This window comes from Corythoichthys intestinalis, chromosome 11, assembly GCF_030265065.1.
Source record: "Corythoichthys intestinalis isolate RoL2023-P3 chromosome 11, ASM3026506v1, whole genome shotgun sequence".
NCBI lineage: Eukaryota > Metazoa > Chordata > Actinopteri > Syngnathiformes > Syngnathidae > Corythoichthys > Corythoichthys intestinalis.
In genome coordinates, this window is record NC_080405.1 from 55,092,220 (window position 1) to 55,236,398 (window position 144,179).

Below are 144,179 nucleotides of genomic sequence, written 5' to 3' on the forward strand. Positions count from 1 at the left end.
AAAGAAAAGCACTTTCGTCTGTAGTAATGAGGCCCTATTCTGACACACAGTTAAACAACAATGCAAAATGAACTGGCATTCCATATCAAAATAGCTATGCAAAATACACGTAAAACTTAGACTTTGGTCACTCTATTTTTATTATTGTTATTCTTATTATTATTATATTAACTCTACTTTTGATGAAAATTTTACAAATTTTATTAAAACGAAACATGAAAAGGGGTTTTAATATAAAATTACTGTAACTTGTAACTATAACATTTATCGTTTAAGAACTACAAGTCTTTCTATCCATGGATCACTTTAACAGAAAGAATGTTAATAATGCCACTTGTGGATTTATTGTTACAATAAACAAATACAGTACTTATGTACAGTATGTTGAATGTATATATCCGTCTAATCTTTCCATTCCAACAATAATTTGCAGAAAAATATGGCATATATTAGAGATGGTTTTAATTGCGATTAATTGCGAATAATTACGATTAATTTTTAAGCTGTAATTAACTCGATTAAAAATTTTAATCGTTTGACAGCCCTAGTTCAGACATATATTCTTACAAAAATTGGCCAAATACACCTTTAACCTAAATTAAGAATGCATGAACGAAAACATTAGCTCAAACAAAAACTCAGCTTATGTTGGTCTTAACAGGGAGCAAATGGATTCAGCCATGTGAATGAGGCAGACTACAGGGCTGTGTATCCACCCAAATCAATAAAACTAAAGGCAAACACTTTCAAAACAAACCATTACAACAATACTCGAAGCAGCAAAATTTCATTCCAATATTTTTTTCTAATCGAATACTCGAGTTAATTGATTAATCGTTGCAGCATTAAACCTGTTTGACAAAATCCTTTTTGTGTGAAACAGGACAGATCAGCCAGTGACTTTTAAGAGGCATTTATTGATTAAATACACAGTAAAGTTTGGACAAAAGCTTCTGTGTTTTGTTTAGTTTTTGGAAAATAACATTAAGAAACTCGGGCCCGTTCTTGACCGCACAAGGTCGCCATGGAAAGCACTTCATTACACAGCCGCAATAAATAATACAAAAAGTAGGCAAAGGGGCGCAGGGGGAGAGCGGGTGCGGTGGCGTGGTGTCTTTTTTTTTTTTTCCTTTTCGGGGTACGAGGGTGAACGCTGAGAAGGCATTTTGTGACCTGAGGACCTGACTGGAACGCACATGAAAAGCCATATTGCACATTTGTCCTTTATTCTCCAAACCTGAAAAAGAGCTCACGCCCTGTAATCTGTCGGCGCGTTTGAGACTGAAGTTAACATCAGGAATCCAGAATGCCAAAAAATAAAAGCTCGTGGACGTCCTGTAGCTTTACTTGATTGGTGGAGTTTCACGCAGAGAGCCTGCAAAAATAAGAACCTGCAAAATCCGCGACGGAATGTCCATCAAGCAGCGCTGTCAATAGGTTTTGGGGTTTAGCACCAGAGAAAGCACCAAAATGTCACCACTTAACAAGGGTGTGGTCAATTTTGTTTTCGACAAAAACACAAAAATAGCACGCGCCGTCATGTCGGGGGTAAAAACCGATAGCCACATTTCACGCGAGTGAACGTGGAGCACCTAGCGCTTGGCTGAGAACGCTTAATATCTACTTATGTGAAGTTGGCCCATCATAAGAAGCAAATTTATATTAAAAATGTCAATTGTTTGTGCTACATTTGTGGCGGTTTGTGCTGTCAAAATTTTTGTTCGTGCTGCTATCGTTTTGGTGATATTTACGTCAATCTGAGGTCAAACAATTTTATCCAAACTATCTAAAAATGGTGCTGTTTGTTTGTGTGAATACAGTTTTGTAGTAAAATTCCTTTTTTCTTTTTTTGAATGTCGTTTCTTTGGCACGCCACGCAGCCCGAACCGTTTGACCGATCGGTACCGTTAGAATATTGAAACGCCCGGAATTTTCGCGTGATGCAGGGATTTTCTCGAACAACCCCGAAAAAATTTCCGTTCGCCAATAAACGCTGATTTGTTGGGGGAAAATTTTTCAAAATATAGCTAGCCCTACAATTTTACAATCACATAGTTTGGACATAAACAAATCTGGGTTAGTAAGGGGGATAAAAGTTGCAGAAGTATTTTGGCAAATACTTAAGGTTCCCGAGAAATTTGCCAAAAACTGTCCCATTCATTTCTAATGGGATGCCATTGACAGCCTTTAAAGTCCAAATTTCCCATTTATTTCCAATGCCATTTATTTTGCATTGATGCCCATGTACACAGATGCTAATGAAGACGATGCACGTCAATGCCATTGACAGCCATGTATGTCCATTCTATTGATGCCAATGTACTTGGATTCCATTGACGCGTATGCAAGTCGATGCCATTGACGGCTATGTATGTCCAAATTTCCCATTCATTTCCAATAGCATTTACAAAGCATTGACACCCATGTGGCCAATGTATGTCCATTCTATTTATGCCAATGTACATGGATTCCATTGACGCATGTTGGATTCCATTGTATGTAAGTCGATGCCAGTGACAGCCATGTACGTCCAAATTTCCCACTCATTTTCAATAGCAAAAAAAAAAAAAACTGTCCCAAAATCAACAGGAAATGACCTTTGTTTGTGTGAATACAGTTTTTTAGTAAAATTCCTTTTTTTTTTTTTTTGAATGTCGTTTCTTTGGCGTGCCGCGCAGTCCGAACCGTTTGACCGATCCGCAGCGTTCGAATATCGAAACGACCGGAATAAACGCGATATGCAGGGACTTTTTCAACAACCCCGAAAAAATTTCCGTTCGCCCGTAAACGCTGATTTTTTTGGGGTGTAAATGTTCAAAATGCAGCTAGCCCTACAATTTTTGGAACAAATCTCATAATTTGGACATCAAAAATTCTGGGATGGTAAAGGGGATAAAAGTTGTATAAGGATTTTGGCAAATACTTAGGGTTCCTAAGAAATTTGCCAAAAACTGTCCCATTCATTTCTAACGGGATGCCATTGACAGCCTTTTGAGTCCAAATTTCCCATTTATTTCCAATGCCATTTACTTTGCAATGATGCCCATGAACACAGATGCTAATGAAGACGATTCACGTCAATGCCATTGACAGCCATGTATGTCGATTGTATTGATGCCAAGGTACTTGGATTCCATTGACACATATGTAAGTCGATGCCATTGACGGCTATGTACGTCCAAATTTCCCATTCATTTCCAATAGCATTTAAAAAGCATTGACACCCATGTGGCCAATGTATGTCCATTCTATTTATGCCAATGTACATGGATTCCATTGACGCGTATGAAAGTCGATGCCATTGACGGCTATGTACTTCCAAATTTCCCACATATTTCCAATGGCATTTACAATGCATTGATGCCCCCGTGTCCAGTGTATGTCCATTCAATTGATGCCTATGTACATGGATTCTATTGACGCATATGTAAGTCGATGCCATTGACAGCCACGTACGTCCAAATTTCCCACTCATTTTAAATAGCAAAAAAAACTGTGTTCCAAAATCAACAGGAAATGACCTTATATCATTAGGACGTGTCTCCCAAATGTCCCCAAATCAACCTGGGCAGGTCAAAGATCTCTATCTACCTCAGCAAAGCCCCATAGTAATTTCTCCAGACTTCACTATCAATTGACGGGAAATCAAAGTCGTTCCCCCAAAAACTCCTGAGAACTAAGAATTTAAAAACTACAAGTCTTTCTGTCCGTGCTTCCCTTGAAGAGTAGAATATGTATAGAACCGCTGCAGCACAATCGAAATGTTTTACAGCACAAATGAAGCACAAATGGTTGGATTTTTAGCCGGTTTAGATCAAAAATTGGTTGACCGCAGATTGATCTTTAAAAGAATGGTAAATCTCTAAAAAATGAAAACAGCACAAACCAGCACAAACGTAGAACAAACGATTACATCTGATGGGGTGGCCAACGTCACGGAGGCGAAATATCTCAGTGGTTCCGATCGCAAACTAAAATACTGTATTTTACCAAAAATTAAAAATTTAAATAGAGCTTTTCTTCTTTTGTTTCATGGAAAATTAGCTTTGATCTAAATTCAACAGGGCTACGTAGAGGTGGAAAAGTGTTAAACCCTTGATGCCTGACTTTACATGAAACAAATACAAGTACATACATGAGTACTAAGAGTGTAATGATATTTGGATTCATCATTCGGGCATGACTGTTTGTTGCACGCAGTCGGACGGTGAATACATTTGAGTAAACAAAAAAAAATAAAAATCCAGTCAACAAAAAAAATTCCTATCGGAGTTAGTCCTCCTCCAATCCAGGGGGCAGTAGAGGTAATTCGCCTAAACCAACAACTTACATAACAGTAAAAAGAATACAAACCAAAACAGACAAAGTAGTAGTTGTCATGGACGACTACTAGAAAAATTATGGCCAAAGTACAGAGTGCTAACTATCAAATGCACTATTACTAATAACTATTTGAAATGTATTTATTTTATATTTTTAAATCAGGAAATGCTCATTTTGCTTTGTCTTAGACTGGAGTCATTGAAACACAAAGTAAATATTAATTTTGCACAATTTCAAGAGATGGTTTTTCATTTTTGGTACGATTTGCACTTTTTATTTGACTTTAGCCAATATAAAAATATATATCTTAAGTGGGAGTGTATGTTCACTGCTAATGGTTTACAGTCAACTGTGTGTAATCCAACATACAAAAAGTGGCGAGTGCTACCTGACTTTAACTGTTATCTTAGTCGAAAAAAGGGTGTGTGGCAATGTTCCTCCTAAGCTGCACGCTTGCGCAATCGTGCAATGCTTGCACATAGTCTGCGCACAAGAAAATCTATGCAACGCACAAAATACAATTCAACAGAAACACAATTAAAATTAATTTATACAGTGCCCTCCATAATTATTGGATTTATAATTATGTGTTTTTTAGCTTCTAATAATTTTCTTTTTCTAAATGATATGGGATCTTGATGGAAAAAAAGAGAAAACTCCAACCTTTAATACAAGTGCATTTATTCAGTGGGGAAAAAATCCCATATAAAGAAATAATTATTTGACATCAAATAATGTGTGTCACAATTATTAGCACCCCTGGTGTTAATACTTTGTACAACCCCCTTTTGCCAACAAAACAAGGTCTGGGGACTGAAATGGCCATGGGAAGAGCTTGATTTTGTGTCTGGTGAACCATTTCTGTGTAGATTTGGCTATATGTTTAGGGTCATTGTCTTGCTGAAAGACCCATTGAAGACCCATCTTCAGCTTTCGGGCAGAGGGCAACAGATTTTGATTTAAAATGTCCTGGTATTTCAAAGCATTCATAATGCAATGCACCCTAACAAGGTTCCCAGGGCCTTTGGAAGCAAAACAGCCCCACAGCATCACTGACCCACCCCCATACTTCACAGTGGGTATGAGGTGCTTTTCAGCATGCGCATCTTTCGTGGAACGCCAGACCCACTTAGAGTGTTTGTTGCCAAAAAGCTCAATCTTGGTCTCATCTGACCAAAGCACACGGTCCCAGTTGAAGCCCCAATACCGCTTGGCGAACTCCAAACGTTTGCGTTTATGATTGTGAGTGAGGAAAGGTTTTCTGCGTGCATGCCTCCCAAACAGCTTGTTGGCGTGTAGACAGCACCTCATACCCACTGTGAAGTATGGGGGTGGGTTAGTGATGCTGTGGGGCTGTTTCGCTTCCAAAGGCCCTAGGAACCTTGTTAGAGTGCATGGCATCATGAATGCTTTGAAATACCAGGACATTTTAAATCAGAATCTGTTGCCCTCTGCCCGAAAGCTGAAGATGGGTCGTCACTGGGTCTTTCAGCAAGACAATGACCCTAAACATATGGCCAAATCTACACAGAAATGGTTCACCAGACACAAAATCAAGCTTCTCCCATGGCCATCTCAGTCCCCAGACCTTGTTTTGTTGGCAAAAGGGGGTTGTACAAAGTATTAACACCAGGGGTGCTAATAATTGTGACAAACATTATTTGATGTCAAATAACTATTTCTTTATGTGGGATTTTTTCCCCACTGAATGAATGCACTTGTATTGAAGGTTGGATTTTTCTCTTTTTTCCATTAAGGCCCCATATTATTTAAAATATATATATATATTAGAAGCTAAAAAACACATAATTATTATAATTCCAATAAGTATGGAGGGCACTGTAATTGATATAATCTAATTAATTACAGTCGACCATTCATATCGTTTTCTGTACCATTTTGCAAAGTAACTGAAGGAATCTGACCTTGCAGCCGGATTGCCGGATTCGCACCAGCCGAACCGCCGGACCCGCGCTGGCGCAGCTCCAATGACACGGGCCGGCGGAACCCGACAACCAGACCAAAAGGCCAAACTTTGCGCGTTCACTTTAGTCTTAATCTTCTATCGCAGTTTAGTTTGTGTGTCACCGTTGCTGGGTCATGGTTAATGAGGCAACTGAAGTGGGAGGTTTGGCCTGCCTTGAAGTTTGAGAAGGGCCGAGCTACCAAACATAGTTCTTCTTGTTCTTGGGTGTTGCTTTGATAGGTCGGGGTGTCTTAGCCCCACCAAAGAGATGACGACGGCGTCTTTTTCTTTGCTTATCAGGCGACTCCTGCTTTGTGAGGAGTGCGTCTGTGTATTATAACTTATATCATTCTTCTTATTTAACCATAGTTTAATATTATGTCTTTTTTATTATATCAAGTGGGTTAGAATAATGCAAACAGACAGACGGTTCCTATGAGAAAAGGTACTAACTCCTTCATAACTTAATGAGTAACAAGTGTCTAGCTAATAATACGATACAGTTAACTTTACACTACGTAGCCAATCATAGCATTAACAGTATTTGCATATGTGTACGCTGTGTAGGTTAGCTAGCTAACAACAGTGCAGCGGAGGTAAGAGATGCAAATGCTAACCCTTACCAAGCCATAGCCGGTAGTAAGTCGGATCGTTTCCAGTCAGGGTTGGACTCTGCCCTATGTCACCAGTTCTGTTCATAACTTTAATGGACAGAATGGACAGAATATCTATGCATTGAGGCAGTCAGGTTTGGTGGCCTCAGTATTGCATCTCTGCTTTTTGCAGAAGATGTAGTTCGGTTGTCTTCATCAGGCCGAGATCTTCAACAATGACTGGAGTGCATCGCAACCGAGTGCGAAGCAGTGGGGATGAGAATCGGCACCTCCAAATATGAGACCGCGGTCCTCAGTCAAGAAAAGGTGGACTGCCCTCTCGGGTCAGGAATGAAGTCCTTCCCCAAGTGGATGAGTTCAGAGATCTTGGGGTCTTGTTCACAAGTGAGGGAAAAATGCAACGGGAGATCCACTAGCGGCATCTGCAGTGATGCGGACTCTGCATCGGTCCGTCGTGAGCCGATTTTGTAAACTGATATATGAGGACCATGTTTATTTCTTAACCAGGTTGACTATGAAAGGATACACTCATTATATTAATGTCTCGATAAGATGTTCAATTTTTCTTCTGCTACTTCCTTTTCTAACACTGGCTACTAGGTGGTGCAAAACACAATTGACAAAGATCATCACCCAAACAGTGAACATAAGTTTTTATCATATATTGGCTATGTATCAGCTGATATCGGCCGATCGTGAGATGTTGAAAAAAGTCCCTCAACCGGCCTGTCGTATTTTATCCAAAAAAAATACATTACACCCAAACAGTTAACATAACATTTATCTATCTATGTCAACCGATATCAGGCAATCTTGAAAAAAATCCATATATCGGCCCAATATAGTAGCTATCCAACATATCGGTCGACCTTTATGAGAAAGATTAGCACCCAAACAGCAAACATAAGGTCTTCTATTATATCGGCAAATATTGGCTGATGGCTGATTTTGAAAAAAAGTCAATATATCGGCCCGATATATTGGTCGACCTTTATGAGAAAGATCAGCATCCAAACAGCAAACATACGGTCTTCTATTATATCGGCAATATATTGGCTGATCTTGAAAAATGTCCATATATCGGCCCAATATAACGGGCGATCTTGAAAAAAATCCATATAGTAGCTAACCAACATGTCAGTCAACCTTTGTGAGAAAAATTAGTACCCAAGCAGTTAACAGAGAACAATTATCATATCAACCGATATCGGCCGTATTGGCTGAACTTGAAAAGAGTCCATGTATCGGCCCGATATATCGGGTAATTTTGAAAAAAAGTCCATATATTAGCCAGATATAGTAGATAGCCAGCATCCTGTGTAAGATAAAATTAGCACCCAAGCAGCTAACAGTGAACATAACAGTTATCATATCAACTGATATCAGCCGATCTTGAAAAAGTCCATCTATTGGCCCAATATATCGCTCAACCTTTATGAGAAAGATCACCATCCAAACAGTGAACAGTTGTATTGTTCAATACCGGGCGATCTTGAAAAAAAGGTCTTCTATTATATTGAATGATGGCTGATCTTGAAAAAAGTCCATATATAGGCCCGATATCGAAGTTAGCTAACATACTGGTCGACTTTTATGAAACGATTAACACCCAAACAGCTAACATAAGGTCTGCTATTATATTGCCCGATGGCTGATTCTGAAAAAAGTCCATATATCGGCCCGATATTTTAGTCGACGTTCATGATAAAGATTAGCACCCAAACAGCTAACATAAGGTCTTGTAGTAAACCGGCTATATATTGGCTGATCTTGACAAAAAAAGTCCATATATCGGCCCGATATATCCGGCGATCTTGAAAAAAAGTCCATATATCAGCCAACAGTTATCATATCGGCCTGATATATCGGGCGATCTTGAAAAAAAGTCCATATATCGGTCCGACATGTCAGGCGAGCTTGAAAAATGTCCATATATCGGCCCGTTATATCGGGTGATCTTGAAAAAAAGTCCATATATCGGCCCGATATATCGGGCGATCTTGAAAAAAGTTCATCTATTAGCCATGTAGAGTAGCTAGCCAGCATATCAGTCAACCTTTGTGAGAAAAAGTAGCACCCAAGCAGCTAACAGTGAACATATTAGTTATCATGTCGGCACGATATATCGGGTGATCTTGAAAAAAGTCCATATATTAGCCAGATATAGTAGCTGGCCAGCATGTCTGTCAACCTTTGTGACAAAAATTAGCACCCAAGCAGCTAACAGTGAACATAAGTTACTATATCGGCCTGATATATCGGGCGATCTTGAAAAACGTCCATATATTGGCCCGTTATATCGGGTGATCTTGATAAAAAGTTCATATACTGGCCCGATATATCGGGTGATCTTGAAAAAAGTCCATCTATTAGCCATGTATAGTAGCTAGCCAGCATATCAGCCGACCTTTGTTAGAAAAATTAGCACTCAAGGAGCTAACAGTGAACATAACAGTTATCATGTCGGCACGATATATCGGGCGATCTTGAAAAAAGTCCATATATCGGCCCGATATATCAGACAACCTTGAAAAAAGTCCATATATTAGCCAGATATAGTAGCTGGCCAGCATATCGGTCGACCTATGTGAGAAAAATTAGCACCCAAGCAGCTAACAGTGAACATAACAGTTATCATGTCGGCACGATATATCGGGCGATCTTGAAAAAAGTCCATATATTAGCCAGATATAGTAGCTGGCCAGCATATCTGTCAACCTTTGTGACAAAAATTTGCACCCAAGCAGCTAACAGTGAACATAACAGTTACTATATCGGCCTGATATATCGGGCGATCTTGAAAAACGTCCATATATCGGCCCGTTATATCAGACGATCTTGAAAAAAAAAGCCCATATATCAGCCCGATATATCGGGCAATGTTTAAAAAGTCCATATATTGGCCCGATATATCGGGCAATCTTGAAAAAAGTCCAAATATCAGCCCGATATATCGGGCGATCTTGAAAAAAGTCCATATATCAGCACGATATATTGGGCAATCTTGAAAAAAGTACATATATCGGCCAGATATAGTAGCTAGCCAGCATATCTATCGACCTTTGTGAGGAAAAATTTGCACTCAAGCAGCTAACAGTGAACATAACAGTTATCATATCAACCGATATCGGCCCATCTTGAAAAAGTCCATATATCGGCCCAATATATAAATTACTTATATATTTTGTTAAATGTAAAGTCAGGCATCAAGGGGTTGAATGATGTATAAGAGATGGGACAGAGGCCGGCTGGCAGGAGTTGTTTTTTTTTTTTTTTTTTTTTGACGCCGCCCATCAGGTTACTCAAAGAATGACAAAAACAATCCAAAATGTCAAAAGAAGATATATTTCGGATATAGATAGCACTTCTGGACGCGCTCTGTTTTTAACAGTCTAAAAGTCTCTCTTTCCTTTGCGCCGCTGGCTCTCTATAAGCACATTGTATGTACAATATATAGAACATAAATTACTACACAAAGCCTATTCACAATGGACAATCATCAAGAGCAAATTAGATGAGGGGAAAAGGGGCGGGGCCAAAAAGACATTCAGAGACGTTTTTACTCCATGGCGGGGCTTAAGCGTACAAAATGCTTGTCACCAAAAACAAAGCCGGTAAAAAAAAACTTTTCATCCTCCGCTGCGATTGGCTGAAAGATGGTCACGTGACTCCCCCCGCCCCCGACATCTCGTTTGCATGTAAACAGAGCACCAGTGTAGTGTCTTTTTTAGGTTTGTGTCTCTTCTTAAACTGTACAAAAGTATAAATATATGCTTTATCTCATTTTTTTTCATCTTTTTCTTTCTTCTTTTTCACATATCTCGGACGTAGCGTACAGAAAATTAAAAAATACAAGGAAAAGAAGAACGAAGGCCAGTGTTGCGGTACCTCGCCGAGCTGCTGGCTTCTTGTGTTGAGTGTGATTTTGTTGTTGTGGCGTTTTCTTCGCTGCTGGTTGATCGTCTTTGCATAAGTTGGTTCAAAACAGCACGCCGGGACAGGAACGGCAACAACCACAAAATCAAAGAAAAAAAAAGTTTGTTTTTTTCCTTTTAAAAAAAAAAAAAAAAAAAAGTATTGTGTGTGTCCATTTGAGCTACAGCAGATCCATCTTAGGTCTGTAATGGAGCAGGAGGGGAGATTTCTGGAGGGAAAAAAATACAAAATTACATTTTAGACAGAAAAAAACAACTAAGTATAAAAAAGTATTACAAGCTAATCTGGTTACCTTAAATCTCCATCTCGTCACAACGACAAATTTCAACGTGTGGTCCTTGCCTAGTATTTCCTCATTGCATAAAATATCCAACTGTGAGCAAGCAAAAACATAAATATTAGGGGTGTGCAGGAGTAAACAATAAGGGAAATTAGCCACTGGCCATCTGGGCTGGAAGCTCTTGAAGTTCACTGGTCCCACAATCAAGACCACTCGCCCAGGTCAATGCGTCAGTTATTGATCCCAGTAATCACGAATAAGAACAATTTTCTTGAATAATATTTATTTTTTTCGACATGAATTTAATCAAAAGTGCAGCAAAACGGTGCAAATACATGAATCCCGTGCAAATAATCGCATATATATATAAAATAATGCGTTCCTATCCTGTGCTGGTGATGTAACCCGGGTTTCCGTGTAAATCGGAATTAACCCTTTAAATACCTTAAAACACCCTCTATATAAAAAAAATACTATCCAAAAACATTGGGTGACCAAACGTCCTCTTTTGCCCGGACATGTCCACTTTTTAAATCTTGTCCATGTCGTCCGGTGGGGTTTTTGAAATTCATGAAAATGTCCGGTTTTCGTTATTTTTCACGGGACCAGTTAGCGTGTGTTGAAATTGACTGACACTTTAGAGTTCTTACAATCAATACGTACATAATAAATTAGTCATTTACCCAAAAGAGTTATTATTAGGGTAGTCCGATCATTTTTTGCTCCCGATCCGATCCCGATCGTTTTACTTCTGGTTTTTGAAATGTAAATAAACCAACTATTGTGATAAAACAACAAAATTGTAATAACTGCATTAACCAACAAAGTGAAGTCTAACTGTAACTGTAGTCTTAAAACAAATCTGAATAAGGAAAAACATTGCAATAAAATATTGCAATACTATTATATATTATATGTATATTGCATATACTTGAGAGTAGCTGACATCTGTCATGATTAGGGTTGTTCCGATCATATTTTTTTGCTCCCGAGCCGATCTCGATCGTTTCAGTTTGAGTATCTGCCGATCCCGATATTTCCCGATCCGATTGCTTTTTTTTTTTTTGCTCCCGATTCAACTCCAATCAATCCCGCTAATTTTTCCCGATCATATACAGTACATTTTGGCAATGCATTAAAAAAAAAAAAAAATGAATAAAACTCAGACGAATATAAACATTCAACATACAGTACATAAGTACTGTATTTGTTCATTATGACAATAAATCCTCAAGATGGCATTTACATTATTAACATTCTTTCTGTGAGAGGGATCCACGGATAGAAAGACTTGTTTTTCTTAAAGGACAAATGTGACTTTGTATATTGTGACTAAATATTGCCATCTAAATCTTCGTTCGCGAAGCCAAGCTGAGATAGTGTATTTGTTGATCTTTCAGTAAATGATACTGTAGCCATGCCCAAATGCATGATGGGAAGTATACCCATGACAATACGCAGTGCTACCAATTGATATATCTTCTCTGCGTTGGGAAATAACAGGGTGTTAAGAAAAAGATCAATTACTACCTTGCTTCCCCACATTGCTTCCCACTAGAGATGTCCCGATCCGATATGATCGGACGCCGATATGGGCAAATAAATGCGTATCGGTATCGGATCGGCCGACACGGAAAAATTCCGATCCAGACTTCCGATCCAGTTTTTTTTTTTTGAAGTCCGGTCCGGGTTTTCCAGTGCACCGACATAAATAATCCATTCCAGTTTTTGCTTCGGTTTCCCTAAAATCCGGTCCGCATTTTACGCACACCTTCAACACACTACATTACCGTCTCCCGATTGACTGAGAGACTATCGGTAAAAATGTCAGCTGTGTGGGATTATTTCACTTTAAAGGACGACAAAGAATAAGAGGCAGAGTGCAACATATGCCACAATAAAGTCAAGCGTGGTGTTAATACAACCAAACTAATCAAGCATTTATCGAAATACCACCACAAACAATACAAGGAGTATATGAGAAGTATAAGGAGAAAACCGAAGACAGAAAGAAAGGTCATACGGAACGAACACTGGCAGAAACTTTTGCTAAGCGTGACAAACTGTCACTTGACAGTCCCAAAGCCCAGGGAAGAGTCATTGCCGAAGGAATCATTCTGGATGACGAGCCATTATCTCTCGTGAGTAAAGTGGGATTTAGACGCATCGGGCAGACTTTTTTCAAAAAATATATATTCATATATTTATACTAAAACGATGTATGTATGTATGTATGTACTTTTCCAGTGTTATTTCGCTGTGTAAATGCATTTATGATGATAAAAATATGTAGAGTATTTAAACATTGAGAAAACTTGCATTTTTTTTCTGCCAACTCGAGGAGATTAAAATAAATGTCAAATCCACTATCCACCTGTTAGAACACACATGCAAATATAAAATATATAAATGTTTATTGAATATCCATCTTACAGTCTTGTTTAACTGGGAGAATTTGTAACAAAAGACAGGCTATAATTTGTTATCATTATGCATTTATACACTGGCGTCACCAAACGTGATCACACAAAACGTAACCACGCATCGCTCCTGAGTCCTCACGAGTAAAGCATAAAATTTTGTTTTTTTCGGGCTAGTGCCTACAAATACAACATAAAATTTTGGGTTTTTTCGGGCTGGGCAAGCAAATCAAAGGGAGTGTGTAATAGGTAACAGTTTGAGGTTGCTTGTGTGTTTTGCTTTTATAAGACAGTTTACAGTATTATTAGCATGTTTTACTGTCTGAATGTTATTTCTGTTTGTTATTTATAATGTTTTGTGTTTATCATTTAATAAACAGGTCAGTTTCTTGTTACCAACCATTATGTGTTATTCCAACTCACCTAATTCAGCTGGCAAGTTGTTATCAAGACTACTAAAACCTTTTTCAACATGAGTCTGACAACTAAGGCAGGAGGCTAAAAAACTTTAATACATGCTCAGAGAGGCTGGTATCGGTATCGGCCAGTATCGGTATCAGATCGGAAGTGCAAAACAATATCGGTATCGGATCGGAAGTGCAAAAACCTGGATCGGGACATCCCTACTTCCCACGATAGCTCTAATCGTAGGCAGAGGGATTGTAAAGCTTTAGCCAATTAAAAAAAGGCTCCAAAGGCTTCCAAAATTCACTACTCATTTTACGCTGTCTTTTAGCTCTCTATATAGGTAAAACGGCGCCATTACAGATTGAGCGCGACAATGCGTGAGTGGGTCGTGCAGCTCATGCATTAATTGCGTTAAATATTTTAACGTGATACAATTTTTTTAAAATTAATTACCGCCATTATCGGGATAAATTTGATAACCCTATCTTAAGCCAAAACTAAAGACTCTGGATGAGTGTAACATTATGTCTGTAACGTTAAATATAATTAGAAAACGATTTATTTAAAAAAATATATATATCAAAAAAACACATGTCCGAATTTTTTTTGCCGATTCCGATACTTTGAAAATGACGTGATTGGACCGATCGATCGGCATCATCTCTAAACATAACTTTTATTTATTTTATATTTATTTAATAAAATGTATTTTTTAAGTCGATTTAATGAAAAGTGCTGCAAAATGGTGCAAAAAAACATGAATCTTGTGCAAATAATCCTATATATACAATATATAATACAGTCAAAATCTCATACCGGCACATGCCTAGCTGGGATCTTACCTCATTAAAGGAGGTCAGGTTGAGCTTTTTGGCTATGAACTTCTTGAGGTGGAGGACTGTGGCCTGCGCCGAGCAGCGGATCCACTTACGTTTCAGGCCTCGGAGTTTGCTGCTGTTGCACTCCAGGCATATGCTTACCTGCCAAGGCACACCGTCACAAAAATTGTACATTAACACCATTGTCTTTTGACAGTTTTTCATGATAAACACTGTTGGCAAACTGGATCACAGCATCGGCATATTATTTCTTTGTATTCTCTAAAACAAATGACGTCATTTTAGTGCTGTATCGGTACTGATACCGTATCGCCCACAGTGCAACAGTGGTAAATATCCCATAATATAATGTGGAAACTTGTTGCCTATAGTTCAGTGCGGCTAATTTATGAACAAATCCCCCTTTGGTACAGTTTAGAGTCTGAAAATTAGAGTAATTGACACACAGTGGGGCAAAGAAGTATTTAGTCAACCACTAATTGTGCAAGTTCTCCAATTCTTTCAACTCCCTCCACAGATTTTCTATGGGGTTGAGATCTGGAGACTGGCTAAACCACTCCAGAACCTTGAAATGGTTCTTACGAAGCCACTCCTTTGTTGCAATGGCTGTGTGTTTGGGATCACTGTCATGCTGAAAGACCCAGCCACGTCTCATCTTCAATGACCTTGCTGACGGAAGGAGATTTTCACTCAAAATTTCTCGATACATGGCCCCATTCATTCTTTCCTTTACACGGATCAGTCGTCCTGGTCCCTTTGCAGAAAAACAGCCCCAAAGCATGATGTTTCCACCCCCATGCTTCACAGTGGGTATGGTGTTCTTCGGATGCAATTCAGTGTTCTTTCTCTTCCAAACACGAGAAGCTGTTTCTCTACCCAAAAGTTCTATTTTGGTTTCATCTGACCATAACACATTCTCCCACTCTCTTCTGGATCATCCAAATGCTCTGTAGCGAACCGCTTGGACGTGTACTTTCTTCAGCAGGGGGACACGTCTGGCAGTGCAGGATTTGAGTGCCTGGTGGCGCATTGTGTTACTGATAGTAGCCTTTGTTACTGTGGTCCCAGCTCTCTGTAGGTCATTCACTAGGTCCCCCCCGTGTGGTTCTGGGATTTTTGCTCACCGTTCTTGTTATCATTTTGACGCCACAGGGTGAGATCTTGCATGGAGCTCCAGATGGAGGGAGATTATCAGTGGTCTTGTATGTCTTCCATTTTCTAATAATTGCTCCCACAGTTGGTTTCTTTACACAAAGCGTTTTACCTATTGCAGATTCAGTCTTCCCAGCCTCTACATTTTTGTCTCTGGTGTCCTTCGACAGCTCTTTGGTCTTGGCCATAGTGGAGTTTGGAGTGTGACTGACTAAGTTTGTGGACAGGTGTCTTTTATACCGATAATGAGTTAAAACAGGTGCCATTAATACATGTAACGAGTGAAGCCTCGTTAGAAGAAGTTAGACCTTTTTGACAGCCTAAAATCTTACTTGTTTGTAGGTGACCAAATACTTATTTTCCACTCTAATTTGGAAATACACAATTCTTTAAAAATCAAAGAATGGGATTTTCTGTATTTTTTTTTCCACATTCTGTCTCTCATGGTTGAGGTTTACCCATGTTGACAATTACAGGCCTCTCTAATATTTTCAAGTGGGAGACACCACACAATTAGTGGTTGACTAAATATTTATTTGCCCCACTGTATTATCGGGCCTATTAATATTATTGTTGGCATGGTGTTGGTGAATTGGGATGTGTGCGTTTGTTTCCACTCCTGTTTTGCCAGTATGCAAAGTTTTTTTTTGTGTTCTAGAGGCTGTATTTTTCCATCACTGAGTAATAAACCTTACTATGGCAATTGGCAAATGTTTGCATTTTACAGTGTTACGTTTTCAACTTGTTGAGAGGCCTTTTGGTTATTGATAAGCTTGCTGTCCTATCATTGCCTTAAGAAAGTTGTTTCATGGGCCGAGACGACAAAAGTCTCCTCTCCTGTTGCGCCAAATGTTTTATCTGCTGACAAACCAGAAACCTGTGGGTTTATGTTTGTTTTAGTTGAGTGCTCATTGTTCAAGGGAACACATCGTCAATGACACTGACTGATTGTGATTCACTCAAATTATATTTATTTTAAAAAATGAATATAGTCACTTTATTTGAAGTCAAAACTCTTGTCTTTGTTTTGTTCATTATAATAACGTTCATGTCATCATGAAAATTCAGGTTAGGTCAAAGGCAAATCTATGCTGAATCCACCACTAGTATTTTTGACCTACAGGTGTTCAAAAACTCAGGTGAATATACATTTACAAATTAAATATATATTATCGGTTATCGTATCGGTATCGGCCTTGAGGAGCAGGAAGTTATCGATATCGGTTTCAAAAAATGGATATCGTGCACCCCTATGATGAACGAACTACCGTAAATTCCGTCCAGTGCGGCTTATTTGCCGATTTATTTGGGTTACTAGGTAACACTTTATTTGAGAGCGGCGTCATAAGACCGTCATAATTATTACACTATCAAGGGCATTAATTTATGCTTATGACAGATGTCAATGTCATCCGGCAAACTATGTCACTAACTCCATTTATGTCCAGCTCGGATATTTTAAATCTATTCAAAAGTGAGATAATTTGCCGATGACACAAAATGACATCTGTCATAAGGATTCATTAATGCTCATGGCAGTGTCATGTCATAACTATGATAGTCTTATGGCACGACTGTCAAATAAAATGTTACCAAATACGTCTTATAAATCTTATGACCGTCATAATTATGACATGACACTATCAAGCATTACTGAATGCTTATGACAGATGTCATTAAGTGTCATCCGGCAAACTATGTCACTATCTCCATTTATATTCAGCTCGGATCTTTTACATCCATTCAAAAGTGAGATAATTTACCGGATAACACTAAATGACATCTGGTATAAGCATTCGTTATTTGTCAGAACAGTGTCATGTCATAATTATGATTGTCTAATGACAGTTTTAAGGTGCCACTTTCAAATAAAGAGTTACCAAATACCATATCTAGCAATAAATAAAACAACTGAAACAGTAACTGAAGAAATAATTTGCATAGAACATGAATTTTGATTGTTATTTACATCTGTAGTGCTGCAATGCATGCTAGGAGGCATGTTGGACGACAACAGTATTGACAGCAGGTGGAGCAGTGATGGGCAAATTAAGCTTCTCGAAGCAATGAAGCTTTTCAGCCCATTGGTTCAAAGCTTCATGGTGGTTCAATTGGTCTTATGACAGTCTTACAGTGCCGCTGTCAAATAAAGTGTTACCGGTGACTATCTTTTAGTGTGAATATTCCATAATAGAGTGATGAGTGCTGCGGCTTATAGTCCAGTGCAGCCTATCTGTGAACAAATGCAATTTTTGTGTCAAATTTGGTGGGTGCGGCTTAAAGTCAGGCGCACCTTATAGTCCAAAAATTATGGTAGTTTGTTCAAGTAATCGGATGAGGAACATAAAAAAAATGAATAAATGAGGATCTAAGTACAACAAAAGAACAATTGCTAACTTACATTGCAGAAAATCTGCTAGCTTAAATGCTATAAAATTCTTTTTTTTAATGATTTTTAATGGTCTAAACAAATGGTTCAAACACATATTCCAACAAAAACGGCTAAATATACCTATAAACTAAATAACAAATGCATTAAAAAAACATTAGCTCAAACAAAAACTCATGTTGGTCTTAAAAGGGAGCAGCTGGATTCAGCCAAGTGAAATGAGTTTTGTCATATTCAGTGTTGCCACTAGAGGGCATTCACCCAAATCAATAAAACTAAATGCAAACACTTACAAAACAAACCATTATAACCCCACTTTTAACGAATACTCGAAGCACCAAAATGTAATTTGAGTCTTTTTTCTAATCGAATTACTCAAGTTAATTAACTAATCCTTGCAGCCCTATGTGAGACTTTAAATCTGTACCTGTTCATCGCTACGGTGATAGTCGTTGTCCTCCTCTGCTTTCTCCTCTCCTTCCTTATTGGGTGTGTCCTCAGGTTTACTGTCTCCTGTGTAGACACAAAAGCAAAAGAATCATTTTCCATTAAAGAATTACAGATTTACATTGAACAACATTGAAGTCCGAAATGCCTCAAAACCAACAGTAAGCAGCCCGGAATTGCCCGAAAAATCAACAGGAAATGATCCGAAATTGACATGGAGCAAATTTGAAAAGTTACCGAAGCTAGCTTCTTTTTAGCAACAACATATTTGCTAGACATGCTAATAATGAGTAGATAAACAAAGAAGTGTCTGGGAGCCTTGTCTGAAAATGTGCTCAAGTCATGTGAAATAAAAATAATAATTTACCCCTGAGCCAATTTCACTTAGTTCTGCGCTACACTAAGGTAGAGCATCTTGTGTAATGTACCAAAACAAATACATTAGACAGTCCATTGGGAAATCTGTTTGTATAGGTTGTCTCGCCTTTATAGTTTTTACTGTATGTAATAAAAAAAAACTATGACAACAGAACAGTGGCTCACAAGTGAGACATTTCTTTGTTGTTTCGAATGTTTAGATATGAGACCCGCTTTTCACCAATGGATTTGAGGCGTATTTCTTCCACCCGACCTCGAATACACAAAGAATTCCTTTGCGTTCGCTTTCAATTCAGTCAAAATAATAGCGACGTGTGCGAGAGAGACTGTGTGTTTTCATGTGAGTAGATGAGATCGCATTTACCAATCTAGGGGCCATTTTCCATTTGGGGGAAAACTGTCGCCGATCCCAGAGAGAATTGCCCTAACTGTGTGTATGTGTGCAGTCTCCACGGCGACCGCCTCTAGAGTCAACCTGCGTGATTGCGAATCAAGAGGCTCCCGCTCTTGTTGTCGTTGTTTCAGTGGCGAAATCACCTTCACGCGACCTCTCAGGCCCCGATTTTAAGCGGCGGCACCAGGTCATGCGTCGATTGCCTTAATCAGAACAGAGCTGAGCTGAAGTTTATACTACGGATATAACGATCAGATATTTTTGCATGGGAATGAAATGTCTCTTTTCTCTCAATTTGAACAAACAATATTGCTATATAAAAGTGTTATTTAGTACAGCATTGGTTTCAACTAGTGCTCCGCCGATAATTTTTCAGCAGGGCCGAGAACAAAAAGTGGTATTTGTTATGTGGCAAAATCAATTTTACGATGTGGCATTTTTGTCGCCATTCATTTTAAATGGCAGGAAAACGGTGTGGGTGCAATTTTTGACCATACACTTATCTTTGCAGCGTATTGACATGCAACTGGCACCCAAGTCAGGCTATGCCATTGACGGCTATGAACATCCAAATTTACCATTCATTTTGAATAGCGCAGAAAAACGTTTGGTTTTTATTTTTGACCTTACACTTACCATTACAGCTCATTGACATTCAACTGGCACCCAAATAAGGCTATGCCACATACCAAAATTCATTTTGCCACATACCTAAAAATGCCACATACCAAAATCCATTTTGCCAAATACACACACAAAAAAAATGCCACGTGCCCAAAAAATGCCACACGCCAAAATACATTTTGCCACGTGCCAAAAAAAAATGCCACATGGAAAAATCCATTTTGCCACATATAAAAAAATGACACATACCAAAAATAAAAATGCCACAAGCCAAAATCCATTTAGCCACTTACTCCCCCAAAAAATGCCACATGGAAAAATCAATTTTGCAACATACCCCAAAAAAGTGCCACATGCCAAAATCCATTTTGCCACATACCAAAAAAATGCCACATACCAAAATTCATTTTGCCACATACCCAAAAAAATGCCATGTACAAAAAAATATGCCACATGCCAAAATCAATTTTGCCACATGGCAAAATCAATTTTCCCACATACCAAAAAAATGCCATGTACAGAAAAAAATATGCCACATGCCAAAATCAATTTTGCCACATACAAAAAAAAAACACTTTGAAAAAAATGCCACAAGGCAAAATCAATGTTGACACATACCAAAAAAATGCCACATGCCAAAATACATTTTGCCACATACCAAAAAAAAAAATGCCACATAGAAAATACATTTTGCCACATACCCAAAAAAATGCCACATTGAAAAAAAATGCCACATGGGAAAATCAATTTTGCCACATACAAAAAAAATTGCCACATACCAAAATCCATTTTGCCACATTGAAAGAAAAATGCCACATTGAAAAAAAAAAATTGCCACATGGGAAAATCAATTTTGCCACATACCAAAAAAAAAGCCACATACTAAATTCCATTTTGCCACATACCAAAAAAATGCCCCATACCAAAATCCATTTTGCCACATACCCAAAAAAATGGCATGTACAAAAAAATATGCCACATGCCAAAATCAATTTTGCCACATACCAAAAAAATGCCATGTACAGAAAAAAAATATGCCACATGCCAAAATCAATTTTCCCACATACAAAAAAAAACACTTTGAAAAAAATGCCACAAGGCAAAATCAATGTTGCCACATACCAAAAAAATTCCACATGCCAAAATATATTTTGCCACATACAAAAAAAAAATGCCACATAGCAAAATACATTTTGCCACATACCCCAAAAAATGCCACATTGAAAAAAAAATGCCACATGGGAAAATCAATTTTGCCACATACCGAAAAAAATAAATAAATAAATAAATGCCACGTACCCAAAAAAATGCCACATGCCAAAATCCATTTTTCCACATACCAAAAAAATTGTCACATACCAAAATCCATTATGCCACATTGAAAGAAAAATGCCACATTGAAAAAAAAAATGCCACATGGGAAAATCAATTTTGCCACATACCAAAAAAAAAAGCCAAATACTAAATTCCATTTTGTCACAGTCCAAAAAAAATGCCACATGGCAAAATACATTTTGCAACATACCAAAAAAAATGCCACATGCCAAAATTACGTCTTTCCACCCGTGGTACCCTTTAAGATGAATACTATTAAGATGGAGCCATGCTTATATTGTTGTCTATTATTTACAAATTGATGCAAAAGAACATTTTCTTTATAGTACTCATTAGGTTATTGCATGCTGTGACATTCGAACCCTATTCAGAGGGTCGTACTAACGGATTAAAATCAACAACAAATTTTATTTTTTTAAACTCATTGGCTGCCATTAACAGCAAAAAATGACGTGATCGGCTAGCTTACACAGCAAGGAAAGGATGTGGTCCCACTGAAAGCTAACAGGCATGTCAAGTAAAATTATCATAATTTCTCTGGGAAAGCTTGAAAATAAGAAAAGACCAGCTTTTGTTCTCATGTAGCGAGTCCTGGCAACCTCTGTCAAAGCAGACGGCAGTGTTCAAAGTGGGATTGTTCATTACAAACGTTCTGCTGCAGCTCATTCATGTGACTACTCTTCTGTTTTTCCAGTTTCCACAAAGTGACTCTCAGAGGACTTATGTAGCACTGCTCAGTGAGCAATAGTTGAATTAGATTCCTTTTCAACAGCTGCTCTTGTGGAAGCCCAGAGGAAGTTTCTGTACTTCTTCTGAGGGCTTGTGGTGGTGGGTAACAGCGTGCTGGTGGGGTCTTTAATTAAGTGCCGTGCTGCTCTGCTGGGCTGTCGCCTGCAGTTAGCCTGGTGTGATCTCTGCTTTAGCGACCGTCCCCTTTGCTGGGCTATCCTCAAATAGAAGCTAATGAGGAGCATCGTTTTTTCCCCGCATGTGACATTCAGACTGAAGACGAGGAAACAAAGACCAGTAAAGCTGGAAAACCCGTTTCTAAATACTTGAACATAAACCCAGTCACATAGCACCCTTATTTTGCACCAGTGAACCGTGACTCGACAACGTCTCGTAAAGTGGTGAAAACCCAGAGCAGACCGAACTGTTTTAGTCAACCGAGAGTATCGACAGCTTTTAGCAAAGCGATAAAACGAGGCCTAAACACCCTAATTTTGGTTTGAACAAACTGGGCGTCCATATCTTCCGGTAAAGTGGAGAAAATAACAAGTGAGAAATCTCACTTTGTGTTAACCCTTTTCAGAGGTGGGTAGATTAGCCAAAAAGTTTACTCAAGTAAGAGTAACGTCATTTCTAAATAATATCAATCAAGTAAAAGTAGTCATCCAAAAATATACTCAAGTAAAAAAGTATTTGTTGAAAAGAATACGCAAGTAGCGAGTAACATTGTGAGTAACTGCTTACAATGTCATTTTTTAAAATACTGGTATATTTTCTTTCTCAGCACAACTTCATCTATATGAAGTATTATTATACCGTACTATGGCCTATTACATGATCATATTAGGCCAAACCAAAAAGATGACAGAAAATGAGAGACAGCGAGAACGAAAAGTGGTATTTGGTATGTGGCAAAATTGATTTTGCCATGTGGAATTTTTTTGGGCATGCGGCAAAATGTATTCAGGGATGTGGCATTTTTTTGGTATGTGGCAAAATGGATTTTGGAATGTGGAACTTTGTCATGTGGCATTTTTTTGGTATGTGGCAAAATGGATTTTGGCATGTGGCCCTTTTTTTGCCATGTGGCTTTTTTTTTTTGGTATGTGGCAAAATAGATTTTTCCATGTGGCATTTTTTTTTTTTGCCATGTAGCATTTATTGTATGTGTAAAAATGTATTTTGGCATGTGGCATTTTTTTTCGCCATGTGGCATTTTTTGGTATGTGCCAAAATGGATTTTGGCATGTGGCACTTTTTTTGCCATGTGGCATTTTTTTTTGCCATGTGGCAAAATGGATTTTGGCATGTGGCACTTTTTTCGCCATGTGGCCTTTTTTTTGCCATGTGGCAAAATGGATTTTGGCATGTGGCACTTTTTTCGTCATGTGGTATTTGTTTTGGTATGTGGCAAAATTAATTGTGGCATGTGGCATTTTTCTTACCATGTGGCATTTTTTTTTTGATGTGGCAAAATTAATTTTCCATGTGGCAAAATGTATTTTGGCATGTGGCATTTTTTTTGCCATGTGGCACTTTTTTTGGGGGGGGGGTATGTGGCAAAATGGATTTTGGCATGTGGCACTTTTTTACCATGTGGCATTTTTTTTGTATGGAGCAAACTGTATTTTGGATTTGTTGCATTTTTTGGGACATGTGGCATTTTTTAAAATATATATAGCAAAATGGATTTTGGTATGTGGCATTGAATTTTTGGTATGTGGCATTTTTTTTTTTTGTACATGGCATTTTTGCAGGCCATTCACATCCATGCCATTGATGGCTATGCCAGTTGAATGTCAATGTGATGTAATGCAAAGTGTATGGTCAAAAATCACAACCACAAGTTTTTCTGCCATTCAAAATGAATGGAGAATTTAGACGTTTATAGCCGTCAATGGCATAGCCTGACTTGGGTGCCAGTTGAATATCAAAGTACTGTAATGTAAAGTGTATGGTCAAAAATCACATCCACACAGGGTTTTCTGCCATTGAAAATAAACGGAAAATTTGGACATGCACAGCCGTCAACGGCATAGACGTGCATGGCCTGCAAAAATGCCATATACCAAAAAAAAAATGCCACATGCCTAAATCCACTTTGCCACATACACCCCAAAAAATGCAACATGGCAAAAAAAATGCCACATGCCAAAATCTATTTTGCCACATACCAAAAAAATGCCACATGCCAAAATACATTTTGTCACATGGCAAAAAAAAAAAATGCCACATGCCAAAATACATTTTGCCACATAGCCAAAAAATGCCACATGCCAAAATACATTTTGCCACATGGCGAAAAAAATGCCACATGCCAAAATACATTTTGCCACATGGCCATAAAATGCCACATGCCAAAATACATTTTGCCACATATCAAATATTACTTTTCGTCCTTGGCCCTGCTGCACAAAATTGATCACATTCAGACCTGAACAACACTATGAAAAATCACCCGCCAAAAAGCATGAGGGCCCTCTAATGGGGACAAAACATTGTTACCTCTCATTGTTATAATGGACTCATTTGGTTATTGTTGTTACGTCTCATTGACTCAATGACGTAAATGCGTCGACGAGCACAACATCCCGGCGACGATTAAAGGCGAGTTAAAAAATATATAAATATGCGTGAAAAGTTGAGAATGGCGAACGCTAGCTAGAGGGGAAAGCGGCACAAAGCCCAAAAAGCAATATCAGATCGGGACGTCACTAATTGTCACAACCCTAGTTTAAAAAAAATAAAAACAAGACAGTCTGCAATGAGAGCCGGAAGCTCTTATTTTGTCATCAGGAAACAGGAAGTGACAGATTTATTAATGCCAAGATAAATTCAGATCACCTTTACTTTGTTCTCATATCTGATCCTGCTACACTACAGACAAAATTGCAATTTGTTTGTTGTGCTGAAAGTGTCAAAGGTTGTTTATAGTCCATTTGCATTAAATCACAGCCATAAAAAAACACTTTATTGATCAGAAATGCAAATAGATGTGTATCTTTCTGCCGCAGCAGCGGTAAATAAAATCCACGAGGGATTTCCGTGCACTTATGTAAATGTTCTCATTGCAGGAATCGAGCTGTAGATTCTCGTCGTGACTGCGAGATGCCACTTTACTCGTTCTAAAGAAAGCGAAACTAAAAATAAATTATCGTTCTCCACCGAGTTGTGGTGTGTGTGTGTTTTTGAAATGCTGCTAAAGATTGCCACCCCTCTGCCCCACACGCCTTAATTAGCAGAACCACAGCGAGGGATTAAGTGAGCGATTAGGCACCGCAAGCGTGACCGCCCTCAAAAGAAGCAAAGCCACCGCTGCATGAGTTAGGCAAAAAAATAAAAAACCAAATCTCAATTGTAGCGATTAATATGCGGCTGTGATCTTACGGTTATTGTGAAAACATCTGCAGTGTGTCGTGACACTTTTCCAAAATTATTTTCATCATGCATTAAGAGTCAATCAATTTCTTTCCGCTCACATGCAAAGACGGGTTCACAATTTACGGTGCACCATGTATCTAGAACTTGAGTAATTAAGATGAAATTCTTGGGAAGATACTATTATGCGGTTCTATTCCCAACATATAATTTTCAGATTTTTTTTCCCATCCACTTTTTCGACGCGCCGGACAGTCCACGAGCTTTGACCGATTCTCACTGTTGGACTAGCTGTCCAATGCATTTTGACTGGGAAGGGAACGTCAGCTAATAAGTTAACACAGACAATATTCTAGTGGAAAATTTTGGTAGGATTCATTTATCAAATAGCGACATCTTTTTAAAATGATATAGCGATTCTTGGCGGGCTGACGATTTGAAACATTCCAAATGGGATAAAGAACCAAACTGTGACAAAGGGGGCTTTAAATTCATAGTATGATGTATATAAATGTCGGTCTGTACCGTTTCGCTGATCCAGATGCGTCTTCATGTTGCACAGCTCTCCTTTAATGTCACCAGGCACCTCCATGCCCAACTTCTGGTAGAAGTCTCGCTGCTTCTTTATCTCCGCTTGAGGATCGACAAGAGAAAACATGATCTTCATCCATGCATCTGTGAATCTATATACTATGTATTATATTATTTAAAAAAAACCATACATACCCTCTTGAAGACCAGGTACCAACTTATAAACAATATCTTGCATTGTTCTGTCATGGCTGCCAAGAAGAAAAAAATATTGAATTTGTACTGTAGCAATATAGCTAATACTCCCCATGTATAATATTCATATTTTACTTTGACCAATTCACACCGTTGTCAAGTTGAAATGTTCAATAATTTCCACGACGAGAGCTCCATTTCAATTTTGTGTCTAACGTTTAGGATTGCAGCAAAAAAAAATGCAGGTTTGTACATAGTACATATACAGTGGGGAGAACAAATATTTGATAAACTGCCAATGAGTTTTCCCATTGGCAGTGTATCAAATACTTGTTCTCCCCACTGTAAGTATATAAAGTATATATATATAAGTATATGGACGGACGGACAGATGAATGGAATGTATATATAAGCATATGTATGTATGTATGTATGGATGTATGTATGTATGTATGGATGGATGGATGGATGGATGGATGGATGGATGGATGGATGGATGGAATGTATATATAAGCATATGTATGGATGTATGGATGGATGGATGGATGGATGGATGGATGGATGGATGGATGGATGGATGGGAGTGGCAGAATTGGGGGTCTCAGAGTGGAACTTCAAGTCACCTGAGTGTTTTCCGCCATAAGCATATGGAGTGCATATATATATATGGATGGATGGGTTTATACATAAACGGATGGATGGATGGATGGATGAATTTATACATAAACGGATGGATGGATGGATGGATGAATTTATACATAAACGGATGGATGGATGGATGGATGGATGAATTTATACATAAACGGATGGATGGATGGATGGATGGATGGATGGATGGATGGATGGATGGATGGATGGATGGATGGATGGATGGATGGATGGATGGATGGATGGATGGATGGATGGATGGATGGATGGATGGATGGATGGATGGATGGATGGATGGATGGATGGATGGATGGATGGATGGATACATAAACGGATGGATGGATGGATTTATACATAAACGGATGGATGGATGAATTTATACATAAACGGATGGATGGATGGATGGATGGATGGATGGATGGATGGATGGATGGATGGATGGATGGATGGATGGATGGATGGATGGATGGATGGATGGATGAGTTTATACATAAACGGATGGATGGATGAGTTTATATATAAGCGGATGGATGGATGAGTTTATATATAAGCGGATGGATGGATGAGTTTATATATAAGCGGATGGATGGATGGATGGATGGATGGATGGATGGATGGATGGATGGATGGATGGATGGATGGATGGATGGGTTTATACATAAACGGATGGATGGATGGATGAATTTATACATAAACGGATGGATGGATGGATGGATGAATTTATATATAAACGGACGGATGGATGGATGAATTTATATATAAACGGACGGATGGATGGATGAATTTATATATAAACGGACGGATGGATGGATGAATTTATATATATATGGATGGATGGATGGATGGATGGATGGATGGATAGTATACAAGCCCACTTTGCAGGGCACTTCAGGGCAAATGAAACGCAGTTCAAAAGTACATGAATGCTTAAACCAATATTTTTGAAGGGCGGCACCCTGTGACAGCATCCAGTCACTACTCACGATCTTACATTATCATCAGACCTGAATCACAGTGATCTATTTCACTAGGTACTGACCAGTGATTTAAGACTTCATTTGTTAAAAAAAAAAAAAAAGGATGGCACCTTACAACTCAGTGGATTTTTTTAATTACAATATTTTAGAACTGCCAGATTAGTTTGCTATAAACATTTTCTATTGTGTACATTTGATTTTTGTCTGTGCGTCACTCACCCAATGTACTGCAGTGGATGGCTCTGATGAATAACAATTCTGCATGTGGGACATGTGTTGTTCTCTTCTAGATACTTCACAAGGCAGCTTCGACAGACTGCATACAGACAAAAATATCAACAATTCTTTTACATCATGCTTTTAGAATAAATTCGTTGCATGGGTTCTACATTTGAAATGCGAGGTCACTGACTTAAGACATATTCCTGAGGACAGCTTTCTATAGCTCAAGGTGTCCAACATTTAATCTGTGATGGGCACTTTCAGAAAAATTGAAGGGTACAAGGGCAAACATGAAATCCTTCCATATCATTCAGCATTAATATGTACAGTATGTATTAAAATTTAAAAGTGTAACTGTATTTGTATTTCTCCCGTACCGTCATGGAACGTCATCACGGTTCGATGAACGCAGTCAGACAGCAAATATGTTGAAGTTTAAAAAAAAAAAAAAAAGATCCATGTTAGTTGGTCCTCTTCTAATCCATGGGGCGATAGACGTAATGCGCATAAACCAACAACTGACAAAAAAAAACTGGGGGAAAAAAAAAAAACCAAAACAGACTGTTCACTTCCTGTTGATTTTAAAGCATTTTAGGGTCACTTCCCATAGATATCGTGTCACTTCCTGTTCATACTGCGTCACTTCCTGTTAATTTGGGGGCTTTTCAGGGTCACTTCCTTTTTAATTTGAGGCATCTCGGACATCCTGTCGATATGGGTCAGTTCCTGAGGATTTGGAGGCATTTCGGGTTCACTCCCTGAGTCCCTGTACATATTGGGTCATTTCCTGTTGATTTTGGGGCATTTTAGGTTACTTCTTGTTGAATTTTTAGACATTTCCGGGTCACTTCCTATTGATTTTGAGACATTCCAGCGTCACTTCCTGTGGATTTCGAGGCATTCCAGGTGCATTTCCTGTTAATTTTAAGGCATTCCAGGGTCACTTCCTGTTAATTTTAACAATAGAAAACCCAGCAGAGGCCAACTTGGCCTTTCCTAAGACAAACACTCCTAATATTCCCTAGCAGTGGCTGATATGGCCTCTTCTCCGTGACTCGTGATAGTTTGTGTCAGTTTGAGTCATGCTACATTTATTCAATTACATTTATTCATGAAGTTTGACACTTTTTACACATTTTTTAATTCACTTGTCCTATCCTCCACACATAACGACAGAAAGAATGGCCCAAATGTGTACATTGTTTTGAAGAAAGAAAAATAGCGTTTTAGAACTGCAATTTGAGTGAAAAGCAGGAACTGTGTCTATAGTTTAGAAGGACTGAATCAGGGACATGGAGTATGGATTGTGGTCATTGTGTCTGAAGTTAATGTATGTCTAGCGGTTGCATTTCCATATGAACGGCTGTGGTCTGCCCGACAACGACTTGCCAATTCAAAAGCACTTCGGTCATTTTTGCCAGCTCTGGGTTTTCCGGGGGAGAGGCCATATTGGCCATTGTTTGGGACTAGTAGGAGTACCAGAATTCTCTGGGACTTCTTGTGTTAAGGCATTTCAGGGTCCCTTCCTACTCATACCAGGTCATTTCTGTTGATTTTTGAAGCATTCTAGGGTCACTTCCTGTTGTTTTTGAGACATTCCAGGGTCACTTCCAGTTAAATTTTTGACAATTAATGGTCACCTCCTGTTGATTTTGGGACATTCCAGCATCACTTCCTGTTGATTTTTGGACATTCCAGCGTCACTTCCTGTGGATTTTGAGGCATTCCAGGGTCACTTCCTGTGGATTTAGAGATATTACAGTGTCACTTCCTGTTAATTTTGAGGCATGTCAGGGTCACTTCCTACTCATAACGGGTCATTTCTGTTGATTTTGAGGCATTTTCGGGTCACTTCCTGTTGATTTTAAGACATTCCAGGGTCATTTCCTGTTGATTTTGAGATATTCCAGGGTCACTTCTTATTGATTTTGAGATATTCCACGGTCACTTCCTGGTGATTTTGAAGCATACCAGGGTCACTTCCAATTGAAATGGGAAATTTCAGGGTCAATTTTTGTTGATTTTGAGACATTCCAGGGTCACTTCTTATTGATTTTGAGATATTCCAGGGTCACTTCTTATTGATTCTGAGATATTCCAGTGTCACTTCTTATTGATTTTGAGATATTCCACGGTCACTTCCTGGTGATTTTGAAGCATACCAGGGTCACTTCCAATTGAAATGGGAAATTTCAGGGTCAATTTTTGTTGATTTTGAGACATTCCAGGGTCACTTCCTATTCATTCGGGGTCACTTCCTGTTGATTTTGAGGCATTCCAGAGTCACTTCCTATTCATTCCGGGTCACTTCCTGTTGATTTTGAGGCATTCCAGGGTCACTTCCTGTTTACTTTGAGACATGCCAAGGTACTTCCTGTTGAATTTGATGCATTCCAGGGTCACTTCCTGTTGATTTAGAGGCATTTCAGGGTCACTTCTTATTCATACCGGGTAATTTCCTGTTGATTTTGAGGCATTTTATGGTCACTTCCTGTCGATTTTAAGATATTACAGCATCACTTCCTGTTAATTTTGAGGCATTCCAGGGTCACTTCCTATTCATACCGGTGCACTTCTGTTGACTTTAAAGCATTCCAGGGTCACTGCCTGTTAATTTTGAAGCTTTCCAGGGTCACTGCCTGTTAATTTTGAGGCATTCCAGGGACAATACCTGTTGATTTTGAAGCCTTCTAGGGTCACTTTTTGTTTATTTTGAGGAATTCTAGGGTCACATCCTGTAGATTTTGAGGCAACCCAGGGTCACTTACTATTCATACTGGGTCACTTCCTGTTGATTTGGGGCCATTACCAGGTCACTTCCTGTTGATATCAGGACACTTAGTTGTATTTTTTATGCACGAAATGAATGATGAATAGGTCCATTGGAATTGAATGGGAAAATTTGTCCATGACAAACAAATGGGTTTGGTTTGGCAAATTTTGGCCGAACTGTACATTTTTAGCAATACTATATACATAGGACATTTGTGCCCTTAGCATGGTGAATTTCTTTCAAGTGCATGTGACACGAAAAAGCATGTTTATTTCATAATACACGCTGTATTTTATGCTCCTGAATGATATGGACCACTTGGATGTGTGTGGAAGCGATCGCTATATTTATTTAGTTTTTTGAATCCCGCGCCATGAAAATGAGTGCCTTCCGGCTTCGGTCTTGCATTGAGGAGGAGGGCGCTGTGACGTGTACGGGAAAAGGACTCCTCTTCACTATACAGCCTACTGTTGTGTATGAGGACAAAGGATTCAGCTGATTTTTCAGATTAATATGTTTATTTTTCGCATCACGCCAGCCAAACGGCTGCAGAAAAATCTTGCTGTATGAGGGAGAGGCGTGTGCGCCTTTTTGGAGTTTCAAAAGGTTCCCATTCACCGTGGATATTGGCCAAAACAAGCCCTACTACTGTGGGACCACTGGACTTACGAGGAAGTGAGTAAACATCTTGTTTTGTATTATGTCAAATACGAATACGGCGATTACAAAGTAAACACTACAAACTTTCTTTAAACAAAGGACTACTTACGTTTGATCATTGATAGGCATGTAAAAAGCTCTCCTCATGCACATTAGCTGCACGTTAGCTGCACAACAACTGCAGCCGCCCTCCTCCGGGAAACGAGCTGTAAATTGCTCTCCGCCGGATGGTTTGCTGATCCGCGAAGACAATCGACAACCCAGTCGTCATGTCAAATAATCCGGGCTAGTTATGTGTGATTTTCCGCTTCGAAGACTTTGAAATAGAGATGTCCCGAGGCATCCTGATCGATCGGGTCCGATCACGTCATTTTCAAAGTATCGGAATCGGCAAAAAATTATCGGACATGCCTTTTTTCAAGATATATATATATTTTTTTATTAAATCGGTTTCTAATTGTATTTAACGTTACAGACGTAATATGTTACACTCATCCAGAGTATTTAGTTTAGGCTTAAGGTTAAGGGTTATCAAATTTATCCCGTTAATGACGGTAATTAATTTTTAAAAAAATTTATCACGTTAAAATATTTAATGCAATTAACGCATGCTCTGCATTACCCTCTCACGCATTGTCGTGTTCAATCTGTAATGGCGCCGTTTTACATATATATAGAGCTAAAAGGCAGCGTAAAATGAGTAGAGTGAATTTTGGCATTTCCCAACGCAGAGAAGATATATCAATTGGTACCACTGCGCACAGTCATGGTTGCACTTCCCATCATGCATTTGGGTATAAGTTAAATGGCTACAGTATCATTTATTTAAAGCTCAACAAATACACTAGATGGCAATATTTAGTCACAATATACAAAGTCACATTTATCCTTTAAGAATTACAAGTCTTTCTATCCGTGGATCCCTCTCACAGAAAGAATGTTAATAATGTAAATGCCATCTTGAGGATTTATTGTCACAATAAACAAATACAGTACTTATGTACTGTATTTGTTTATTGAGTTTTATTCATTGTTTTCTTAATGCATTGCCAAAATGTATGTCATCGGGAAAAATTAACGGGAATGATTGGAATTGAATCGGGAGCAAAAAAAAAAGCAATCGGATCGGGAAGTATCGGGATCGGCAGATACTCAAACTAAAACGATCGGGAGCAAAAAAACATGATCGGAACAACCCTACTTTGAAACATCACTCAGTTCGGGTTAGCATGTCGGCTAGCTGTCACGCCTCTTGGTTTGTTTACATTATCCGAAGCCGGGGAAGGGAAATGACATATGTCCGATTTAGATGTCATAAAATATTGTTCGGGAGGTGTGACAGTAAAGTTGAAGTCGACACTTTTGACCATTATGGAGTAATTTTGCCATGCTGTCCTGAATAAGTGTGTTTTTATTATTTCTAGGGCTGTCAAACGATTAAAATTTTTAATCGAGTTAATTACAGCTTAAAAATTAATTAATCTTAATTAATCGCAATTCAAAAACCATCTATAAAATATGCCATATTTTTCTGTAAATTATATATATATTCTGTAAAATAAATTGTTGGAATGGAAAGATAAGACACAAGATGGGTATATACATTCAACATACGGTACATAAGGACTGTAGTGGGCATTTCACTCTACTGTCATTTAAATCTGTCTATGGTGTCCTCACTCTGAAGCGTCTACTATTTCCCAAAGCTAGACAGCTAGTGAACGACGCCTTAATAATCAGACTTCTTCCTTTTTCATCTGATTTATTAATAAAATAGCCTCAAACCATTGTCCTCTCTAGACAGTCGTAAAACTACAAAAAAAAGTACACAAGCATTGCATTAGCAACAACGTTAGCTTACAGGTTCACTAAACATAAACAAAAAGTGTCTCATACAAAAAATATAACATTTCGCTTACTAACATAATATGTACATTCTTCACAACAACCATACTTACGGACAAATCTTGTCCAAGGATCATATAAGCACAACATTACAACGTAGGCGTCAGCCCGAGACGTCGTGCAGCCATATTTAACTGGCAAGAAAACAACAAACCATGTCGCAAAGCGACCACAAGAGTTCGCTGTTAGACAGCACAAAAAACCTTGCTGTAAAACTTACCTAAAGGCAGAATACTGTCTGAGCGGGACATGTGCATTAATTGCGTCAAATATTTTAACGTGATTAATTTAAAAAATTAATTACCGCGTGTTAACGCGATAATTTTGACAGCCCTAATTATTTCATATTCCATTTAGCACAAGACTGTTATTTGTCATGACCATGCCATTTATTTAGCAGTTGGGGAAAATACTTGGATAAAAAGAATATCCTGTAAAAATATTGGAGTAGAGAGACTGAAACAATGACATTTTGCGGCTGTCTTCGTCGCGTTTTCCTCCCCACCTCAATGGGCTGTATAGTAAAACCGATGAACCCAATCTCCCGCTGACGTCATCCACCTGTTGGGGACGCTTGAGCCCTATAATGGTAGGCGTGGCTAACCGGCAGATTAAAAAACTAATTTCTCGTCATCTGCGCTTTGCTAAATTGTTGTATATAGTCGAATCGTCTCAAAATATGATTCTAATTCACATAATAATGCTATTTAAGACTTTTTTTCTCCTGTCGTATGCTCTTTAACGTATGAATGATGTTATCTGGACAAGTATTGTAGGGCGAGTAGCGTTTAGAAATTCCACTTTTTAGTCTAAAATCCCATGTTTTGTGGCAAAAAAAGGAATATTATAGAAGGTAGCTTTTGCATTACATCTAACTTCTCCCCTTTCCAAGCGCGGCGACACATTTGAACGGCACGGCGATGATTTAGCGCCCCTCTTACAACAAACCTCTCTACGCTTGACCGGTCTTCTATGAGAGACGCTGCTTCAAATGAGAGCTCGATTGCAGTCAGACAGCTGCAGTGGGCCGACGTGACCTGAATGTCTCTTTTGGAAAGACTCCTGGGAAGTCTGTGTGAAGTGCTAGGACGCTCTCTAGCGGACACGAGAGGAATGTGCATGTTCGTGTCAGCGTGTGCGTTGTACATACACGTGTGCAAACACTCCGTGACGGTGGTGGCGTCGATCAGGTAGCCGTCGCACAGCCGACACGTGATGTGGGCGTTGATGTGACAGAGCTTGATCTTCCTCGTCAGCATGTCGGGGTTCTGAAAAACATGAGATAAAGTAAGATTCCCTGTTGTAGTCATGGTAACAGCATCCAGACGCTGGCTCCATTGATAATAATGAAGTAATACTGCCATCTTGTGGAAGAAGAGAGAAGAGGATAGGATAGTATTGTGCAAAAATGATCATCTCTGCAGGAGCAGTGTGACAATATATCAAAAGGTGAACAATACTTTGTAACCCAATCCTTTAGGGAGATTTCTCGGTCACCCCCTGTTCTGTAACCCAAAATCATCAAGAAGTGACCCATAAATGCCCCAAAATCAACAGGCGGTGACTGAAAATCAACAGCGAATGACCTGAAATGCACCCAGATTAAACTCATTGCTTGCCATAGACCGCCGTAGACGTACTATCCATTTGGAGAGGGAGGGATTGCAGCGAATGAATGGCGCTGCCACCCTCCCAGTTCAAATGGGTTGTTTTTCTGTTTATTAGTTGTTTTGTAGAATGATTTCCCGACTAGTTGATGTCATCGATGACGTAAATGCGTCGACGAGCACAACATCCCGTCGACGGTTAATGAACGGTTAAAAAAATATACTGTATTTAGTCAACCACTAATTGTGCAAGTTCTCGCACTTGAAAATATCAGAGAGGCCTGTAATTGTCAACATGGGTAAACCTCAACCATGAGAGACAGAATGTGGGAAAAAAACAGAAAATCACATTGTTTGATTTTTAAAGAATTCATTTGCTAATCATGGTGGAAAATAAGTATTTGGTCAATACCAAAAGTTCATCTCAATACTTTGTTGGCAATAACGGAGGCCAAACGTTTTCTGTAACTCTTCACAAGCTTTTCACACACTGTTGCTGGTATTTTGGCCCATTCCTCCATGCAGATCTCCTCTAGAGCAGTGATGTTTTGGGGCTGTCGTTGGGCAACACGGATTTTCAACTCCCTCCACTGATTTTCTATGGGGTTGGAGACTGCCTAGGCCACTCCAGGACCTTGAAAAGCTTCTTACGAAGCCACTCTTTTGTTGCCCTGGCTGTGTGTTTGGGATCATTGTCACGCTGAAAGACCCAGCCACGTCTCATCTTCAATGCCCTTGCTGACGGAAGGAGATTTTCACTCAAAATCTCTCGATACATGGCCCCATTCATTCTTTCCTTTACACATATCAGTCGTCCAGGTCCCTTTGCAGAAAAACAGCACCAAAGCATGATGTTTCCATCCCCATGCTTCACAGTGGGTATGCTGTTCTCCGGATGCAGTTCGGTATTCTTTCTCCTCCAAACACGAGAACCTGTGTTTCCACCAAAAAGTTCTATTTTGGTTTCATCTGACCATAACACATTGTCCCAGTCCTCTTCTGGCTCATCCAAATGCTCTCTAGCGAACCGTAGACGGGCCTGGACGTGTACTGGCTTCAGCAGGGGGACACTTCTGGCAGTGCAGGATTTGAGTCCCTGGCGGCGCATTGTGTTACTGATAGTAGCCTTTGTTACTGTGGTCCCAGCTACTATAGGTCATTCACTAGGTCCCCCCGTGTGGTTCTGGGATTTTTGCTCACCGTTCTTGTTATCATTTTGACGCCACGGGGTGAGATCTTGCATGGAGCCCCAGATCGAGGGAGATTATCAGTGGTCTTGCATGTCTTCCATTTTCTAATAATTGCTCCCACAGTTGATTTCTTTACATCACTTGCAGATTCAGTCTTCCCAGCCTGGTGCAGGTCTACAATTTTGTCTCTGGTGTCCTTCGACAGCTCTTTGGTCTTGGCCATAGTGGAGTTTGGAGTGTGACTGACTGAGAGTGTGGACAGGTGTCTTTTATACCGATAATGAGTTAAAACAGGTGCCATTAATACAGGTACCGAGTGGAGCCTCGTTAGACCTCGTTAGAAGAAGTTAGACCTCTTTGACAGACAGAAATCTTGCTTGTTTGTAGGTGACCAAATACTTATTTTCCACTCTAATTTAGAAATAAATTCTTTAAAAATCAAACAATGTGATTTTCAGTTTTTTTTCCCCCACATTCTCATGGTTGAGGTTTACCCATGTTGACAATTACAGGCCTCTCTAATCTTTTCAAGTAGGAGAACTTGCACAATTGGTTGTTGACTAAATACTTGTTTGCCCCACTGTAAATGCTCTAAAATGAACAGCAAGTAACGTGTAAATGCCCTGAAAATCAATCAATCAATCAATCAAATTTATTTATATAGCCCTTTACAAAACCCGAAAGGTCCCCAAAGTGCTTTACAACAAAGACAAATATGGCACATAGTAAATAAAAGGCAGGAAAGTATTATACAATGACATTAGGAAGAAAAGAAAAGAAAAAAGAAACGAAACAGCGAATCAAGATCAGTCAGACAGCAAACAAAACAATAAAACAGATAAAATCCGAAAACATTAAAAACCCTAAAGAAATAAAACCAGGCTAAACTAATCTTGGGGAAAGGCGAGTCTAAAAAGGTGTGTCTTTAAACGAGATTTAAAAAGGCCCAAATTTGTAGTGGTGCGGATTTCAGGGGGAAGACTATTCCATAACCTAGGTGCAGCAACCGCAAAAGATCGGTCTCCCCACTGTTTGAGTTTGGACCTTGGGACTTGCAAATGAAGTTGGCCGGTAGAGCGAAGACTCCTGCCAGAGTTACGGATGGTTAAAATTTCTGATAAGTAAGAAGGAGCCTGGCCATTGATAGAATTAAAAACAAACAGTAAAAGTTTAAAATCAATTCTAAAATGGACTGGAAGCCAGTGGAGCGATGATAGCACGGGGGTAATATGTTCACGTCTAGGTGTATCTGTTAAAAATCGAGCAGCAGCATTTTGAACAAGTTGGAGACGAGAAACCGAGGATTTAGAAAGACCAACATAAAGTGCGTTGCAGTAATCCAGCCTTGAGCTTATAAAAGCGTGAATTGCTTTTTCCAGGTCGTGGCGAGTAAGAAAAGGCTTCACTTTGGCCAAGAGACGGAGCTGGAAAAAACTTGCTCTTACAACAGAACTAATCTGTTTTTCAAAGTTGAGCCTGCAATCGAATATCACTCTGAGATTTTTAACATGTGTTTTAAAAAAGGGAGCCAGAGTGCCAGGGTTGGGCTCAAGGGCATTTAACATAGAAGGTGTGCCAAAAGTAATATATTCAGTTTTGCTTTCGTTAAGATGTAAAAAGTTTTGCGCTAGCCACTGCTTCACATCGGATATGCACTCCAAAATCAGACACAATGACTGTGAATGCTCTGGTTTCGAACGTTCCCAGTCTAAATGGATTGGGCTATGAGCACCGTCAATCGCAGCCTTAGAGTTAACTTAGACACTATTAAGGTGGAAGATTTTGGTACCATTAGTTGTTGGATCCTTTTTTTTTTTTTTTTTTTTTTTTTTTAAAACATTGACACCTTTTTAAAACGATATCTCGATTCTTGGCAAGAGCATATCGATAACCTTTTGGGATACAAAGTATCACGATATATCACCATTTCGATATTTTGTCACACTCCTATATGACAATATATCAAAAGGTGATGTTTCGCAATAATTTGTAACCCAAAAGGTTTTCGATGTGTTCCCACCGAGAATCGATATATCGCTTTAAAAAGGTTTCAATGTTTAAAAAAGAAAAAAATGAACCAACAAGTGACTACCAAAATCTTCCACCACAATAGTGTCTCTTAACTATATGGCTGCCATTAACAGCCGTAGACGCCCAATCCATTTAGACTGGGACAGAATGAACGTTTGTTCATTCGAAACCAAAAGCATTTTTAGTCAGTCTTCCCGATTTCTGGGGCGTTTACAGGCACTTCCTGTTGAGTTTTGAATCGCTGGCTAATCATTTGAGGAGATTCCCAGGTCACTTTATGTTGTGTAACCCAAAATCAACAGGAAGTGAGCCATAAATGCCTCAAAATCAACAGGAAGTGCCTGAAATGCCCCCGGATTAAACTAATTGCTTGCCACTGACCACCGTAGCCGTCCAATCCGTTTCGAGTGGGAGGGATTGCATCGAATGAACGACACTGCCACCCTACCAGTTCAAATGCGTTGGGTGTCTACTAGTGGTAAACTTAAAGCTTGTTTTGCAGAATGATTTCCTGACTAGAGCTGTCCCGACGAGTCGACGTCATCGATGACTTAAATGCGTCAACGGGTTAATGAAGGGTTAACAAAATATATGCGTGGAAAGTTGAGAATGACGCTCTGTATGCAAACGGGGAAGGCGGCACAAAGCCAAAAAAGCGCACCAGAGTGGCCAAAACATTGACTTATTTCAACAAAACTGTAGTGGCTACCACTACCACAATTTAATGTTTCAAGATTTAGTTAATTTTTTATGTGATATTTTTGGGACATGTATTTTCTAATGGGTGCACACTTTAGTTAATATTTGTCTGAATGTTTACTGGATTTTATTTTCTAATTTGAGGTAACGACCACAGCTGTGTAAGATCTGGCACCTACCATTCTGGAGGGGGATAATTAAGTTGATTTAATGATTTTTGGGGGTCAAGTTTTCCCTGATAGTTTAAATGCACATTGTTTAAAGTGAATGTATGTAATTTTTCCATATGTTGTTTTAGGCGGAAAACACAGACAAGGCTGAAAAAGCAGTTTCTGCCCTTACACTAGTGATGTTACGCTCGAAGCAGACGCTCGAGACAAGTGTCGAGCGCTCGCGGCTGAAGTATCACGAATCAGTCGTCCCGATGTCTCGCTGGATCCAGTGGAACAGCTCGTGACGTCACACTCGAAGCAGACGCCCGACAAATGTCGAGCGCTCGCGGCAACAAGTATTCCGATAAGTTGTACTGATGTCTCGCTTCATTCAGTGGAAAAACACCTGGCCGCGAAAGCAAAGCGATGTGATGTCACACGCGTGTCGGCCGTGACCGTGAACGTGTCACTCAGGTAAGCGAGGGGTCGAGTCAGTCAAACTCACAATTCTTATAAAAAAGGGATATATCCCTCAAAATGTTGTGGGTTGTGAGGAGAGCTTTTGCGCGCATTACGTCACATTGAGAACGAGGGAGAGTAAAGTGAAATTAGATCAGATTACACCAGGGGTGTCCAAACTTTTTGCAAAGGGGGCCAGATTTGGCGTGGTAAAAATGTGGGGGGCCAACCTTGGCTGACGTCCTTTACAGAGAACAATATATTTAAGCAAAATTTAGCAAGGCATTCAGCGTGTCACATTTGCTTTATTATTTTTTTAATGAAGAATTTCAACATCATCATCCCGCAACTAGCCTTTGTGGCGTTCTCTTTCGACTCTCGGGCTCTTGCGAAATACTACTGCTGTGAAATTAAACTAGCTTCAAGTTACTTCAATTTCTCGCTGCGTATTTTCCCTGTAATCTTGTCGTACATGTCGGCGTGTCTTGCTTGGTAATATCGCCTCACATTTAAATCTTTAAAAACAGTGTGTCTCTTTACAAATGAGGCAAGACACAGTTGTTGCGTATTTTAGTGAAGAAATAGTCCAATTTCCACCTATCCTTGAAGCATCGGCCGTCACAGTCAACTTTCTTTTTTTTTGTTGATTGTCGCCATTTTAGAAAATGGAAGTAATGGGTCACACGGAGTAATTTTGCTTAGCCCTTAAATACTTGCAACATGAAGCAATTATCAGAGAATCCCAAAATTTGAAAAATAAGGTCCCAATGAAACATATTTTTCAAATTTGTAAAAAGAAAAGTCAAAATGAATATGTGTAATAAGTGCTCTAATATCTATAACCCATGCTAAATCACGTTTTTTTCTCATGGAACTTGCAGATGCATGTGTTGACTTGCATCCATCTTTTTTTCAAAAAGAAATGTCAAAATTCTAAATTAGTCTCAAAATCATTAAATTTTAGGTGTATCAAATGTGATACATTTGGCAATAAAGGGTTAAAGTGCTGCTGCTTTTTAGTGGGTAAATGAGGAGAAGCATTTCGTGTGTAAGCTACTTCATATGCTGGTTGCAGTACTGCTGACCAATTTATTAAGTCTGTGTGCAGGCCAGATGTTATTGATTTTATGACAGAGGCTGGGGGCCGGATGAAATTTGACCACGGGCCGCATTTGGCCCCCGGGCCGGACTTTGGACATGTCTGGATTACACATTAGATTAATTTGCAAATGCACATAGTATAGGCATTCATTGACACACTATACACTGATTTATATAATACGCACACACGCACGCACCCCCCCACACACAAGTTAGTTTTTGTGTCTGTTTGTCAGTTTTTGTGTTTGTTTGTCTATCTGCCAGTTTGTATATTTGTTCGTGCCATGTGAGAATATTCTCAAAAGATGGAGAGGTCATTAGCAAAAAGAGGAACCGGTTGAAACCAAATGCTGCTGAGATGATTTTGTTTTTAAATAAAAATGTGTGAAACACCCAAATCCCCATCCCAGTGTCACTAGCATTCCCATTTACCATATACACCTACCATCAAGAGTTCCCTATTCCACAAGCATTTCCGTTTTTCATTTAAAAGTAACAAAACAGCTTTTTTTTTTTTTTTTGTTATTATTATTATTATTATTATTATTAATTAATCTGGGGAAGAATAAAGAATAAATTTCATGCTAGGGGTCGAACCCACTACTGCTTGCACACTAGGCAAAGTATGTAACCACCATACGACCCACATATTTAGTTGCTCAGATGACACTTGGTTATATGAAAGTTCAAAATATTTTTGTCCAACAGATGTCATCAAACTAAATTGTGTCAAATGCCTCGTAGCACTGAACCATTTCAACACATTTGCTTCAGTGATACAGAAAGCAGTGGTGAAGCAGTGTCGTGACTCACCACACCGATTCGTGGCAAATGCTTCATAACACTGAACCATTTCAACACATTGTTTGAAATTGATTCACCGCTTCAGAAAGCTACGGTTTCTCCATCACTACCTCACACCCTCGTTAAAATAAACTGCTGTATTTTAAGCCCGTACTCTGCAGTACGAAAATATTTGACTTTTTTTTAGTATGGCCAATGGCCATACATTGCCAAGGTATCGGATCGGGACTTGATATTGGCATGTCTTCAAAAATATGTGACTCAGGTGTGACGATATGTAATCAGGATGCCCTAGTCCTTACCCCTAATACCGCCATGCGTTGGCTGTGGATGTCTCAGCGTCCACGTCGATTCCTGCTGGGTTGAGCAGCCGGTGGCGTTAGCTCCACATCATGGAGAGCTTCTCATCCGAGCCTGGGGAGCAAAACAAAACCGAAAATTTATGATATGAACTAATATTATGTAGATAAGCACAGCAGTGACATCAAGTAAAAACTGGTGTTTTTAAAGACATAACGTGCCAAAACTCAATCACCTGAACGAAAATCAGGCCTGATCACGTCATTTTCAGAGGATCAAGTAAAAAACAAAAAAAAATCTGGGATTTTAAATGTATCTATTTAAGTATTAAGTCATTTGCTCCCATTGACTGTGATGGACGGACAGACAGACGGACGGACTGTGTGGACGGATGGAGTGTGTGGACGGATGGATGGATGGATGGATGGATGGATGGATGGATGGATGGATGGATGGACGGATGGATGGATGGATGGATGGATGGATGGATGGATGGATAGACGGATGGATGGATGGATAGACGGATGGATGGATGGATGGATGGATGGATAGACGGATGGATGGATGGATAGACGGATGGATGGATGGATAGACTGATGGATGGATGGAGTGTGTGGACGGATGAGTGTGTGGACGGATGGATGGACGGACGGACGGATGGGCTTTGTTACAGTGCTACAGATGGGTGGGTTATTAGAAGAACGGATGGATGGATGGATGGATGGATGGATGGATGGATGGATGGATGGATGGATGGATGGATGGATGGATGGATGGATGGATGGATGGATGGATGGATGGATGGATGGATGGATGGATGGATGGATGGATGGATGGGCTTTGTTACAGTGCTACAGATGGATGGATGGATGGATGGATGGATGGATGGATGGATGGATGGATGGATGGATGGATGGATGGATGGATGGATGGATGGATGGATGGATGGATGGATATCCAATTCATTTTGACTGGATTGGACGTCTCTCGCTGTCAATGGCACTGTAATCAGAGCACTCACAGCCAGTCATTAGTGGGCATTTACAGGTAACGTCCCGTTCACTTTAGGATTTACAGGTTACTCCCTGTTGATTTTGAGTCAGTTCCTATTCATTTGGGGACATTACTGAGTCGATTCTTTTTCAGTAACCGTTTACTTCCTGTTGATTTTGAGTCACTACCTACTCGTTTGGGGACATTCTGGAGTCACCTCCCCTTCAGTAACCCAAAATCAACAGGAGGTGACCTGTAAATGCCCCAAAATTAACAAGAAGTGACCCGTACATGCCCCAAAAGTAAAAGGAAGTGACTTAAAATCAACGGAAAATGACGTGAAATGCCCCAGTACCCCAAAATCAACAGGAAAGGACCTGTAAATGCACCAAAATCAACAGGAAAGGACCTGCAAATGCCCCAAAAGGAAAAGAAGGTGAATGAAAATCAACAGGAAATAAAATGAAATGCCCCAACAGCCCAAAATCAATAGGACGTGACCTGCAAACGCCCCAAAATCAACAAGAAGCGACCAGTATTTGCCCCAAAAGGAAAATGAAGTGACTCAAAATTAACAGAAAATGACGTGAATGCCCCAGTAACCCAAAATCAGCAGGAGGTGACCTATAGGTACCCCAAAATCAACAAGAAGTGACCCGTAAATGCCCCAAAAGTAAAAGGAAGTGACTCAAAATCAACAGGAAATATGTGAAATGCCCCTGTAACCCAAAATCAACTGGAAATTACATGAATACCCCAGTAACCCAAAACCAGTGATCCGTAAATGCCCCAAAAGGAAAAGGAAGTGACTGAAAATCAATGGGAAATGACGTGAAATGCCTCTGTGACCCAAAGTCAACAGGATGTGACCCAGAAATGCCCCAAAATTAACAGGAAGTGACCCCTAAATGCCCCAAAAGGAAAACAAGGCGACAGAAAAGCAACAGGAAATGATGTGAAATGCCCCCAAATTGCCCTGCAATGCTTGCCACTGACGGCCATAGAAAGTTCATTCGATGCCCAAATGGCTCGAGAACGAAAAGTGGTATTTGGTATGTGGCAAAATAGATTTTGGCATGTGGCATTTTTTTGCCACGTGACAAAATCAATTTTTCCACATACCCCCCCCCCCCAAAAAAAATGCCATATACCAAAATACATTTTGCCACATGGCAAAAAAAAAAAAATGCCATACGCCAAAATCAATTTTGCCACATACCAAAAAAATGACACATGCCAAAATCAATTTTGCCACATAGCAAAAAAATGCCACATGCCAAAATACATTTTGCCACAGACAAAAAAAGGCACATGCCAAAATCAATTTTGCCACATACCAAAAAAATGACACAAAAAAGCCCAAAATCAATAGGAAAGTGACCTGTAAATACCCCAAAATCAACAAGAAGTGACCCGTACTACCCCAAAAGGAAAAGAAGTGACTCAAAATTAACAGAAAATGACGTGAATGCCCCAGTAACCCAAAATCAACAAGAAGTGACCTGTAATTACCTCAAAATCAACAAGAAGTGACCCGTAAATGCCCCAAAAGTAAAAGGAAGTGACTCAAAATCAACAGGAAATGATGTGAAATGCCCCAGTAATCCAAAATCAACTGGAAATTACATGAATACCCCAGTAACCCAAAACCAGTGATCCGTAAATGCCCCAAAAGGAAAAGGAAGTGCCTGAAAAACAACGGGAAATGACGTGAAATGCCTCTGTAACCCAAAATCAACAGGATGTGACCTGGAAATACCCCAAAATTAACAGGAAGCGACCCGTAAATGCCCCAAAAGGAAAACAAGGCGACAGAAAAGCAACAGGAAATGATGTGAAATGCCCCCAAATTGCCCTGCAATGCTTGACACTGACGACCATAGAAAGTTCATTCAATGCCATGATTACTTGCACAGGATTCATGTTTTTGCACCGTTTTGCTGCACTTTTGATTAAATACACCGCAAAAAAATGTTATTCATGTTATTCAAGCAAATTGTTCTTCGTGATTATCGGTTCAAACACTGATGCTTTGACCTGGGCCAGTGGTTTTGACAGTGGGGCCAGTGAACTTAAAAAGGCTAATTTCCCTTATTGTCTACCCCTGTACAGTGTATCACAAAAGTGAGTACACCCCTCGCATTTCAGCCGATATTTAAGTATATCTTTTCATGGGACAACACTGACAAAATGACACTTTGACACAATGAAAAGTAGTCTGAGTGCAGCTCATATAATAGAGTTAATTTATTTTCCCCTAAAACTAACTCAAAATATAGCCATTGATATCTAAACCCCTGGCAACAAAAGTGAGTACAACCCTTAGAAACTACATCCCTAAATGTCCAAATTGAGTACTGCTTGTCATTTTCCTTCCAAAATGTAATGTGACTTGTTAGTGTTACTAGGTCCAGGTGTGCATAGGGAGCAGGTGTGTTCAAATTTGTAGTGCAGCTCTCACACTCTCATACTGGTCACTGAAAGTTCCAACATGGCACCACATGGCAAAGAACTCTCTGAGGATCTTAAAAGATGTATAGTTGCGCTAAATGAAGGTGGCCCAAGGCTACCAGAAGATTGCCAACACCCTGAAACTGAGCTGCAGCACAGTGGCTAAGATCATCCAGCGTTTTAAAAGAGCAGGGTCCACTCAGAACAGGCCTCGGGTCGGTCGTCCAAAGAAGTTGAGCGCAGGTGCTGAGTGTCACATCCAAATGCTTTCTTTGAAAGATCGTCGCAGGAGTGCTGTCAGCATTTCTACGGAGATTGAAGAGGTGGGGGGTCAGCCTGTTATTGCTCAGACCATGCGCCGCTCTCTACATCAAATGGGTGTGCATGGCGGTCACTAGGGCTGCAGCTATCGAATATTTTAGTAATCGAGTAATCGACTGAAACTTCTATTGATTAATCGAGTAATCGGATAAAACAAATATATTTTTAGGTGAAGAGCAATTATAAATATACATGAGAAAACAAGACATTTCATCTAATCTTGAACCATTTTCAGTCAATCAATGTCTTTATTTTCGATGTATATTGTTGAAAACAGCTAACAATTGCATCTCAGATGTAACTAGAATTTTAAAAAAAAGACTAATTCACTGCTTTTACTCAAAAAACTTTTAGATCTTATTAAAATATATATATATATATATATATATATATATACAGTGCCTTGCAAAAGTATTCGGCCCCCTTGAATCTTGCAACCTTTCGCCACATTTCAGGCTTCAAACAAAGATATAAAATTTTAATTTTTTGTCAAGAATCAACAACAAGTGGGACACAATCATGAAGTGGAACAAAATTTATTGGATAATTTAAACTTTTTTAACAAAAAACTGAAAAGTGGGGCGTGCAATATTATTCGGCCCCCTTGCGTTAATACTTTGTAGCGCCACCTTTTGCTCCAATTACAGCTGCAAGTCGCTTGGGGTATGTTTCTATCAGTTTTGCACATCGAGAGACTGACATTCTTGCCCATTCTTCCTTGCAAAACAGCTCGAGCTCAGTGAGGTTGGATGGAGAGTGTTTGTGAACAGCAATCTTCAGCTCTTTCCACAGATTCTCCATTGGATTCAGGTCTGGACTTTGACTTGGCCATTCTAACACCTGGATACGTTTATTTTTGAACCATTCCATTGTAGATTTGGCTTCATGTTTTGGATCATTGTCCTGTTGGAAGATAAATCTCCGTCCCAGTCTCAGGTCTTGTGCAGATACCAACAGGTTTTCTTTCAGAATGTTCCTGTATTTGGCTGCATCCATCTTCCCGTCAATTTTAACCATCTTCTCTGTCCCTGCTGAAGAAAAGCAGGCCCAAACCATGATGCTGCCACCACCATGTTTGACAGTGGAGATGGTGTGTTCAGGGCGATGAGCTGTGTTGCTTTTACGCCAAACATATCGTTTTGCATTGTGGCCAAAAAGTTCCAATTTTGGTTTTCATCTGACCAGAGCACCTTCTTCCACATGTTTGGTGTGTCTCCCAGGTGGCTTGTGGCAAACTTGAAACGAGACTTTTTATGGATATCTTTGAGAAATGGCTTTCTTCTTGCCACTCTTCCATAAAGGCCAGATTTGTGCAGTGTACGACTGATTGTTGTCCTATGGACAGACTCTCCCACCTCAGCTGTAGATCTCTGCAGTTCATCCAGAGTGATCATGGGTCTCTTGGCTGCATCTCTGATCAGTTTTCTCCTTGTTTGAGAAGAAAGTTTGGAAGGACGGCCGGGTCTTGGTAGATTTGCAGTGGTCTGATGCTCCTTCCATTTCAATATGATGGCTGGCACAGTGCTCCTTGAGATGTGTAAGGCTTGGGAAATCTTTTTGTATCCAAATCCGGCTTTAAACTTCTCCACAACAGTATCTCGGACCTGCCTGGTATGTTCCTTGGTTTTCATAATGCTCTCTGCACTTTAAACAGAACCCTGAGACTATCACAGAGCAGGTGCATTTATACGGAGACTTGATTACACACAGGTGGATTCTATTTATCATCATCGGTCATTTAGGACAACATTGGATCATTCAGAGATCCTCACTGAACTTCTGGAGTGAGTTTGCTGCACTGAAAGTAAAGGGGCCGAATAATATTGCACGCCTGTATCTTACCTAAAAATGCCGTTACGCTTGATAACACACATCACTTAAAAGTTAGGATTTTTGCCCACATGTTTCAATTGAATTTCTCTTTGTGTCAAGCCATTTTTAAGTTCTAGTTAAGTTTTAAGTTAGTCTAAACTGTAAGTCCTGATAGGATTTTGAGTTTTTGCAATGTTCAAAATAAATGTATGATACAGGCTGTATTGGAGCACATTAGGGACCAGCGCTACTTGGGTGTTTTATCCAGCAATGACTACTGAGCTAAAATTGATAGTTAGCATGATTAAGTTTTTATTTTACACCCTCATCACTCCACAATGCTATGTTATGTTAAAGCCTGTATGTAAGACACGTTAGACACGCATCGACAGTGGTCATAATTAATTGAAACCTAGCCCTCCGCAGTAGCGACAGTAACGTTAATCTTATTTATTAGCGCTTAGCACTCTACTGCTTTAAGATGGCGGCCCTTTACTAACGCTGCCCAGACGCGGCCGAGTCTGTCATTTCGCATCTAGTTCAACATACATGTGATCTCTATGAGACGCATCAGACGCTACCTGTACCAACGTAGCATCGTGCAGGCTAGTATTTAGCAACGCCGGCGTCGTTTGTGGCGGCTGTCGGCTGCAGTAAGTTTTTTTTTTTTTTCCTTCTTCCTCTCCGCACGTGACAGCACGTTGTCCCGCATTAAAAGTAGTCCGAGCAAAACGTGATGCTTAGAGCTGTCAAAATAAACGATTACTCGAGGTGAATAAAATTACTCGGATCAGTTTTTAAACTCGAGTTGCTCGAGTACTCGTTTCAGCTCTAGCTGTCACCCCAGGAGGAAGCCTCTTCGGAAGACGGTACACGAGAAAGCCAGCAAACAGTTTGCTGAAGACTTGTCAGCAAAGCACATGGATTACTAGAACCGTGTCCTATGGTCTGAGGAGACGAAGATTAATTTGTTTGGGTCCGATGGTCTCAAGCATGTGTGGCGGCGACCAGGTGAGGAGTACAAAGATAAGCGTGTCATGCCTACAGTCAAGCATGGTGGTGGGAATGTCATGGTCTGGGGTGCATGAGTGCTGCAGGTGTTGGAGAGTTACATTCCATTGAGGGAAACATGAACTCCAACATGTACTGTGAAATACTGCAGCAGAGCATGATCCCCTCCCTCCAGAAACTGGGTGGCAGGGCGGTGTTCCAGCATGACAATGACCCCAAACACACCTCCGAGATGACCACTGCTTTACTGAAGAGGCTGAGGGTAAAGGTGATGGACTGGCCAAGCATGTCTTCAGACTTGAACCCAAAAGAACATCTTTGGGGGATCCTCAAGCGGAAGGTAGAGATGCGCAAAGTCTCAAAAATCCGGCAGCTCCGCAACGTTGTCATGGAGGAGTGGAAGAGCATTCCAGTGGCAACCTGTGAAGCTCTGGTCAACTCCATGCCAGGAGAGTAAAGTCAGTTCTGCATAATAGTGGTGGCCACACAAAATATTGACAGTTGACATGTTGTACTGTATGTTAATTAGAGCTTAAACGAATACTCGAGCAACTCAAGTTTAAAAACTGATCCGAGTAATTTTATTCACCTCGAGGAATCGTTTAATTTTGCCAGCTCTAAGCATCACGTTTTGCCCGGAGTACTTTTAATGCGGGACGACGCGCTGACGTCACGTGCGTAGAGGAAGAAGCAATAAAATTTTTTTTTAAATTACCGCAGCCGACAACCGCTACAAAATACGCCGACGTTGCTAATAACTACGCCCGCAGGATGCTAGTGTGGTAGCAGGTAGTGTCCGATGCGTCTCATAGGTATCGCATGCATTTAGGACTAGATGCGAAATGACAGACTCGGCCGCGTATGGGCAGCGTTAGTAAACAGCCGCCATCTTTAAGCAGTAGACTTCTCATTGCTAATAAATATAATGTTACTGTCACTCGCTAACGTAACGTTATCCCTTCGGAGGGCTAGGTTTCTATTGATTATGACCACAGTCGATGCATGGCTAACGTGTCTTACATACAGGCTTTATTTAATCTGTAAAAACACAGCGCTGTAGAGTGATGAGGGTGTAAAATGAAAACATAATAAAGCTAACTGTCCCTAATGTGCTCCAATACAGCAGGTATCATACATTTATTTTGAACACTGCAAAACTCAAAATCCTATCAGTACTTACAATTTAGACTAACTTAAAACTTAACTAGAACTTAAAAATAGCTTGACACAAATGGAAATTAAATTGAAACACATAGCTTTCAAGTGATGTGTGTTATCAAGCGTAATTACATTTTTAGGTAAGACGTTTTTTTTTTTATAAGATCTAGAAGTTTTTTGAGTGAAAGCAGTGAATTTTTTTTTCTAGTCACATCTTAGATGCAATTGTTGGCTGTTTTCAACAATGTACATCGAAAATAAAGACATTGATTGACTGAAAATGGTTCAATATTAGATTAAATGTCGTTTTCTCATGTACTGGACTGTCTCAGAAAATTAGAATACACAATATTCTAATTTTCTGAGACAGTCCTGTACATTAATCCACCATTTAAAGCAGGGGTGTCCAAACTTTTTGCAAAGGGGACCAGATTTGGCGTGGTAAAAATGTGGGGGGCCGACCTTGGCTGACGTCCTTTACATAGAACAATATACAGGACTGTCTCAGAAAATTAGAATATTGTGTATTCTAATTTTCTGAGACAGTCCAGTATATTCATAATTGCTCTTCACCTAAAAATGTTTTATCCGATTACTCGATTAATCGATAGAATTTTCAGTCGATTACTCGATTACTAAAATATTCAATAGCTGCAGCCCTAATGTTAATATTGACTTTCACTAAGGGGTGTACTCACTTTTGTCGTCCCTAATTATTTTATGAACTCATTTTACTTACAAGACAAGCAAAACCACCCAGAGAAAACACACACACACTGGTGTGACAAAGAGCTCCTTTCGGCTTCCCTGTTGCCAATGAAGTGTTTGGCTTCGCTGTAGTTTGGCATCCAGCTGGAGACACACGCACAAACTGAAGAAGGGCTGCTGTATGCTCGGCCGCAGGCGGGAGTAGGAGGAAACCTTCTTCTTCGTGAGGAAGCTTTGGCTTGGCTTCAGATACGAAGACAAACACGTATTCACTCAGAACCGGGGTTAACTGTTCCCGCATTTGTGATGGTGCAGATATCGGCTTACGAAATCAGCAATCGGCTGAATTTTTGGGGTTAAAGCAACACTTGGTAACTTTACAGCTTTGGTCGATTTTGGTAACGGCGGTGGACAAACGCCGTAGTGTTTTGCCTTAAAGTGATCCTCTAACTTAAATACATGTAGGCTCTAATAAACCACAATTGTTCTCTTGTACTAAAATATGTTGTTAGAAACACATAAAATGTTAAATTAATGGCAATATTTTATAATATTTAGTCCATATTAGTCCATATTTTGACCGTTAGTTGGCGCCACGGTTTGCGGGCTCGCAGTGATGACGTCATTGGTATCTTTCCAAATGTGTAGCGTGTTCAACAATTGCTTATTGCTGCCTAAACTCGCGAAGTAAAATGCCACGATGTGCTGCTTTTGGATGCAATTTCCAGTCAAATGGAAACAAGGGGAGTGAAGTGAGTGGTCAAGGTGGAATTATTATTTTTTTAGTGCTGCAACGATTAATCGAATAACTCGAGTATTTGATTAGAAAAAAAATATTCGAATTAAATTTTGTTGCTTCGAGTATTCGATTAATTAAAGTGGCGTTGTAATGGTTTATTTTGAAAGTGTTTACATTTAGTTTCAATGATTTGGGGAAGATACACTGCCCCCTGGTCTGCCTCTTTTTTCACGTGGCTGAATCCAACTGCTCCCTGTTAAGACCAACACCAGCAAAGTTTTAGTTTGAGCTAATATTTTTTAATGCATTCATAATTGAGTTTATTGCTATATTTAGTAGGTTTGTTCCGATCATGTTTTTTTGCTCCCGATCCGATCCTAATTGTTTTAGTTTGAGTATCTGCCGATCCCGATATTTCCCGATCCGATTGCTTTTTTTTTTTTTTTTTTATGCTCCCGATTCAATTCCAATCATTCCCGATAATTTTTCCCGATCATATACATTTTGGAAATGCATTCAGAAAAAAATGAATAAAACTCGGACGAATATATACATTCAACATACAGTACATAAGTACTGTATTTGTTTATTATGACAATAAATCCTCAAGATGGCATTTACATTATTAACATTCTTTCTGTGAGAGGGATCCACGGATAGAAAGACTTGTAGTTCTTAAATGATTAAAGTGACCGTGTATATTGTGACTAAATATTGCCATCTAGTGTATTTGTTGAGCTTTCAGTAAATGATACTGCAGCCATTTAACTTCTGCCCAAATGCATAATGGGAAGTGCAACCATGACTGTGCGTAGGGGCACCAATTGATATATCTTCTCTGCGTTGGGAAAGAACATAGGGTGTTAAGAAAATGATTAACTACTACCTTTCTTTCCCACATTGCCTCCCACGTTATTTTTAATTGCCGAGAGAGGTATTGTAAGGCTTTAGCCACATAAAGAATGGCTCCAAAGGCTGTCAAAATTCTCTCTACTCATTATACGCTGCCTTTTAGCGCTATCTATAGGTAAAACGGCGTCCTTATAGATTGAACGCGACAATGTGTGAGTGGGTCGTGCAGCGCATGCGTTAATTATTTAACGTGATTAATTAAAAAAAATTAATTACCGCAATAAATTTGATAACCCTACTTTAAGCTAAAACTACTCTGGATGAGTGTAAGACGTTTTGTCTGTAACGTTAAATACAATTAGAAAACGATTTAAATAAAAAATGCATATATATTAAAAAAAGACATGTCCGATATTTTTTTTGCCGATTCCGATATTTTGAAAATGACGTAATCGGACCCGATCGATCCATCTTTAATATTTAGCCGTTTTTGTGGGAATATGTGTTTGAAGCATTGTTTAAGAGCATTGTGAAAAAACGTTAGCATTTTATAGGATTTATTCTAGTGGACATTTTCTTTGTAAATTAGCCGATTGTTCTTTTGTTGTACATAGACCTTTTTTTTTTTTTTTTTTTTTTAATTATACCGTTTGAGGCTCAGCTGGGGTATTTTAATTTTTCATGTTCCTTATCCGATTACTCGATTATTCGAACTAACTAGACCATCGATTAATCGACTACTAAAATATTCGATAGCTGCATCCCTATTATTTTTACTGAATAAATGTGCATAAGTGGAAGGTTCTCCCCCTTTTTGGTCCCTGTATGCACGCATCATACCCACCACGCCTTACAACTAGCGCCCGAACATTTTTCCTGGATCCTCAGTCAAGTAAGGGATCCGTCTATTTTCTGGATCCGACGGCCCCACCGCGTCTGCAATATTGGTTTCGGATCTGTCCATTTTTTTGATTCGTCGGTCCCACAGCGGCTTTTCGGATCAGTCTATTTTGTGGAATCGACGGCCCAATCATGGCTGCGACATTGCCATGGGATCGGTCTAATTCCTGGATCTTCGCGTGAGTAAAAAACGTAGATTTGGATTACTATTGCTATCTTTTTTGTTGACTATTCTTCGTGGGAGTTTTCCCAAAATCATACTAAATAATTAAAGCACTATGGCACGCTACAGTGACGACAGTGACTTTGACGTGGACCTTACAACAATGTTGGGAGTTCGTCAGGAACGCGTGTTTGCGTACTGCTGAGCTCCCGAGTGAAGAGTGGTCAAGGTGGAAATATTATTTTTTGTGAATAAATGTGCATAAGTGGAAGCCTCTCCCCTTTTTGGTACTTTTATACACGTATCCTAGCTACCACGTGTTACAATGTACAAGACATGGATTACACAAGGTGTGCTCTTTGGCCTGTACTGTAAGCACACGACAGCTCTGGATGCTAACAATCTACATAATTATATTGGGATAAGTTTGAAAACGCAATATGCTTACCTTGAATATCTGCTAATAAAACCGGACAGCGTACACTCTCGCTCCCAACCGGACTTCCCAACAGGACTCTCTCGCATCACCAGTTTTGCTCAACTTTTGTCTTATCAGGTATTTGCTACACGCATTTTTCCCTGAAGCTCGTCTTGTGAACGACCGACACTGCTGTCCTGCTCTTCACTTTTCAGATCTGGTTCAAATAGGAAGGGTAGAACTGACGATAGGTTGGGAAAGCTAACGAGTGACACGTTGGGATTTCCGCAACGGGACCAGTGACATCACGCACTGCGACGTAACAAGAATGGCGACCTATCACTTAAAATAATTTTACAAACTTTATTAAAACAAAAACTTTAAGAGGGGTTTTAATATCAAATTATTATAACTCATACTAACATGTATCTTTTAAGAATTACTTGTCTTAAAAACAGAGGATCCCTTTAAAGTGCGTATGACACCAAAAAGCATGTTTATTTCATATTTCGCGCGGTGTTTTATGCTCCTAAATGAAATGGACCGCTTGGATTTGTGTGGAAGCGATCGTTTGATATACCGTATTGGCCCGAATATAAGACGGTGTTTTTTGCATTGAAATAAGACTGAAAAAGTGGGGGTCGTCTTATATTTGCGGTCTAGACATTATACCCATTCACGACGCTAGATGGCGCCAGATATCATTGCAGCGAATGCTGAACTTGAGGAGTAATGTTCTGTCTAGGGCTGTCAAACGATTAAAATTCTTAATCGAGTTAATCACAGCTTAAAAATTAATTAATCGTAATTAATCGCAATTCAAACCATCTATAAAATATGCCATATTTTTCTGTAAATTATTGTTGGAATGGAAAGATAAGACACGACGAATATTAGAGGTGCACGATAATTACCAATAATAGGAATTATGACGTCATCCCAATAAATCCGATAACATAGCATATTATTGGCCCTATTAATAATATTTTTGGCACCGTGTCGGATTGGGATGTGTCCGTTTGTTTCCACTCCTGTTTTTCCAGTATGCAAAGCTTTGTAACTGTCTTTTTTTTTGTGTTCATTATAATGTGTTCATGTCATCATGAAAATTCTGGTTCGATCAAAGGCAAATCTATGCTGAATCAACCACTAGTATTTTTGACCTACAGGTGTTCAAAAACTCATGTGAATATACATAGAAGAATTATATATACAGTGGGGAGAACAAGTATTTGATACATTGCCAATGGGTTTCCCCATTGACTGTGTATCAAATACTTGTTCTCCCCACTGTATATATTATCAGTTATCGTATCGGTATCGGCCTTGAGGAGCAGGAAGTTATCGATATCGGTATCGGTTTCAAAAAATGGATATCGTGCACCCCTAACGAATATACACATTCAACATACTGTACATAAGTATGTTATTTGTTTATTATAACAATAAATCAACAAGATGGCATTAACATTATTAATATTCTGTTAAAGCGATCCATGATAGAAAGACTTGTAGTTCTTAAACGATAAATGTTAGTACAAGTTATAGAAATTTTATATTAAAACCCCTGTTAATGTTTCGTTTTAATAAAATTTGTAAAATTTTCAAACAAAAAATAAACTAGTAGCTCGCCATTGTTGATGTCAATAATTACACAATAATCATGGTGCTGAAACCCATAAACTCAGTCGCACCCAAGCGCCAGCAGAGGGTGACAAAAGACCAAAAACACAAGTAATAAGTGGATATGATACTGCGCTGTCGTTTTAATCTGTTTGAGCGAGGCATGTGCGTTAAATGCGTCAAATATTTTAACGTGATTAATTTTAAAAATTAATTACCGCCCGTTAACGCGATAATTCTGACAGCCCTAGTTCTGTCATGACAGATCTCAGCTACTCTCAAGTTTAACCAACTTGCATTATTTTAATGCAATGTTTTTCCTTATTCAGATTTGTTTCAAGACTACAGTTAAAGTTAGACCTCACGTTGAAGGTTATTGCAGTTCGAAGCCATTCATTTACGAATGTGATTGCACTTTAGTTTACATATTTAAATGTTCAGATATTAAGATTCGAATGAGGCAAAATAACATGCTATTTCTCTCAAATATATTGTTATAATCATTTGTTTCAGACGTACTGTCATTATTTTCTGTATAAAAATTAATTTGGTGTTCAAAAAGTCTTTTTTCAAACTTGAGTCTTGAAAAAGAGGGGGTTGTCTTATAATTAGGGCCGTCTTATATTTGGGCCAATACGGTATTCAATTGTTGAATCCCGCGCCATGAAAATGAGCGACTTCCTGCTCTAGTCTCGGGTATGGGACAATGCGAATGTGAAGTCACCCGGGTCAGTATCTCACAATACAGCATTTCCTTATATTATGCAGATAGACTACGGATTCAGCTGGTTTTGCGGATTAATTCGTTTATTTTTAGCATGACGCCAACCAAACGGCTGCAGGATTTTGTAGCTGCACCAGGGAGATGTGGGTGAGCCTTTTTGGGTTTCAGAAAGTTACCGTTCACCCCGAGATCGGCCAAAACAAGTGTGCGACAACCGTGGGACCATTGGAGGAAGTGAGTAAACATTCTGTTTTGTATATGTCAAATACTGGGATGATGGCACACGTTTTAATACGGAGGTGGCTTGCATTTTGTGGCTGACATGTTCCTTGTCCACCGTGAATGCCACTCGGCCGATCGCGGCTTGTCTCCAGCTGCTTCCCCGGCAAACGAGCTCTCCTGCCCACAGCAGGGGAACGAGGAGCTCTAACTTGCTTGCCGCTGGGCGGGTTGACGATCGGCGAAGACAACCGACAACCCTGCCGCCGTGTGACATGATCCCGTGTAGTTTTGTGTGATTTTTCGCTTCGAAAAGCGAATATAAGTGAGACGTCACTTGGTTCAGGTTGACATGTCGGCTAGCTGTCACTTCTCCTGGTTTGTTTACGCTCTCCGAAGCCGGGGCAGGGAAATGACAAAAGCCGCACTAACTCCGGTGGCATAAAATATCGTTCGGGAGTTGCAAGAAAGTCGTTAGTTTTGACCATTATGGAGTAATTTTGCCATGTCGTACTGAATAAATGCACTTTTAATATTTCATATTCCATTCAACACAAGACTATTATTTGTCATGACCATACCATTTATTTAGCAATTGTGGAAAAATACTTGGATAAAAAGAATATCCTGTAAAAATATTGTAGTAGAGAGACTGAAACAATGACATTTTGCGGCTCTTTTCGTCGCATTTTCCTCGTTCTGAGTAATTCCCCCTCAATGGGCTGAATTCTAAATCAGATGAACTCATGACCCTGCCGAGGTCATCCTCCATTTGCGGACGCTAGAGCGTGGCTAAACGGCAGATTAAAAAACTAATTTGTCATCATCTGCGCTTTGCCAAATTGTTGTTTATAGTCAAATCGTCTCAAAATATGATTCGAATTCACATAATAATGCTATTTAAGTCATTTTTCATACTGTCGTACGCAGCTTAAAGTTGAGCTTTTAAGCCTGTGAATATGTGTTCAAAACAGTATTTGTAAATTGTAATCACTGTTGTCACAAATTACCGTAATTTTCGGACTATAAACCGCTACTTTTTTCCTTCATTTTGAATCCTGCGGCTTATAGTCCAGTGCGGCTTATTTGTTGATTTATTTGGGTTCATAGATAACATTTTATTTGATAATGGCGTCATACAGCCGCCATAAGACAGTCATAATTATGACATGACACTATCATGGGCATTACTAAGTGCTTATGACAGATGTCACTAAGTGTCATCCAGCAAATTATGTCATGAACTCCAGCTCTGATATCTTAAATTCATTCAAAAGTGAGATCATTTGCCGGAACAACAACGAAACAACTAGAACAGTAACTGAAGAAATTAGCGCAGAACATGAATTTCGATTGTCATTTACATCTGTAGCGATGCAATGCATGCTAGGAGGCATTTTGGATGACAGCAGTGTTGACAGCAGAGGTTGACTGTCTCCTCCGAGGAAGCAGTGATGACGGTAACACTTTATTTGACAGTGGCATCATAAGACCAAATGAAGCTTCTTGAAGCAATGAAGCTTTGCAGCCAAAGCTTCGTGGTGGTTCATTTGGTCTTATGAGGCCACTGTCAAATAAAGTGTTACCAGTTAAAATCTTTTGTGGTAAATATCCCATAATACAGTGAGGACAGCTGTGGCTTATAGTCCAGTGCGGCTTATTTATGAACAAATACCGTTTTTGTGTCAAATCTGGTGGGTGGCAGCTTATAGTCAGGTGCGCCTTATAGTGCGAAAATTACGGTAACTTAAGTAGTAACTCAATTAACTTAATTACTGATTATGCCTCAAAAAAGTAATAAAGCAAAAATTCAAATGCAATAAATGCTTATTTTTAAATAAAATACACAAGCCCCCGTAATTTTCGGACTATAAGGTGCACCTAACTATAAGCCGCCATCCACCAAATTTGACAAGAAAATGGCTTTTGCTCATGGATAAGCCTCACCAGACTGTAAGCCGCAGCTGTCCTCACTGTAATATGAGACATGACACTGTCATGAGCATTGTTGAATGCTTATGACAGTATCACCCGGCAAATGATTTCACTTTTGAATCGATGTAAAAGATCCGAGCTGGACATAAATGGAGTCAGTGACAAAATTTGCCAAATGACACTTAGGCTAGGTTCATACTACAGGTCTTAATGCACGAATCCGATTTTTTCGTGTTTTTCCGACTCGAGTCAGGCATTTAACTTGACGGTCTGAACAGGACAAACAAGTGGACCATTTCAAATCCGATCTGAGTCACTTTCGTATGTGGTTCAAATCCGATCTGGGCCACATTTTTTCAGAATGTGACTGGCGGTCTGAACTGTCAAGAGTCCCAAATCGGAATTCGTGCAACAATTACGTCAGCAAAGAGCAAGAGGCACGTAGGATGGCAGCCATGTAGGCATTAGCGCCTAGCTTGAACTCTGCTTTTAAGCATGAAGCGGGCCAGACCACGGGCATAAAAAAATAAAATGAGAAGAATAAGCCTTACAATTTTCGATTTTTATTCTGGGCGCCGAATGAGCAATATTTCATTATTGCGCACATGGCCAAGTCGGGGCAAACTGACGCACCTATGTCATTTCACGCACACACCTCAAGGCTCATGCGTGTGCGTGTATCCGTTCTATCAGTCCATATAAACTTTGAATATAAGGCTAAACGGGGATTATTCATGTCTGTTATTTGTGTCCTCTTTTTGGAAATCAAAATATGATCACTCTGGAATAGAGATGTCCCGAGCCGATATTTGGATCGGATCGGACGCCGATATGGGCAAAATAATGCGCATCGGTATCGGATCGGAATACGGGAAAAATTCCGATCCAGACTTCCGATCCAGTTTTTTTTTTAAACTCCGGTCCGGGTTTTCCTGCGCACCGTTTTTACATAATCCATCCCAGTTTTTGCTTTGGTTTCCCTAAAATCCGGTCCGCATTTTGCGGCACACCTTCAACACACCACATTTACATTACCGTCTCCCAATTTAACGAGAGACTTTATCGGTAAAAATGTCACCTGTGTGGGACCATTTCACCTTAAAGGACGACAAAGACGAAGAGGCAGAGAGCAACATATGCCACAATAAAGTCAAGCGTAGTGGTAAAGCTGTAAGACGTTTTAATGCAACCGACCTAATCAAGCATTTAGCGAAATACCACCACAAACAATATGAGGAGTATGTTAAGAAAACCGAAGACAAAAAGAAAGGTCCTATGCAACTAACACTGGCAAAAACTTTTGCTATGCGTGACAAACTGGTACTCGACAGTGCCAAAGCCCAGGGAATAACAAGAGTCATTGCCGAAGAATTCATTCTGGATGACGAGCCATTAGCTCACGTGAGTAAAGACGCACCATCCAACACGCGATTCGGCCGCTGAAGATTCGAGAACGATTCACAAACATCCAAATTCCGATTATTGAAATATGTCAAGTAAAGCAGAACTAATACACAGCACGGTCTTCAGGACGCAATGAGGAACTGACCACATTGCGTCCCGAAAGTAAACATAACTTGTCTTAGACTCGGGTAATGCCAATGCTCAACTCACGGCTTTAGCTCAACTCATGCCGCTGGATAAAAAAACAAGAATACCTGACTTCTGCTGATAGCCGCAACAAACTACGTCAACGTCGTTTTACTGGAGATAATAGATATCATATGTATATAGAACCAGATGCTACACGACAGACTCGACCGCGTTAGCAACATTGAAGTATTGAAAACAAGATGCGTTAGTAAACAGCCGCCATCTTAAAGCAGGAGACTTCCCTAGTAGGCTGTTGTGAACCATCCAAGCGAACCTAATTAACTTTTTATCTAAAATACTCCTAAATCGGCAAAATCTTGACTTGAATCTATCTTCAAAACAGTTTTAAAACTTTCACGTGTCGAAAGTAGACAGAAGGGAAATTATGGAATAACGGGAGCAATTTTAACAACTTTAACAGTTGATTCGCAAAATTAAATGAATTGAATGTAGTTTAAAGGTGCTGATACAGAATGGGGACTTGAGTATTTTATTTACCGTTTTAAAACGTTAACTTGATACTGAAATAGTCGTTTATTTAAACCAGAGAGGCTTTTTATACAATTTTTGTAACTAATGCACGAAATATTAAAAGCATCTAATAGCCTGGGGGATTTGTGGGATTTTCCACTGAGGTTGTTGGTGTGTTTTGCTTTTTTAAGACAGTTTACAATATTATTTGCACGTTTTACTGACTGACTATGCCATTTCTGTTTGTTATTTAAAATGTTTTGTGTTTGTCACTGAATAAACAGGTCAGTTTCTTGTTACCAACCGTTGTGTGTTATTCAAACTCACCTAATTCAGCTGGCTAGTTGTTATCAAGGGTACTAAAACCTTTTCAACATGAGTCTGACAACTAAGTAAGGAGGCTAAATAACTTTAAACTTTAACACATGCTCAGATAGGTCGGTATCGGCGACTATCGGTATCAGATCGGAAGTGCAAAACAATATCGGGATCGGATCGGAAGGGCAAAAACCTGGATCGGGACATCCCTACTCTGGAATGACATAAAGCTAGCATGTGTAATTGGTTTTGATGCTTCTGCACATGCGGGTCTCTTTCCTGAGCGCATCACGGACTGCGAATTAGTCGTGCGCATGCGTGGTACTTGAACAGTCTCAATGGACGAAGGCAGTCTGAACGGGCACGCAAAAAAAAACACATATGGCAAAAAATCGGATTAAGACCTGTAGTATGAACCTAGCCTTAATGACATCAGTCATAAAAATTCATTAATACCCATGACAGGTTCATGTCATAATTATGACAGTCCTATGACGCCGCTGTCAAATGAAGTGCTACCTATTAACCCAAATATATCAACAAATAGGACGCGCTGGACTATAAGCCGCAAGATTCAAAATGAGGGGAAAAAAGTAGTGTCTTACAGTCCGGAAGTGACAGTATATTAAAAATAACAATGAAAAATATTTTTTGAAAATAAAAAATCACAATGCTTAAAGAGTCATTTGAAAGCTAGCATAGCAGAGAATATGAAATATGTGAGAAACTCAACGCAATTTTTGTTTTCTGCTAATAAGAGCCCATCAAAAGCATTAATTTGATCCAAAATGACTACAGCTGAAATGATTACTCGAGTAATTCAAGTAACTCGATTTTAAGAATTGATTGAGGAATTTTCTCTGATGAGTTTGGTTGGGGGGGGTTTCACGCCATTTAGTGAAAGTTGTATATGCTGGTAGCTCTTTTTTTTCCCCTTCTCAGACAAAACTTTTTGTCTTTTTTGTTGCTCTGTCATCTTTACAGCATTCGCGCCATCTTTATAACTGAAGGGAAAGGCAGAAGTGATGTATGCCGTAATACAGTCAGCACATTTATAGTTTTTTTTGTGTGGCATGGTTCCTGTCACCCTCCAAAGTTAGTTAGTGCCGGTGAAAGCGATCCAGACCCTCTCAAAATATAAAACAGGTGTCATTCAACTAGTTGCTCTTTCCCTAAAAAAAAAAAAAAAATGTTTTATCTGATTACTCGATTAATCAATGGAATTTTCAGTAGAATACTCGATTACTAAAATATTCAATAGCTGCAGCCCTGGTCACGATAAAAGTTTTCTTATTGGTCAAAATCGATATTTATCACGATAATTTTTGTTCTTTCAAATCTGAAGTCTGATTTTTGCCCCTGACTGAAAGTGAAATACGTTGTGAAAAATAAAAATCCTGTTCAATGGAAAATCTCAAAATAACACATTTTAGAGATATAATTGCAATAACATGACACCGCGGTAATTTTGCTTAAGGTATCATACTGTCTAAATGTCATACCGGCACATGCCTAGCGACAGGCTTACTGACCACTGTCCCAATATTTATTAAGAATAAAAATAAATAAAAACATTTAAAAAACACGATGTTTCTACCAGATTTCGATCTTCTGAAAATGATGTGTCCGGTAATGATGGCCAAATGAAAATTCCTGAACCCTCGAAGCTTTCCAGCAAATCAGTTCGACAAAAGATTCATTACTCTAGGCTTCATGTGCACAGTACAGCCCCCTGCTGGCCAAAACCTTCATTGTAGAGCTGAAACGAATACTCGAGCAACTCAAGTAACTCGAGTTTAAAAACTGATCCGAGTAATTTTATTCACCTCAAGGAATCGTTTAATTTTGCCAGCTCTAAGCATCACGTTTTGCCCAGACTACTTTCAATGCGGGAAACACGCTGATGTCACGTGCGTAGAGGAAGAAGCAATAGAAAAATACTTTACTGCATCCAACAGCCGCTACACTCTACGCGGACGTAGCTAAAAACTAGCCCGCATGATGCTACGTGATAGCACTAGCAGGTAGCGTCTGATGCGTCTTATAGATATAACATGTATGTTGAACTAGATGCGAAATGACAGAGTCAGCGGCGTTCGTAAACAGCCGCCATCTTGAAGCAGTAGACTTCTCAGTGCTAATCGCTTACGCAACGTTAGCCCTGCGGAGGGCAAGGTTTCTATTATGACCACTGTCGATGCGTGGCTAACGTGTCTTACATGCAGACTTTATTTCATCTGGAAAAACTGTAGCGCTGTTGAGTGATGAGGATGTAAAATAAAAACTTAATCAAGCTAACTGTCAATTTTAGCTCAGTAGTCATTGCTGGATAAAACACCAAGTAGCACTGGTCCCTAATGTGTTCCAATACAGCAGGTATCATACTGTAACGTTGACAAAGAGTCACCCGCTTCGTTAGATTGCAACGTCACCTCCGCACGTCACGCGGTGCATTCAGGAACGCATGCAAATTTCCCCTCCATATTATAACCTGATATGTTGCAATACATTCATTTTGAACACTGCAAAAACTCAAAATATCTGGATTTACAGTTTAGACTAACTTAAAACTTAGCTAAAAATAGCTTGACACAAAAGGAAAATCAATTGAAACACGTGGGAAAAATACCTAACTTTTAAGTGATGCGTGTTATCAAGCATAATCGCATTTTTAATATATAGAAATTAAAATTTTGAAATAAATATATATATATATATATATATATATATATGAGATCTAAAAGTTTTTTGAGTGAAAGCAGTAAATTAGTTATTAATTAATTTAATTATTATTTTTTTATTCTAGTCACATCTGAGATGCAATTGTTGGCTGTTTTCAACAATGTACATTGAAAATAAAGACATTGATTGACTGAAAATGGTTCAATATTAGATGAAATGTCTTGTTTTCTCATGTATATTTATAATTGCTCTTTACCTAAAAAGTTTTGTTTTATCCGATTACTCGATTAATCGATAGAATTTTCAGTCGATTACTCGATTACTAAAATATTCGATAGCTGCAGCCCTACTTCATTGTCATTTTAACTGTCAGTGACGATCTCTTGGCTAGTGTGGCGACATTCAACATGGCTTGTAAAATGTCATGGGCACAGGACGCGCCGGCACATCCATCGGCCGTAGAGGGTTAAGCTGTCGGGTACACATTTGGCTAGCAGGACAATCCTCGATATAAACATAGAAACTTTTCTCAAATCTAAGCTTTGTCAACTAAAAGTGTTAGTTGAGGCACCAGGAAAACACAATTAGCTTCCAAAAAGTCGATAATACAATCAATAGCTTTGTCTTGTATCCCAACTAGCTGTCAATTTCCACCTGTTGCACTGCTAAATGGCTGGAGTCCCCCTGACAGGCTGTTAACCTGCTGACCCCCTGGGTAGTGACCCCCGGGACGGTGACAAAAGGGTGTCAGGTGGGGTCACTAGAGGTCAAAACAATTGAAAAAACCCGAGAGTAAACCGCTACAAACAGGCTATACCCACTTTCTCACCGCCTACTCTTTAAGGGTGTTACAATTAGTGATATAGAATATGATGATATACACTCACGAGCCACTTTATTAGGTACACCATGCTAGAACGGGTTGGACCCCCTTTTGCCTTGAGAACTGCCTCAATTCGTCGTGGTATAGATTCAACAAGGTGCTGGAAGCATTCCTCAGAGAGTTTGGTCCATATTGATATGATGGCATCACACAGTTGGTGCAGATTTGACGGCTGCACATCCATGATGCGAATCTCACGTTCCACCACATCCCAAAGATGCTCTATTGGATTGAGATCTGGTGACTGTGGAGGTTATTTGAGTACAGTGAACTCATTGTCATGTTCAAGAAACCAGTCTGAGATGACTCCAGCTTTATGACATGGCGCATTATCCTGCTGAGAGTAGCCATCAGAAGTTGGGTACACGTGGTCATAAAGGGATGAACATGGTCAGCAACAATACTCAGGTAGGCTGTGGCGTTCCAACGATGCTCAATTGGTACCAAGGGGCCCAAAGAGTGCCAAGAAAATATTCCCCACACCATTACACCACCACCAGCCTGAACCGTTGATACAAGGCAGGATGGATCCATGCTTTCATGTTGTTGACGCCAAATTCTGACCCTACCATCCGAATGTCGCAGCAGAAATCGAGACTCATCAGACCAGGCAATGTTTTTCCAATCTTCTATTGTCCAATTTCGATGAGCTTGTACAAACTGTAGCCTCAGTTTCCTGTTGTGGAGTGGCACCCGGCGTGGTCTTCTGCTGCTGTAGCCCGTCTTCTGCTGCTGTAGCCCATCTGTCTCAAAGCTCAAAGTACTGTGCGTTCAGAGATGCTCTTCTGCCTACCTTGGTTGTAACTGGTGGTTATTTGAGTCACTGTTGCCTTTCTATCAGCTCGAACCAGTCTGGCCATTCTCCTCAAACCTCTGGCATCAACAAGGCATTTCCGCCCACAGAACTGCCGCTCATTGGATATTTTTTCTTTTTCGGACCCATTTTCTGTAAACCCTAGAGATGGTTGTGCGTGAAAATCCCAGTAGATCATCAGTTTCTGAAATACTCAGACCAACCCATCTGGCACCAACAACCATACCAAGTTCAAAGTCACTCAAATCACCTTTCTTCCCCATACTGATGCTAGGTTTGAACTGCAGGAGATTGTCTTAATCCACGTCTACATGCCTAAATACACTGAGTTGCCGCCATGTGATTGGCTGATTAGAAATTAAGTGTTAACGAGCAGTTTGACTGGTGTACCTAATAAAGTGGCCGGTGAGTGTATATCGTTAAAACGATATGAAATGACTAGCCGTGTACGGGTACACAAAAGTCACGGTTCGGTACGCGTGTCACGGAACAGGCGTCAAGGTTCGGTACAACAGGTTCAGTTCAAATTAATTTAACATCTATCGTTGTCAACGCCGGCAATGAGTTAAAGACACCGGCTTTGAACGCTCATGTTTGAGTGCCATCACTTCCCTGTTAACTCATTGGCCGCCATTGACGACGCTAGACGTCCAAATGTTAATTTGCCCCCTCCTGTTCAAAAAAAGAATTGTGACGCCTAGCGTCAATGGCAGCTAATGAGTTAACATTGAAGTGACCTGAAAATGCCCTAAAATTAATAGCAAGTCTACAGGAGGTGCTTATGTTTGAGTAGCAGTGACGGCGCTGCACATCAGTACGGGCGAATGAGCAATGTTTGACCCTCCCAGTCAAAATGAATTAGACATCTATTGCCGTCAATGGCAGCCAATGCGTTAACAAAGACACGATTCTAGTGGAAAATATTGTTCTAATCCAAAATTAAGGCTGCAACCATTTGGTTCCTTAATCAAACAGTAACATCTTTTTAAAAACGATTTATTGATTCTTGGCGGGAGCACTTCAAGGCTAAATACCTTGAACATACAAATCGACTGTTATTGGAATCCAAGCAGTTAAATTACTGGATCAAGTCAAATTCATCATGTTTAAGACACAGAAAAACCCATTACCTGGAAATATACAAGTTTTGTTTACAAATAGACAAGAAGGGTATAATCTGAGAGGGGAGTTAAACTTCAAAAAGCATTATCACCGTACAACAAAAAAGAGCTTTTGTCCCTCAATTTGTGGTGTGGACTTGTGGAACAAACTTACTGAGGACCTAAAGAAAAGCGCTAATTTGACCATGTTTAAGAGAAAATACAAACATCTTGTTATCTGTCATTATTAAGGGTGTAACGGTACATGTATTTGCATTGAACCGTTTCGGTACGTGGTGCTCGGTTCGGAACGGAGGCGTACCGAACGAGTTTCTAACGTAATGTAACCCTTACTTTTCGAGGCTGTGAGTCGATCGGATTACAGTTTCTTTGTGTAGATTATATTTACTCTGTCTTCTCTACTATAATTAGGACCAGCACGGTAGGACAGTATAACCCAGAAACGTCAACGGCGCGACAACATGGCCGCCGCGAGAACGCAGTGAAACGCGGGCGTTAAAGTCAATTAGCCAATGCACACCAGTCGTAGTGCGGCCGCGTGTTAGGCGCGTCCCAGAAGCGGCTCAACGCGACGCAGGCGAAAAGAACGCCAGAGTTTATTATTTGATGCAAGACGCGACCCTCCTGCGTCAATACTACTACCGGTGGCTAGGATCGGGCAGACCGGAAGTCACTCGTGTAAAAATACGGTGGAGCCGGTCGATTTTCAAACTACTGTAACATGCAATCGTAACCCACTTTTGAGTCCATCAGATCTCTTGATTGGTAGATCAGAGCACAGTTGACTTGTCTTTGTTGATTTACTGCTGTCTTCTCTGCTATAATAATAACCAACACAGCCCCCGTGTTCAATACAAAACCCTCCTACCACAACAAAACAAGAAGGAACTAATATTCACATAGGAACTAAAGTTATACAACATAAAATATACAATATAAATGAATACTACATCACATTTGTAAAATATAAACACATAATAAAATAAATAATAGCCCATTCAAATAACATAAATTGAAATGACACCTGTAATTAAATAATAAGAATAATACACAGATCCTGCTTACACAATTAATTTTATTAATTTCTGTGACTGTGGCGCTTTAACTTGAGAAAATCCACCAATAAAGCTTTTGAAAACCGTTCATAAGAAAATAAAATGATTAATTGGGGCATTTCATTTGTAAAATACATGTTAAAATCTTTGTCATATGGATTGCTTTTCTCTCTAGCACAGGACTCCTTTTTTCTTCTTTCTTTCAGAAAGAAAGCTGACCAATATGCGGGGTCTGAAAGGCAAATTGTTGTTGGATTATTATCTTTAAATACCCGCTACTTTTTTAGCAGAATTCTAGCTTTGTATAGGCTAATGTTCCTGTTGTTGAAAGCACAAAGGTGTGTAATAAACATCTAGCACATTTATGTTTTGCATTTTCTTACTGTACCAAAAATGAACCGAACCGTGACCTCAAAACTGAGGTACGTACCGAACCGAGATTTTTGGGCACAGTTACACCCCTAGTAATTATAAAAATGAACTATAGTATTTATGTTGAGAAAATGTTGAGTGATGCCAACCATTGTTCTTTAGGCATTATTGAACTGTTGTGAATTGTATTTGTTTTGTCTGATTCATGCTGATGATTATTTAGCGGACAAAGGGGTAGGAGTCATAAGTTTTTTACTTCTTCCTACTCCTTTTCGAGTCTTATGTTTTGTTTGTATTCTTGTATAATCCATAATGTGATGCATGTTTTGGAAATAAATTAAATCAATCAATCAATCACTTAGTATCACAAAATATTACTATATCGATATATTGTAGGGCTGCAGCTATCGAATATTTTAGTAGTCGATTAATCGATGGACTAGTTAGTTCGAATAATCGAGTAATCGGATAAGGAACATGAAAAATTAAAATACCTCAGCTGACCCTCAAATGTTTTTTTTTTTTTTTTTTTTTATGAGGATCTATGTACAACAAAAGAACATTTGGCTAAACTTGCATAGAAAAAGTCCGCTAGCTTAAATGCTATAAAATGCTGAAGTCTTTTTTTTTTTTTTTTTTTTTTACAATGGTCTTAACTAATGGTTCAGGCACATATTCCCACAAAAATGGCTAAATATACCAATAAACTAAATTCTGAATGCATGAAAAAACAGCTCAAACAAAAACTTAGCTTACGTTCGTCTTAACAGGGAGCAGTTGGATTCAGCCATGTGAACAGAGGCAGACCAGAGGGCAGTGTATCCACCCTAAATCAATAAAACTAAATGCCAACACTTTCAAAATAAACCATTACAACGCCACTTTTATTAAACGAATACTCGAAACAACAAAATTTAATTCGAATATTTTTTTCTAATCGAATACTCGAGTTAATCGATTAATTGTTGCAGCACTAATATATTGTCACACCACTAATCAGACAATTGCAGGAGTCACACTGATCTGAGTCACAAGTCCTGAGTCTTACCTGCTGTGGGCAAGTCAAGTCACAAAGTCATGTCAAGTCGAGTCGAGTCGAGTTTCGAGGTCAAGTCGAGCCGTGTCACAAGGTTGTAAAAACGAGTCATGTCAAGTGAAAAGTTGGCGAGTCGGGTCGAGTCACAGGCTGTTATGTGAGGGTGTGGCAAAAGCGGCCAAGCAGATCATTGACAGGTGGGAACCAATCTTCGATCCAAGTTTGTTTGAGTCAGCTTCTCGAGTCACTGTCTCACGAGTCAATCCAGTCAAGTCTCGAGTTATTGCCGGGTTGAGTCGAGTCTTGAGCACATGTCGAGTTGAGCCGAGCAATAAGGTTGAAAAAACGAGTCATGTCAAGTCGTTGTTACGTGAGGGCGTGGCGAAAGCGGCCAAGGCGACCAAGCAGATCACTGGCAGGTGGGAACCAATCTACGATCCAAGTTTTTTGAGTCAGCTTGTCGAGTCTCGAGTAGCGTTGGGCATCGAGAATCGAACATCGATGGGAACCAGTCCTAATACTCCGATGCTTCCGGAATCGTTCGAATTTTTAAATTTTGATTCCTTGTTTCGATGCCCTGACCCCTGAGTGGAAAAAAATTACTCGAGTTCAAAGACTGATATTTATATACAAGTTAAAATTAACCCTGTAAGAAGTTCATTTAATTTTTAAAAAATCGTCAAGAAGTTAAGACTTTAATATAAACTATGCAATTTTTTTTTACCCTGCATTTTTTTTTACCCTGCCTCTTGTAAGAATCGGAATTGAGAATCGTTTGGAACTGGAATCAAAACATGGAGTCAGAATCGGAAACGCTAAATTTTAAACGAAGCCAAACCATAGTCTCGAGTGACTGTTTCACGAGTCGAGTCTCGAGTTATTGCCTCACAAGTCGAGTCGAGTCTCGAGCTCATGTCAAGTTGAGCCTGTTCACAAGGTTGTAAAGGTGAGTCATGTCAAGTCAAAGGTTATAAAGACGAGTCGAGTCAAGTCAGGTCGAGTCGCAGGTTGTTACAAGAGGGCGTGGCAAAAGAGGCCAAGGCGACCAAGCAGATCACTGGCAGGTGGGAACCAATCTAAGATCCAAGTTTTTTGAGTCAGCTTTTCGAGTCATGCGTCATTGTCTCACGAGTCGAGCAGTGTCACAAGGTTGTAAAAACAAGTCATGTTAAGTCAAAATTTGTAGAACCGGGTCAAAAGGTTGTCCAGTCAAGTCGAGTCAAAGGTTGTTCCGTGAGGGCCAAGCATATCACTGGCAGGTGGGAACCAATCTGCGATCCAAGATTTTGAGTCAGCTTCTAGAGTCATAGTCTCACAAGTCAATCCAGTCAAGTCTCAAGATATTGCCTCACAAGACGAGTCTTGAGCTCATGTCGAGTTGAGCCAAGCCACAATGTTTTAAAAACGAGTCATGTCAAGTCTTAACTTGTAGAGTCGAGTCAAGTGAAAAGCTGTCGAGTCGGGTCGAGTCGCAGGTTGTTATGTCAGGGCGTGGCGAAAGCAGCCAAGGCGACCAAGCAGATCTTTGGCAGATGAGAACCAATCTACGATCCAAGTTTTTGGAGTCAGCTTTTCGAGTCATGAGTCATTGTCTCACGAGTCAATCCAGTCAAATCTCAAGATATTGCCTCACAAGTCAAATCGAGCCTTAAGCTCATGTCGAGTTGAGCCGAGCCACAAGGTTGTAAAAACGAGTCATGTCAGGTCAAAAGTTGTAGAGTCAATTCCAGTCAAAAGTTGTCGAGTCGGGTTGTAGTTTGTCACGTGAGGGCGTGGCGAAAGCAGTCAAGGCGACGATCCAATTTTTTTGAGTCAGCTTGTCAAGTCTCGAGTCATTGTTTTACGAGAGAAGTCAAGTCCAGGTCATGACGAGTCAAGCCGAGTCACAAGTTTGTAAAGACGAGTCGTTTCAAGTCAAAAGGTTGTCGAGTCACAGTTTGTTCTGTGAGGGCGTGGCGAAGGCAGCCAAGGCGACCAAGCAGATCACTGGCAGGTGGGAACCAATCTACGTTCTAAGTTTTTTGAGTCAGCTTGTCAATTCTCGAGTCATTGTCTCACGATTCAAGTCGGGTCGAGTCGCAAACCCTCCCAGCTCAAGGGAGTCAAGTCCAAGTCTGCGTTTTTTTTTTTCTTCAAGTCCAAGTCGAGTTACGACTCATCAAATTTGTGACTCGAGTAGAATCCGAATCCAATTGTCTTCCCTTAATGCTGACTGGTCAATGTTCAAAAGTCTAGGCTAATGCTAAAAACAATGCTAACATTAACAACCACTGTTTTTTTCTTTGAACACCTAAACTAAGCTAACAACCAAATTGCCTGGTTACAACTTCTTTGAAGACTTTTAAAGAGGACTCTTGTGATTGTTCAATGACGTCAGCAATACGATTTCTAACAAGACCTTTGCTTGTTAAAATAAATAAATAAACAAATAAAAGGGGTCTTTTTTAGCATTTGTGCTTAACATGACATCATAACAACTAATCCTGCAACCTTTTTTGCTAACTGCTCACGTCAAGTTAGCACGGTTAGCATCACAAACCCGACATCAACACAAAAAAAACTGTTAGACTTGTTGGCTCATGAGTGTGTGCTCCCCCCGCGCACAATGTCTTCACAACAGCAGCACACACATATAAAACACAAGAAAATCAGATAAAAAGACGAGTTTGGTAAGAGTGCTAAAACCTAATAACCCCCTATCATCACGTTTAATCCGAACCTCATGTAGAAGCTCCACACAACAACTTCAGTGACGGGCCTACGAGAGGAAAGATCACTGCAGAAGAGCGAGAGAACAGGAAGACACACGCCGGCCAGACGAGCCCAAGTCCCGGGGAGGACCACCGCGTGCATCCCGGCCGAGCACCGAGCCTGTCTGCCTGCCTTTCCCCACCTTCTACCTGCTTCAAAGCCAACGTGCAACTGCTGGGCCCGGCGCCACCATACGATCCGCAAACACATTCTCACACACACATTCTCTTCTCACAACACGTATGGATAGCACGCCTGGTAGCAGGCAGCGGAAAGCCATGCTAAAATCGGGGAGGAGGTGGAGGAAGGAGAGCGAAGGGGGGTATAAACCGGCACCCGAAACCGTCCACCGACGCCGGGGTAAGTGGCACGAGTGCCGGTGGAGGAGACGACGGATGCCCGAGCACCGACTGACCTGTTCAAGGAGCGTCGGAGTCAGCCGGATCGTGGAACGGTTCCGAGTTAAATCCACTCTCAGTACAACAAAGAGGCGAAAATGACCGAGCGGCCGCGGAACAGGCCGAAGCACAGCGCTCCAAGAGCGGCGCATGCGCACTGCGCCGGTAGTGGGGGCGGACGGGGTGAAATTTGGATTTATTTATTTTTTTAACTTGGAAATGTTATTTGTTTTGAATCAAACTAATGTCCTTTTGTTTGAAATATCATTTATTTATTTTAAATAAAACTAACAGCATATTGTTTAGAGGTGGGAACCTCTAGGTAGCTCCTGATACGATTTGCCATACGTTAATCTCAAAATCCCTCGTTTTTCGTGGATAATGGGGACAAGAACCCCCCGCAAAAAGTGAAAAACCGCGAAGTAAAATTTGGAGAAAAAAAACCAAAGCATTTTTTTTAAATAGATGTAAATGGTACTTATTTACATGTATTTATAAATTGAATACTTCACATATATTGTAACGACCGGTATTTATTAGGATTGTTCCGACCATGTTTTTTTGCTCCCGATCCGATCCCGATCGTTTTAGTTTCAGTATCTGCCAATCAGGGCCGGCCCAGCCTATACGCAGACTATGCAGCTGTTTAGGGCCCCTGACCACTAGGGGGGTCCCAATCTGGCAATTGTTTAATTTATATTCTATTTTGTTTACAACAGTTTGCTTTATTTGATTTTTGTGAGTTTTGATACTTGATTACAAGCTTAAAAAAATAAAAGTTCTTCCATAACTTCTTTTTTTCCTCTTTTACAAAAAGGTTGGCACTATCTACTGTAAGTACTGACAATCATTTGGTAAGGGAGAAGTTTGAAGTATGCAGTGCAACTAAATCTGATTAATATACAAAATATGGACGTACAGGTTGGATTGCATGTATGGGTTTCACAGTACACTGTGACGAAATGGTGGGCCAAAAATATGGGCCCCTTTGCATTATTTTGCTTAGGTCCCCCAAATGGCCTGGGCCGGCCCTGCTGCCGATCCCATTATTTCCCGATCCGATTGCTTTTTTTTGCTCCCGATTCAATTCCAATCATTCCCGATAATTTCCCCCGATCATATACATTTTGGCAATGCATTAAGATAAAATTGAATAAAGCCCAGACGAATAAATACAGTCAACATACAGTACATAAGTACTGTATTTGTTTATTATGACAATGAATCCTCAAGATGGCATTTACATTATTCACATTCTTTCTGTGAGAGGGATCCACGGATAGAAAGACTTGTGACTTTGTATATTGTGACTAAATATTGCCATCTAGTGTATTTGTTGAGCTTTCAGTAAATGATACTGTAGCGATGCCCAACTGCATGATGGGAAGGGAACCATGACTGTGCGTAGTGCTACCAATTGATATATCTTCTCTGCTTTGGGAAATAACATAAGTAGTTAAGAAAAAGATCAATTGCTACCTTGCTTCCCCACATTGCTTCCCATGATATTTCTAATCGTAGGGAGAGGAATTGTAAGGCTTTAGCCAATTAAAAAAAGGCTCCAAAGGCTGCCAAAATTCACACTACTCATTTTACGCTGCCTTTCATCTCTCTATATAAGTAAAACGGCGCCATTACAGATTCAGCGCGACAATGCGTGAGTGGGTCGTGCAGCGCATGCATTAATTGCGTTAAATATTTTGACATGATACATTTTTTTAAAAATTAATTACTGCCGCTATAGGGATAAATTTGATAACCCTACCTTAAGCCTAAACTAAAGACACTGGATGAGTGTAACATGTCTGTAACGTTAAATACAATTAGAAAACAATTTAAAAAATAAATATATATATTTAAAAAAGGCATGGCCGATATTTTTTTGCCGATTCCGATACTTTGAAAATGACGTGATCGGACCCGATCGATTGGACATATCTAGTATTTATATCTATTTACAGTAATTACTGTCCTAATACAGTCACTGTGGTGCGTGGGGGAAACTTGGCACACCTCGTGAATGTCGTGGCGGTCCACTCACGAGCATGTAGCGGCAAGGGCGTAGGTTTGCATAGGGAGGGTAGGGACATACACTAGCAACTTTTCAGGATGCTCAAATTCTCCCCACCAACTTTTAAGCAACCTTAATTGGATTATATGGCAATAAAAAACACTCAGGTGACTTGAAGTTCCGCTCTGAGACCCCCAATTTGGCCAACTTTCAAAATTGTCCGATATGCATGTGTGATACATCATTGGAAAGCTTAAAATCTCAATTTTCTGGGGGAAGATTTTTTTTAACCAGAAGGGCATTTTTTTAAAAAATAAAAAGTTTTTAAACAGCGAAACCCTATCTGGAGGTGAGCACGCGAGAGCAGGATTAAAGACGCCATGACTTTAATGAGATATTATCGCGTATTTACCTTGTTTGGATCCAAAAACTCCATGTAGCATGAATCACTGAGTGTCAAGACACAGCTGTGAATGGCCACAGCTGGATTTTTTGTGGATTTTATGGGTGAAACATGGTAATATAACAAGGGTCACGATGCAGAAATCGCAGACATCAAGGAGTGGTCGAGATTTTCTTTTTCAAATATTTACCCTTTTAAACTTTTTTTTACAATTTTTCTTGGATTGGATCGATTATTTATCATCTAACATATCGGAGAAAATGCGACAGTAACAAATAAAATACAATTAAGTAATAGTTATGAGCAGTGTTGGGAGTAACGCCGTTATAAATAACGCTGTTACGTAACGGCGTTATTTTTTCAGTAACGGGGTAATCTAACTAATTACTTTTTCCGCCGTTACAACGCCGTTACCGTTACTGACGGTCAAAAGCGGTGCGTTACTTAGTCTGAATAAATTGAAGAAACTACCAGCCGTGTCGAGTCGACTCTCTGCTCTGTTGATTTGTCATCCAAGACTTGGGGTGCGTTCAGGTCCGAGAATAGCGCACGTACTTCTGATTCCAAGCTGTTTGTCCCTGCTCATTCAATTAGACAATGCTTTCCAAAGTTTAGGAACGTTTCTCTGTTTGCTACACCTGATGCTAGCCTCGTTCCAATCCCCCACTGTCAGCCAGCAATAACTCTGCTTCCATCTTGAGCACGGCAGACGCTTTGAAGGTGACGTGAATTGTCGGGAAACGAGCCTACCTAAATGCATCCCCTCGAGAGATGCGATGGAAGTGATTGTGATTGGCGGAGGGTTAGAGTCATGTGTCGTAGTAAGCCAATCAGAGCCGGTGATTTCACAAGCAAACCGGAACAGCGCGTGCGGCAAACACACCCAGGCAAAACAGATGCACAGGGTCGGGATGGCAGAGCATTCAGAAGAAAAATTGTCCTTTAAGAGGTGGAGGAGGAGGACACTATTTCAAGTTTGTCGAAATTAAAGGAAAGAACCTACATGTAATGTGAAATTTATGTCCCGGGGCAAAGCTTTTGTCGACATCTGTGGTAAGCAATTCAAATCTGCTGAAGCACCTACCAAGTTAACTACCTGTCTTTTTTTCTCTATTCCACTGACTCGAATACTGCTCAGAAAATTTCAAATTCTTTGACATACAACAAGTTCTTTTTAAAGTAACCGAAACAGTTGCTTTCCCTGGTAACTAGTTACTTTTACCATAGAGTAATTCAGTTACTAACTCAGTTACTTTTTGGAAGAAGTAGTGAGTAATGTAACTAATTACTTTTTTGAAGTAACGTGCCCAACACTGGTTATGAGGTAGATATCCGTGACTTTTTTACAGACACCATTTTTTTTCATTGCGACGTAATTTGTAGAAAAGTTGAATAATTTTTTAAAGTCGTTTTTTTTCAATTAGAATTCTTAGCTAAAAATGACAGACAGTTTGAATAATAAATATAACTAGGCCTGCAAGCAGGACTGAACGGGCCCTCGCAATCTAGCGCAACTCGGACTGTGTGCAGGTCAGGGTGGTGGCAGATCCTCCTCTCTAATCATCTCATTAGAACCTAACAAGCTCGAAAGTCGCCTCTTTACATTCACACACCTAACAGATAAAAAAAAACCTAGTGGAGAGAGTACTACAAAAAAGGAGGTACTACTGAGCTGTGCAGCCAAGCCCTTATTCAAAACCAAAATTAATATTCTAACTGGGCCAATTCGACCAAGTGTGCCAAATATTGTGGCTCTATAAGCTGCCTGAGTCTCTGAAAAAAAGTATTTCCTTTAAATGGCGAATAAAGGGTCGTCACGGCAACAGACAGAGACACGTGGACATGGGCCGTAAATAAGTATTTTAATAGGTCTTGAAACTACAATGACCAACCTGAAAAGAACTGGACATGTATTGGAAAAACGAGTGACTTTCTATTGCCACTAGTTGGCGCTGTAGGGTTGATGCAAATGACCCCTACAAGGCCCTTCAGGGTATGACTCTCAACAAGCACGGGAAGTTTGGCGCAGATATGTTGTATATCTGCCGAGTTATGACTGTTCAAAGTTTTTGGAGAGAAAAATTGTTGACAGTCATTTTCACTTTCCTGTTTGGACCCCTCCGCTTCAACGAAACTTCAATATTTTTTATCAGGCACCTGAAGACAGGTCTTAAGGCTTCCCTTATGCAGCTTTGAGGTAGATTGATTTTTTCCCTTTAGAGGAGGAGTGTGTCCCGTAAAAAAAGGGCATTTCCTGTTCCCACTAGGAGGCGCCAAGCACAAATGGTAAATTTTCAATCCAGTCCTGCTCAGGCTGGTATACCTCACACACATGCCAGATTTAAAATAGATTGAACGTTGTATGAGGGAGTTATCAGTCATTTTCCGAATTCGGTGTTTTGGCGAAAAAATGGCCGACTTTGGCACCCCGCCCAGGTCAGGCCCGTGAATGAAAACACACCATTTTGATAACTTAAGATTTCATATGCCTCATGAACAGTCTCGCCAATTTTGAGAATGATCAAACTAATTCCCTAGGTGCCAAGGTGTAAAATGTGCACACTGTAAATCGATAAAAATTTCACATTCAATCCAAAATACCCGATTTCCTGTTGGGTTTGGAATACGCATGCAAGAGACTTTTTGGAGCAGTTTTGTACAAGGTATCGACTCTCCGAATTTCATCCTTCTACGTTGAAAAAACCTAAATAGAGAGGCCTTTTTGAAAATTTCAAGGGGGCGCCACTGAGCCATTTTTTTACATGTTTTTGTAACGTTGCAAGATTATTGAACGTTATCCAAAGCCACATGTATGTCCAAATTTTTGTGAGTTTTCGTGCATGTTCAAGCCTCCAAATGTAAACTCCTACTGTGAACCGATAAAAATTTCACATTCGATCCAAAATACCCGATTTCCTGTTGGATTTGGAATACGGGTGCAAGAGACTTTTTGGAGCAGTTTTGCACAAGGTATCGACTCCCCAAATTTCATCACTCTATGTTAAAAAAACCTAATAGGAAACGCCTTTTTGAAAAATTCAAGGGGGCGCCACTGAGGCATTTTGTTACATTTTTTCGTAACATTGCAAGATTATCGAACGTTATCCAAAGCCGCATGTATGTGCAAATTTTTACGAGTTTTTGTGCATATTCAAGCCTCCAAATGTAAACTCCTACTGTGAACCCATGAAAATTTCACATTCGATCCAAAATACCCGATTTCCTGTTGGATTTGGAATACGGGTGCAAGAGACTTTTTGGAGCAGTTTTGCATAAGGTATGTACTCCCCAAATTTCCTTGCTCTATGTTGAAAAAACCCAATAGGAAAGGCCTTTTTTAAAACTTCTTTCTGTCGCCACTAGTTGGCACTGTAGAGTTGATGCAAATGACCCCTACAAGAACCTTCAGGGTATGACTCTCAACAAACACGGGAAGTTTGGCGCAGATATGTTGTATATCTGCCGAGTTATGACTGTTCAAAGTTTTTTGCGTGACAAATTGTTGACGTTCATTTTCACTTTCCTGTTTGGACCCCTCCGCCTCAACGAAACCTCAATATTTTTCATCAGGCACCTGAACACAGGTCTTAAGGCTCCCCTGATGCAGGTTTGAGGTCAACAGATTTTTTTCCCTTGGAGGAGGAACCTGTCTCGTAAAAAAAGGCATTTCCTGTTCTCACTAGGGGGCGCTAGACCTAATGGGTAATATTTCAATGCACTCGTGTTAAGGGTGGGATACCACACATACATGCCAAATATGAAAAAGATTGAACGTTGTGTCAAGGAACTATTAGTCATTTACTGAATTTGTCATTTTGCCGAAAAAATGGTCGACTTTGGCACCACGCCCAGGTCAGACCCGTGAATGAAAACGCACCATTTTCAAAACTTAAGATTTCATATGTCTCCTGAACAGTCTCACCAATTTTGAAGATGATCCAACTAACTCCCTCTGCGAAAAGGTCTCAAATGTGCACCCTGTGAATCGATAAAAATTTCATATTTGATCCAAAATAACCAATTTCCTGTTGGGTTTGGAATATGCGTGTAAATGCTTTTTTGGAGCGGTTTTGGACAAGGTATAGACCCCCCAAATTTCATTGCTCTACGCTGACATACCCTAATGTTATAGGCCAATTTTAAAATTTCAAGGGGGCGCCACTGAGCCATTTTGTTATATTTTTTTGCAACGTTGCAAAATTATCGAAATTTACAATTTTCCGGACGTATGTGCAAATTTTGGTGACTTTTCGTGCATGTTCAGGCCTCCAAATTGGCCGTTTTCATTTGCCCTGAAAAAAAAAAAAAAAAAAAAAAATAATCCTTTGCAAAACAATAGGGCCTTCGCACGCTTAGTGCTCGGGCCCTAATTAATTACCTTCGTTTTATGGCTGGGTTGAAACAAAAGTGGTTGCGCGACGTCTGTAAACGGGGATTTCCGGGGTAAAACGGACAAATTAAAAATAGTTTGAGGGCTTCATGCGCCATGAATCTGCTATGGCAGCATATTGACATATTGTTCCATCAAACACAACAGTTCTTTTGGCTTAAAATACAGCAGTTTATTTTAAAGAGGATTGCAAGAGCAGGAACTGCTTTTTCAGTCTTGTCTGAGTTTTCTGCCATATATTGACTTCAGTTATAGAGATCATTTAGATTGTCTTCCCATATGTTGTAAGGATCGAATAGACCCTACTATTATTAAGTGAATCATTTTTAATTATGTTCAGACTTACATTTATCTCTTTTCACTTGCTGAATGAGCCAGTCCATGTTTTCCCCCCTCAAAGGCACATTTGATTGGCTGATGACTAGACGCCGCTCCACACACACGCACACTCACACAACCAAGACAGAAATAAATGTCAACATGCCGCCTTTGAAGAGGAGGGATGTTAGAAGTTTTTTTCGGCCAGCTGCAGCCACTGTCAATGATGTAAAAAGACATCACTGTCGTGGAGGTGGGGGAAGCACCACTAATTTTGCTAAAAAAGACTGACCTGCATCGGAGTTAGCCTAACATTAAACTGTGAATTTGCTAACCTGCAAAACTACTTACGGTCAGGTCAGCCTCTGCAAGGGGCAACGAAGTCAAGCTAGCTGTGCCTCATTTGGATCATCATTTGAATTATGTGCATTACGGTAATGCAAAGCGGTGGCTTCAGAGTGCAAGTCCCAGGAATGGGTCCACTTCAGAGGGACACTGACATGAAGATGAACTGATATGAAAAAAAAAAAAAATCTGTGAAATGAAATCACACATCAGAATTTAATGAGAGTACTGTACTTTGGTCCGAGTCTTGGGGTAGTCTAGTATGCCTCAGATGTCGACCGGTCTTCTCAGATTTCTTTTTCTCCATTTTTTGTACTTAAAAACGTTTTAGTAGTGTTTGAAAACAAAGGTTTGAATCGAATGCTTTATCACCTGAACCAATACACATGAAAGTATAAGTCAATACTTATACTTTTTTGCATTGATTATTTAGATTTTAGCCTATCAATTAATTAGGTTCATATTCATAGGAAATGTAGCCCTGAGTCCGTGACCATAGACTTCATAATGATATTGATGGGACACGGGGCCAATTAAAAGGGGGTCTGCATTGTTGGCGTGGCTGTTAAAGCTGATCGAGTGGAATCACAGACAAAAACCTTTTTTCGTTGAAAATTCTTGTGAATAATGCTTAAATCCCTGAATTCTTTATAAATATGGACGTAAAAAAGTTTGATATCTTGGTTAAAAACTAAAAAACGTGCAGTTAGCAATTATTTTATGTAAATATATCGAAGTACGATGCTAGTCTGTCAGTCAATGTGGCGGCCGCTGTATGTAAACAGCTTTTTTGGGTGAAAATTCTTGTTAATAAATGCTTAAATCCCTGAATTCTTTATAGATATGGACTTAAAAAAGTCTCGATTCTTGGTTAAAAGCAAAAACAAAAAAGTGCAGTTAGCATTTATTTTACGTAAAGATGTCGAAGTGCGATGCTAATCTGTCAGTCAATGTGGCGACCGCCATATGTAAAACAAGCTTTTCCCCTGAAAAGTCTTGTGAATAAATGCTTAAATCCCTGAATTCTTCATAGATATGGACGTAAAACAGTCTCGATTCTTGGTTAAAAGCAAAAAAAAAAAAAGTGCAGTTAGCATTTATTTTATGTAAAGATGTCGAAGTACGATGCTAGTCTGTCAGTCAATGTGGCGGCCGCCATATGTAAACAGAGCTTTTCCGGTGAAAATTCTTGTGAATAAATGCTTAAATCCCTGAATTCTTTATAGATATGGACGTAAAGCAGTCTCCATTCTTGGCCGAAACCAAAAAAACGTGCAGTTGGCAATATTTTACGCAAATATGTCAAAGTACGATGCTAATCTGTCAGTCAATGTGGCGGCCGCCATTGTAAAACGAGCTTTTCCGGTGAAAATTCTTGTGAATAAATGCTTAAATCCCTGAATTCTTTATAGATATGGACGTAAAACAGTCTCGATTCTTGGTTAAAAACAAACAAAACACAAAAATTCGCTATTATTCGCTCTATTTATTGAACCATTAGCAATTGCAATAAGTCAAAACGCTAATATCAAAGGGATCTGCTCGCACACATCGGAACACAAAATTAACTTATACGCAGACGATATACTTTTATATCTAGAAAAACCAGAATCCTCCCTACATGAGACTTTTGAACTAATAAAGACATTTTCACAAATATCAGATTATGCTATAAATTGGTCAAAATCAATTATAATGCCCTTATCAACAAACTCATGGAATCCTGCAAATCAAAATCACAATATTCCAATAGGGAATATAAAGTATCTTGGAATCAACATTTCACCAAAACTTACAGAATTAACTAAACTAAACCATACACCCCTCCTAGCAAAAATATGTGAAGATTTGACACACTGGAATAATCTACCCATCTCACTTTTGGGCCGGATAGCAACAGTCAAAATGAAAGTATTACCACAAATAAACTATTTGTTCTCAATGATCCCCTTTAAACCCACTCAAAAATGGTTTCAAGACCTAGACTTAGCCGTCACAAAATTCTACTTTAAAAACAAGAAAAACAGAATTAGCCTTGCCAAATTGCAAAGAAATAAACCAGAGGGGGGTCTAGAGGCCCCTAATTTCCAACACTATTATATAGCAAATCAAATACAATATCTTATTAGGTGGTTATATCTTAACACTGAACAACAGTCATGGCTAGAATTAGAGCAAACAGACTGCAACCAAATACAATTGGCAAACCTCCCCTTTATTAGTTCTAGTATTAAGCACCATAGCTGCTTCAAAAACCCACTGATAGCATGTTGTCATGGCCTCAGTCCCTGTTGCAGCATTGCCTAATTGCCTTCAATTATCCCCACCTGTCCTCAATTCACCTAGTCACTGCCCAGCCAATAGCACTGCTGCATTCAGCAGTCAACCTGTGTATTTAAAGCCCAGATTTTCACTTCCACTCTGTCAGACCGTCTGCGAAGCCTGCCTGTTACCTGCCTGCCTAGCTCTCTGAATCTGACTCTCGTTGCCGAATCTGAACCTGCCCGACTGCTGCCTTCTCTCCTGCCCTGGTAACTCGACCTGCCTTTTGCTTTTGGAAACCTGTCTTCTGCCTAGCCCTTGTCTGTACTGCTGCCATCATTACACCTGCACTGCTGGTCCTGTCAATAAATTGTTGAAAACGTGGCGCATTTGTGGTCCTCCTCTGTCGGGTCCGTGACAGCATGTACCTTGAAAGCCTGGTGGAGAGGTATGGAAATTACGCAATCACAACAAGCCCCGTGTAAATTCTCACCAATCTGGCACAACCCAGACTTTGGAGTTAATAAAATTCCTATTTATTTCAGCGCATGGGATGATACGGGAATAAACCAGTTACAGCATTTGTTTAAAGATAATACATTCATGTCATATGAAAAAATATTACAAGATTTCCAGATCAAAGGGGTCAATTTCCTTCAATACAATAAAATCAGGGCAGCCATCAGAAGCAAATTTCCATCACTAACGGGTACGTTAGACCCACCACCTTTCGTAAATAAAATAATAAATGTACATCCTCAACAAAAAAAAATACTTTCAAAAGTATATAAAGCCCTCTCATGTAACAACTCTACTTGCCTACCAATCGAAAAATGGAATAACGAACTTTCGGTAACATTAGATAATAACTATTGGTCCAACATCTGTAAAAATGCATTTATAATGACAAAGAATAAGAACCTTCAGCTTATACAGTTCAAAATACTGCACAGATGGCATATTACTCAATCTAAAATGCACAAAATGGGGTTCTCCCAATCCGATAAATGTACAAGCTGCAACGAAGATACGTCAGATACATACTTTCATGCTCTTTGGCAATGTAAACCAATACAAGATTTCTGGGCACAGGTAACGAAGAAACTCTCTTTCCTATTGAACTGCAGGATTCCATTGTCTCCAACTCTTTGTCTGCTTGGCGATCTGAATACAGTGAATATCTCTATCCATCAAACCCGTCCACTACTAGCAAGTCTAACGATAGCCAAAAAAACAATATTGTTGAATTGGAAAAACAAACAAAACATTAGCATCAACCAATGGCTAAATCTAATCATTGAATATATAACATTAGAGAAAATATCTGCCAAACAGACAAATAAAATGGACAAATACGAACAACAGTGGGAAACGGTCGCAAGAATGATGAACATAGACTAAGGATTCTCTCTCACCTGCGAAGGAATGCCACAAAAATAATACAAATGTATACATAAATGGATGTATGCGGGGTGTCCAGGGAAGTTGTATGCATCCTTCTGCAGCTGGAAACTGGACATGTTTAAATCCGAACTGTTTTATACACTGCCAACAGCATGTAATAAATAATTTTTCTTCCTTCACAGTTTAGTCGGTCAATGGGCTTATTTTACAAGGATACTCATAGACTATTTGGTTTCCAGCTACTGGGGATCATATGCAACTTTTTTTGGAACACCCTATATATTACTTATCAGACTTGGAACAATTAAGGAACTATGCGTAAATAATACACTTCACTGGTCCTTGGCATACATCTAATGGTGTTTGATAAACCTCTTCTTCTATCAGCTTTACAGGTGGAGTTTGTTGGCGTCCTCCCCTGGGCCGTCCCACCGCCGGTCTTGGCCCCCGGGATTTTCGGCCGGGGCTTGTCTGGTTGCGTCTGGCTGTGCGGGGGGTCCCGTCGGGCGCACGCTGTGTCGTGGGCGGGTGGGGGGGCCGCGCGGGTGCCGGTCCGGGGCCGCGGCCCTTCCCCGGCCGGCCGGGGTGGGGTGGGGTTGGGGTGGGGGCCGGTGGGTGTATGCGGCAGCCATGGTTCCCTCCCAGGTCCGCCCGGCCGGAGCCGCGTCTCCCTGTACCGGGTGCCGGGGAGGTGCCCTCTGGTGCCATACCGCGCGCCCCTCTTGGCTCGGGGGTGGGTTGTGGGGGGTGCACTTCCCTCCCCTTGGTCTGTTTCCGGCCCTGTCCGCCTCCCTGGGCCGCGGCGGCCGCGGCTGCCCCCGGCCGGCGGGGTCGTTAGCGGGGCCCGCGGGGCCTAGAGTGAGGCTTGCTGTCCCTTGCCGGTGGGGTGGACGCCCCCTGGTTGCCGGCGCTTGGTGTGGCGCCTGCTCGGGGTGCGGGGTGGGTGCTCGGTGGGTGGGAGGGGGGTGGGCGGTCGCGGAGGCGCCGTGGGTGGTCTGGGGCGGGGATTGATCGGGGCCCTGACGCTTCTTCCGCCCTGGGGCCGGTGGTTCTGGTGGACGGGGCCACGCCCGCGGGAGCCTGCCTCTTAACTCACGCACTTCTCACTTCGGCACTGTAAATATTTTTCATCCTGGCACTTACATGCTCATACATTTCTCCGGGGAGAGTTGGGACGGGGCTTTACAGTCCCAGCCCGACTCCCCCCTGTTTTTAATGCACCACACACCAAGGTTGTGGGATGGTTGGGACCTGTTGGGGGGGGGGGGGGGCCTCACGGCTGCCTCCTCACCACAGGCCCCGCCATCCCTGCACCTTTTTTAAATGCACCACACACATCATACTCCACAGGAGAGCTCCGGCAAAGGGCCGTGGGACGGGCGGCTGGACAGAAACTCCATGCTGCGGTCCCACTGCCCCAAGCCAAGCTCTCCTATTTTAATGCATACATTGCACTACCCTCCCCTCACACCCCCATCACGGTGCTGGGTGATGGCTGCCAGTCGGGAACCTGGCAGCCACAGTAATAGGGTGGTAGGTGGGTCCCACACTTTTTCTATATGGCGTGGCTCACGGGGTGTGGCCTCCCCTCTGCCTCGGCTGCCAGCCGCGGGAGTGGGTTGGGGGGTCGGGTCTCCGATCTTGCATTGCCCCGTGGCAGTTCCCGGGCGTTCTCCTGCCTCCGCCTTCCCCTCTCTTCTCTGGCTGGGCATCCGCCCTGCGCTCCGTCGCGGGTCGCTGGCTGGGCGCCGGTGTATCAGCGGGGTGTCGCCTGCACCGGCGGGGGACCCTGCCTTGCCTGGGGCTTGGTGGGCCGCTGGGGGTCCCGTGGCGTGCCGTGCCGGTTGGGGGGCTGTGGCTGTGGCTCGTGGCCCGGGTGGGCAGGCGGGTGTGGGTGTAGGCGTGGGGTTGGTGATGCGTCCCCTCCTGCCATCCCTGAAGGCCGGTTGATGGGCGCGCGGGTGGCCCGGGGGACCACCCTGGGTCCCGGGGGGGGACGGTGGCTCCTTTGCTGGGCGGCGGGAGGAGGGATGGGCTGCGCATGGCCCCCCCACACACCCGCCCGCCCTCCCTCCCCGGGCTGGCTGGGTGGGGGCCGTGGCCCTGGGTTGGCGCCCGCGCGGTTTCTCCGCCCGTCTGCGTGGCTGTCGCGCGCCCGGTGGGGCTTGCGTGCTGCTGGATGTGGTAGGGCATGCTCGGGTTGGGGGTTCCGGTGCCGGGATTGGCGATGCGGCGGCGTAGGGTTGGTCGCCAACGGGCTTACACTCATAAGAGATTCACACGATTACTGGGTTCTAGATCACAGAACTGATTTGTGTACACTCTACCCCTTTCAATCATTTAGCTTATAGTCTTATAGACACCCCCACCCCCATTCTCCTCTTTCACTGGCCAATAGGCCCCCACATGGTGTAAACCGGAAATACATCTCGCTGACGATAGCACCAGCATATTAGTAACTAGTTTAGATGTTCAATGTATTTCTTGTTGTTGTTTGTGTATGTGTTTCTTTTCTTTCTTCTCTTGTATTTCTTTTCTTCAGTCCCCCCATAATCCCTTCCTGTTCGCTGCTTTGTCATAATAAAAAGGTATTTTGAATGATCACAATGGGAGTATGTCAGACTCTCAAATTGTGAAACATTAAAACTGTTCAGAATCCGGGCACTTAGACTTCCATTCTCTGTGTCAAACAGCTGAACAGGACAGGTTTAAAAAAATAAAAATAAAAAAATAAAAAGTGCAGTTAGCATTCATTTTACGTAAAGATGTCGAAGTACGATGCTAGTCTGTCAGTCAATGTGGCGGCCGCCATATGTAAACAGAGCTTTTCCGGTGAAAAGTGTTGTGAATAAATGCTTAAATCCCTGAATTCTTTATAGATATGGATGTAAAACAGTCTCGATTCTTGGTTAAAAGCAAAAGAAAACAAAAAAAAACGTGCAGTTAGCATTTATTTTATATAAAGATGTCGAAGTACGATGCTAATCTGTCAGTCAATGTGGTGGGCTTCATATGTAAACAAGCTTTTCCAGTGAAAAGTGTTGTGAATAAATGCTTAAATCCCTCAATTCTTTATAGACGTGGACGTAAAACAGTCTCCATTCTTGGTTGAAACCAAAAAAAAAACGTGCAGTTAGCAAATATTTTACGTAAATATGTCGAAGTACAATGCTAGCCTGTCTGTCAATGTGGCGGCAGCCATATGTAAACAGAGCTTTTCCGGTAAAAAGTCTTGTGAATAAATGCTTAAATCCCTGAATTCTTTATAGGTATGGACGTAAAACAGTCTCTATTCTTGGTTAAAAACAACAACATCAAAAAACGTGCAGTTAGCATTTATTTTATGTAAATATGTCGAAGTACGATGCTAGTCTGTCAGTCAATGTGGCGGCCGCCATATGTAAACAGAGCTTTTCCGGTGAAAAGTGTTGTGAATAAATGCTTAAATCCCTGAATTCTTTATAGATATGGATGTAAAACAGTCTCGATTCTTGGTTAAAAGCAAAAAAAAAAAAACTTGCAGTTAGCATTTATTTTATGTAAAGATGTCGAAGTACAATGCTAGTCTGTCAGTCAATGTGGCGGCCGCTGTATGTAAACAGCTTTTCTGGGTGAAAATTCTTGTTTATAAATGCTTAAAACCCTGAATTCTTTATAGATATGGACGTAAAACAGTCTCCATTCTTGGTTAAAAGCGAAAAAAAAAAAAACGTGCAGTTAGCGTTTATTTTTACGTGAATATGTCGAAGTACAATGCTATCCTCGGCAAATGAAAATGCCAAATTTGGAGGCCTGAACATGCTCGAAAACTCTCCAAAATTTGCACTTACATGCGGCTTTGCGTAAATTTAGATTATTTTGCAACATTGCAAAAAATTGTAACAAAATGACTCAGTGGCGCCCCCTTGAATTTTTAAAAAAGGTCTTTCCATTTTGGTTGTTTCAACGTAGAGCGATGAAATTTGGGGAGTCCATACCTTGTGCAAAACCGCTCCAAAAAGTCTCTTGCACCCATATCCCAAACCCAACAGTAAATCGGGTATTTTGGATTGAATGTGAAATTTTTATCGATTAACAGGGTGCACATTTGAGACCTTGGTGCGTAGAGTGTTAGTTGGATCCTCCTCAAAATTGGTGAAATGTTCATGAGACATATGAGATCTTAGGTACTCAAAACTATGAGTTTTCATTCATGGGCCTGACCTGGGTGAGGTGTCAAAGTGTGCCATTTTTTGGGGCAAAACACCAAAAATGACTAATAACTCCCTCATACAACATTCAATCTTTTTCATATCTGGCATCTATGTGGGGTATCCCAGCCTGAACATGACTGCATGAAAATATTGCCCATTAAGCCTGGCGCCCCCTAGTGGGAACAGGAAATTCCCTTTTTACGAGACAGGCTCCTCCTCGAGGGAAAAAAATCTATTGACCTCAAACCTGTTTCAGGGAAGCCTTAAGACATGTGTTCAGGTGCCTGATGAAAAATATTGAGGTTTCGTTGAAGCGGCGAAGTCCAAACAAGTGAAAGTGAAAATGACCGTAGCCATTTCATCTCGCCACAAATTCTGAACAGTCATAACTTGGCAGACATACAACATATCTGCGCCAAAGAGTCGTACCTTGAAGGGTCCTGTAGGGGATATTTGCATCAACTCTGTAGCGCCAAGTAGTGGCAACAGAAAGTTGCTCATTTTACTTATACTTGCTCAGTTCTTTTCATGTTGGTCACTGTAGTTTCAAGACCTTTTGTATGACTACAATTTAAGGCCCATGTCCACACGTCTCTATTGTGACGACCCTTTGCTCGCCATTAAAAGGTAGTAGATTTTTTCAGGGACTTAGGCAGCTTATAGACCCACAAAATTTGGCACGCTTGGTCGAATTGGCCCAATTAGAAGATTAATTTTGGTTTTGAACATGGGCGTGACTGCACAGCTCAGTAGTGCCTCCTTTTTTGTAGGACTGTCTTCAATAGGGGCTTTTTCACCTAGGTTTGTGAATGTATTTGTAATCCCAAAAATAGAGGCGAGTTCCGAGAAAGTCTCAGAAGATGATGAGAGGGAGACGACCTGCCACCACCCTGACTCGCGTGCCGTCTGAGTTGCGTGACGTCCGAGTTGTGCCAAATTGCGAGGGACCGTTCAATCCTGCTTCCAGGCCTAGTTTGCTGTTGATTTTTTTTGTCACTTCCTGTTGATTTTGGGGTATTTACGGGTCAATTCTTGTTAATTTTGGATTACATCACAGGAAGTGACCCAAGAACCTACCCAAATGAATAGGCAGTGACTCAAACTTCACAGGAAGTGCCCAGTCAATGCCCTAAAATGAACAAAAAGTGACGTGTTAACGCCCCAAAAATAAGAAAAACTGGCTGGGAACACTGGTTTCGAATGAACGAACATTCATTTGACCCCCCCCCCCCCCCCCCCCCCCCAGTCTAAATGGATTAGGGGTCTAGCTCTGTCAATAGCAGCCGTGGAGTTAACTTCTTTTTTTTTTTTTTTCTTTTTAAACATTGGCTCCATTTTAAAACAATTTATCAATACTTGGCAGGAGCACATCGATAATATTTTGGGATACAAAGTATCACGATATATGACCATTTCGATGTTTTGTCACACACTTCGTGGCAAGTCTGTCTTTTAGGGTGGCAGTTGCCACCCTGGTCGATCCGGCCCTGCCAGCTGGTTGGTGTCAAGTTTTTGTTAAATGATCAACGGTGAGAAAACAGCATTTTCTTGTTTTTAATACAGTTATTTAGGACAATGGACTGACAAAGACATGTGACACTAGTTTTCAACAGGCCGGCCTACTGTATCCACCCGTGCACTTTCTCATTTTGGACACATGATGGCATTGTTCTCCCGTTTATAACTAAATGCAAAAATGCTGTCTTTCCCTGTAACACAGGGGTCCCCAAACCTTTTCCTGTGAGGGCCACATAACCTTTCCCTTCTCTGATGGGGGGCCGGGGTCAGTTTGTAACAGAAAAGGTGTGACGATTGCAGAAGTGCCTAAATATAATAATTTATTGTTTTTCAAATAACCCTTTCTGGATTCTTCACGGAACAAAAGTAAATTATATATGTATATATATATATATATATATATATATATATATATATATATATATATATATATATATATATATATATATATATATATATATTAGGGCTGTCAAACAATTAAAATTTTTAATCGAGTTAATTACAGCTTTAAAATTTATTAATCGTAATTATTCGCAATTAATGGCAATTCAAACCATCTATAAAATATGCCATATTTTTCTGTAAATTATATGTATATTCTGTAAAATAAATTGTTGGAATGGAGAGATAAGACACAAGATTGATATATACATTCAACATACGGTACATAAGGACTGTAGTGGGCATTTCACTCTACTGTCATTTAAATCCGTCTATGCTGTCCTCACTCCGAAGCGTCTACTTTTTCCAAAGCTAGACAGCTAGTGAACGACGCCTTAATAATCAGACTTCTTCCTTTTTCATCTGATTTATTAATAAAATAGCCTCAAACCATTGTCCTCTTTAGACCGTCATAAAACTACAACAAAAAAAAGTACACAAGCATTGCATTAGCAACAATGTTAGCTTAGGACGCTATACAGGTTCACTAAACAAACAAAAAGCGTCTCATACAAAAAATAGAACATTTCGCTTACTAACATAATATGTACATTCTTTACAACAACCATACTTACGGACAAATCTTGTCCAAGGATCATATAAGCACAACATTACAACGTAGGCGTCAGCCCGAGACGTTGTGCAGCCATATTGAACTGGCAAGAAAAAAATAAACCCATGTCGCAAAGCGACCACAAGAGTTCGCTGTTGACAGCACAAAAAACCTTGCTGTAAAACTTACCAAAAGGCAGAATACTGTCTGAGCGGGACATATGCGTTAATTGCGTCAAATATTTTAACGTGATTAATTAAAAATATTAATTACCGCGCGTTAACGCGATAATTTTGACAGCCCTAATATATATGTATATATATATATATATATATATATATATATATATATATATATATATATATATATATATATATATTAGGGCTGTCAAACGGTTAAAATTTTTAATCGAGTTAATTACAGCTTAAAAATTAATTAATCGTAATTAATCGCAATTAATCGCAACTCAAACCATCTAGAAAATATGCCATATTTTTCTGTAAATTATTGTTGGAATGGAAAGATAAGACAAGATGGATATATACATTCAACATACGGTACATAAGGACTGTATTTGTTTATTACAACAATAAATCAACAAGATGGCATTAACATTATTAACATTCTGTTAAAGTGATCCATGGATAGAAAGACTTGTAGTTCTTAAAAGATTAATATTAGTACAAGTTATAGAAATGTTATATTAAAACGCCTCTTAATGTTTTCGTTTTAATAAAATTTGTAAAATTTTCAATCAAAAAATAAAGTAGTAGCCCTATTCTGTCCTCAATGTGTGTGAGTACACAAATTGACCGATAGCGAACATAAGTTCCAAAAAGAAATCAGACTGTGTGGCAAAGTTGCATGGGCTTTACTGAAATCATCTCTTTTTGACAGGAGCACGTTTCTTGTATTTTTGTAAAACTGAAAATAACAAGGCAATGTGTCAATAACTTGCATAAATCACAAAATAACATAAAATGTACACACACGTGTCCATTTGAGCAGTAGCACTAGCCAATTAGCTCACAAGCATCTAACAATGTAACTGCATTTCACCATATATGTGAACAAATTCAAATACACATCATCAATAACTATCTAATGCTCATGAATATAAACAAAGGAGAAATATAACTCACAAGCGATGCATGTATTAGACACAAACAGTGTGATGGGGCTATGAGAACTGCCACTGAATACTGGATGCGGACGTTAGCTGGTCTGAATAGCACTGTCTATTAGTGTGAGTTCGCGTCGACATATAAGCACGTCAGAAAAGCGCGCCGAAACCCAAATAATCAGCTGCACTGAATCGCCAGCAGAGGGCGACATTACGCCACATAACATATGCAAGTCACACCCAAGCGCCAGCAGAGGACGGAAAAACTCCATAAAACACAATTAACAAGTTGGCCTTTCACTGTGCTGACATTTAAATCTGTCTGAGCGGGCCTAGTGCGTTAATTGCGTCAAATATTTTAACGTGATTAATTTAAAAAATTAATTAACGCCCGTTAACGCGATAATTTTGACAGCCCTAATATATATATATAAATATAATATAATATAATATAATATAATATAATATAATATAATATAATATAATATAATATAATATAATAACACTATTAATTAAATAGATAATAACCAAATAACCCTCTCTGGGTTCTTATATATATATATATATATATATATATATTAGGGCTGTCAAAATTATCGCGTTAACGCGCGGTAATTAATATTTTTAATTAATCACGTTAAAATATTTGACGCAATTAACGCATATGTCTCTCTCTCTCTTTCTATATATATATATATATTTATCTTTCTATATATATAGATATAGATATATATATAGTATATAGTATATATATATATATATATATATATATATAGTATATATATATATATATATATATATATATAGAAAGATAAATATATATATATATAGAAAGAGAGAGAGAGAGAGAGAGAGAGAGAGAATAGAATAGAATAGAATAGAATAGAATAGAATAGAATAGAATAGAATAGGTAAGTAATAACCAAATAACCCTCTCTGGGTTCTTCCCAGAAAAAATCCAGGAAATAAATAACACTATTGTAAAAAAAAAAAAAAAAAAAAAATTTGCAAAAAAAAAAAAAATATATATATATATATATATATATACATATATCACATTGAAAAACATTTTTTCTAAGATTGATTTTTTTTTTTTTTTAATTGAAGTGATTTTTCTTTTCAAAATATACAGTATATTTTTTTTGTGTGAAGCAACTTTTTTTTTGATTGAATAATAAAGACACAAATGTCCTAGCCAAAATGTGGTCAAAACGCAAAACTACATTACGTCAATTAAAAAAGTTGTCCCTATCAAAAAAAAAACTTGACTTAAATTAAAAAAAAAAAAAAAAAAATTCAATCAAAGAAAAATAGGTTCCGAATACATTTTTTTGAGTTTCAAATTTATTTCTGCATTCAAACACATTTTTCTTTTCTTTTTTTTTTTTTTGATTGAAGTGACTTTTTCTTTGATTGAAAATAAATATTTTTGATTGAAGCAACTTTTTTTTGATTGAATAATAAAGACACAAATCTCCCTCCATAAAAACCCACCTCTGACTGGGAGGGGGAAAGTCAACATCAATCTTTGTTCATAGAATGTGTTGAAAAGGATCTGGTGCAGGCTGGTGTGGTGATGGGGGAGGAGGTGGGGATGCGCCTGTGCACCCACTGCGTCACACAAAATCTCTTCGCTACGCCCCTGAAATGAACCGCGTTTTCCCGTCTGAAGTTTTGAAAAAGCTGGTGTGGGACGCCATTTGCTGCATCCATAAAGGTTTGTGCTGTTTACCATGAATTTTCGTCTAGCCTAATATGCGTGCTAACATGCTACAACGCCCTTCACCGAAAGAAAGACACCTGCAAAGTTTGAGGAGAATCTCTTAATTCACCGCGAAAGTGAGTCTGAAATAGGCTGCTGGTTGCTATGGAGATAGTCGCGCGTCCTTTCAGAAATGCTAACTTTACGGATTTGCATGAACTGGACAAACGAACGTAAAATAGAATCACGGCTGAAACGGAAGCAAAACGTAAATGAAAGACAAGCTTGTTGAGATATTCTATTTAAGTTTATATACATTTATGGTGTATTGTTGATTATGTTTCTTGCATTTAGGGACGCCAACTTCCAGGGGAAATTAAGTGACACCTCACTGGTAGATAACCAATAACTGTCACCCTTTAGTTCTTCTTTTGTATGTGTAAAGTAGGGCTGTCAAACGATTAAAATTTTTAATCGAGTTAATCACAGCTTAAAAATTAATTCATTGTAATTAATTGCGATTCAAACCGTCTATAAAATATGCCATATTTTTCTGTAAATTATTGTTGGAATGGACGGATAAGACACAAGACGAATATATGAATTCAATATACTGTACATAAGTACTGTATTTGTTTATTATAACAATAAATCATCAAGATGGCATTAACATTATTAACATTCTGGTAAAGCGATCCATGGATAGAAAGACTTGTAGTTCTTAAAAGATAAATGTTAGTACAAGTTATAGAAATTTTTGATTAAAACCCCTCTTAATGTTTTCGTTTTAATAAAATTTGTAAAATTTTCAAACAAAAAATAAACCTGTACCTAGCCATTGTTGACGTCAATAATTACACAATGCTCATGGATGGTGCCATAACATCAGTCGCACCCAAGCACCAGCAGAGGGTGACAAAACACACAAAAAAAAAACAAGTAACAAATGGCTATGACACGGTCATTTTAATCTGTTTGAGCGGGGCATGTGCGTTAATTGCATCAAATATTTTAACGTGAGTAATTTAAAAAATTAATTACCGCCCGTTAACGCGATAATTTTGACAGTCCTAGTATAAAGTGTTTTTTCTTTCTTTTTAGTTGATTATTTGACTCAAATCTAAATTAATTGGGTGCATATTTGAGTGATGAACTCACTTGTACTTGTTTTAGTTTTATACAGGCCTACCTTGTTTATATTCAACAGAGTATTAGGGACAAATAAAGAAAAAAACATTAAAAGTTGTATTATTACGTAGGGCTAATGTACAGTGGTATGAAAAAGTATCTGAACATTTTTGGAATTTCTCACATTTCTGCATAAAATACCCATCAAATGTGATTTGATCTTTGTCAAAATCACACAGATGAAAAAAAACTTGGTTTTGGTGTTTGGCGCCCTGTACTGTCGTTTGGGTCCAACGGATTTTATGGGTTAGTACCATGAGTGAGCATGGTGTAATTAGTGACATCAACAATGGCGAGCTACTAGTTTATTTTTTTGTATGAAAATTTTACAAATTTTAATAAAATGAAAACATTAAGAGAGGTTTCGATATAAAATTTCTATAACTTGTACTAACATTTATCTTTTAAGAACTACAAGTCTTTCTATCCATGGATCGCTTTAACAGAATGTTAATAATGTTAATGCCATCTTGTTGATTTATTGTTATAATAAACAAATACAGTACTTATGTACCGTATGTTGAATGTATATGTCCGTCTTATCTTTCCATTCCAACAATAATTTACTGAAAAATAGGGCATATTTTATAGATGGTTTGAATTGCGATAAATTAAAATTAATTAATTTTTAAGCTGTAATTAACTCGATTAAAATTTTTAATCATTTGACAGCCCTAGTTACAGCTCAATTGGGTTAAGATCTGTTGACTGTGCTGGCCACTCCATTACAGATAGAATACCAGCTGCCTGCTTCTTTCCTGAATAGTAGTAACAATAAATCAACAAGATGGCATTAACATTATCTCCTAACGTGATCCATGGATAGAAAGACTTGTAGTTCTTAAAAGATAAATGTTAGTACAAGGTATAGAAATTTTATATTAAAACCCCTCCAAATGTTTTCGTTTGATTAAAATTTGTAAAATTTTCAATTAAAAAAATAAACTCGTTGCTCACCATTGTTGATGTCAATAATTACACCATGCTCACTCATGGTACCAACCCATGAAATCATTTGGACCCAAGCGGCAGCAGAGGGCGCCAAACACAAAAAAACAAGTAACAAGCGGGCATTACACTGTACTGTCATTTTAATCTGCTTGAGCTGCGCATGTGCGTTAATTGCGTCAAATATTTTAACGTGATTAATTAAAAAAATTAAGTACCGCACGTTAATGCAATAATTTTGACAGCCCTAATTTTTTTTTTTAAATATGCCCTCATGTTCAAAATTTTTCTTCCCCCAGAAAATTGAGATTTTATGCTTTCCAATGATGTATCATACATGCATATCGGACAATTTTGAAATTTGGCCAAATTGGGGGTCTCATAGCGCAACTTCAAGTCCCCTGAGTGTTTTCCGCCTTATATATACTGTACTGTAATTTTGATTTCAGATGTCTGAGCACACACAAAAAGAGACAAAAGTAAAAAGTGGAAGTGGTGGTCCTGTTCCGGAATGGAAAATGAAGAAACTTGTTCCTAAACATGAGGATGAGCCAGACGACCAGAACCGGGATTCCCAACCCTTGACCTCCAGCCAAGTTCACGCAGCTTTCTCAGACAGCGCCTATCTGTTAGCGTCCGTCATCTTTCAGAACAGCCGCCGGGAGAAGCCTGCAGCAACCAGACAGCTGGTGAGGTACGGCCAAGAGAGGGAGCTTCCTCTGCCGCCAGTCAAAGATGAGATGCGACGTCCTGCTTTTGAATTGGCTTTCAATACACTGAGATGTAAGTGACCACTGTCATAAGCATTTCATACAGTGGGGCAAATAAGTATTTAGTCAACCACTAATTGTGCAAGTTCTCCCACTTGAAAATATTAGAGAGGTCTGTAATTGTCAACATGGGTAAACCTCAACCACGAAAGACAGAATGTGGGGAAAAAAACAGATAATCACATTGTTTGATTTTTAAAGACTATTTCCAAATTAGAGTGGAAAATGAGTATTTGGTCTATCCCAAAAGTTCATCTAAATTCTTTGTTATGTACCCTTTGTTGGCAATAATGGAGGCCAAACGTTTTCTGTAACTCTTCACAAGCTTTTCACACACTGTTGCTGGTATTTTCGCCCATTCCTCCATGCGGATCTCCTCTAGAGCAGTGATGTTTTGGTGCTGTCGTCGGGCAACAGGGACTTTCAACTCCCTCCCTCACCTCAAAATGATGACAAGAACGGGGAGCCAAAATCCCAGAAACCACACGGGGGGACCTTGTGAATGACCTACAGAGAGCTGGGACCCCAGTAACACAATACGCCGCCAGGGACTCGAATCCTGCACTGCCAGATGTGTCCCCCTGCTGAAGAAAGTACACGTCCAGGCCCGTCTGCGGTTCGCTAGAGAGCATTTGGATGATCCAGAAGAGGACTGGGAAAATGTGTTATGGTCAGATGAAACCAAAATGGAACTTTTTGGTAGAAACACAAGTTCTCTTGTTTGGAGGGAAAAGAATACTGAATTGCACCATACCCACTGTGCAGCATGGGGGTGGAAACATCATGCTTTGGAGCTGTTTTTCTGCAAAGGGACCAGGACGACTGATCTGTGTAAAGGAAAGAATGAATGGGGCCATGTATCGAGAGATTTTGAGTGAAAATCTCTTTCCGTCAGCAAGGGCATTGAAGATGAAACGTGGCTGGGTCTTTCAGCATGAAAATGATCCCAAACACACAGCCAGGGCAACAAAGGAGTGGCTTCGTAGGTTCAAGGTCCTGGAGTGGCCTAGCCAAGTCCGTGTTGCCCAACGACAGCCCCAAAACATCACTGCTCTAGAGGAGATCTGCATGGAGGAATGGGCCAAAATACCAGCAACAGTGTGTGAAAAGCTTGTGAAGAGTTACAGAAAACTTTTGGCCTCCGTTATTGCCAACAAAGTGTACATAACAAAGTATTGAGATGAACTTTTGTTATTGACCAAATACTTATTTTCCACCATGATTTGCAAATAAATTATTTAAAAATCAAGCAATGTGATTTTCTGGGGGGGTTTCCTCATTCTGTCTCTCATGGTTGAGGTTTACCCATGTTGACAATTACAGGCCTCTCCAATATTTTGCACAATTAGTGGTTGACTAAATACTTATTTGCCCCACTGTATAAATAGCATTGCACCAATATTAGTACCGATACGCCACTAAAATGACGTCATTTTTATCAGCAGTTTTGTTTTCGTAAACAATTACTATAACGAAAATATTTCCTCAACGAACAATTTTTTCAAGACGATAACGAACCAAACACGTGTCTTGGGAGATGAAACCATAACAAGGTGAATCCCAGTTTTCCTCTGAAGAGGCCAGAACGAAACGAAAATGTGGCATAGTTTTCGTCACATGTTCACAATCAGTGACATTTTAATGTGTAGTCAGCCTGCATTGTAGCAGTGTCTGGTTGTGTCACTCATGTGACGTGCCAGTGTCTTCTCCTGTCTCCCCATTGCTCGTTTTGAAATACACTTGGTAAGATTTGTTTTCTTATCTTGGCAAGAGAGAATATGCAATGTTGCTTTAGCCTTTAAAGGTCTGTTCTGAGTTCTCATTACACACTAAATGTAACTCGTAGTGGCATCCAATGAGTTAACTATTCTAGTGGAAAATTGTGTTAGCAACCTGTTGGTTCCAATATATCGTCACATCCCTACAACACACTATTCATCAATGTATGGCTTTGATGAGCTGAGCTCAGTTCTTAACTTGAAGAAATGCTTCTTCGGCAAAATAGTAGCATGCCATGGAGCTCAGGTATTGATCTCTGATAGATTAAAAATAATCCTAGTAATCTCTGAATTAGAGGAATCTGTCACTGTGACAGGTGAGTCGATACGTGACAGTCTCTTCATACCACATAACACTTGAGTGTCCATGCATTATTAGTGATAGCATATCATGTGTTGGTGGTATGATGTCATTCCATGTCATGTTGCATAAATTAGCACAATTTGATGAAAATCATGAATAAAATTGCAATATTGGCCGGAAAAATCGCAATTAGATTTTTTTTTTCTAAAATAGTTTGACCCTATCCAGAGGTCATAAGGCGATTTGACATAGGCACAAACTTTTCATCTCCATAAACAAGGACCTGCAATGTATTAAACAAAATATACTTTCCCTTTTTTTTTTTTAATGAAAGTTTAATTAAGGTTTAATGATCAATTTATTGTCAGTTATGCATGTTTAAAAATGTCATTGACCTTGTCTTTGCCCATGTCTTGCCTCACCAGTTTTTCATTCTTTCCGTCCCTCTGTGTATTTCTGCCCAAAATTGTCACATGACCGCTGCGGCTGCCGTAGTGCGGCTGGAGACGCTCTTTAGACCACTTTGTGTCGAGCTGGATTTAGAACATGAAGCGAAAAAGAGTCTTTCGTTTGTGTGTGTGTGTTGTTGTCCTCGGCTGTGACCAGACAAGTTGGGCTCCCAACTAGTAAAGCCTCAGCAAAAATTCAGCATCACAGATTAGAGATTCAAGGAGCCCGCCGGGTACCAAAGAAAAAAAAAAAAACATAGCTAATCTGTGCCCACAGTCTAATAAACTGTGGGTACGGGTGAGTAAACTGTGGGTACAAATTACTAAATTGTGGGTACAGGTTAGTAAACTGTGGGTACAAATTCCTAAAGTGTGGGTACATTTTACTAAACTGTGGGTACAGATTACTAAAGTCTGGGTACAGATTACTAAACAGTGGGTACAGATTAGTAAACTGTGGGTACAGATTACTAAAAAGTGGGTACAGATTGCTAAATGTTCGTGCATTTTACTAAACAGTGGGTACAGATTAGTCAACTGTGAGTACATTTTACTAAACTCTAAGTACTGTACGCACTACACTGTGGGTAGTTTAGTAATCTGTGGGTACAGATTACTAAAATGTGGGTACAGTTTAGTAAACTGTGGGTGTAGTTTAGTAAACTGTTGGTAGTCATGACTGAACTGTGGGAAGATTAATAATCTGTAATGACTATAATTTTACCATTGGCACTGAATGAATTCCACCAGGACAGACTTGGTTAATAGTTGGTGCATTTATTTTTTTTTCTTGCAGATCAAGAACTGCTGGAGGATGTCATAATTGACAGTGGCTTTTTTTCCTCACCTCATATTGTAAGTGAGCACATACAGTCACCTCCAGGGGTCAAAGTGGCTAGAATTTCTCGCCAGAACTTCCTGACACAGGGGTGGAACTTAAGCGGGTGCTAGGGATGCGACATCTCCCGGGTTTCTAAGGCTAGGTTCATACTGGAGGTGTTAATGCACAATTCCAATTTTTTTTTGTCATAGGTTTTTTTTTTGTTTTTTGTTTTTTTTTTTTTGGGGGGGGGGGGGGGGGGGGCGGCATTCAGACTGCCTTTGTCCTTTGAGCCGGTTCAAGTATTACTCATGCACACTAACTCACATCCAAAACTCTCTGAGCAAACTGACCCTCAGGTTGAGAAGTATCAAAATTAATGACTGCCGTAATTTTTGGACTATCAACCGTTACTCTTTATCCTTATTTTGAATCCTGCGGTTTATTGTCCAGTGTGGATTATTTGTTGATTTATTTGGGTTAATAGGTACAGTTTCTGGCACCTCTGTGAGATAAAGTGTTACCAAATACCTGGCAATTAATGAAACAACTGGAACAGTAACTGAAGAAATATTTAGCACGGAACATGAATTTTGATTGTTATTTACATCTGTAGCGCTACAATGCATGCTAGGAGGCATGTTGGATGACAACAGTGTTGACAACAGGTGGCAGCAGAGGATTCAAAATGAACGGAAAATTAGGACGTGCATAGCCGTTAATGGCATGGCCTTACTTGGGTACCAGTTGATTGTCAATGTGCTATCATGGTAAGTGTATGGTCACAAATCACAGCCACACGTTTTTCTGCCATTTAATATGAATGGCAAATTTGGATGTGCATAGCCGTCAATGGCATAGCCTTACTTGGGTGCCAGTTGAATTTCAATGCACTGTAATGGCAAGTATATGGTTAAAAATCACAGCCACACGTTTTTCTGCCATTTAAAATGAATGGAAAAATTGGACGTGCATAGACGTCAATGGCATGGATATGCATGGCCTGCAAAATTTCATATAAAAAAAAAAAATGCCACAAACCCCCCCAAAAAATGCCACATACCAAAAACCATTTTGCCACATACCAAAAAAATGCCATATGGAAAAAAAAATGCCACATGCCAAAATCCATTTTGCCACATACCAAAAAAATGCCATCCGGCAAAAAAAAAATGCCACGTGCCAAAATCCATTTTGCCACATACCAAAAAAAATGCCGCATGGCAAAAAAAAAAATGCCACATGTCAAAATCCATTATGCCACATACCAAAAATTTTCACATGTCAAAATCAATTTTGCCGCATACCAGAAAAATGCTACATGCCAAAATTCATTTTGTCACATACCAAAAGAATGCCACATGGCAAAATCAATTTTGCCACATACCCCAAAAAATGCCATACGGCAAAAAAAATGCCACATACCAAAATTCATTTTGCCACATACCAAAAAAATGCTAGCTGGCATTATCAATTTTGCCACATACCCCAAAAAATGCCATATGGCAAAAAAAAAATGCCAAGTGCCAAAATCCATTTTGCCACATACCAAAAAAATGCCACATGCCAAAATTCATTTTGCCACATCCCAAAAAAATGCCACATGGCAAAATCAATTTTGCCACATACCCAAAAAATGCCATATGGCAAAAAAAAAAAAAAAAAAAAAACGCCACGTGCCAAAATCCATTTTGCCACATACCAAAAAAGGCCACATGCCAAAATTAATTTTGCCACTTACCAAAAAAATGCCACATGGCAAAATCAATTTTGTCACATACCCCAAAAAATGCCATATGCCATATGGCAAAAAAAAAAAAAAATGCTACATACTGTACCAACAACCATTTTGCCCATACCAAAAAAATGCCATATGGCAAAAAAAATGCCACACGCCAAAATCCATTGGGTGACATGGCAAAAAATGCCACATGGCAAAATCAATTTTGCCACATACCAAAAAAATGCCACTTGGCAAAAAATGCCACATGGCAAAATTCATTTTGCCACACACCAAAAAAAATGCCACATGGCAAAATCAATTTTGACACATACCCCACAAAAAAAAGCCACGTGCCAAAATCCATTTTGCCACATACCAAAAAAAATGCCACATGCCAAAATTCATTTTGCCACTTACCAAAAAATTGCCACATGACAAAATCCATTTTACCACATACCAAAAAAATGCTATATGGCAAAAAGAAAATGCCACATGCCAAAATCCATTATGCCACATACCAAAAAAAATGCCACATGGCAAAATCAATTTTGCCACATACCCCCCAAAAAATGCCATATGGCAATTAAAAAAAAAATGCCACATGCCAAAATCCATTTTGCCACATACCAAAAAACAATGCCACATGGCAAAATCAATTTTGCCACATACCCCAAAAAATGCCATCTGGCAAAAAAATGCCACATACCAAAATTAATTTTGGCACATACCAAAAAAAATGCTACATGGCAAAATCAATTTTGCCACATACCCAAAAAAATGCCACATGGCAAAAAAATGCCACGTGCCAAAATCCATTTTGCCACATACCCAAAAAAGGCCACATGCCAAAATTCATTTTGCCACTTACCAAAAAAATGCCTTATGGCAAAAAAAAATGCCACATACTGTACCAACAACCATTTTGCCACACATCAAAAAATGCCATATGGCAAAAAAAAAATGCCACATGCCAAAATCCATTTTGTCACATACCAAAAAAATGCCAAATGGCAAAATCAATTTTGCCGCATACCAAAAAAATGCCACGTGCAAAAATCAATTTTTCCACTTACAAAGAAAATGCCAAATGCCAAAATCCATTATCCCACATACCCCCAAAAAAGGCCACATGACAAAATCCATTTTGCCACATACCAAAAAAATGCCTTATGGCAAAAAAAAAAAAGCCACATACTGTACCAACAACCATTTTGCCACACATCAAAAAATGCCATATGGCAAAAAAAAAATGCCACATGCCAAAATCCATTTTGTCACATGGCAAAAAATGCCACATGCTAAAATCCATTTTGCCGCATACCAAAAAAATGCCATATGGCAAAATCAATTTTGCCGCATACCAAAAAAATGCCACATGCAAAAATCAATTTTTCCACATACAAAGAAAATGCCACATCCCAAAATCAATTTTGCCACATGCCAAAAACAATTTTGCCACATACAAAATACCACTTTTCGTTCTCGCTGTCTCTCCCCAAGGGAACAGTGATGGCCAAATGAAGCTTCTCAAAGCAATAAAGATTTGCAGCCAATTGGTTCAAAGCTTCATTTTCAGAGCGTGCGCAGTATTTTCGAACCGTACAAGAGCACACAGCAAAGAGCACTGGAGATATAAAGCGCTAAGACGAGGAAATATGACAAAGCGTATGTAGCTTTTCGCTTCGGCTGCAAAATGGACCCGATGGGGTGCCATTCGTTTGTGCTATCTGTTTGGACACCCATCTGTTATTTAAAAAGTTGGTACGCTGCGGGAGTTGGATACGGAAAAGCTGCGAGTGACGTCATCACTCGAAGTTAATATCTCAATATCTATAAAACGATAGCAGCACAAACTGACTTTTTTACAGCGGAAACAAGCACAAATGTAGCATAAATGAATGGCACCATTTTGGGTCCATTTTGCAATAAATCACTCATCACTCAAAATTAATACCTAATACCTCAAAAACGATAGCAGCACAAACTAAACTTTTTCCAGCACAAAAGTCGCACAAACATTTGACATCACTTATATATAAATTTGCGTCTGATGGGGGGCCAACTTCACTGAGGTTTTTCTATTCTATTCTATTCTCTTCCATTCTAATTGTGTACACACAGATTATGTATTGCTCTTCCTATATATTGTGGCGCAGATTGTTACTCTGCATCCTTCAAGCAAGACAGTAAAGCTCAGACACAATAAGACACGCTTTGGAAATAGCTGCTAGCTTCTTTTACACTGCGGGCGTCTATAAAGTTCGACCTTGATAGAGGCGGGAGGCGGCGGTGGAATCAGACTGGCGGGTAAAAGTGGCACACATCGGTTGGGGAGCGGAGAAAAAAAGGCTGTATAGATAGAGTTTGGGTTGTGAAACAGCCTCTGGCATTCTTGATTACAATGGAGTGAGAAAATGAACCCTAAATCCTGAGGAGAATTGAAAGAGCCTGAAGGACAATGCAAGGAATCGAGGGACTAAGCAGGAATAGCCCTACGCTCGGTGTGAAATGAGCCACGTGGAACATTAATCTCATACAATGTTCCATTTTCTGTCCTTGAACCCGTGTGAAGGTAGCCTGTGTTTATATAAAGTTATATTTCTTTTCAATTAGCGTTGCACCGATACCGATCAGTTCTGATACAGTACTAAAAAGATGGTATCGGTATTGGGGAGGACTGTAAAATAACGCGTCAATGCTACTCAGTATGTACTTTTCGAGATCCAGTTTGTCGCCCAATCCAAGATGGCCGCCCGCAATGCACGCTAACCTGTAAAAAAATGGGAGCACTTGTCGCCCTTCCCAAAACAATGATATTGGTAGTGGACCTCTCTGACTACTCACACATTCAAAACTATGCATTTTTGCTGTATCAAAATTGAGTAAGTCCTACATGCATACTTTGATCAGGTTACAGTTCTCATTTTTGTGGTACTGCAAATCCACAATTCTGAATAAATTCTGGACAAGGATGGTGAATATTAGAAGTGGACCTCTCTGACTACTCACACACTCAAAACTAGAGCAAAAAGTAAAGTATTTTTGCTTTACCAAAGATTTGAAAAATTGAATTAAAAGTCTCACATGCATACTTTGATCAGGTTACAGTTCTCATGTTTGCGGTAGTGTAAATCCACAATTTTGAATAGGTTCTGGACAAGGATGATGAATATTAGTAGTGGACCTCTCTGACTACTCACACACTCAAAACTATGCATTTTTACTGAACCTATATTTTGAATTTTTGAATTCAAAGTCCTACATGCATACTTTAATCAGGTTACAGTTCTCGTTTTTATGGTACTGTAAATCCACAATTCTGAATAGATTCTGGACAAGGATGGTGAATATTAGAAGTGGACCTCTCTGACTACTCACACACTCAAAACTAGAGCAAAAAGTAAAGTATTTTTGCTTTACCAAAGATTTGAAAAATTGAATTAAAAGTCTTACATGCATACTTTGATCAGGTTACAGTTCTCATGTTTGCGGTAGTGTAAATCCACAATTTTGAATAGGTTCTGGACAAGGATGGTGAATTTTAGTAGTGGACCTCTCTGACTACTCACAAACTCAAAACTATGCATTTTCCCTTTACCAAAATCTAGAAAATATGAGTTAAAAGTCCTTTTGCATACTTTGATCAGGTTACGGTTCTCATTTTTGTGGTACTGTAAATCCACAATTCTGAATCAGTTATGGACAAGAATGGTGAATATTAGTAGTGGACCTCTCTGACTATTCACACACTCAAAACTATGCATTTTTACTGTACCTATATTTTGAAATTTTGAATTAAAAGTCCTATTTGCATACTTTGATCAGGTTACAGTTGTCATTTTTGTGGTACTGTAAATCCACTATTCTGATTTTGTTCTGGACAAGGATGGTGAATATTAGTAGTGGACCTCTCTGACTACTCACACACTCAAAGCTGCATTATTTTGCTCTGCCAAAATTTAGAAAATTTGAATTAAAAGTCCTTCATGTATATTTTGATCAGGTTGCAGTTCTCATTTTGTAGAACTGTATATCCACAATTCTGAATACAATCTGAACAAGGATGGTGATTATTAGTCGTGGACCTCGCTGACTACTCACACACTCAAAACCGCATTTTTTATTGCCGTACCAAAATTTTGAAAATTTGAATTGAAAGTCCTACATGCATACTTTAATTAGGTTACAGTTCTCATTTTTGTGGTACTGTAATTCCACAATTGTGAATTTGTTCTGGACAAGGATGGTGGATATTAGTAGTGGACCTCTCTGACTACTCACACACTCAAAACTATGCATTTTTGCTTTACCAAAATTTTGAAAAATTGAATTAAAAGTCCTACACGCATACTTTGATCAGGTTACAGTTCTCATTTGTGTGGTACTGTGGTACTGTAAATCCACAATTCTGAATAAGGTCTGGACAAGGATGGTGAATATTAGTAATGGACTTCTCTGACAAGTCCGGGACTCAAAATTATGCATTTTTGCTATACCAAAATTTAGAAAATTTGAACTAAATGTCCTACATGTATACTTTGATCTGGTTAAAGTTCTCATTTTTTTGTGGTACTGTAAATCCACAATTTTGAATAAATTCTGGACAAAGATGGTGAATATTAGTAATGGACCTCTCTGACTACTCCCAGACTCAAAAGCATGCATATTGACGTAACCAATATTTAGAAAATTTGAATTAAAAGTCTTACATGCATACTTTGATCAGGTTACAGTTCTCTTTTTGTGGTACTGTAAATCCACAATTCTGAATAAGATCTGGACAAGGATAGTGAATATTAGTAATAGACTTCTCTGACTACTCCCAGACTCAAAACTGCATATTTACTAAACCAATATTTAGTAAATTTGAATTAAAAGTCCTACATGTATACTTTGATGAGGTTACAGTTCTCATTTTTGTGGTACTGTAAATCCACAATTTTGAATAAATTCTGGTCAAGGTTGGTGAATATTAGTAATAGACCTCTCTGACAACTCCCATACTCAAAACTAACATTTTTACTGTCGTAAAATTTAGAAAATTTGAATAAAAGTACTATATGCATACTTTGATCAGGTTGCAGTTCTCATTTTTGTGGTACTGCAAATCCACAATTCTGAATAAATTCTGGACAAGGTTGGTGAGTATTAGTAGTGTACTTCTCTGACTACTCCCAGACTCAAACCTATGCATATTTACTAAACAAATATTTAGAAAATTTGAATTAAAAGTCCTACAGGCATACTTTGATCAGGTTGCAGTTCTCATTTTTGTGGTACTATAAAGCCACAATTCTGAATTATGTCAGGACAACGATGGTGAATATTAGTAGTGGACAGCAGCCGGCGACGGTACCAATCATAACTTCCTATATTCCAGGTTATCCTGCGTAATCAGCGACTGTTGGCAACCCTAGATGAAACTTGGACAAAAATGCTAGGACAAGTAGCATTTTGAAAAACATGAGTTTTGGAGCAAACGCTAGCTTTTGCATTGCATGCAAAGCTACCATCAATTACATTCAAAGTCAGAAAATGCTGTGTTGTCTTATTTTTTGCACCGTTTCTAAGGTGAGTACACAAAGGCAGAGTATTTACTAGCCATGACACAGTTGTGGGGTACTGTTGTCCAGCAACGTAAACCTCTGGGAATTCACCCACAGCCAAAGATTTAACCTCAGTAAAGGGCAATTGTAATTTATAGGAGGAAAAAATGTCATTTATTACCGTTTTATCGCTTGTTACTTTGCACAAAAACGTTGGTGACGTCACGTCATGAACAATGGATGATTTCAGTCTTTGTGAAGGACTGATCTTGAGCTTGGTCTTGCTTTTGTCCTGCAGCCAGATGATCAGATGAGCCTTTTTGCCGTCATGCTGTACGACTTCCAAGACAGAAAATTTATCCCACAGGACTACATAAGGGAAGACTTCATACAGGAAGTCAGAGATGTAGAGAACTACCTCATCAGGTAACTAGAGTTAACTTTGAATTACCTTGTGTTAAATTGTGCTATACGAATAAATTTGCCTTGCCTTAATTTGACATGTTTTCAGGTGTAAAACAAAGCTGGAAGCCTCACTGGCCAGATATAGAATAAAACATGACCTCTCATCCTTTGACTGCATCCTGCCCGAGATTGTGAAGGTGAAGCAGGAGCGAGCCAATAGGCTGCCGCTTTACGCGTGGGTCAACGCACTGACGAGCAGGTGAGTAAACGCGGCTCTTTTCAGACAGCAAGCAGACAACAATTATTAGCATTTATTGAACACACAAAAAACGTGTGATTTCGGAAAGGGAGACACAAAAAGGGTCCTTGAGAAAACCACGGTGAGAGGCAGACAAACGAAGAATAACAAGGCAACGATGCAGCTAGCAACGAAAGGATATATAAACTGTTAAATGGCAGCAAGTCAATATCTTGGCAAGCCGCCTAAGATCGGTTTAAAGACATTGCTGATGAGCTGAAATTGGATGCCGGTATGATATTAGGAATTTATCCCACAGCTCTGTAACCAAAGAATCTGACCAGCAGCAGAATGTGACAAAATCATGCTAGTTGTCATACTAGCATCGCTTGCTAGCTAGCACAGCTATTCTCCCACTCCAGCCCAACCGTTTCATCACCTCCAGCATTTATAAAACATGGTGCCCTCTGTAGGTCAAAACATGTAATAAATATTATAGATTTTTAAATCAATGGCAATATGTATGTGTTTGTAATAACATATTTTAGTAAAAGAACAATTGTGGCTTATTGGAACCTACAAGTCTTTAAGTCCGACAGGAGAAAAAAAGTCTTAAATAGAATTATTATGTGAATTAGAATCAAATTTTGTGAAGATTCAACTATATACAACAATTTAGCAAAGCGCAGATGACGAGAAATTAGTCTTTTAATCTGCCGGTTTGCCACGCCTGCCATTATAGGGCTCTAGCGTCCCCAACAGGTGGATGACGTCAGCGGAGTCACAATTTCATCTGATTTAGTATGCAGCCCATTGAGGGGGGAATTATTCAGAATGAGGAAAACGCGACGAAGAGAGCCGCAAAATGTCATTGTTTCAGTCTCTCTACTCCAATTTTTTACATTTACATTTTTAAGTATTTTTTCCCCAATGGCACGGTCATGACAAATAACAGTCTTGTGCTAAACAGAATATGAAATAATAAATATTCAGGACAACATGGCAAAATTACTCTATAATGGTCAAAACTGTCGACTTCAACTTTACTGTCGCACCTCCCGAACGACATTTTTATGCCACCTAAATCGGGCTTATGTCATTTCCCTTCCCTGGCTTGGGAGAATATAAACAAACCAAGAGGCGTGACAGCTAGCCGACACGCTAACCCGAACCGAGTGAAGTCTTCGAAGCGGAAAGTCACACATAACTAGCCCGGATGTTTTGACATGACGACTGGGTTGTCGATTGTCTTCGCCGATTGGCAAACCGCCCAGCGGAGAGCAATTTACAGCTCATTCGCCTGCTACTACGGACAGGAGAGCTCGCCGGGGAAGCAGCTGGACAATGACCGCCGAACAAACCGGCCGACGTCGGAGGAGCGTGTAGCTACCAAATGGTCAACACGAATACGGCAAAATAATGCTTTACTACACGGCGAAGACGTAAACAGCGAGAGTCATACGAGAGCGGCTGCAGTTGTTGTGCAGCCAACATGTGCAGCTAATGTGTATGAGGAGAGCTTTTTACATGCTCATCCATGATCAAACGTAAGTAGTCCTTTATTTAAAGAAAGTTTGTAGTGTTTACTTTGTAATCGCTGTATTCGTGGCTATTTTTAACTCAAAGTTGCAATTTCTGATCGGTCAGAAAATTTGACAGAACATCGGGCACATGAAGACAATCTGCCGGTCGTCGGCCAAGGAGACAAAGAGCATGTCAGCCACAAAATGCAAGCCACCTACAGTGGGGGAAATAAGTATTTAGTCAACCACTAATTGTGCAAGTTCTCCCTCTTGAAAATATTAGACAGGCCTGTAATTGTCAACATGAGTAAACCTCAACCATGAGAGACAGAATGTGGAAGAAAAACTAGAAACTCACTTTGTTTGATTTTTAAAGAATTGATTTGCAAATCATGGTGGAAAATAAGTATTTGGTTAATGCCAATACTTTGTTATGTGCCCTTTGTTGGCAATAACAGAGGCTAAACGTTTTCTGTAACTCTTGACAAGCTTTCCACACACTGTTGTTGGTATTTTGGCCCATTCCTCCATGCAGATCTCCTCTAGAGCAGTGATGTTTTGGGGCTGTCGTCGGGCAACACGGACTATCAACTCCCTCCACAGATTTTCTATGGGCCCAGCCACGTCTCATCTTCAATGCCCTTGCTGATGGAAGGAGATTTTCACTCCAAATCTCTCGATACATGGCCCCATCATTCTTTCCTTTACACAGATCAGTTGTCCTGGTCCCTTTGCAGAAAAACAGCCCCAAAGCATGATGTTTCCACCCCCATGCTTCACAGTGGATATGGTGTTCTACGGAAGCAATTCAGTATTCTTTCTCCTCCAAACACGAGAACCTGTATTTCTACCAAAAAGTTCTATTTTGGTTTCATTTGACCATAACTCCTTCTCCCAGTCCTCTTGTGGATCATCCAAATGCTCTCTAGCGAACTACAGACGGGCCTAGATGTATACTTTCTTCAGCAGGGGGACACGTCTGGCAGTGCAAGATTTGAGTCCTTAGCGGCGCATTGTGTTACTGATAGTAGCCTTTGTTACTGTGGTCCCAGCTCTCTGTAGGTCATTCACTAGGTCCCCCTGTGTGGTTCTGGGATTTTTGCTCACCGTTCTTGTTATCATTTTGACACCACGGGGTGAGATCTTGCGTGGAGCCCCAGATCGAGGGAGATTATCTTGTATGTCTTCCATTTTCTAATAATTGCTCCCACAGTTGATTTCTTTACACCAAGCGTTGTACCTATTGCAGATTCAGTCTTCCCAGCCAGGTGCAGGTCTACAATTTTGTCTCTGGTGTCCTTCGACAGCTCTTTGGTCTTGGCCATAGTGGAGTTTGGAGTGTGACTGATTGAGGTTGTGGACAGGTGTCTTTTATACCGATAATGAGTTAAAACAGGTGCCATTAGTGGAGCCTCGTTAGACCTCGTTAGAAGAAGTTAGACCTCTTTGACAGCCTGAAATCTTGCTTGTTTGTAGGCGACCAAATACTTATTTTCCACTCTAATTTAGAAATAAATTCTTTAAAAATCAAACAGTGTGATTTTCTGGGATTTTTTTTCCACATTCTGTCTCTCATGGTTGAGGTTTACCCATGTTGACAATTATAGGCCTCTCTAATCTTTTCAAGTAGGAGAACTTGCACAATTGGTGGTTGACTAAATACTTATTTGCCCCACTGTACATATTAAAATGATCCCAGTATTTGACATAATACAAAACACAATGGTTACTCACTTCCTCGTAAGTCCCATGGTCCCACAGTAGTAGGGCTTGTTTTGGCCAATATCCACCGGTCAATGGGAACCTTTTGAAACCCCAAAAAGGTGCACACGCCTCTCCCTCGTACAGCAAGATTTTTCTGCAGCCGGTTGGCCGGCGTGATGCCAAACATAAATGTATTAATCCGCAAAATCAGCTGAATCCTTAGTCCTTCTCATACACTTTCTCAACTCAAGACTGTTGCCGGAAGTCACTCATTTTCATGGCGCGGGATTAAAAAAACTAAATAAATGTAGCGATCGCTTCCACACACATCCAAGCGGTCCATATAATTCAGGAACATAAAATACTGCGTTAATTATGAAATAAACATGCTTTTTCGTGTCACAGGCCCTTTAAGCTACGTTCAAATTTCGCGCCGCAAAACATGAACGTTTGTTCATTCGCTCCTACCAATCAAAAGGAAAAAGGTGGAGGCGGAGTCTACTTATGTTTTATTGCCCAAGTACCCAGCTGACACCCAATTAAACTGCGTATGTGTGGATGAGCGTGTACACTTGTGCTACATTGTACAACGGCGTCTTCTGGACAGGCTTGATTCACTCAGGTGTAAATCGTGCCACTGGGGACAGATTCAATCAGCGACTACCCACAGCCATCGGAAAAGGTCGCACCTGGGACGCGTGCCAAAAAAGTGTGTGTGTGTGTCTTCATATTTTCGACAGCGCATGAGACACTTTGTAAAGGCCAAGTAGTATTTTTTATCTTATGTATGAGATTTGGAAGACAATTTAAGCACCGCCATTTGTAAAAAACTGACCAGTTTTAAGAAAAAAAGCAGGTCGTATAATTTCATTCGCCCTGCTCCACCATCAACAGTACACTTTTTATGAGGTGTTTTATTCGTCATGAGCCAGCCTCACAGATACTCAGACACCTGAAAACATTTCAAAAATGTTACTGAGTAAACCCAACCGTCTATTTATTTTCTTTGCATTTTATTCGAGTTGCATCCGTTCGTTCATTCGCCGCCGACCTCGCACTTCAAATGGATCGGACGTCTAGCGCCATCAATGGCAGACAGTGAAATAAGCAGTGTTTGACCTGTCACTGTAACACTGAAATAAGTACAGAATATATTATTGCAACATTCTTGAAAACAAATTAACTAACTCTGAACTGCTCGCCATTGATTATGGAGGACCAGGAGTGCAAAAAAACAAAAATGAATAAATTGTTAAATGTGTCATTAAATTGCTTCTCTTTCAATATTCATTTATTTTCCATGTTATTTATTTATTTCAATTTATATTTATTTCAATGTTTATTTATATATTTCACTTTTTATTTATTTGTTTCAATTGATATTCATTTATTCCTATTTTATTTTAATTTTTTCAATGTTTGATTCCATTTTTATTTACTTATTTCATCATTATTTATTTATTTTTATGTATTTACATTTTATTTATTTCAATTTATATTCATTCATTTCGATTTTTATTCAGTTATTTCAACATTTAACTCAGTTTTTATTTATTTCAACAATTATTTATTTGTTATTTATTTATTTTTTTCAAAATTTATTTTGTTTCAATTGATAATTCATTTATTTCAATTTTTATTTAATTATTTCAACATTTTCATGTATTTATTTCAACAATTATTTATTTATTCCGATATTCATTTATTTATTTCAACATTTATTTATTGATTTCCATTTTTGTCTATTTATTACAATTTTTTATTTATTTCCATTTATATTCATTTATTTCAATTTTTATTTATATCAACATTTATTTATTTTCAATATATATTTATTTACTTCAACATTTATTTTATTTCACTTTACATTCATTTATTTCCATTTTTATTTATTTCCATTTTTCATTTAATTATTTCAACATTTTTATGTATTTATTTCAACAATTATTTATTTATTCTAATATATATTTCTTTATTTCAACATTTATTTATCGATTTCCATTTTTGTGTATTTTTTTTTACAATTTAAAAAAAAAATTATTTCCATTTATGTTCATTTATTTCAATTTGTATTTATTTCAACATTTATTCATTTCCAATATATATTTATTTCAAAATGTATTTATTTATTTCACTTTTTATTTATTTATTTCAATTTATATTCATTTAGTTCGCTTTTTATTTATTTCAATTTTTGTTTACTTATTTCATCATTTAATTCCATTTTTATTTATTTATTTCAACATTTACGTATTTATTTATTCCAATATATATTTATAATATATTTATTTGTTTCAGTTTTTATATTTATTTATTTCATTATTTAATTATTTCAGCGTTTGTTTATTTCACTTTTTTTTTTTGTTTTATTTCATTCTTGCACTCTTGTTCCCCTTGTACCGCATGAAATAATTGTATCTGTCATCTGTCAGAGGTGTGTGTTTTATAGTGGGCAGGGGCGGCTTTAAACCACTCATCAGTGATTAGGCACAAACCTGACCTAAATAGTTTGGTAAAAATTGGTTTCAATTTCTCTTTAAGTCTACTTAGGCAGAGGGTTCACTTACTTATATTTCCCCTGACTGTCATTGTTTGCATGCTATCCTCATTAAAATATGAAAACTTGTAAATATTTGGGTGGTTTTAGTTAAAGCTTACACTGTTTTTACATCGGTGTGATTTTGACAAAGCTCAGATCACATTTGATGGTGATTTTATGCAGGAATATGAGAAAGTCCAAAAGGTTCAGATATTTTTTCATACCACTGTATTATGGATGATTTCTTTGAAATACGCAGAAAATGTCGTCCGTTACTGGAACGAGACACCTACAGTATAATTCCCTTCCAGTCTGGATGAAGTCCAAAGCGCACTGACGAGCTTGGGCCTTTCACGAGTGAATTCGGTCAGGCAGTTGGAGGGGCAGACCTTCTGCCAGGATCCCCACTGTGAGGACGTGCTGGTATTCCCCGCCCGGATGAAAGCAAAACTGGATGGCACCGAGCTGCTTAGCGAGCGCAAGCTCATCGTGCAGGTTCAACGCACACGCAAGCAAATACACACTGCAGCCTGGCATCTGTGTCCCCCGATATTTATGGTTTATGTCTGAAACTGATTACGAGGCGGCACGCCATCACTCACGCCCAACGAGATGAGTTTCACCCGGAAACTACTGCCATATTTCACATCACTTCCTCGCATCGTATCATGCTTCAATTTGAGCCATGACAAACTGCCTGCCGTCCACATTTATTTTCACCGTTTTACATAATTATCACGTTTTTACATGATAAATATTACATTTTTACATGATAGTATCACGGTTTTACATGATAGTTTTGCAATTTTTTCATGATTTTAGCCTGTAAAAATGTGAAATTGATCACTTTGAAACACTGAAAGCGGAAACTCTGCGATATCACGTCTTAACATGATTATCATCACACTCTTACTTTAAATTATCATGTGAAAATGTGATAACTGTCATGTAAAATGTGATACTATCATAGGCGGAGTTTGACTTTTGGGGCGGGGGGGCACAACATTTTGATAACCCCAAAACGCAGTGTCAGCAATAAAATTAACTTACAAGAATATCTATAACAGTAAGTTGTCAATGAGCGTTTTTTTTCCCCATCATTATTGAGGGGACTTCTAAATCAGGCTGCTTAGGCCATACTTTTCGCCAAGATCGTCATAAATTTGGTACGCCCGCCGGAGTCGTGCCAATGTAGTTACCTCAGTCAAAAATTGTATCCCCTGGGATAGTTTCTTCCAAAAAAAAAGTTGCATCAATGAAAATATCTATATATTTTCAACCAAAAAAAGTCGCTTCAATCAAAAAAAAAAAAAAAGTGTTTGAATGCAAAAATAAATTTGAAACTCAAAAAACCTAAAAAATGCACGTGAAAGCTAATTTTCTTTTGATTCATTTTTCTTTTTTTTCTTTTTTTTTTTTTTGTGTATTGAAGTCAAGTTTTTTTTTTTTTTTTTTTTTAATTGAAGTAATGTTGATTTGTGTTAGGGTAGAATTTTTGCCAGAAAAGCTCCTTTTATGCCAGGCGGCCGCTAGCCTCATTTGCTACCATAGTAGCATGGTACTTTGTCAATATACATAAAATAAACGCTAACGGCATGTTTTTTTTTGTGTTTTTTTTTTTGCTTTTAACCAAAAATCAAGACTGTTTTACGTCCATATCTATGAGAAATTTGGGGATTTAAGCATTTATTCGCAAGAATTTTGGCAAGAAAAGCTCTATTTACGTCTGGCGGCCGCTGGCCTCATTCACTACAACCATATAACTTACTATACAACTGTATAAGGACAAAAAAGGGCTATTCTATTCTATTAAATAACAAATTGTGATTTGCATATAAAATTTATTAATAATCTATTTATAAAGGATTTATAATGTATTCTGCATGTTTTCCTCCAGTATTAAGTTTCTGGTGTGAAAATTGAGTGATTTATTAGCTGTTGGAAAAAAATTAAGTTGCTATTTTGGTCAAAAACTTATATGATATGTTAAATATTGCCATTGTACAGAGCCCCCCGGGTGCCAGGGTGGAAAAAAAAATCATAGCTAATCTGTACCCTCAGTTTAGTAATCTGTGGGTACAGTTTACTAATCTGTACCCACAGTTTACTAATCTGTACCCACAGATTACTAATCTGAACCCACAGTTTAGCAATGACCCGGAAACAGTAGTCACCAATGTTTGGCGGGGACTCCAAACGCCGAGGGACCGACCGAGCAAGCACCTGCATGTGCAAAGTTTAGTAATCTGTGGGTACAGTTTACTAATCTGTACCCACAGTTTACTAATCTGTACCCACAGATTACTAAACTGTACCCACAGTTTACTAATCTGTACCCACAGTTTAGCAATGACCCGGAAACAGTAGTCACCAATGTTTGGCGGGGACTCCAAACGCCGAGGGACCGACCGAGCAAGCACTTGCACGTTTTGCCCTTAGCGGACAAAGGGGTTTTAAAAGGTAACCATTGCACGTTTTATTTTGGTAGCCGTCTAAAATTCACACACACAAAATTCACAGCACAGAAAATGTGCAAACACAACATGCCATATTGATTGATGACACCTGAAAGTGACATTTTAGACGCCTACCAAAGAAAATGAGCAATAGTTACCCTCTAAAACCCCTCTGTTCGCCGAGGGCAAAACGTGCAAATGCTTGCTCGGTCGGTCCCTCTGCGTTTGGAGTCCCCGCCAAACATTGGTGACTACTGTTTCCAGGTCATTGCTAAACTGTGGGTACAGATTAGTAAACTGTGGGTACAGTTTAGTAATCTGTAGGTACAGATTAGTAAACTGTACCCACAGATTAGTAAACTGTGGGTACAGATTAGCTATGATTTTGTTTTTCTACCCTGGCACCCGGGCAACAAGTTGCTTCAAAAAAATATAGATTATAAATATACACAGTGGGGAGAACAAGTATTTGATACACTGCCAATGGGAAAACCCATTGGCAGTGTATGAAATAGTTGTTCTCCCCACTGTATATATAAATATAGAAGAAAATCACTTCAATAAAAAAAAAATGTCAATCATAGAAAAAGTTTTTGAATGCGAAAAAAAATTTTGAGATTGAAAAATTTGCATTCGAACACTTAATTTTTCATTGAAAAAGTTTTCTTTGATTGAAACAATCCTTTTTGTGTTTGGGCCATATTATGATTAGGACATTTGTGTCTAAATCATTCAATCCCCCAAAATGTTGCTTCAATCAAAAAAAAAAAAAAAAATTTCAATCAAAGAAAAAAATCATTTTTAAAAATATTTTTTCTCTAATATACTGTATTTATATATTTTTTTAAATTACATGCAAAGCAAATGACTGTGTAAGTTGCTCGAAAATAATTTCGACCCATTATAAAAAATTTTTTTTGTTCATTTCATCATTTTTGTTGCAGTTTTATTGCTTTACAACTTATGTATATATAGGAGTGTCAAATACATGCAATGACACTTTTTGGCCACCAGGGGGGCCTGGCCCCCCATTAAAATCTGCTTATGGATACTCTCATGTAAAAACGTGATAATTATCATGTAAAAACGTGAGAATTGATAAAATTAAAACCCTGAAAAGAGGAAACAGTCTATGTTATCATGTTTTTAACATGAGTATGATCACGTTTTTACAGGATAATTTCATGTAAAAAAGTGAAAACTATCATGTAAAAACATAATAACTGTCATGTAAAACGTAATACTATCATGTAAAACGTGATAAATGTCAACGGTATGTTTTTTAAATGACATCATATTTTTACATGATAGTTAATCACGTTTTTACATGATCATTATCACACTCTTACTTTAAATTATGTGATAACTGCCATGTAAAATGTGATACTCTCATGTAAAAATGTGATAATGATCATGTAAAAACGTGATAATTATCATGTAAAAACGTGAAAATTGATCAATTTAAAACCCTGAAAAGAGGAAACAGTCTACGTTATCATGTTTTAACATGATTATCATCAGGTTTTAAATGATAATTTCATGTAAAAACATGAAAACTATCATGTAAAAACATAATAACTCTCATGTAAAACGTGATACTATCATGTAAAAATGTGATGTCATTTAAAAAACATACCGTTGACATTTATCACGTTTTTACATGATAGTTAATCATGTTTTTACATGATAATTATAACATATTATCATGTAAAAACGTGATCATAATTGGCAAACTGTCTATTTTTCCATGATAGTTTTCACTTTTTGCATGATTGTATCATGTTATTAATAGGTGTTAAAATTATGTAAAATGTGAAAATGATCATGTAAAACGTGAAAATTGATCACTTTGAGACAGTGAAAGCGGAAACTATCTGCGAAATCATGTTTTAACATGATTATCATCCCTTTTTTACATGATAATTTCATGTAAAAACATGAAGACTATCATGCAAAAATGTGATAACTGTCATATATAACGTTATAATTATCATGTAAAAACGTCAAAATTGATCAACTGAAAACCCTGAAAAGAGGAAAAAGTCTGCGTTATGATGTTTTTAACATGATTATCATCACGTTTTCACATGATATTTTCATGTAAAAACGTGAAAACTATCATGTAAAATGTGATATTATCATGTAAAAATGTGATAATTATGTAAAAAAGATTCTCTGAAAAATTGAAATAGGAAACTGCCTGTGGTATCACGTTTTTATATGATGTCAAAGGATTAAAATTTTTAATCGAGTTCATTATAGCTTAAAAATTAATTAATCGTAATTAATCGCAATTCAAACCATCTCTAAAATAAGCCATATTTTGCTGTAAATTATTGTTGGAATGGACAGATAAGACACAAGACAGATATATACATTCAACATATGGTCCATAAGTACTGTATTAGTTTATTAAAACAATAAATCAACAAGATGGCATTAACATTATTAACATTCTGTTAAAGCGATCCATGGATAGAAAGACTTTTAGTTCTTAAAAGATAAATGTTAGTACAAGTTATAGAAATTTTATATTAAAACAAAATTTGTAAAATTTTCAATCAAAAATAAAGTAGTAGCCCGCCATTGTTGATGTCAATAATTACACAATGCTTGGATGCGACCCATGAGGTCGCATCCAAGCACCAGCAGAGGGCGACAAAACTCCAAAAAACACAAGTAACAAGTGGAGATTACACTGTACCAGTGTTTCCCACAGGATTTTAGGAGACTGTGGTGGGAGGGTCTCTGACCAGTGTTTCCCATAGGATTTTTTGAAACTGTGGTGGTGGGCTGCATCGGAGTCGGACAGCCTCACCATGTCGTGCCACGGCGAATTTTTTTTTTTTTCTTCATTATTTTTTTCCCCCAAGAAGAACCATAACAAAGATATATTTGAAATATTTCATTAGCTAGGCTAATGTTATAGCTCTCAGCTACGGTATATGTATGTAAAATGCGTAGCTGATTACAGCTACGTTACCCTATGTAATAATGCGACTTTTTTTCTCGTAGCAATAGTACGACTTACATCTCGTAGTGACTCAGGGTTGGCAACCCAAACTGTTGAAAGAGCCATATTTGACCCCCCCCCCCAAAAAAAAAAACTAATACAGTATGTCTGGAGCAGCAAAAAATTCAAAGCCTTGTACAAGCCTTATAATTATCAATACTAGCTATATTAGCCTACTATAAAAATGACTAAGTTGGCTAGAAATACATAATTAGCCTTCATGATTAAATGTTTATTTTCCCTGCAGTGGATCCTATAGCGCACCACGTGACTACTCTGTTGTACGATGCCACCACAAGTTTAACTTCATTACAATATTAATGAATTGAAAGAATGTTTGTGTCATGTTTGTCCTCCTAGAAATCCTATTAAAACAAAAAATATATTTCCCTCCCCCATCTTTTTCCATTAAAAAAAAAAACAAAAAGCAGCGCTAAAGAGCCGCATGCAGCCCGAGAGCCGCGGGTTTCAGACCGCCGTCGTAGTCCTCCTTTTTCCTTTTTATTTGACCCTCGTAAGTACTACAGTACCACAACAATAACAGCCCTTCTGTCAACTGACCCATTTACAGGACTGGGGGAATTCTAATAGCCGTGTAAAGAGTTTTACTTGATTCGGTGAGAAGGTGAATAGTTTTTTCCCCGTTGTTCGTGAACTAAATTTCCACACAAACGCACATCGAGGTACCATTAACTTAGCAAGGAGAGGTATGAGAGTCATTTTTCGAGTGTCCCAGAGCTCGCGAAATTGGGGGGGGCGCATTTATCAAAGTTTCATCAGCCGTAATTTGTCTGAAGTTGGCGCGCCGGTGTTGTGCCGAAAAATAGCCACTCCACGCGAAATGTTCCCCCTGACGGGAGCGCCCACGCGTCACTCGTACAAACAGCCTTTTCTTACCAATCGGTGGACACGGAAACGACGTTCTTGTACCGTGAATATGCATCATTTTACTCTGCTTGAACTAATAAATATTTTACTGTGACCAACGCTCTGAAAATAGAGCAAGGCTTTATTTTGGGCCCCGCCTCTCCGCGCAAGTTCAATCAAAGTTTGCTTTACGTCCAAGACGGCCGTCCACCGCTCACTTTCGCCGAAAAGTCCGATCCAAACTATTGTAATGCCCCGGATATGGGGAAGAAGGAGAGAAGTCTGTATTTGCTTACCCACTTGATTGTGGTAACAATAATACAGAAAAACAATAACAAAATAACAGCGTGCTGCTAAGACATGCGACCGCTATCTCTCGCTATCTCGCTCGTTCTCCCATTCTTCCTACTCGTTCCCCTTGCGTCTCTTAAATAAATAAATTAAATACTACTCTAAAATGCTACTCTACTACCCGCGCGCGCTCTCGCGGGTAGTAGAGTTGAGTGGGCTACAGCTGTGTAATCGGCTGACTGACGCATCTGATTATTATCTTCTTTTTTTTATTCGGCGGGGGGGGCAAACGAGACTGTGGCGGGCCGCCACAGTCTCGTTCATTTGTGGGAAACACTGCTGTACTGTCATTTTAATCTGTTTGAGCGGGGCATGTGCGTTAATTGCGTCAAACATTTTAACGTGATTAATTTTTTAAAAAATAATTACCGCCCGTTAACGCGATAATTTTGACAGCCCTAATTATCACGTTTTTACATGGTAATTTCATTTAAACGTTATTTTATCATGTAAAAACGTGATACTATCATGTATAAAACATGATATTCATCATGTAAAAATGTGAAAATTTATTACCTTGAAACATTGAAAGAGAAAACTGCGATATCATGTATCATGTTTTTACTTGATTTATCACGCTTTTAGATGATAATTATCATGTGAAAATATGGTACTGGACTTTTTTTCCTGAGTGGTGCTTCCATAGCCAAAAAAATGTATTATTGGTGCAAAAAAAAAAATATATATATATATATATATTAGGGCTGTCAAAATTATCGCGTTAACGGGCGTTAATAAAAATTTTTAATTAATCACGTTAAAATATTTGACGCAATTAACGCACTAGGCCCGCTCAGACAGATTTAAATGTCAGTACAGTGAAAGGCCAACTTGTTAATTGTGTTTTATGGAGTTTTTCCGCCCTCTGCTGGCGCTTGGGTGTGACTTGCATATGCTATGTGGCGTAATGTCGCCCTCTGCTGGCGATTCAGTGCAGCTGATTATTTGGGTTTCGGAGCGCTTTTCTGACGTGCCTATAGAGTCTACCCACGCACCACGTGTTCGCTGTAGGGTTCCGCCCACTAGTCCGTCATTTTGACTCTGTATTTGCATTTTTTTCAATTGATGGCGCAATTTAAAATGCATTTCATGGAAGACCCGGTGCTTTCTGATGCCGCAAACTCACTGGATCTGTTCCATAAAAGGCGTTATGAGGAAAAGCTTCGTTCTATACAGTCGCCAGATCCATATTTGATGCCCAAATCGATGTTTTTCGACCCACTGTCTTCGCCCTGTCTGCCTGACATCTGCTACGCTGATATTTAAAATGATCTTGTCCACACAAAATCAGCCTATTCTCACGAAAAACTTCAAGAGCTTGGACGCTTATAAATACTTCGTTGCTGGTTGGGTGAAACAGGTCGTCGTTTGGCAGGAATCTATCTTGTGCTTGGAAAGGTGAGTTACGAAATTTTCAATTCGAATTCTTTTGTTATTGCTAACATCCACTGTCAAGTCTAATGTATTTCATGTCGTTTGTCAATGGAGTTAAGGCTTTTAATGTTTATATGGTTTAGCGATAGCACGCACTACATACATACGTGTATGTTGTCGGCGATTAGCCTAGCAATGATCTTAATTGTGGTTATTTGTCAGCCACGTAGACGAGGCCAGTTTCCCTCACTTGGTACCAGCTAAATATTATTCAAAAAATAACGATGGTGGAAGAAAGGGAAGTCACAAACATCTTGAATTTGAAACTATGTCGTACTACGTCGTATGTTGTCGGCGATTAGCCTAGCAATGATCTTAATTGTGGTTATTTGTCAGCCCCGTAGACGAGGCCAGTTTCTTTTACTTGGTACCAGCTAAATATTATTCAAAAAATAACGATGGTGGAAGATAGGGAAGTCACAAACATCTTGAATTTGAAACTATGTCGTACTACGTCGTATGTTGTCGGCGATTAGCCTAGCAATGATCTTAATTGTGGTTGTCAGGCCAAAACCCTCTAAATATATATTAAATGCATCTTACCGGATATAAAATGACTACTACATAGTCTGTGGTGATTTTTTGGTGTCCAATTTTCACGTCGAATTGCAGCCGTCCATTTCGCTCTTCTATTTGGATCCCTCGGAATACGGTAAAATTTCAAGTCTCTCCTTCCATCTTCTCTGTTAGTGCAACCAACAGCCACACACGCCTTCACCATTTTGATTATTAATGTTAAGGAGCAGAAAAACACGCCGTAAATAGGAGAAATGTACGTAGCCGTAATAGGTTAACACTATGTTTTGACGGACAAGTGGGCGGAACCCTACAGCGAACACGTGGTGCGTGGGTAGACTCTATATGTCGACGCGAACTCACACGAATAGACAGTGCTATTCAGAACAGCTAACATCCGCATCCAGTATTCAGTGGCAGTTCTCATAGCCTCATCACACTGTTTGTGTCTAATACATGCATCGCTTGTGAGTTATATTCCTCCTTTGTTTGTATTCATGAGCATTAGATAGTTATTGATGACGTGTATTTGAATTTGTTCACATATATGGTGAAATGCAGTTACATTGTTAGATGCTTGTGAGCTAATTAGCTAGTGCTACTGCTCAAATGGACACGTGTGTGTACATTTTATGTTATTTTGTGATTTATGCAAGTTATTGACACATTGCCTTGTTATTTTCAGTTTTACAAAAATACAAGAAACGCGCTCCAGTCAAAAAGAGATGACTTCAGTAAAGCCCATGCAACTTTGCCACACCGTCTGATTTCTTTTTGGAACTTATGTTCGCTATCTGTCAATTTGTGTACTCACACACATTGAGGACAGAATAGGGCTACTAGTTTATTTTTTGATTGAAAATTTTACAAATTTTATTAAAACGAAAACATTAAGAGGCGTTTTAATATAACATTTCTGTAACTTGTACTAATATTCATCTTTTAAGAACTACAAGTCTTTCTATCCATGGATCACTTTAACAGAATGTTAATAATGTTAATGCCATCTTGTTGATTCCAACAATAATTTACAGAAAAATATGTCATATTTTATAGATGGTTTGAATTGCGATTAATTGCGATTAATTACGATTAATTAATTTTTAAGCTGTAATTAACTCGATTAAAAATTTTAATCGTTTGACAGCCCTAATATATATTATATATATATATATATATAATAAATAATTGAAGAGCATACTGTCCAATTTTCCTGTTTTCCTGCACATTCGTTTCATTTTTTGCCAAGTATTACTCATTTCAATTTTTTTTATGTTTTGCAGGATAAGTCTTGCAGCCTAGCCCCAAATGTCGCCATCTCCCTGCTACCAGAAGAAGCGGACGTCCTCTTAGTGGGCAGTTTCTCCGGCCTCACCGTCTCCCACGCAGCCTCGCTCATTCACCAGAAACAGAAAACTGATAAGAACAAGTCCAGAGTCCTCGCATGTGTCGGCGGTCTTACAGATTTCCAGAGGGAAGCCGTGCAACAAGTGGTCGTCCAAATGGGCTGCAAAAGTAGGCTCAACTATCAATCCTGATGAATCCGCAGGCTATTTATTCTAATCAAGAAAATATTGTTTATTACCTGCCTCATTTGGCATCATTATATGGATATTAATTCCATTAAGTCAATTCTTAAGACTCTGATAACCTTCATTATGCAAATGAGGTTACATTCACAATAAGCATTCATCAAATTAAGGACTTGGGTGGCACTTGCCGTATCAGAAAGTTACGAACACACTTTTATACCTCTACGTTTAAAGCGTATATGACCAAAAAAAAAATTTTTATTTCATATTACCAGCGGTACTTTATGCTCCTGAATGAAATGGACCTGTGGGTAGCTAACGATACGATAAGATTTGCGATATAATATGCATTTAAACTAGCGGACTTTTGCTGTACAAGTTAGCCAAATTAGCCAATTGTTGAAAACATTAGCATGATATAGCATTTAAAGTAGCAGAATTTTGCTATGCAAGTTAGCCATTGTTGTAAACATTAGGATTTTATCGCATTTAAGCTTGCGGACTTTGTTTAGAACAATTGGCTAACTTGCATAGCAAAAGTCTGTTACTTTAAATGCTATATAATGCTAATGTTTACAGAAATTGGCTAATTTGGCTAACTTGTACAGCAAAAGTCCGCTATCTTAAATGCATATTATATTGCAAATCTTATCGTATTGTGCTAGCTTAAATGCTACTTCATGATAATGTTTACAACAATTGGCTAACTTGCACAGCAAACTTTTTAAATGCTATATAATGGTAATGTTTACAACAATTGACTAACTTTCATAGCAAAGGTCTGCTAGCTTAAATACTTTATAATGCTAATGTTTACAACCATAGGCTAACTTGAACAGCAAACTTTTTAAATGCTATATAATGCTAATGTTCACAACAAGTGGCTAACTTGCACAGCAAAAGTCTGCTAGCTTAAATGCTATGTAATGCTAATGTTTACAACAATTGGCTAACTTGCACAGCAAAAGTCTGCTAGCTTAAATACTACATCATGCTAATGTTTACAACAATTGGCTAACTTGCATACCAAAAGTCTGCTAGCTTAAATGCTATATAATACTAATGTTTACAGCAATTGGCTAACTTGCATAGCAAAAGTCCGCTAGTTTAAATGCTAAATAATGCTCATGTTTACAACAATTGGCTAACTCACATAGCAAAAGTCTGCTAGCTTAAATGCTATATTATGCTAATGTTTACAACAATTGGCTAACTTGCATAGTAAAAGTCTGCCAGTTTAAATGCTAAATAATGCTAATGTTTACAATTATTGGCTAACTTGCACAGCAAAAGTCTGCTAGCTTAAATGCTATATAATACTAATGTTTACAGCAATTGGCTAACTTGCATAGCAAAAGTCTGTTGGCTTAAATGCTATATAATGCTAATGTTTACAACAATTGGCTAACTTGCATAGCAAAAGTCCGCTAGCTTAAATGCTAAATAATGCTCATGTTTACAACAATTGGCTAACTCACATAGCAAAAGTCTGCTAGCTTAAATGCTATATTATGCTAATGTTTACAACAATTGGCTAACTTGCATAGTAAAAGTGCTAGTTTAAATGCTAAATAATGCTAATGTTTACAATTATTGGCTAACTTGCACACCAAAAGTCTGCTAGCTTAAATGCTATATAATACTAATGTTTACAGCAATTGGCTAACTTGCATAGCAAAAGTCTGCTAGCTTAAATGCTATATAATGCTCATGTTTACGACAATTGGCTAACTTGCAGAGTAAAAGTCCGCTGGCTTAAATGCTATTTAATGCTAATCTTTACCAGGTAATTTCTTGTGCGCACTAGAAACAATCATCACCCAGGAATGTCCAATTGAATTCAAAATCAACTGGAAGTGACCTGTCAATGCCCTAAAATGGGCAGGAAGTGACCCATGTTCACTTACACCCTCCTAGTCAAAATTATTTATGATCATTTAGACGTCTGTGACCGTCAGTGGCAGGCAATGAGTTAATTTTGGGGCGTTTCAGGTCCTTTGTTGTTTATTTTCAGTCACTTCTTCGTAATTTTGGGGTATATCTGGGTCCCTTCCGGTTTTTTGGGGGGAATTGCTGGGTCACTTCCTGTTGATTTAGGGTTAGCATGAGCTAAACGAATACTGTATATTTAGTGTTTTGCAATAGTTGCCAGACACAAGTACGCTCAGTAATCGTGGTTGTCTGTTTTGTATATGTTGTATAGAGGTAAAACTGATATACGAGGTCTTCCGGTCCCTCACCAGCGGTGACAAGCGTCTAGCAAAAGTGCGTCTTATCTTGTTGACGCCCAACTGTTCCTTGTCTGCAGTCAGCAATCCTCTTCAATTTCTGCTTCATGAAAACAGAGGTGCTTCTTACCAGCGTGTGCGGGTCTGCTTTTTATAATCAGACTTAACCAAAGGAGTCATTTTGCTGCGTTTGTGATGTTCAGACGCCGCCTTGCTGCAAGACTTGTCCCAGGGCTCCGTGGCCCAGAGCAAGCTGGAGGCTCTGATAGCACAACAAAGGGAAGATATCGATCACGCGTTAAAATGTGAGTGTTATCATGCTGAGACACACGACTCACACGTGCATTGACTCAGTGTGGAACCTCTGTCACCTCTCATTAGCGTAATTTTCCGATTATAAACCGCTACTTTTCTCCTGCGCTTCGGATCCTGCAGTGCGATTTATAAATGGATTTTCATAGGCTGATGACAAATTATCAAAGTAGGTAGGTAGGTACAGTAGGTACGGTTGGTTGGGTTGGGTTGGGTTGGGTTGTGGATGGATGGATGGATGGATGGATGGATGGATGGATGGATGGATGGATGGATGGATGGATGGATGGATGGATGGATAGATAGGTTAGGATTTATAGTTACTGTTTTAGGTACTGTTGGTAGGTATGTATTACAGGCAGGCAGGTAGGTAGGTAGGTAGGTAGGTACCAGGGGTCGCGTTAACCGAATATTTTCCGTCGTTGACCGGTTTTTTAAAACGGTGACGGAAAAAACTGAAGTCCATCCGTCATTTTGACAGGTTGCAATTCACACCCACAGGGTGGCAAGTGAGCATATTAATTAGCTATTGTCTCTCTTGATGCATGACGTCGTTGGCCTTACTCGGAAAAATGTTAAGGCAACTGAGTGTTTGCCTTGCACGGCCAGACTGTTCTCCCTGTATTTTTCAAACACTGAGAGAAAAGTCTGGGACACAGCCTCTCGAGAAGGTACAAAATCAATCGACAAATCAGATTTGTCTATTTGCGTGACGTGTTCTTCACGAGTACCGTCACTCTTGCGCGCCGAAAGTCGTCTCTAGAACAACACGGATGGCGAACGGGAGGGCCGAGAATATGTTCCAATCCGCGGTAAATTCAGTTTTAAATAAGCTAAAACACAACGAGTCATTGACAAGTCTGTCTCTCGCTAGCCATGTTGAATAAACTCCGTTCTCCTCGTATGTTTACTTCCGCGCGCAAGTCCTGCCCTTGTCGCTTTGCTAGCGGCACGTCTGCCCATCGCTGATTGGTGAACTCCGCTGTCTGTTTGCCTCTTGTTAAGTGTAGAAAAGACTACAAAGTTATGTGATTGTTTGCTTAAGATGTTCACAGTTGCTCGTTCAATGCCTTCAGCATCATTTGATTCCCACATTTGGCTGACGTAAATAGGTGAAAAGTTGGATTGCGCATGCACCGTACCAGAATGCGGATGTCAATAGTAAGAAAGTCACGGGTGGATGCACGACATGAGCGTGCGTCTAATTGTGTGTTTGTTCATTGCTGTGCGTAAATGCAAAGTGAGTATCACAAGCAGCATTCATATTTACGTAGACAATTTGTTATGATTACCTTTTGCTGTTGTTATGATAGTTCGTCCGATTGTTTTGCGTGGTAGTCTGTTAGCGTGTTGCTATGCTGCGATTCTAAAATAGCGACAAGTTGCGGCATAGCGCACCAGAAGTAGAGTGAATCCGCCTTCACAATAAGTGCCCGAAACCGGAAGTGCTTAGCTGGAGCGTAGAAAATAGTTCAAGCTTAACTTCGAATATTCCATCTACATGTTTAAATGTAATTAAGTTGAATTTAAGCAATGTATATTTATTTATTGTTTCTTTTCATGTCTTTTGTACAGATAAACCACACACAGATACACACATATATACACACAAACACCTACTCAAGAATATAACCATTTCCACATCTACATGGACAGTTGGGATGAATGGACTGTATAAAGTTGATTTAAGAGGATTTGCATGAAAGAAAAAGGAGAAATCCAGCCATCTGTCCAAGTGCCGTGATTGCCTCTACTTTGAGTGGGCCTTAAGTGGTGTTTGGCCAACACACTGACGTGAACACAGCTAAAATCAACCTGAATCAGCGAGAATCCAGTTTTCTCCACTACATTAAGCTTATTCGGACAGAATATTAATTAAAAATGAATGAAAACTAAATACTATAGAATATGTCATTATTATCATTTTAAAAATGTGACTGGTAAAAATAGATTATGACCGGATTTTTATGACACTGTCAGTCAAAATGACAGACAACGAAAAAGTCTAGCGCAACCTCTGGTAGGTACTGTTGGTTGGTTGGTTGGTTGGTTGGTTGGTTGGTTGGTTGGTTGGTTGGTTGGTTGGTTGGTTGGTTGGTTGGTTGGTTGGTTGGTTGGTTGGTTGGTTGAATAGGATATTGTGTTTCAAAGGTAGGTAGGTAAGTAGGTATGTGATGTTGGTTGGTTGGTTGGTTGGTTGGTTGGTTGGTTGGTTGGTTGGTTGGTGGGTTGGTTGAATAGGATATTGTGTTTCAAAGGTAGGTAGGTAAGTAGGTATGTGATGTTGGTTGGTTGGTTGGTTGGTTGAATAGGATATTGTGTTTCGTAGGTAGGTAGGTAGGTAGGTAGGTAGGTAGGTAGGTAGGTAGGTAGGTAGGTAGGTAGGTAGGTAGGTAGGTAGGTAGGTGGTTGGGTGGGTTGGTAGGGCAGGATAGGCTGGGGTGGGTTAGTAGGGTAGGGTAGGGTTTATCCTTCCATCGGGAAATTCATTTTCACAGTCTGTCATCATATCAGTCAGAATCGATACTGAAATTTATCCGAGTACAATAGTGTGTTGCAAAGGTATGTATCAACGTTGGTAGGTAGGTACTCTAAGTACTGTAGGTAGGAACTGTTGGTGGGTAGGGCAGGGTAGGGTAGGGTAGGGTAGGGTAGGGTAGGGTAGGGTTTATTGTAACATAGGGAAATTCATTTTCACAGTCGGTCATGTTGAAATTCTCTCTGTAGCTGATTACCAGAGTTGGTGCGTCAATCTTGTGATAAGACGGCATTGTGTATCTCTTCTATTTCTTCTCATTAAACTATGGTGTGCTATTTATTTTATATTAGTAGTGTAGTCCTACCATAAATATGAAAATGATACTATTTCCTGATTAATTATATTAGGTGTGTTAGACTAATGCAAACAATTATATGGTGTGTGCGATGACGATATCTTTTCTCCTTCAGTCATCATATCAGTCAGTATCGATACTGAAATGTATCTGAATATGATATTGTGTTGCAAAAGTACGTTATTTATTTTTGAACGACAGCAGGTCACCAGAAATTCGAGTATATAGAGGATATTTTCTGTATTTTACTTGCTAACTCGGTGACCTCACGACAAGATTAGATTTTCGATAAAAGGCTCACGATAACGGCGATCTCACATTATGGCGATGCAACAACTATCAGGAAATCATTCTAGGATGTTCCTACAAAACAATACACAGAAAACTATTTTCATCCTTCTCCTGTGAATTGGAATGGGTTTACCATGAAGGAGACATAAAAAAATATATAATATAATAGAATTGTAAATATTTCAAAAAGCTCTAAACCCTAACCTAACCCTAACTAACCGAGGTACCCAGAGGTTCTCACCCCTTACTGTACATCCAACAGGCTAACACGTCCACATGCCGTGTCGTTGTATTTGTACAGTTCCCCAAACTTTGGCAGTGGTTTACGCTACTTGCTCGTCACACCCGGAGGAGAACGAGCAGGTCGTGACCGGAGCCGTCGAGCGGGCCCGAGCGACGTCGCAGCAGGAATGGCGGCTAAGAAAAAACGAGCTGAGGTCAGTCTCAGTTCGCCGGCAATTTTTTTCCCCCCGCCTACGTTAACATGCCTTCCATCCGAATGTGTTTGCTTAGCTGTCAGCCTGCTGAGGTCTTTGCCCCCCTACAGGAAGACTTCTGTCAAAATCTCCAAACACCTCCAGCGTGAACTGAAATGTGCAATGTTTGTGCTTTTCAAATGCTGCGAAAGGACCGGAATGCATATTTTCAGTTCAGTCACCTTTTCTGAAATATGATTACACTACACAGAAACTGTATACAGATAACTTTTGCTTTGAATAGCATAAATGGCCAGGTATACTTTCTTGTAGACTAGCTCCTCTCTGTAGACAGCTAGCTGTCTTTTTGCTGGAAACGCCTAAGGCAGCATTGAGTGAAACACAACTTTTGTTATTGCGATAGATCCACCTGACTTTCCGCTCACACATAGTGTTTCTGCTAAACCTGAGATGAGATTCTTTTGTTCAGAAGTGTTTTTCAACAACTGAAACCCTTCAGTATCTTAGGCTAGGTTCAAACCGCAGGTCTTAATGCACAAATCTGATTTTTTTTTCGTGTTTTTCCAACCCGAGTGAGGCATGAACTTCACGGTCTGAATGGGAAAAGTCGCATAGAAGTGGACCATTTTAAATATGATCTAGGTCACGTTCGTATGTGGGTAATAGAGTTCATATTGATATTGACGGGCGCGGGGCCAATTAATAGGGGGCCTGCACCGAATAGAATCACAGACAAAGAGCTTTTTTTGTTGAAAATTCTTGTGAATAAATTAGGGCTGTCAAAATTATCGCGTTAACGGGCGTTAATTCATTTTTTAAATTAATCACGATAAAATATTTGACGCAATTAACGCAGATGTCCCGCTCAGACAGATTTAAATGACAGTACAGTGAAACGCTTACTTGTTGTTATGGAGTTTTGCCGCCGTCTGCTGGCGCTTGGGTGAATGACCATCTCGCATATTGCCTCAAACAGATTACAATGAGGCCGTTTATGGACATTAAGAGTGAAGAGAATGCCACCGGTCGCTTGGGGACAGCGCCGTTCCATACTCATGTTACTTCTTCTAAACGTGGGAGAATTAATAGTTGTGAGACGTTTATGCTGTATTCACAATGCAATGCAGATTGCTATTTGTGCTCCACACATATTTCGGTAAGTTTTCTTTCTTTTAGTGGCAATTATGTGTCTATTTTGGGTAAGATATGTACAGATATATGTTATACAGTAAAGGCGAGTGGACACAGGCGTTCTTTGGACCGCGCCGTTTATTGGCAACTCCTTCACAACAAACATACAGTGGGGAGAACAAGTATTTGATGGCAGTGTATCAAATACTCGTTCTCCTCACTGTAAGTATCGTTTAGTGAAAGGAATATTATTTTTGTTGTGCTCTCTCTCCCAAAAAAAATAATGTTCACAAAAAGAAAAGCACTTCAGTCTATAGTAATGAGGCCCTATTCTGACATAGTTTAACCCTTGAGAGTCGAAGGACGCGCCGGCGCGTCCTCAGCGCACGTCGTCTTTGAAGCGCCCTCACGTTTTAATTACGTCACCCTTATGCCTTTGGTTGGTCTCGTTTTAAAGTGCGGAAGTTGCGGTTTACTCTCGTTATTATTTGAAGTCAATCGACCAACTAGAACGTGAGATATTGTCATTTAAGTTTTATAGTTTTATTGTCCTCTCAAAAAAACATTGAAACGCTGCATGGATCATTTGTTTATGTCTATATTTCCATCATTTCTTGTCCTTTTTCAAAACGGAAGCTCCATGAAAAAAACACAAATCAAACGAACCCTTTCGAAGTCACAGTGGAAGCACAAAATGGTTTTTTTTTTTTTTTTTTTTTTTTTTTATAAATATAACTGCCGCGCGAGGTTCTACCGAACGAGAGGGGAGGAGTGTTCTGAAGCAGCGAGGTGGCGAGCGACGGCCGTTTGGTTCGAGCAGCGACTTTGTGTGACTTTGACAATGAACGGAAAACTAAATTTAGCGCAAGAAATTGTGCTTTTTGATCAACTTGAGAAAGAGGATGGTCCAAATTCGTCATCATCGTCTTCTTCGGAAGAGTCCTCGAGTGAAGATAGTGACGGATTTGAACACGTGGGTGACGCCATCGACGAGCAGAGGTAAGCCAACTCACTTTTTTTTTTAATGCTGAAAAAGTTTCTTTTGAAAGTTTCTTTTGATATTGCAAGACAAAGTTAATTTTGATGCAATATAAGTGTGTGTTTGTGTATATAATAATAAAATGTGCATATCAGATCAAAGTATAATTTGTGGTCTTCTTTCTATATGAAGATTAGGGATGTAGCACATATTCAGCTGTGGTATTCTTTCTATTGTCATACATATAGATTTCCATTATTATTTATTGCTGTATATATTTTTATTTTATACTTTATTATTTTCATAAATACTGACTTTTTTTCATGTACATTTATAGTGACAATGAAAGTAAAGTGAAATGAAAATGGAAGGGTGGAAAGAGGACCGACACCCTATGGAAGTGTGGGCTGTGTGATGTAGCACTGTGTCTAATTCCAGAACGAAACTGCTTTTCGGAGTGGCATGCCTGAAAAAAATTTAACTTGTTTATTGTAAATATTTTTGAAAATGCTTTTTTTTCTCCAATGTTATTTATATATATATATATATATTTTTTTTTTTCCCACAATCAGTCTTCTCAATTTGTGTATATAAATGTGTGTTCAAGAAGCTTGATTGTGTGTACATAGTTTTCATCAGGTGATGGGCCGCAATACCTAAACTCATAAAGAGATGGCCTCTAAACACTTTTTGTGTTAGATGGTATATTTTTTCACTGTTCTTCACTGTTTGGTCTGCTGTATATAACCTGTTTTGCCTAGAGCATGTATAAAGGCAAAAAACGCCTATGGCTATACCTGTTGTTTATGTTGAATTGTCAAATATAAGACTATTTATTCTAAATTTTTTTGGTTGAATGTTCATCCTAACATGTTGAATAAATATTACAAAGTTTCAAAACGGTTCGTTACGCATGTTTGGTTGTCAATTGGACATCAATATTAAAAATTTTGACAAAACGATTTTGGATTTTTTGGTCTTTTTGGGCCCAAAATGATGATTTATAATTGGTTAGTGAAGGAAACAACAGTTTGGACATGAAGTTCAAGGTGTCACAAAAAAAGGGACCAAACCAGGTCATCGTAAACAATTCTTTCTTTGAAATATAAAGGCAACTTCAAAGGCATGCAAAATCAGACAAAATAGGCCCAGACCTTAAAGGGTTAACAACAATGCAAAATGAACTGGCATTCCATATCAAAATAGCTATGCAAAATGCACGTAAAACTTAGACTTTGGTCACTCTATTTTTATTATTATTTTTATTCTTCTTATTATTATATTCTACTTTTGATTGAAAATTTTACAAATGTTATTAAAACGAAAACATGAAGAGGGGTTTTAATTAGGGCTGTCAAACGATTAAAATTTTTAATCGAGTTAATTACAGCTTAAAAATTAATTAATCGTAATTAATTGCAATTAATCGCAATTCAAACCATCTATAAAATATGCCATATTTTTCTGTAAATTATTGTTGGAATAGAAAGATAAGACACAAGATGGATATATACATTCAACATACGGTACATAGGGACTATTTGTTTATTATAAAAATAAATCAACAAGATAGCATTAACATTATTAACATTCTGTTAAAACGATCCATGGATAGAAAGACTTGTAGTTCTTAATAGAAAAATGTTGTACAAGTTAGAGAAATTTTATATTAAAACCCCTCTTAATGTTTTCGTTTTAATAAAATTTGTAAAATTTTCAATCAAAAAATAATGATGATGTCAATAATTACTTACTCAATGCTCATGGATGCCTATAAAATCAGTCGCACCCAAGCGCCAGCAGAGGGCGGCAAAACTCCATAAAACACAACAAGTGAGCGTTTCAATGTGTACTGTCATTTCAAACTCTCTGAGCGGGGCATCTGCGTTAATTGCGTCAAATATTTTAACGTGATTAATTTAAAAAATTAATTAACGCCCGTTAACGCGATAATTTTGACAGCCCTAGTTTTAATATAAAATTACTATAACTTGTAACTATAACATTTATCGTTTAAGAACTACAAGTCTTTCTATCCGTGGATCACTTTAACAGAAAGAATGTTAATGCCATTTGTGGATTTATTGTTACAATAAACAAATACAGTACTTATGTACAGTATGTTGTATGTATATATCCGTCGTGTGTCATATCTTTCCATTCCAACAATAATTTACAGAAAAATATGGGATATTTTAGAGATGGTTTGAATTGCGATTAATTGCGATTAATTACGATTAATTAATTTTTAAGCTGTAATTAACTCGATTAAAAATTTTAATCGTTTTACAGCCCTAGAATAAATGCTTAAATCCCTGAATTCTTTAAAGATATGGATATAAAACAATCTCGATTCTTGGTTGAAAACAAAGAAAACGTGCAGTTAGCTTTTATTTTACATAAATATGTCGATGTACGAGGCTAGTCTGTCAGTCAATGTGGCGGCCGCCATATGTAAACAGAGGTTTTCCGATAAAAATTCTTGTCAATAAATGCTTAAATCCCTGAATTCTTTATAGATATGGAAGTAAAACAGTCTCGGTTCTTGGTTAAAAGCAAATAAAATGTGCATTTAGCATTTATTGTACGTAAATATGTCGAAGTACGATGCTAGTCTGTCAGTCAACGTGGCGGCTGCCATATGTAAACAGCTTTTCCGGTGAAAATTCATGTCAATAAATGCTTAAATCCCTCAATTCTTTATAGATATGGATGTAAAACAGTCTCGATTCTTGGTTGAAAGCAAAGAAAAAACGTGCAGTTAGCATTTATTTTACGTGAAAAAGTCAAAGTACAATGCTAGTCTGTCAGTCAAGATGGCGGCTGCCATACGTAAACAGCTTTTCCGATGAATATTCTTGTGAATAAATGCTAAAATCCCTGAATTCTTTATAGATATGGACGTAAAACAGTCTTGATTCTTGGTTAAAAGCAAACGTGCAGTTGGCATTTATTTTACGTAAATATGTCAAAGAATGATGTTAGCCTGACAGTCAATGTAACGGTCGCCATATGTAAACAGAGCTTTTCCGGTGAAAATTTTTGTAAATAAATGCTTAAATCCCTGAATTCTTTATAGATATGGACGTAAAACAGTCTTGATTCTTGGTTGAAAGCAAAAAAAAAAAAAAAAGAACGTGCAGTTAGCATTTATTTTAAGAAAATATGTCGAAGAATGATGCTAGTCTGTCAGTCAATTTAGCGGGCACCATATGTAAACACAGCTTTTACGGTGAAAATTCTTGTGAATAAATGCTCAAATCTCTGAATTATTTATCGATATGGACTTAAAACAATCTCGATTCTTGGTTAAAAGCAAAAAAACGTGCAGTTAGCATTTGTTTTACGTAAATATGTCGAAGTACGATGCTAGTCTGTCAGTCAATGTGGCGGCAGCCATATGTAAACAGAGCTTTTCAGGTGAAAATTCTTGTTAATAAATGCTTAAATCCCTGAATTCATTATAGATATGGACGTAAAACAGTTTCGATTCTTGCTTAAAAGCAAAAAAACGTGCAGTTAGCATTTATTTTACGTAAATATGTCGAAGTACGATGCTAGTCTGTCAGTCAATGTGCCAGCCGCTATATGTAACCAGAGCTTTTCTGGTGAAAATTCTTGTAAAAAAAATGCTTCAATCCCTGAATTCTTTATGGATATAGACGTAAAACAGTCTCGATTCTTGGTTAAAAGCAAAAAAACGTGCAGTTAGCATTTATTTTACGTAAATATGTCAAACAATGATGCTAGTCTGTTAGCCACTGTGGCGGCAGCTTTATAACAGAGCTTTTTACGTTGAAAATTCTTGTGGGAAAACGAAAAATATTTTAATTAGCTTGAATCCTCGAATAAATCACTCCTTAGACAATCCTTCCTGTTTGTATGCGGTACAGCTTTCGTACTTTTTCAACCTAAATCCGGCGTGGGATCGCTGCATGTGTCGCTGCGACCGACTGCGAATAACTGAAGTGAATTGTTGGATAGCCCCCTTCTTGAAGGCGTGGTGCAGTGAAGGTCGAATCTGACCCTTCAATATCACTATTAAGTTTATGTGTGGTTAAAATCCGATCTGGGCCACATTTTTCCAGAATGTGGCTGCAGTCTGAACTGTCAAGTCTCCCAAATCGGAATTCGTGCATCAAATTCGTCAGCAAGAGCGAGAGAGGCAGGGAGGACGTCAGCAATGGAACTGTGTATTAGCATTAGTGCATTAGCTTGAACTTGTCTTTCAGGCAATTTCACGCTATCTAGTGCTATTGTTAGCGAATTGTATTTCCGATGGACACCATGCGAGGGCCTGATGACCAACGAGAAAAAGGAAGGGGGGGAGTCATATAAAGAAGTGGGGTGGAGCGCACACGAAACAGCAATTTGAGGTGTAGAGCCTAGTGTTATGTGAATCACTTGTATGTGTGTATACAGTATGTTGACATCCTATTCTATGCTGCCTGAACACTCATCTTGGCACCGATAGTTTTTGCACTTGAGTGTGTCTAATTGCACCCAGTCATGCGTGAGTCCCATCAGACATGTGATAGTGCAGACAAGTGCAAATGCTGCACGGGGGTCGCCCCCCAGCCAATCGTGGGTGGGGGAGGGGTCTGTGAGCCAGCGCAGTCCATCCCTCCTCCCGCAGCTCCAGCAAGGGGCCGTCGTCATTCCCGCTGGATCCAGGGTGGTCCCCCGAACCATCTACTCCCCCATTATTCGGCCCAACAGCCACCACCGCAACCCCCCAACTGACACAGCAACCCGCGGGACCCCCGCGGGACCTCCACGGCCCACTAGGCCCAAGGTAGGACAGGGCCCCCACCCGAAGTGGGCAACACCCCGCTGAACTACCAGTACCCCACCAGCGACCCGCGGCAAAGCCCAAGGAGGATACCCGGGCAGAAAAGAGAGGGGCTGAGAAGCCGCTGTGACGCAGGACCAGAGCCCCGACCCCACCCTTGCAACAGGTATCCAGGGGAAGAGGACACACCCCGGGAGTCACACCATAGAGAAAAAGTGTCGGAACCACCTATCGCCCTATTCCAGCACCCAGCACCGTGATGGGATTGTGTGGGGAGAGTAGTGCAGTGTGTGCATTAAAATACAAAAATAGTGGGACCGCCTGTAAGTTCTTCCCATTTGTACATCCCACCGCCCTTCGCTGAAGCCCCCCCGTGGAGTAAAATGTATGGTGCGTTGAAAGAGGTGCGGGAATGGCAGGGCCTGCGGTGGGGAGGCAACTATCAACCCACCCCTCTTCCCCAACCGGTCCCAGCAACCCCACATCCTCGATGTATGATGCATTAAAATCAAGAGGGAGCCGGCCCGGGACTGTACGGCCCCTTTCCGACTCTCCCCAAAGACATGAATGAGTGTGTAACTGCCAGAGGTGAAAGATATTTACAGTGCAAAGTGAAGAGTGCATGAGTTAGGAGGCAGGCCCCGCCCACCAGAACCACCAGGGCGAAAGAAGCACTAGTGGCCCAACCACCCCCTGCCCCAGACTACCCCCAGCGTCCCACCTTCAATCACCCCCCGGGGACCCACCCCGCCTTCCCGAACGAGCGCCACACCATGCACCGGAGACCAAGGAACAACCACCCCCTCACTCCCCAGCAGGGGACAACAAGCCCCACCCCAGATCCCACAGGCCCCAGGAGGGCCTGCTGATGACCCCGCCAATTATATTCCTGTTTGGCTTAGTGTCGTTATCGTGTAGTTTTACACCTCCTGCTTTTAACCACGCTTCCTATCTTTGTGTTTTCTTCAAGACAAAGCCAATCACATACTTCCTCTGAAAGACGAGAAGAAAACTTCTTCAGAGTGGAACCCTCTGATCTGAGTAACGGTTGCTTTCTGGCTGTTCTCAGTCGGGAGGTGAACATAAAGGTAAGCTCTCTTATTCGTCATACGTATGTACAGCAAATTTGTTTTGCATTACCCATTCTCCGGGAGCAACCATGTCACACCCCTTGATTGAATCTGGATCTTGTGTCAATACCTTTGTCGAGGGAATTGACCTTTGCACGCATCAAGGCTCCAAAGTCATGGTTTAAGAGTGGAGACTACACCCCATGATAGATGAATACTGATTTGTGTATTGATTTTAACTCCATTTTATTTAAATGAGTCAAGCTCGGTGACATCTGATTATTAGCAATAAATCACTTGGCTCAAAGTAAAGCACTAGCTTCTAATGAAATTTGATATAGGGCTGTTTCAGACGTTGAGGTACGTTGTGTTGTACATGCGGGGCATTTTAACACGACAGATCTACTTTTGCCTGATTGATTAGGAAAATGTTCTCTTGCCTAGGCAAAAAAAGCAGAATCGCCGGTAGCCAAGGTTGTTGTTTGTCAAGACTGCGCACTCTATTGTGGAAGCTGAAATGTAGAGGAAACCGCGGTGGCTTAGATGGACCAAAATGTGTGGTTTTTAAATCAAACGTACCGATTTGAACATTTTTAACATCGTTTTAACCAAAAAAGTTGGTTTCGGTTCAAAACCGATGACTCGAACAGCCATAAATTGATAGTTATCAAAATACCTTGAATATTGTACGTTCGTAACGTGTCACAAAATGCCCAAAAATTATAACTAATTATAAATTCCTAAGTCAAATATCCTTACCATAACAAAATGGCTCAGTGGCGCCCCCTTGAATTTTTCATAAAGGCCACTTCTATTAGAATTTTTCAACGTAAAGTGATGGAATTTGGGGAGTCGATACCTTATGCAAAAAAAAACCTAATCCAAAAAGTCTCTCCTGTTCTCATATTCCAAACCCAACAGAAAATCGATTGAATGTGATTTTTTTATCGATTTACAGGGTGCACATTTGAGACCTTAGCACCTAGGAAGTTAGTTGGGTCCTCCTCAAAATTGGTGAGACTGTTCATGAGACATTTGAGATCCTAAGTTATCAAAATGGTGAGTTTTCATACATGGGCCTGACCTGGGCGGGGTGCCAAAGTCGGCCATTCTTTTGGCAACATGCCAAATTCAGTCTACGACTAATACCCTGATACAAGGTTCTTTTTCATATCTGGTATGTATGTGAGGTATCCCAGCCCGGACGCGACTGCATTGGAAAATTACCCATTAGGCCCGGCGCGCCCTGCTAGGAACAGGAAACATCCTTTTTTTACGAGACTGGCTCCTCCTCCAAAGAAAAAAAACAATCAAATGACATCAAACCTGCATCAGGGGAGCCTGAAGACATGTGCTCAGGTGCCTGATGAAAAATATTGAGGTTTCATTGAAGCAGAGTGGTCCAAACAGGAAAGTGAAAATGACCGTCGCCATTTTGTCTCACCACAAATTTTGAACATTCATAACTTGGCAGACAACATATCTGTGCCAAACACCCCGTGCTTGGTGAAAGTCGTACCCTGAAGGGTCCTGTAGGTGTCATTTGCATCAACCCTACAGCGCCAACTAGTGGCAACAGAAAGTCACTCATTTTATTTATATATGTCCAGTTCTTTTCAGGTTGGTCATTGTAGTTTTAAGACCTTTTGTAATACTACATTTTAACGACCATCTCTACGTGTCTCTGTCTCTTGCTGTGACAACATTTTGTTCGCCATTAAAAGGAAGTAGATTTTTTCAGGGACTTACAGTGGGGCAAATAAGTATTTAGTCAACCACTAGGGTTAGGGTTTATCAGTGGAGATTAGGGAGATTATCAGTGGTCTTGTATGTCTTCCATTTTCTAATAATTGCTCCCACATTTGATTTCTTTACACCAAGCGTTTTACCTATTGCAGATTCAGTCTTCCCAGCCTGGTGCAGGTCTACAATTTTGTCTCTGGTGTCCTTCGACAGCTCTTTGGACTTGGCCAGGGCTGGCCCAGCCTATACGCAGACTATGCAGCTGCTTAGGGCCCCTGACCACTAGGGGGCCCCCAATCTGGCAATTGTTTGATTTATATTCTATTTTGTTTACTACAGTTTGCTTTATTTGACTTTTGTGAGTTTTGATACTTGATTACAAGCTTAAAAAAATAAAAGTTCTTCCTTAACTTCTTTCTTTCCTTTTTTTGGAAAAGGGCGCTATCTACTGTAAGTACAGACAATCATTTGGTGTGAGAAGTTTGAAGTATGCAGTGCAACAAAATCTGATTAATATACAAAATATGGACGTATGGGTTGGATTGCATGTATGGGTTTCACAGTACACTGTGACGAAATGGTCGGCCAGAAATATGGGCCCCTTTGCATTATTTTGCTTAGGGCCCCCAAATGGCCTGGTCTTGGCCATAGTGGAGTTTGGAGTGTGACTGACTGAGGTTGTGGACAGGTGTCTTTTATACCGACAATGAGCTAAAACAGGTGCCATTAATACAGGTAATGAGTGGAGCCTTGTTAAACCTTGTTAGAAGAAGTTAGACCTCTTTGACAGCCAGAAATCGTGCTTGTTTGTAGGTGACCAAATACTTATTTTCCACTCTAATTTGGAAATGAATTATTTAAAAATCAAACAATGTGATTTTCTGTTTTTTTTTTCTGTCTCTCGTGGTTGAGGTTTACCCATGTTGACAATTACAGACCTCTCCAATCTTTTCAAGTAGGATAACTTGCACAATCAGTGGTTGACCAAATACTTATTTGCCCCACTGTGGGTAGCTTATGGAGCCACGGAATTTGGCACACTTGATGATTTGGCCGAATTAAAAGATGCGTTTTGGTTTTGAATGAGGGCGTGGTTGCACAGCTCAGCGGCACCTCCTTTTATGTAGTACCCTCTTCAATAGGGTTTTTTTTCTCCTAGGTGTGTGAATGTACAGTATTTCTAATCCCAAAAAGAGGTGAATTTCCAACATGTTAGGTTCTTGTGAGATGTCTGTCATCTTGCTGACTTGCGTGCCATCTGAGTAGTGTGATGTCCGAGTTGCGCCAAACTCCAAGGGCCCGTTCAGTCCTGCTTGCAGGCCTCGTTGTTGTTTGTCCTTCTCTTCTGTCTGCTTCCTTCCTTTCTGTCCCCCCATATCCTCTTCCTGCTTGCGGTTTTCTCCTAATACTGTAGGTTACCACCCCTTGTACACATTGATGAAATCTTTCTTCACGTTAACGGACGTATTTTTGATTTCAGTGCCTTTTAAGTTAGCGATGGCGCAGCTTTGCGCCAGAGTGCAATCTCCACCTGGGCCGTCCATCATGTTTTATCCTTCCGCAGATAGGAATGAAAAGATAATCAAAGCATTGTACAGGCGCCTCAAACTGGGTTCCCCACCCTTCTTTGGCAACCTGCAATAAACTCAGCTAATCAAAAGTTATTGTGGTCCTCAGAAAAGTGCCATAAAAATAGCAAATATCTAAGTGTTTGACTGCTGTCTGGCGTACGTGGGCTGTCATGGATGTGGCCATTTAAGTTCTTTATTGGACCTCCATGCAGAAAGGGTCGAGAACAATAAGGATTCAGAAATTTAATGAAATCTAATGCTGCTAATATGAGAATCAATGTTTCTCTTTTGATGGTAGCTTCACAAAAACTGTTTAGACCAACCGGGCACTTACAGTTCCATTCTCCGTGTCAAACAGCTGAACAGGACAGGTTTAAAAATTTAAAAAATAAGGTGAATGTGCGGGGTTTGGCCTTTTGGCCGGGTTGTTCGGTCTCGCCGGCCCGGGTCGTTGGAGCTGCACCATGGCGGGTCCTGCGATTCGGCTGGCGACATAGAAAATGAAAGCCACGGGACGTGCCGTCATGCCACGCCACGTCCTTGTGCGTCTGCAGGGTCACCTGCAGTCACATCAGCAGCCCACATCGCTTCCCTCAACACCTGAATTATTCACGCCGCGCACCACAGAGACTTGCTGCTTTTTGTTTTGAAGCGCTTGAGCTAACACGCAAACGCCAAATAGCCTTCGTGCAAGATGTCGGAAACGCCGGACGGCCGTTTAAGTTTTCTTGTTTACATGTTCTCGTATCTGTTAGCGTGTGAAGATGCAGTTCACGGGTATTGGTTTGGAGGTACAACTGCGTTTGGTGCCCTGAACTTCATTGATGCTAACTCAGTCAGACAGGGGACATTGAATTATTCAACAGACACGCTTCGTCTTCTTACTTTCTTCTGCCTCCTCACCCCCATAAATTTCTCTTCCCCACATCTCCACCCACTTCTATAAATCGCTCGCTTCCTCCAAACAACCTGAGCTCAACCCAAAATGTGTAAATCTACAAGTAGAATTAAGGACGGGACATACTGGTGCCTCCTGAGTCGTCACAATTTGCGTTGTTGGTCGATACGAAGAGTGGAACGGTATTTGTATTCTGTCACAGTTAGATGCATGCAGTCAAAAAAATATAAAAATCCATGTTGGAGTTAGTCCTCCTCCAATCCAGGGGGCGGTAGAGGTAATGCGCCTGAACGAACAAGCGACATTACTACAAAAATCTTGCCTGTGTTATCTCATTGACGTTAGGTTGGACTTCTAGTGCCGTCAATGGCACTGAAATGGAGCATTCACAACCAGTCTTCTCGGTTTTGGGGGAATTTACAGGTCACTTCCTGTTGATTTTGAGTCACTTCCTATTAATTTTGAGGTCACTTGTTGTTTGGTAACCCAAAATCCGCAGGAAGTGATCCGTGAATGCTCCGAAAGGAAAGGAAAGGGACAGAAAATCAACAGGAAATGATGTGAAATGCCCCACTAATCCAAAATCAACAGGAAGTAACCTGTAAATGCCCCAAAATCAACAGGAAGTGACCAAAAATCAACAGGAAATGATGTGAAATCGCCCAGTAGCCCAAAATCAACAGGAAGTGACCTGTAAATGCCCCCAAATCAACAGAAAATTCTCCAAGATCAACAGGAAGTGACCAAAAATAAACAAGAAATCATGTGAAATACCGAAGTAACCCAAAATCCACAGGAAATGCCCCAAAATCAACAGGAAGTGACCTGTTAATGCCCCAAAATCAACAGGAAGTGACCGAAAATCAACAGGAAATGACATGCAGTGTCCCAGTAACGCAAATATAAACAGGAAGTGACCTATAAATGTTCCAAAATCAACAGAAGGTGACCCGAAAATGCCCCAAAATCAACAGGAAGTGATTGAAAATAGACAGGAAATGACATGAAATGCCCCAGTAACCCAAAATGAACAAGAAGTGACCTGCAATTGCCCTAAAATATATAGGAAGTGACCCGTAAAATCCCAAAATCAACAGAATGTGATCTGAAAATGCCCCAAAATCAACAGGAATTGACCCTTAAATGCCCCGAGATCAACAGGAAGTGATTGAAAATAGACAGGAAATGACGTGAAATGTCCCAGTAACCCAAAATGAACAGGAAGTGACCTGCAAATGCCCTAAAATGTATAGAAGGTGACCTGTAAATGCCCCCAAATCAACAGGAGGTGACCTGTAAATGCTCCAAAATCAACAGAAAGTGACCAGTAAATACCCCAAGATCAACAGGAGGTGATCAATAATCAACAGGAAATTACGTGAAATGTCCCAGTAACCCAAAATCAACAGGAAGTGACCAGTAAACGCCCCAAAAACAACAGAAAATCACCTGAAAATGCCCCAAAATCAACAGGAAGTGACCTGTAAATGCCTCAAGATCAACAGGAAGTGATTGAAAATAGACAGGAAATGACATGAAATGTCCCAGTAACCCAAAATGAATAGGAAGTGACCTGCAATTGCCCTAAAATTTATAGGAAGTGACCCGTAAAATCCCAAAATCAACAGGAAATGACCTGTAAATGCTCCAAAATCAACAGGAAGTGACCCGTAAATGCCCGAAGATCAACAGGAAGTGACCGAAATCAACAGGAAATGATGTGAAATGCCCCAATAACCCAAAATCAATAGGAAGTGTTGTACTGTGATGTGAACTACAGTATACCTTATTGTTATTCTACTCTACTGTTTGATAGCCCAAGCACTCAATGGAAGAAGCGTCGCCGACTGCCCAGGCCAGGTTGCACACCGGCAGCAAAACTAAGGTCGTCAGGTCCAAGCAGCCAATCAGGAAGAAGAAACGCAGACAAACCGTCAAGTCATCAAAAGCCGATTTCGCTCATCCGACTGAGCAACAAATCTCGGACAAAAAGCGATCCATACCGCATGGTAAGATTTTAGTTTTGTCACTAAAATGCGTACTGATTACGTATAAGTTATTGTTTATTCACGTGGCGTTTTCGTCCAATGAAATAATGGGCGTGGACAAACATGATGAATTGGACGTTTATTGCTGTCAATGGTGTGCAATGTGGTGAATTTTGGGTCGCTTGTTAGTTTAAGGGTACTTACAGGTCTCTTCCTGCACATTTAGGAATATTCCCGGGTCACTTCGTGTAGATTTTAGTTCATTTCCTGTTGATTTTAAGGTATTTGTGAGTCACTTCGTGTTAATTTTGGGTCATTTACAGGACACTTCCTGTTGATTTTTGAGTTACTGGACAGGAAGTGACCCCAGAATGTCCCCAAAATGAATAGGAAGTGACTCAAAATCAACAGGAACAGGATTTTGAGGCATTTACTGGTCACTTCCTGTTGATTTTGGGTCATTAATGGGTCACTTCCTGTTGATTTTTTTGGTGACTGGACCGGATTTGACTCGGAAATGTTCCAAAATTAATAGAAAGTTACTCAAAAATCAACAGGAAGAGGATTTTTGGTCATCTACAGGCAACTTCCTGTTGATTTTTGGGTTACTGGACAGGAAGTGACCCCAGAATGTCCCCAGAATGAATAGGAAGTGACTCAAAATCAACAGGAACAGGATTTTAGGGGATTTACTGGTCACTTCCTGTTGATTTTGGGTCATTAATAGGTCACTTCCTGTCGATTTTTTTGATGACTGGACCGGAATTGACTCGGAAATGTTCCAAAATTAATAGAAAGTTACTCAAAATCAACAGGAAGTGGATTTTTGATCATTTACAGGCAACTTCCTGTTGATACGGGGTCATTAACGAGTCACCTCTTTTTGATTTTTGGTTACTGGACAGGAAGTGACCCCAGAATGTCCCCAAAATGAATAGGAAGTGACTCAAAATCAACAGGAACAGGATTTTGAGGCATTTACTGGTCACTTTCTGTTGATTTTGGGTCATTAATGGGTCACTTCCTGTTGATTTTTTGGTGATTGGACCAGAATTGACTCGGAAATGTTCCAAAATTAATAGAAAGTTACTCAAAATCAACAGGAAGAGGATTTTTGGTCATTTACAGGCAACTTCCTGTTGATTTTTGGGTTACTGGACAGGAAGTGACCCCAGAATGTCCCCAAAATGAATAGGAAGTAACTTAAAATCAACAGGAACAGGATTTTGGGGCATTTACGGGTCACTTCCTGTCGATTTTGATTCATTAATGGGTCACTTCCTGTTGATTTTGGGTCATTAATGGGTCATTTCCTGTTGATTTTTTGGTGACTGGACCGGAATTGACTCGTAAATGATCCAAAATTAATAGAAAGTTACTCAAAATCAACAGGAAGTGAATTTTTGATCATTTACAGGCAACTTCCTGTTGATTTGGGGTCATTTACGAGTCACCTCCTTTTGATTTTTGTTTACCGGACAGGAAGTGACCCCAGAATGTCCCCAAAATGAATAGGAATTTTCAGGGATTTTCGCCCACTCCTCCATGCAGATCTTCTCCAGAGCCTTCAGGTTTCGGGGCTGCTGCCGGGCAACACGGACTTTCAGCTCCCTCCATAGATTTTCTATCGGGTTCATATCTGGTGACTGGCTAGGCCACTCCAGGACCTTAAGATGCTTCTTACGGTGCCACTCTTTAGTTGCCTTGGCTGTGTGCTTTGGGTCGTTGTCATGCTGGAAGACCCAGCCACG

General features: G+C 39.5%; 2 protein-coding genes across 2 annotated transcripts in view; one reads left to right on the top strand and one right to left on the bottom strand.

The window, feature by feature from the left end:
- Positions 1–10,964: 10,964 nt before the first annotated feature.
- On the bottom strand, positions 10,965–71,540 carry LOC130923705 (polycomb group RING finger protein 3). The gene is made up of 10 exons (XM_057849620.1): positions 71,405–71,540; positions 41,869–41,980; positions 34,674–34,791; positions 28,183–28,279; positions 26,339–26,394; positions 26,138–26,245; positions 18,755–18,840; positions 14,790–14,927; positions 11,132–11,212; positions 10,965–11,047 (listed from the first exon to the last, which is right to left on the bottom strand). Exons 2-10 carry the CDS (start codon positions 41,881–41,883, stop codon positions 11,000–11,002), a joined length of 747 nt encoding a protein of 248 aa, XP_057705603.1. The 5' UTR covers positions 41,884–41,980; positions 71,405–71,540; the 3' UTR covers positions 10,965–10,999.
- Positions 71,541–94,704: 23,164 nt separating this feature from the next.
- The window catches only part of LOC130923742 (putative methyltransferase NSUN7), a 53,171-nt gene continuing 3,696 nt past the window's right edge, over positions 94,705–144,179 (top strand). Inside the window, exons 1-11 of the mRNA XM_057849669.1 lie at positions 94,705–94,969; positions 98,284–98,342; positions 105,875–106,002; positions 106,088–106,240; positions 112,297–112,480; positions 121,906–122,137; positions 124,358–124,501; positions 124,586–124,687; positions 128,121–128,256; positions 136,129–136,246; positions 142,257–142,449. Of these exons, the coding sequence (XP_057705652.1) occupies positions 94,705–94,969; positions 98,284–98,342; positions 105,875–106,002; positions 106,088–106,240; positions 112,297–112,480; positions 121,906–122,137; positions 124,358–124,501; positions 124,586–124,687; positions 128,121–128,256; positions 136,129–136,246; positions 142,257–142,449 (1,714 nt within the window). The remainder of the gene's footprint in view (positions 94,970–98,283; positions 98,343–105,874; positions 106,003–106,087; positions 106,241–112,296; positions 112,481–121,905; positions 122,138–124,357; positions 124,502–124,585; positions 124,688–128,120; positions 128,257–136,128; positions 136,247–142,256; positions 142,450–144,179) is intronic.

Excerpts from the sequence above, each read along its gene's own strand:
- LOC130923705 (XM_057849620.1), bottom strand. Across the intron at positions 18,841-26,137 it reads GCATCTGGATCAGCGAAACG|GAGACAGTAAACCTGAGGAC; the intron begins GTACAGACCGAC and ends GTGTCTACACAG. Across the intron at positions 11,048-11,131 it reads TGACGAGATGGAGATTTAAG|AAATCTCCCCTCCTGCTCCA; the intron begins GTAACCAGATTA and ends TTTTCCCTCCAG.